Source organism: Lathamus discolor, chromosome 2 (assembly GCF_037157495.1).
Source record: "Lathamus discolor isolate bLatDis1 chromosome 2, bLatDis1.hap1, whole genome shotgun sequence".
Classification (NCBI taxonomy): Eukaryota; Metazoa; Chordata; class Aves; order Psittaciformes; family Psittacidae; genus Lathamus; species Lathamus discolor.
In genome coordinates this window covers 67,302,690-67,444,072 of record NC_088885.1, presented here as the reverse complement: position 1 = coordinate 67,444,072, position 141,383 = coordinate 67,302,690, and the positions used below count along the sequence as shown (strand labels likewise).

The window sequence follows — 141,383 nt, the reverse complement described above, 5'->3', positions numbered from 1 at the left end:
TGCGCTGGGCAGAGCTGCGGGGGTCCCGTCACCCCCGTGTCATAGTGCCAGCGCGCGCCAACGCAGCATCACAATGCCCTGGGGAGGTATAAAGCCCAGTGCCTTCCGACAGTGCTTTGGAGCTCCAGTGCCAGGCACTGCAAGGGTTCTTGCTCCCAGGCTAGATGAGGCCAGCGGCACTTTGCTGCTGTTGGAAGCCCCTGAGGTGGCTCCAGGTGGAGGCAGAAAAGGCAGCGCTAGTGTCCCCTTGGAGGCATAACCAGCCCGTGGACCAGGAGCAGGCCTTGCTCACGTGCTCAGGGAGTAGCCGATCGCCAGCACTGGGGTCAGGAAGGAATTTTCCCCCGGGACAGACTGGCACTGGCCCCGGGGGTTTTTTGCCTTCCTCTGAGCACTGAGCACGGCCACTTGTCAGGGCTCCTGTGCTCCTGGTGCTCTGCGTTATCGCCTGGTGCTCATGTACCACGAAGGTGGCCCTCGTGTCCTGCAGCTGGGGGAGGAAGGCTTTTTTGCCCCCAGGCTGGACTAGCAAGTGTCCCCGGGGTTTTTTGCCTCCTCCGCAGCCGAGCACAGCCCCTTCACGGGGCTCCTTTGGGCTATTGTAGCACAAAGGCAGCGGCTCGTGCTCCACGCAGCTGGCCCTCGTGCCCCGCATCCGGGGGGAGGCAGCCTTCGGCACTCCCAGGGTGGCCCCTGCGTGGCCCCGGGACTCCCAGGCTGGCCCCAGCGTGGCCCCGGGACTTGCTGCTGTCCTCTGTAGCATTGAGCACCACCCCGAGTCAGCTCTTCCCTGGCCCTTTCTGGCTGGGCTCTTCCACTTCTCTCGCCCCACCACGGCACCGCTCCTGCCCCGGCTTTCCTTTCTCAGGCTGCAGCGGAAGGTGTTTTCCAGCTAAACTCAAGGGTGCGTCAACCCGATGCTGCCTACGCATGTGCATCGGCTTAAGGCTTCTGGGCGTCAGCTCTGACAGATTTAGAAAATATAAACTAAACTAGACTAAAACTGACTAAACTAAAAGAAGAGAAATAGAAAGACTTTCTTTATAAAGAAATAAAATACTCTTTCCACCTCTAACCTGATTTCTGTCTGATGTGTGTCTTGGAAAGTGTTTCTGGTGCCAAACACCCCTTGGCATTTCAGGTAAATAATGCTCACGTCACCATACAACTCATCAGGAGTGCAGGGAATGGAATGGAATGGAATGGAATGGCATGGAATAGAATGGAATGGAATGGAATGGAATGAAACAGCTATGCTATGGTATGCATCTAGTTCTGCATGACAAGCTCTGACGCAGCTCTGAGGGGCTATGTGCAGCGCAGATCCCAAGGCATCGAGGCCTGTGAACACCCTCTGGACCCTGACACAAGTAGACCTGCACTCCTCAGCTACTCTCCTTTAGACACGGACGGGGTGCCACTGGACAGAGAGCACTGGGCCAGATGGACTCCTGATGGAGCGTTGTTGTTCCCACGCTCTTGTCTTCTGTTCTCTTTCTCCAAAAGAAACAACTCAGGCATTTTTACAAACCACTATTTGGGGGAGGGGTGGGGTCGGGAGTGGGGGAATCCCAGGGAAATCAGCAGGCATTGCCCACAGAAACAAGGTTTGCAACCACTTAGGTTAGGAGCACATCCTGCTTCAGGCTGAGGGCTTGATCTTTGAGCCTCCACGGATACCAGAGACGGGGCCTTTTGCTAGCCTGTGAAACCCAAGCAAACTGGATGAACACAGAAGAGTTTCAAAACCCAGTTCACACACGATTTGTGCAAATCTGTTCAGACGCCTCAGATCCTCCAGAGACAATCGCCATCTCTCACCCCCATCAGAAGGCACAGGCCTCCTTCCCACAGAGTGACAGAGCCAACGCCTGTGACGGGACACGATTACCCAGTGAATCCCTTCCGCTAGCGCAGGGCTGGGAAGAAAGGGCATCCAGTATTTCCTCAGCCTGTGCTCTTAGGGAAAGAAGGAAGGAGGCAGAAAATACCTGGAAGCTGGAAGAGACCTACAATGACCATCAAGTCCAACTGCTCATCCACTTTTTGGGGGGCTGGCCAAAAGTTAAAGCATGGTATTAAGGGTGCTGTCCAAATGCCTCTGAAACACTGATGGGCACAGGGCATTGGTCACCTCTCTAGGAAGCCTCTTCCAGATTTCGGCCACCCTCGAGGTAAAGAAATGCTTCCTAATGTCTACCCTAACCTCCCCAGGCGCTGCCCTGAACCATTCCCTTACCTCCCATCGACGGATGCCAGCGAGAAGAAATCAGCACCTCCCTCTCCTTTTCCCCTCCTTGGGAAGAGCCGTAGAGAGCAATGGGGTCACCTCCCAGCTTCCTTTTCTCCAAACCGGACAAACCCAGTGTCCTCAGCCGCTCCTCACAGCACAGGCCTTCCAGCCCTGTCACCAGCTTTCTTGCCCTCCTGGATGCATTTGAGGACCCTCGTGGTCTTCTCAAATGGTGGGGCCTAGAACTGCACCCAGTACTCAAGGCGAGCCTGCACCAGCGCCCATTACAGCCCATTACAATCACCTCTTCTAAGCGGCAGGTCATGCTGGGTGGGATGCACCCCTGCACGTGCTTTGCTCTCTTGGCTGCACATTGCTGACTCACACCGAGCCTGCTGCCGAGCAGCACCTCCAGAGAGATCCTTTTCTGCACGGCTGCTCTCCAGCCACCCCTCTCCCACTTCACACTTGGGGCTGGCATTCCTCCTTCCCGGCTGCAGAATTCGGCATCTGCTCCTGTTCAGTTTCATGCCACGGTTTTTCCTTCTTGTTTCCAAGAGGTGATTATGCTCACTTTCCACCAGAGCCGGGCAGAGGCAGTGGCATTTTCTGCTACTGTGTGTGGAAACCAAAGGTGTTTTGTCTAGAAGAAGAGTTTGTTCAGACACAAAAGTTTCCTCATTTCAGACAGGAACCCAGCTGGGGCTGCCTTCTGCAGCCTCCACCAGCATCTCCCATAACAAACTCGGTGACTTTCCCTTTCCCCCCTCGACAGACAACTCAAGAAATAAGCTTATGGCAGAGAGACCAGCGGTCATTCTGCATTTCAAGGATTTGAACAAATGCGCTGGGGGGATTTGTCGCCAAGCTCTAAAGCTCTGCCCTCCATACAGTACCCTCACGGGATACCTAGCCGAGGCGTTTCAATCGGTTCTACACAACTGGGTGGGTAACTTGTTTTTCCTGGGTGTTGCAGGGAAAAGCTGCTCAGTCCACGCCATTTAAACCAAACTGGCATCAAAACACTTTCTTGAGCTACCAAGAACACGGGATTAGGCATCAGGCAGTGACGTGTCGCATTCAAGTAGTAATACAAGAGGTGAACCCCCAAACTAGACGCGTGAAAGTCACTAAACACAAGCAAATATCTAAACAGCCTGTGTAACCAACGCGGGAGAGATTTCCGAAATTCTCCTTCTCTCCCAGAAGACGACCTCACCATAAGCAGCGTAGTAGCACGTGCCACTTGGTGTATTGATAAGGAATAGTGAGGAAATCCTGATTGCTCTCTCCGTTTCTGCAAACTTCATGCAGAGGGATCCAAAACCCCTTTCCTTCACCTCTGGCATCGTCAAGGTCAAATGACTGTGGTACGTGCTATAAACGCCTTTATTGATCCAGTCTGAACAGAGAGATTCATTTATGGGGACAGCCAGCAGCGGTGCCCAGCGTGTGGCCGCCGTGGGCAGGGACAGCCCCCTGGGCCTCCTGGACACAGGCACTGCCTCAGGGCCAGCACCCCAAAGGCCTTTCTCCAAGGCATGCCTGGCAAAGGGGCAGCAGCAGCAGGGCTGCGCTGGGCAGAGCTGCGGGGGTCCCGTCACCCCCGTGTCATAGTGCCAGCGCGCGCCAACGCAGCATCACAATGCCCTGGGGAGGTATAAAGCCCAGTGCCTTCCGACAGTGCTTTGGAGCTCCAGTGCCAGGCACTGCAAGGGTTCTTGCTCCCAGGCTAGATGAGGCCAGCGGCACTTTGCTGCTGTTGGAAGCCCCTGAGGTGGCTCCAGGTGGAGGCAGAAAAGGCAGCGCTAGTGTCCCCTTGGAGGCATAACCAGCCCGTGGACCAGGAGCAGGCCTTGCTCACGTGCTCAGGGAGTAGCCGATCGCCAGCACTGGGGTCAGGAAGGAATTTTCCCCCGGGACAGACTGGCACTGGCCCCGGGGGTTTTTTGCCCTCCTCTGAGCACTGAGCACGGCCACTTGTCAGGGCTCCTGTGCTCCTGGTGCTCTGCGTTATCGCCTGGTGCTCATGTACCACGAAGGTGGCCCTCGTGTCCTGCAGCTGGGGGAGGAAGGCTTTTTTGCCCCCAGGCTGGACTAGCAAGTGTCCCCGGGGTTTTTTGCCTCCTCCGCAGCCGAGCACAGCCCCTTCACGGGGCTCCTTTGGGCTATTGTAGCACAAAGGCAGCGGCTCGTGCTCCACGCAGCTGGCCCTCGTGCCCCGCATCCGGGGGGAGGCAGCCTTCGGCACTCCCAGGGTGGCCCCTGCGTGGCCCCGGGACTCCCAGGCTGGCCCCAGCGTGGCCCCGGGACTTGCTGCTGTCCTCTGTAGCATTGAGCACCACCCCGAGTCAGCTCTTCCCTGGCCCTTTCTGGCTGGGCTCTTCCACTTCTCTCGCCCCACCACGGCACCGCTCCTGCCCCGGCTTTCCTTTCTCAGGCTGCAGCGGAAGGTGTTTTCCAGCTAAACTCAAGGGTGCCTCAACCCGATGCTGCCTACGCATGTGCATCGGCTTAAGGCTTCTGGGCGTCAGCTCTGACAGATTTAGAAAATATAAACTAAACTAGACTAAAACTGACTAAACTAAAAGAAGAGAAATAGAAAGACTTTCTTTATAAAGAAATAAAATACTCTTTCCACCTCTAACCTGATTTCTGTCTGATGTGTGTCTTGGAAAGTGTTTCTGGTGCCAAACACCCCTTGGCATTTCAGGTAAATAATGCTCACGTCACCATACAACTCATCAGGAGTGCAGGGAATGGAATGGAATGGAATGGAATGGCATGGAATGGAATGGAATGGAATGGAATGAAACAGCTATGCTATGGTATGCATCTAGTTCTGCATGACAAGCTCTGACGCAGCTCTGAGGGGCTATGTGCAGCGCAGATCCCAAGGCATCGAGGCCTGTGAACACCCTCTGGACCCTGACACAAGTAGACCTGCACTCCTCAGCTACTCTCCTTTAGACACGGACGGGGTGCCACTGGACAGAGAGCACTGGGCCAGATGGACTCCTGATGGAGCGTTGTTGTTCCCACGCTCTTGTCTTCTGTTCTCTTTCTCCAAAAGAAACAACTCAGGCATTTTTACAAACCACTATTTGGGGGAGGGGTGGGGTCGGGAGTGGGGGAATCCCAGGGAAATCAGCAGGCATTGCCCACAGAAACAAGGTTTGCAACCACTTAGGTTAGGAGCACATCCTGCTTCAGGCTGAGGGCTTGATCTTTGAGCCTCCACGGATACCAGAGACGGGGCCTTTTGCTAGCCTGTGAAACCCAAGCAAACTGGATGAACACAGAAGAGTTTCAAAACCCAGTTCACACACGATTTGTGCAAATCTGTTCAGACGCCTCAGATCCTCCAGAGACAATCGCCATCTCTCACCCCCATCAGAAGGCACAGGCCTCCTTCCCACAGAGTGACAGAGCCAACGCCTGTGACGGGACACGATTACCCAGTGAATCCCTTCCGCTAGCGCAGGGCTGGGAAGAAAGGGCATCCAGTATTTCCTCAGCCTGTGCTCTTAGGGAAAGAAGGAAGGAGGCAGAAAATACCTGGAAGCTGGAAGAGACCTACAATGACCATCAAGTCCAACTGCTCATCCACTTTTTGGGGGGCTGGCCAAAAGTTAAAGCATGGTATTAAGGGTGCTGTCCAAATGCCTCTGAAACACTGATGGGCACAGGGCATTGGTCACCTCTCTAGGAAGCCTCTTCCAGATTTCGGCCACCCTCGAGGTAAAGAAATGCTTCCTAATGTCTACCCTAACCTCCCCAGGCGCTGCCCTGAACCATTCCCTTACCTCCCATCGACGGATGCCAGCGAGAAGAAATCAGCACCTCCCTCTCCTTTTCCCCTCCTTGGGAAGAGCCGTAGAGAGCAATGGGGTCACCTCCCAGCTTCCTTTTCTCCAAACCGGACAAACCCAGTGTCCTCAGCCGCTCCTCACAGCACAGGCCTTCCAGCCCTGTCACCAGCTTTCTTGCCCTCCTGGATGCATTTGAGGACCCTCGTGGTCTTCTCAAATGGTGGGGCCTAGAACTGCACCCAGTACTCAAGGCGAGCCTGCACCAGCGCCCATTACAGCCCATTACAATCACCTCTTCTAAGCGGCAGGTCATGCTGGGTGGGATGCACCCCTGCACGTGCTTTGCTCTCTTGGCTGCACATTGCTGACTCACACCGAGCCTGCTGCCGAGCAGCACCTCCAGAGAGATCCTTTTCTGCACGGCTGCTCTCCAGCCACCCCTCTCCCACTTCACACTTGGGGCTGGCATTCCTCCTTCCCGGCTGCAGAATTTGGCATCTGCTCCTGTTCAGTTTCATGCCACGGTTTTTCCTTCTTGTTTCCAAGAGGTGATTATGCTCACTTTCCACCAGAGCCGGGCAGAGGCAGTGGCATTTTCTGCTACTGTGTGTGGAAACCAAAGGTGTTTTGTCTAGAAGAAGAGTTTGTTCAGACACAAAAGTTTCCTCATTTCAGACAGGAACCCAGCTGGGGCTGCCTTCTGCAGCCTCCACCAGCATCTCCCATAACAAACTCGGTGACTTTCCCTTTCCCCCCTCGACAGACAACTCAAGAAATAAGCTTATGGCAGAGAGACCAGCGGTCATTCTGCATTTCAAGGATTTGAACAAATGCGCTGGGGGGATTTGTCGCCAAGCTCTAAAGCTCTGCCCTCCATACAGTACCCTCACGGGATACCTAGCCGAGGCGTTTCAATCGGTTCTACACAACTGGGTGGGTAACTTGTTTTTCCTGGGTGTTGCAGGGAAAAGCTGCTCAGTCCACGCCATTTAAACCAAACTGGCATCAAAACACTTTCTTGAGCTACCAAGAGCACGGGATTAGGCATCAGGCAGTGACGTGTCGCATTCAAGTAGTAATACAAGAGGTGAACCCCCAAACTAGACGCGTGAAAGTCACTAAACACAAGCAAATATCTAAACAGCCTGTGTAACCAACGCGGGAGAGATTTCCGAAATTCTCCTTCTCTCCCAGAAGACGACCTCACCATAAGCAGCGTAGTAGCACGTGCCACTTGGTGTATTGATAAGGAATAGTGAGGAAATCCTGATTGCTCTCTCCGTTTCTGCAAACTTCATGCAGAGGGATCCAAAACCCCTTTCCTTCACCTCTGGCATCGTCAAGGTCAAATGACTGTGGTACGTGCTATAAACGCCTTTATTGATCCAGTCTGAACAGAGAGATTCATTTATGGGGACAGCCAGCAGCGGTGCCCAGCGTGTGGCCGCCGTGGGCAGGGACAGCCCCCTGGGCCTCCTGGACACAGGCACTGCCTCAGGGCCAGCACCCCAAAGGCCTTTCTCCAAGGCATGCCTGGCAAAGGGGCAGCAGCAGCAGGGCTGCGCTGGGCAGAGCTGCGGGGGTCCCGTCACCCCCGTGTCATAGTGCCAGCGCGCGCCAACGCAGCATCACAATGCCCTGGGGAGGTATAAAGCCCAGTGCCTTCCGACAGTGCTTTGGAGCTCCAGTGCCAGGCACTGCAAGGGTTCTTGCTCCCAGGCTAGATGAGGCCAGCGGCACTTTGCTGCTGTTGGAAGCCCCTGAGGTGGCTCCAGGTGGAGGCAGAAAAGGCAGCGCTAGTGTCCCCTTGGAGGCATAACCAGCCCGTGGACCAGGAGCAGGCCTTGCTCACGTGCTCAGGGAGTAGCCGATCGCCAGCACTGGGGTCAGGAAGGAATTTTCCCCCGGGACAGACTGGCACTGGCCCCGGGGTTTTTTTGCCTTCCTCTGAGCACTGAGCACGGCCACTTGTCAGGGCTCCTGTGCTCCTGGTGCTCTGCGTTATCGCCTGGTGCTCATGTACCACGAAGGTGGCCCTCGTGTCCTGCAGCTGGGGGAGGAAGGCTTTTTTGCCCCCAGGCTGGACTAGCAAGTGTCCCCGGGGTTTTTTGCCTCCTCCGCAGCCGAGCACAGCCCCTTCACGGGGCTCCTTTGGGCTATTGTAGCACAAAGGCAGCGGCTCGTGCTCCACGCAGCTGGCCCTCGTGCCCCGCATCCGGGGGGAGGCAGCCTTCGGCACTCCCAGGGTGGCCCCTGCGTGGCCCCGGGACTCCCAGGCTGGCCCCAGCGTGGCCCCGGGACTTGCTGCTGTCCTCTGTAGCATTGAGCACCACCCCGAGTCAGCTCTTCCCTGGCCCTTTCTGGCTGGGCTCTTCCACTTCTCTCGCCCCACCACGGCACCGCTCCTGCCCCGGCTTTCCTTTCTCAGGCTGCAGCGGAAGGTGTTTTCCAGCTAAACTCAAGGGTGCGTCAACCCGATGCTGCCTACGCATGTGCATCGGCTTAAGGCTTCTGGGCGTCAGCTCTGACAGATTTAGAAAATATAAACTAAACTAGACTAAAACTGACTAAACTAAAAGAAGAGAAATAGAAAGACTTTCTTTATAAAGAAATAAAATACTCTTTCCACCTCTAACCTGATTTCTGTCTGATTTGTGTCTTGGAAAGTGTTTCTGGTGCAAACACCCCTTGGCATTTCAGGTAAATAATGCTCACGTCACCATACAACTCATCAGGAGTGCAGGGAATGGAATGGAATGGAATGGAATGGAATGGAATGGAATGGAATGGAATGGAATGGAATGGAATGGAATGGCATGGCATGGAATGGAATGGAATGAAACAACTATGCTATGGTATGCATCTAGTTCTGCATGACAAGCTCTGACGCAGCTCTGAGGGGCTATGTGCAGTGCAGGTCCCAAGGCATCGAGGCCTGTGAACACCCTCTGGACCCTGACACAAGTAGACCTGCACTCCTCAGCTACTCTCCTTTAGACACGGACGGGGTGCCACTGGACAGAGAGCACTGGGCCAGATGGACTCCTGATGGAGCGTTGTTGTTCCCACGCTCTTGTCTTCTGTTCTCTTTCTCCAAAAGAAACAACTCAGGCATTTTTACAAACCACTATTTGGGGGAGGGGTGGGGTCGGGAGTGGGGGAATCCCAGGGAAATCAGCAGGCATTGCCCACAGAAACAAGGTTTGCAACCACTTAGGTTAGGAGCACATCCTGCTTCAGGCTGAGGGCTTGATCTTTGAGCCTCACGGATACCAGAGACGGGGCCTTTTGCTAGCCTGTGAAACCCAAGCAAACTGGATGAACACAGAAGAGTTTCAAAACCCAGTTCACACACGATTTGTGCAAATCTGTTCAGACGCCTCAGATCCTCCAGAGACAATCGCCATCTCTCACCCCCATCAGAAGGCACAGGCCTCCTTCCCACAGAGTGACAGAGCCAACGCCTGTGACGGGACACGATTACCCAGTGAATCCCTTCCGCTAGCGCAGGGCTGGGAAGAAAGGGCATCCAGTATTTCCTCAGCCTGTGCTCTTAGGGAAAGAAGGAAGGAGGCAGAAAATACCTGGAAGCTGGAAGAGACCTACAATGACCATCAAGTCCAACTGCTCATCCACTTTTTGGGGGGCTGGCCAAAAGTTAAAGCATGGTATTAAGGGTGCTGTCCAAATGCCTCTGAAACACTGATGGGCACAGGGCATTGGTCACCTCTCTAGGAAGCCTCTTCCAGATTTCGGCCACCCTCGAGGTAAAGAAATGCTTCCTAATGTCTACCCTAACCTCCCCAGGCGCTGCCCTGAACCATTCCCTTACCTCCCATCGACGGATGCCAGCGAGAAGAAATCAGCACCTCCCTCTCCTTTTCCCCTCCTTGGGAAGAGCCGTAGAGAGCAATGGGGTCACCTCCCAGCTTCCTTTTCTCCAAACCGGACAAACCCAGTGTCCTCAGCCGCTCCTCACAGCACAGGCCTTCCAGCCCTGTCACCAGCTTTCTTGCCCTCCTGGATGCATTTGAGGACCCTCGTGGTCTTCTCAAATGGTGGGGCCTAGAACTGCACCCAGTACTCAAGGCGAGCCTGCACCAGCGCCCATTACAGCCCATTACAATCACCTCTTCTAAGCGGCAGGTCATGCTGGGTGGGATGCACCCCTGCACGTGCTTTGCTCTCTTGGCTGCACATTGCTGACTCACACCGAGCCTGCTGCCGAGCAGCACCTCCAGAGAGATCCTTTTCTGCACGGCTGCTCTCCAGCCACCCCTCTCCCACTTCACACTTGGGGCTGGCATTCCTCCTTCCCGGCTGCAGAATTCGGCATCTGCTCCTGTTCAGTTTCATGCCACGGTTTTTCCTTCTTGTTTCCAAGAGGTGATTATGCTCACTTTCCACCAGAACTGGGCAGAGGCAGTGGCATTTTCTGCTACTGTGTGTGGAAACCAAAGGTGTTTTGTCTAGAAGAAGAGTTTGTTCAGACACAAAAGTTTCCTCATTTCAGACAGGAACCCAGCTGGGGCTGCCTTCTGCAGCCTCCACCAGCATCTCCCATAACAAACTCGGTGACTTTCCCTTTCCCCCCTCGACAGACAACTCAAGAAATAAGCTTATGGCAGAGAGACCAGCGGTCATTCTGCATTTCAAGGATTTGAACAAATGCGCTGGGGGGATTTGTCGCCAAGCTCTAAAGCTCTGCCCTCCATACAGTACCCTCACGGGATACCTAGCCGAGGCGTTTCAATCGGTTCTACACAACTGGGTGGGTAACTTGTTTTTCCTGGGTGTTGCAGGGAAAAGCTGCTCAGTCCACGCCATTTAAACCAAACTGGCATCAAAACACTTTCTTGAGCTACCAAGAGCACGGGATTAGGCATCAGGCAGTGACGTGTCGCATTCAAGTAGTAATACAAGAGGTGAACCCCCAAACTAGACGCGTGAAAGTCACTAAACACAAGCAAATATCTAAACAGCCTGTGTAACCAACGCGGGAGAGATTTCCGAAATTCTCCTTCTCTCCCAGAAGACGACCTCACCATAAGCAGCGTAGTAGCACGTGCCACTTGGTGTATTGATAAGGAATAGTGAGGAAATCCTGATTGCTCTCTCCGTTTCTGCAAACTTCATGCAGAGGGATCCAAAACCCCTTTCCTTCACCTCTGGCATCGTCAAGGTCAAATGACTGTGGTACGTGCTATAAACGCCTTTATTGATCCAGTCTGAACAGAGAGATTCATTTATGGGGACAGCCAGCAGCGGTGCCCAGCGTGTGGCCGCCGTGGGCAGGGACAGCCCCCTGGGCCTCCTGGACACAGGCACTGCCTCAGGGCCAGCACCCCAAAGGCCTTTCTCCAAGGCATGCCTGGCAAAGGGGCAGCAGCAGCAGGGCTGCGCTGGGCAGAGCTGCGGGGGTCCCGTCACCCCCGTGTCATAGTGCCAGCGCGCGCCAACGCAGCATCACAATGCCCTGGGGAGGTATAAAGCCCAGTGCCTTCCGACAGTGCTTTGGAGCTCCAGTGCCAGGCACTGCAAGGGTTCTTGCTCCCAGGCTAGATGAGGCCAGCGGCACTTTGCTGCTGTTGGAAGCCCCTGAGGTGGCTCCAGGTGGAGGCAGAAAAGGCAGCGCTAGTGTCCCCTTGGAGGCATAACCAGCCCGTGGACCAGGAGCAGGCCTTGCTCACGTGCTCAGGGAGTAGCCGATCGCCAGCACTGGGGTCAGGAAGGAATTTTCCCCCGGGACAGACTGGCACTGGCCCCGGGGTTTTTTTGCCTTCCTCTGAGCACTGAGCACGGCCACTTGTCAGGGCTCCTGTGCTCCTGGTGCTCTGCGTTATCGCCTGGTGCTCATGTACCACGAAGGTGGCCCTCGTGTCCTGCAGCTGGGGGAGGAAGGCTTTTTTGCCCCCAGGCTGGACTAGCAAGTGTCCCCGGGGTTTTTTGCCTCCTCCGCAGCCGAGCACAGCCCCTTCACGGGGCTCCTTTGGGCTATTGTAGCACAAAGGCAGCGGCTCGTGCTCCACGCAGCTGGCCCTCGTGCCCCGCATCCGGGGGGAGGCAGCCTTCGGCACTCCCAGGGTGGCCCCTGCGTGGCCCCGGGACTCCCAGGCTGGCCCCAGCGTGGCCCCGGGACTTGCTGCTGTCCTCTGTAGCATTGAGCACCACCCCGAGTCAGCTCTTCCCTGGCCCTTTCTGGCTGGGCTCTTCCACTTCTCTCGCCCCACCACGGCACCGCTCCTGCCCCGGCTTTCCTTTCTCAGGCTGCAGCGGAAGGTGTTTTCCAGCTAAACTCAAGGGTGCGTCAACCCGATGCTGCCTACGCATGTGCATCGGCTTAAGGCTTCTGGGCGTCAGCTCTGACAGATTTAGAAAATATAAACTAAACTAGACTAAAACTGACTAAACTAAAAGAAGAGAAATAGAAAGACTTTCTTTATAAAGAAATAAAATACTCTTTCCACCTCTAACCTGATTTCTGTCTGATTTGTGTCTTGGAAAGTGTTTCTGGTGCCAAACACCCCTTGGCATTTCAGGTAAATAATGCTCACGTCACCATACAACTCATCAGGAGTGCAGGGAATGGAATGGAATGGAATGGAATGGAATGGAATGGAATGGAATGGAATGGAATGGCATGGCATGGAATGGAATGGAATGAAACAACTATGCTATGGTATGCATCTAGTTCTGCATGACAAGCTCTGACGCAGCTCTGAGGGGCTATGTGCAGCGCAGGTCCCAAGGCATCGAGGCCTGTGAACACCCTCTGGACCCTGACACAAGTAGACCTGCACTCCTCAGCTACTCTCCTTTAGACACGGACGGGGTGCCACTGGACAGAGAGCACTGGGCCAGATGGACTCCTGATGGAGCGTTGTTGTTCCCACGCTCTTGTCTTCTGTTCTCTTTCTCCAAAAGAAACAACTCAGGCATTTTTACAAACCACTATTTGGGGGAGGGGTGGGGTCGGGAGTGGGGGAATCCCAGGGAAATCAGCAGGCATTGCCCACAGAAACAAGGTTTGCAACCACTTAGGTTAGGAGCACATCCTGCTTCAGGCTGAGGGCTTGATCTTTGAGCCTCACGGATACCAGAGACGGGGCCTTTTGCTAGCCTGTGAAACCCAAGCAAACTGGATGAACACAGAAGAGTTTCAAAACCCAGTTCACACACGATTTGTGCAAATCTGTTCAGACGCCTCAGATCCTCCAGAGACAATCGCCATCTCTCACCCCCATCAGAAGGCACAGGCCTCCTTCCCACAGAGTGACAGAGCCAACGCCTGTGACGGGACACGATTACCCAGTGAATCCCTTCCGCTAGCGCAGGGCTGGGAAGAAAGGGCATCCAGTATTTCCTCAGCCTGTGCTCTTAGGGAAAGAAGGAAGGAGGCAGAAAATACCTGGAAGCTGAAAGAGACCTACAATGACCATCAAGTCCAACTGCTCATCCACTTTTTGGGGGGCTGGCCAAAAGTTAAAGCATGGTATTAAGGGTGCTGTCCAAATGCCTCTGAAACACTGATGGGCACAGGGCATTGGTCACCTCTCTAGGAAGCCTCTTCCAGATTTCGGCCACCCTCGAGGTAAAGAAATGCTTCCTAATGTCTACCCTAACCTCCCCAGGCGCTGCCCTGAACCATTCCCTTACCTCCCATCGACGGATGCCAGCGAGAAGAAATCAGCACCTCCCTCTCCTTTTCCCCTCCTTGGGAAGAGCCGTAGAGAGCAATGGGGTCACCTCCCAGCTTCCTTTTCTCCAAACCGGACAAACCCAGTGTCCTCAGCCGCTCCTCACAGCACAGGCCTTCCAGCCCTGTCACCAGCTTTCTTGCCCTCCTGGATGCATTTGAGGACCCTCGTGGTCTTCTCAAATGGTGGGGCCTAGAACTGCACCCAGTACTCAAGGCGAGCCTGCACCAGCGCCCATTACAGCCCATTACAATCACCTCTTCTAAGCGGCAGGTCATGCTGGGCGGGATGCACCCCTGCACGTGCTTTGCTCTCTTGGCTGCACATTGCTGACTCACACCGAGCCTGCTGCCGAGCAGCACCTCCAGAGAGATCCTTTTCTGCACGGCTGCTCTCCAGCCACCCCTCTCCCACTTCACACTTGGGGCTGGCATTCCTCCTTCCCGGCTGCAGAATTCGGCATCTGCTCCTGTTCAGTTTCATGCCACGGTTTTTCCTTCTTGTTTCCAAGAGGTGATTATGCTCACTTTCCACCAGAACCGGGCAGAGGCAGTGGCATTTTCTGCTACTGTGTGTGGAAACCAAAGGTGTTTTGTCTAGAAGAAGAGTTTGTTCAGACACAAAAGTTTCCTCATTTCAGACAGGAACCCAGCTGGGGCTGCCTTCTGCAGCCTCCACCAGCATCTCCCATAACAAACTCGGTGACTTTCCCTTTCCCCCCTCGACAGACAACTCAAGAAATAAGCTTATGGCAGAGAGACCAGCGGTCATTCTGCATTTCAAGGATTTGAACAAATGCGCTGGGGGGATTTGTCGCCAAGCTCTAAAGCTCTGCCCTCCATACAGTACCCTCACGGGATACCTAGCCGAGGCGTTTCAATCGGTTCTACACAACTGGGTGGGTAACTTGTTTTTCCTGGGTGTTGCAGGGAAAAGCTGCTCAGTCCACGCCATTTAAACCAAACTGGCATCAAAACACTTTCTTGAGCTACCAAGAGCACGGGATTAGGCATCAGGCAGTGACGTGTCGCATTCAAGTAGTAATACAAGAGGTGAACCCCCAAACTAGACGCGTGAAAGTCACTAAACACAAGCAAATATCTAAACAGCCTGTGTAACCAACGCGGGAGAGATTTCCGAAATTCTCCTTCTCTCCCAGAAGACGACCTCACCATAAGCAGCGTAGTAGCACGTGCCACTTGGTGTATTGATAAGGAATAGTGAGGAAATCCTGATTGCTCTCTCCGTTTCTGCAAACTTCATGCAGAGGGATCCAAAACCCCTTTCCTTCACCTCTGGCATCGTCAAGGTCAAATGACTGTGGTACGTGCTATAAACGCCTTTATTGATCCAGTCTGAACAGAGAGATTCATTTATGGGGACAGCCAGCAGCGGTGCCCAGCGTGTGGCCGCCGTGGGCAGGGACAGCCCCCTGGGCCTCCTGGACACAGGCACTGCCTCAGGGCCAGCACCCCAAAGGCCTTTCTCCAAGGCATGCCTGGCAAAGGGGCAGCAGCAGCAGGGCTGCGCTGGGCAGAGCTGCGGGGGTCCCGTCACCCCCGTGTCATAGTGCCAGCGCGCGCCAACGCAGCATCACAATGCCCTGGGGAGGTATAAAGCCCAGTGCCTTCCGACAGTGCTTTGGAGCTCCAGTGCCAGGCACTGCAAGGGTTCTTGCTCCCAGGCTAGATGAGGCCAGCGGCACTTTGCTGCTGTTGGAAGCCCCTGAGGTGGCTCCAGGTGGAGGCAGAAAAGGCAGCGCTAGTGTCCCCTTGGAGGCATAACCAGCCCGTGGACCAGGAGCAGGCCTTGCTCACGTGCTCAGGGAGTAGCCGATCGCCAGCACTGGGGTCAGGAAGGAATTTTCCCCCGGGACAGACTGGCACTGGCCCCGGGGGTTTTTTGCCTTCCTCTGAGCACTGAGCACGGCCACTTGTCAGGGCTCCTGTGCTCCTGGTGCTCTGCGTTATCGCCTGGTGCTCATGTACCACGAAGGTGGCCCTCGTGTCCTGCAGCTGGGGGAGGAAGGCTTTTTTGCCCCCAGGCTGGACTAGCAAGTGTCCCCGGGGTTTTTTGCCTCCTCCGCAGCCGAGCACAGCCCCTTCACGGGGCTCCTTTGGGCTATTGTAGCACAAAGGCAGCGGCTCGTGCTCCACGCAGCTGGCCCTCGTGCCCCGCATCCGGGGGGAGGCAGCCTTCGGCACTCCCAGGGTGGCCCCTGCGTGGCCCCGGGACTCCCAGGCTGGCCCCAGCGTGGCCCCGGGACTTGCTGCTGTCCTCTGTAGCATTGAGCACCACCCCGAGTCAGCTCTTCCCTGGCCCTTTCTGGCTGGGCTCTTCCACTTCTCTCGCCCCACCACGGCACCGCTCCTGCCCCGGCTTTCCTTTCTCAGGCTGCAGCGGAAGGTGTTTTCCAGCTAAACTCAAGGGTGCGTCAACCCGATGCTGCCTACGCATGTGCATCGGCTTAAGGCTTCTGGGCGTCAGCTCTGACAGATTAAGAAAATATAAATTAAACTAGACTAAAACTGACTAAACTAAAAGAAGAGAAATAGAAAGACTTTCTTTATAAAGAAATAAAATACTCTTTCCACCTCTAACCTGATTTCTGTCTGATTTGTGTCTTGGAAAGTGTTTCTGGTGCCAAACACCCCTTGGCATTTCAGGTAAATAATGCTCACGTCACCATACAACTCATCAGGAGTGCAGGGAATGGAATGGAATGGAATGGAATGCAATGGAATGGAATGGAATGGAATGGAATGGAATGGAATGGAATGGAATGGAATGGCATGGCATGGAATGGAATGGAATGAAACAACTATGCTATGGTATGCATCTAGTTCTGCATGACAAGCTCTGACGCAGCTCTGAGGGGCTATGTGCAGTGCAGGTCCCAAGGCATCGAGGCCTGTGAACACCCTCTGGACCCTGACACAAGTAGACCTGCACTCCTCAGCTACTCTCCTTTAGACACGGACGGGGTGCCACTGGACAGAGAGCACTGGGCCAGATGGACTCCTGATGGAGCGTTGTTGTTCCCACACTCTTGTCTTCTGTTCTCTTTCTCCAAAAGAAACAACTCAGGCATTTTTACAAACCACTATTTGGGGGAGGGGTGGGGTCGGGAGTGGGGGAATCCCAGGGAAATCAGCAGGCATTGCCCACAGAAACAAGGTTTGCAACCACTTAGGTTAGGAGCACATCCTGCTTCAGGCTGAGGGCTTGATCTTTGAGCCTCACGGATACCAGAGACGGGGCCTTTTGCTAGCCTGTGAAACCCAAGCAAACTGGATGAACACAGAAGAGTTTCAAAACCCAGTTCACACACGATTTGTGCAAATCTGTTCAGACGCCTCAGATCCTCCAGAGACAATCGCCATCTCTCACCCCCATCAGAAGGCACAGGCCTCCTTCCCACAGAGTGACAGAGCCAACGCCTGTGACGGGACACGATTACCCAGTGAATCCCTTCCGCTAGCGCAGGGCTGGGAAGAAAGGGCATCCAGTATTTCCTCAGCCTGTGCTCTTAGGGAAAGAAGGAAGGAGGCAGAAAATACCTGGAAGCTGGAAGAGACCTACAATGACCATCAAGTCCAACTGCTCATCCACTTTTTGGGGGGCTGGCCAAAAGTTAAAGCATGGTATTAAGGGTGCTGTCCAAATGCCTCTGAAACACTGATGGGCACAGGGCATTGGTCACCTCTCTAGGAAGCCTCTTCCAGATTTCGGCCACCCTCGAGGTAAAGAAATGCTTCCTAATGTCTACCCTAACCTCCCCAGGCGCTGCCCTGAACCATTCCCTTACCTCCCATCGACGGATGCCAGCGAGAAGAAATCAGCACCTCCCTCTCCTTTTCCCCTCCTTGGGAAGAGCCGTAGAGAGCAATGGGGTCACCTCCCAGCTTCCTTTTCTCCAAACCGGACAAACCCAGTGTCCTCAGCCGCTCCTCACAGCACAGGCCTTCCAGCCCTGTCACCAGCTTTCTTGCCCTCCTGGATGCATTTGAGGACCCTCGTGGTCTTCTCAAATGGTGGGGCCTAGAACTGCACCCAGTACTCAAGGCGAGCCTGCACCAGCGCCCATTACAGCCCATTACAATCACCTCTTCTAAGCGGCAGGTCATGCTGGGCGGGATGCACCCCTGCACGTGCTTTGCTCTCTTGGCTGCACATTGCTGACTCACACCGAGCCTGCTGCCGAGCAGCACCTCCAGAGAGATCCTTTTCTGCACGGCTGCTCTCCAGCCACCCCTCTCCCACTTCACACTTGGGGCTGGCATTCCTCCTTCCCGGCTGCAGAATTCGGCATCTGCTCCTGTTCAGTTTCATGCCACGGTTTTTCCTTCTTGTTTCCAAGAGGTGATTATGCTCACTTTCCACCAGAACCGGGCAGAGGCAGTGGCATTTTCTGCTACTGTGTGTGGAAACCAAAGGTGTTTTGTCTAGAAGAAGAGTTTGTTCAGACACAAAAGTTTCCTCATTTCAGACAGGAACCCAGCTGGGGCTGCCTTCTGCAGCCTCCACCAGCATCTCCCATAACAAACTCGGTGACTTTCCCTTTCCCCCCTCGACAGACAACTCAAGAAATAAGCTTATGGCAGAGAGACCAGCGGTCATTCTGCATTTCAAGGATTTGAACAAATGCGCTGGGGGGATTTGTCGCCAAGCTCTAAAGCTCTGCCCTCCATACAGTACCCTCACGGGATACCTAGCCGAGGCGTTTCAATCGGTTCTACACAACTGGGTGGGTAACTTGTTTTTCCTGGGTGTTGCAGGGAAAAGCTGCTCAGTCCACGCCATTTAAACCAAACTGGCATCAAAACACTTTCTTGAGCTACCAAGAGCACGGGATTAGGCATCAGGCAGTGACGTGTCGCATTCAAGTAGTAATACAAGAGGTGAACCCCCAAACTAGACGCGCGAAAGTCACTAAACACAAGCAAATATCTAAACAGCCTGTGTAACCAACGCGGGAGAGATTTCCGAAATTCTCCTTCTCTCCCAGAAGACGACCTCACCATAAGCAGCGTAGTAGCACGTGCCACTTGGTGTATTGATAAGGAATAGTGAGGAAATCCTGATTGCTCTCTCCGTTTCTGCAAACTTCATGCAGAGGGATCCAAAACCCCTTTCCTTCACCTCTGGCATCGTCAAGGTCAAATGACTGTGGTACGTGCTATAAACGCCTTTATTGATCCAGTCTGAACAGAGAGATTCATTTATGGGGACAGCCAGCAGCGGTGCCCAGCGTGTGGCCGCCGTGGGCAGGGACAGCCCCCTGGGCCTCCTGGACACAGGCACTGCCTCAGGGCCAGCACCCCAAAGGCCTTTCTCCAAGGCATGCCTGGCAAAGGGGCAGCAGCAGCAGGGCTGCGCTGGGCAGAGCTGCGGGGGTCCCGTCACCCCCGTGTCATAGTGCCAGCGCGCGCCAACGCAGCATCACAATGCCCTGGGGAGGTATAAAGCCCAGTGCCTTCCGACAGTGCTTTGGAGCTCCAGTGCCAGGCACTGCAAGGGTTCTTGCTCCCAGGCTAGATGAGGCCAGCGGCACTTTGCTGCTGTTGGAAGCCCCTGAGGTGGCTCCAGGTGGAGGCAGAAAAGGCAGCGCTAGTGTCCCCTTGGAGGCATAACCAGCCCGTGGACCAGGAGCAGGCCTTGCTCACGTGCTCAGGGAGTAGCCGATCGCCAGCACTGGGGTCAGGAAGGAATTTTCCCCCGGGACAGACTGGCACTGGCCCCGGGGGTTTTTTGCCTTCCTCTGAGCACTGAGCACGGCCACTTGTCAGGGCTCCTGTGCTCCTGGTGCTCTGCGTTATCGCCTGGTGCTCATGTACCACGAAGGTGGCCCTCGTGTCCTGCAGCTGGGGGAGGAAGGCTTTTTTGCCCCCAGGCTGGACTAGCAAGTGTCCCCGGGGTTTTTTGCCTCCTCCGCAGCCGAGCACAGCCCCTTCACGGGGCTCCTTTGGGCTATTGTAGCACAAAGGCAGCGGCTCGTGCTCCACGCAGCTGGCCCTCGTGCCCCGCATCCGGGGGGAGGCAGCCTTCGGCACTCCCAGGGTGGCCCCTGCGTGGCCCCGGGACTCCCAGGCTGGCCCCAGCGTGGCCCCGGGACTTGCTGCTGTCCTCTGTAGCATTGAGCACCACCCCGAGTCAGCTCTTCCCTGGCCCTTTCTGGCTGGGCTCTTCCACTTCTCTCGCCCCACCACGGCACCGCTCCTGCCCCGGCTTTCCTTTCTCAGGCTGCAGCGGAAGGTGTTTTCCAGCTAAACTCAAGGGTGCGTCAACCCGATGCTGCCTACGCATGTGCATCGGCTTAAGGCTTCTGGGCGTCAGCTCTGACAGATTTAGAAAATATAAACTAAACTAGACTAAAACTGACTAAACTAAAAGAAGAGAAATAGAAAGACTTTCTTTATAAAGAAATAAAATACTCTTTCCACCTCTAACCTGATTTCTGTCTGATTTGTGTCTTGGAAAGTGTTTCTGGTGCCAAACACCCCTTGGCATTTCAGGTAAATAATGCTCACGTCACCATACAACTCATCAGGAGTGCAGGGAATGGAATGGAATGGAATGGAATGGAATGGAATGGAATGGAATGGAATGGAATGGAATGGCATGGCATGGAATGGAATGGAATGAAACAACTATGCTATGGTATGCATCTAGTTCTGCATGACAAGCTCTGACGCAGCTCTGAGGGGCTATGTGCAGTGCAGGTCCCAAGGCATCGAGGCCTGTGAACACCCTCTGGACCCTGACACAAGTAGACCTGCACTCCTCAGCTACTCTCCTTTAGACACGGACGGGGTGCCACTGGACAGAGAGCACTGGGCCAGATGGACTCCTGATGGAGCGTTGTTGTTCCCACGCTCTTGTCTTCTGTTCTCTTTCTCCAAAAGAAACAACTCAGGCATTTTTACAAACCACTATTTGGGGGAGGGGTGGGGTCGGGAGTGGGGGAATCCCAGGGAAATCAGCAGGCATTGCCCACAGAAACAAGGTTTGCAACCACTTAGGTTAGGAGCACATCCTGCTTCAGGCTGAGGGCTTGATCTTTGAGCCTCACGGATACCAGAGACGGGGCCTTTTGCTAGCCTGTGAAACCCAAGCAAACTGGATGAACACAGAAGAGTTTCAAAACCCAGTTCACACACGATTTGTGCAAATCTGTTCAGACGCCTCAGATCCTCCAGAGACAATCGCCATCTCTCACCCCCATCAGAAGGCACAGGCCTCCTTCCCACAGAGTGACAGAGCCAACGCCTGTGACGGGACACGATTACCCAGTGAATCCCTTCCGCTAGCGCAGGGCTGGGAAGAAAGGGCATCCAGTATTTCCTCAGCCTGTGCTCTTAGGGAAAGAAGGAAGGAGGCAGAAAATACCTGGAAGCTGGAAGAGACCTACAATGACCATCAAGTCCAACTGCTCATCCACTTTTTGGGGGGCTGGCCAAAAGTTAAAGCATGGTATTAAGGGTGCTGTCCAAATGCCTCTGAAACACTGATGGGCACAGGGCATTGGTCACCTCTCTAGGAAGCCTCTTCCAGATTTCGGCCACCCTCGAGGTAAAGAAATGCTTCCTAATGTCTACCCTAACCTCCCCAGGCGCTGCCCTGAACCATTCCCTTACCTCCCATCGACGGATGCCAGCGAGAAGAAATCAGCACCTCCCTCTCCTTTTCCCCTCCTTGGGAAGAGCCGTAGAGAGCAATGGGGTCACCTCCCAGCTTCCTTTTCTCCAAACCGGACAAACCCAGTGTCCTCAGCCGCTCCTCACAGCACAGGCCTTCCAGCCCTGTCACCAGCTTTCTTGCCCTCCTGGATGCATTTGAGGACCCTCGTGGTCTTCTCAAATGGTGGGGCCTAGAACTGCACCCAGTACTCAAGGCGAGCCTGCACCAGCGCCCATTACAGCCCATTACAATCACCTCTTCTAAGCGGCAGGTCATGCTGGGTGGGATGCACCCCTGCACGTGCTTTGCTCTCTTGGCTGCACATTGCTGACTCACACCGAGCCTGCTGCCGAGCAGCACCTCCAGAGAGATCCTTTTCTGCACGGCTGCTCTCCAGCCACCCCTCTCCCACTTCACACTTGGGGCTGGCATTCCTCCTTCCCGGCTGCAGAATTCGGCATCTGCTCCTGTTCAGTTTCATGCCACGGTTTTTCCTTCTTGTTTCCAAGAGGTGATTATGCTCACTTTCCACCAGAACTGGGCAGAGGCAGTGGCATTTTCTGCTACTGTGTGTGGAAACCAAAGGTGTTTTGTCTAGAAGAAGAGTTTGTTCAGACACAAAAGTTTCCTCATTTCAGACAGGAACCCAGCTGGGGCTGCCTTCTGCAGCCTCCACCAGCATCTCCCATAACAAACTCGGTGACTTTCCCTTTCCCCCCTCGACAGACAACTCAAGAAATAAGCTTATGGCAGAGAGACCAGCGGTCATTCTGCATTTCAAGGATTTGAACAAATGCGCTGGGGGGATTTGTCGCCAAGCTCTAAAGCTCTGCCCTCCATACAGTACCCTCACGGGATACCTAGCCGAGGCGTTTCAATCGGTTCTACACAACTGGGTGGGTAACTTGTTTTTCCTGGGTGTTGCAGGGAAAAGCTGCTCAGTCCACGCCATTTAAACCAAACTGGCATCAAAACACTTTCTTGAGCTACCAAGAGCACGGGATTAGGCATCAGGCAGTGACGTGTCGCATTCAAGTAGTAATACAAGAGGTGAACCCCCAAACTAGACGCGCGAAAGTCACTAAACACAAGCAAATATCTAAACAGCCTGTGTAACCAACGCGGGAGAGATTTCCGAAATTCTCCTTCTCTCCCAGAAGACGACCTCACCATAAGCAGCGTAGTAGCACGTGCCACTTGGTGTATTGATAAGGAATAGTGAGGAAATCCTGATTGCTCTCTCCGTTTCTGCAAACTTCATGCAGAGGGATCCAAAACCCCTTTCCTTCACCTCTGGCATCGTCAAGGTCAAATGACTGTGGTACGTGCTATAAACGCCTTTATTGATCCAGTCTGAACAGAGAGATTCATTTATGGGGACAGCCAGCAGCGGTGCCCAGCGTGTGGCCGCCGTGGGCAGGGACAGCCCCCTGGGCCTCCTGGACACAGGCACTGCCTCAGGGCCAGCACCCCAAAGGCCTTTCTCCAAGGCATGCCTGGCAAAGGGGCAGCAGCAGCAGGGCTGCGCTGGGCAGAGCTGCGGGGGTCCCGTCACCCCCGTGTCATAGTGCCAGCGCGCGCCAACGCAGCATCACAATGCCCTGGGGAGGTATAAAGCCCAGTGCCTTCCGACAGTGCTTTGGAGCTCCAGTGCCAGGCACTGCAAGGGTTCTTGCTCCCAGGCTAGATGAGGCCAGCGGCACTTTGCTGCTGTTGGAAGCCCCTGAGGTGGCTCCAGGTGGAGGCAGAAAAGGCAGCGCTAGTGTCCCCTTGGAGGCATAACCAGCCCGTGGACCAGGAGCAGGCCTTGCTCACGTGCTCAGGGAGTAGCCGATCGCCAGCACTGGGGTCAGGAAGGAATTTTCCCCCGGGACAGACTGGCACTGGCCCCGGGGGTTTTTTGCCTTCCTCTGAGCACTGAGCACGGCCACTTGTCAGGGCTCCTGTGCTCCTGGTGCTCTGCGTTATCGCCTGGTGCTCATGTACCACGAAGGTGGCCCTCGTGTCCTGCAGCTGGGGGAGGAAGGCTTTTTTGCCCCCAGGCTGGACTAGCAAGTGTCCCCGGGGTTTTTTGCCTCCTCCGCAGCCGAGCACAGCCCCTTCACGGGGCTCCTTTGGGCTATTGTAGCACAAAGGCAGCGGCTCGTGCTCCACGCAGCTGGCCCTCGTGCCCCGCATCCGGGGGGAGGCAGCCTTCGGCACTCCCAGGGTGGCCCCTGCGTGGCCCCGGGACTCCCAGGCTGGCCCCAGCGTGGCCCCGGGACTTGCTGCTGTCCTCTGTAGCATTGAGCACCACCCCGAGTCAGCTCTTCCCTGGCCCTTTCTGGCTGGGCTCTTCCACTTCTCTCGCCCCACCACGGCACCGCTCCTGCCCCGGCTTTCCTTTCTCAGGCTGCAGCGGAAGGTGTTTTCCAGCTAAACTCAAGGGTGCATCAACCCGATGCTGCCTACGCATGTGCATCGGCTTAAGGCTTCTGGGCGTCAGCTCTGACAGATTTAGAAAATATAAACTAAACTAGACTAAAACTGACTAAACTAAAAGAAGAGAAATAGAAAGACTTTCTTTATAAAGAAATAAAATACTCTTTCCACCTCTAACCTGATTTCTGTCTGATTTGTGTCTTGGAAAGTGTTTCTGGTGCCAAACACCCCTTGGCATTTCAGGTAAATAATGCTCACGTCACCATACAACTCATCAGGAGTGCAGGGAATGGAATGGAATGGAATGGAATGGAATGGAATGGAATGGAATGGAATGGAATGGCATGGCATGGAATGGAATGGAATGAAACAACTATGCTATGGTATGCATCTAGTTCTGCATGACAAGCTCTGACGCAGCTCTGAGGGGCTATGTGCAGTGCAGGTCCCAAGGCATCGAGGCCTGTGAACACCCTCTGGACCCTGACACAAGTAGACCTGCACTCCTCAGCTACTCTCCTTTAGACACGGACGGGGTGCCACTGGACAGAGAGCACTGGGCCAGATGGACTCCTGATGGAGCGTTGTTGTTCCCACGCTCTTGTCTTCTGTTCTCTTTCTCCAAAAGAAACAACTCAGGCATTTTTACAAACCACTATTTGGGGGAGGGGTGGGGTCGGGAGTGGGGGAATCCCAGGGAAATCAGCAGGCATTGCCCACAGAAACAAGGTTTGCAACCACTTAGGTTAGGAGCACATCCTGCTTCAGGCTGAGGGCTTGATCTTTGAGCCTCACGGATACCAGAGACGGGGCCTTTTGCTAGCCTGTGAAACCCAAGCAAACTGGATGAACACAGAAGAGTTTCAAAACCCAGTTCACACACGATTTGTGCAAATCTGTTCAGACGCCTCAGATCCTCCAGAGACAATCGCCATCTCTCACCCCCATCAGAAGGCACAGGCCTCCTTCCCACAGAGTGACAGAGCCAACGCCTGTGACGGGACACGATTACCCAGTGAATCCCTTCCGCTAGCGCAGGGCTGGGAAGAAAGGGCATCCAGTATTTCCTCAGCCTGTGCTCTTAGGGAAAGAAGGAAGGAGGCAGAAAATACCTGGAAGCTGGAAGAGACCTACAATGACCATCAAGTCCAACTGCTCATCCACTTTTTGGGGGGCTGGCCAAAAGTTAAAGCATGGTATTAAGGGTGCTGTCCAAATGCCTCTGAAACACTGATGGGCACAGGGCATTGGTCACCTCTCTAGGAAGCCTCTTCCAGATTTCGGCCACCCTCGAGGTAAAGAAATGCTTCCTAATGTCTACCCTAACCTCCCCAGGCGCTGCCCTGAACCATTCCCTTACCTCCCATCGACGGATGCCAGCGAGAAGAAATCAGCACCTCCCTCTCCTTTTCCCCTCCTTGGGAAGAGCCGTAGAGAGCAATGGGGTCACCTCCCAGCTTCCTTTTCTCCAAACCGGACAAACCCAGTGTCCTCAGCCGCTCCTCACAGCACAGGCCTTCCAGCCCTGTCACCAGCTTTCTTGCCCTCCTGGATGCATTTGAGGACCCTCGTGGTCTTCTCAAATGGTGGGGCCTAGAACTGCACCCAGTACTCAAGGCGAGCCTGCACCAGCGCCCATTACAGCGGGACAATCACCTCTTCTAAGCGGCAGGTCATGCTGGGTGGGATGCACCCCTGCACGTGCTTTGCTCTCTTGGCTGCACATTGCTGACTCACACCGAGCCTGCTGCCGAGCAGCACCTCCAGAGAGATCCTTTTCTGCACGGCTGCTCTCCAGCCACCCCTCTCCCACTTCACACTTGGGGCTGGCATTCCTCCTTCCCGGCTGCAGAATTCGGCATCTGCTCCTGTTCAGTTTCATGCCACGGTTTTTCCTTCTTGTTTCCAAGAGGTGATTATGCTCACTTTCCACCAGAACCGGGCAGAGGCAGTGGCATTTTCTGCTACTGTGTGTGGAAACCAAAGGTGTTTTGTCTAGAAGAAGAGTTTGTTCAGACACAAAAGTTTCCTCATTTCAGACAGGAACCCAGCTGGGGCTGCCTTCTGCAGCCTCCACCAGCATCTCCCATAACAAACTCGGTGACTTTCCCTTTCCCCCCTCGACAGACAACTCAAGAAATAAGCTTATGGCAGAGAGACCAGCGGTCATTCTGCATTTCAAGGATTTGAACAAATGCGCTGGGGGGATTTGTCGCCAAGCTCTAAAGCTCTGCCCTCCATACAGTACCCTCACGGGATACCTAGCCGAGGCGTTTCAATCGGTTCTACACAACTGGGTGGGTAACTTGTTTTTCCTGGGTGTTGCAGGGAAAAGCTGCTCAGTCCACGCCATTTAAACCAAACTGGCATCAAAACACTTTCTTGAGCTACCAAGAGCACGGGATTAGGCATCAGGCAGTGACGTGTCGCATTCAAGTAGTAATACAAGAGGTGAACCCCCAAACTAGACGCGTGAAAGTCACTAAACACAAGCAAATATCTAAACAGCCTGTGTAACCAACGCGGGAGAGATTTCCGAAATTCTCCTTCTCTCCCAGAAGACGACCTCACCATAAGCAGCGTAGTAGCACGTGCCACTTGGTGTATTGATAAGGAATAGTGAGGAAATCCTGATTGCTCTCTCCGTTTCTGCAAACTTCATGCAGAGGGATCCAAAACCCCTTTCCTTCACCTCTGGCATCGTCAAGGTCAAATGACTGTGGTACGTGCTATAAACGCCTTTATTGATCCAGTCTGAACAGAGAGATTCATTTATGGGGACAGCCAGCAGCGGTGCCCAGCGTGTGGCCACCGTGGGCAGGGACAGCCCCCTGGGCCTCCTGGACACAGGCACTGCCTCAGGGCCAGCACCCCAAAGGCCTTTCTCCAAGGCATGCCTGGCAAAGGGGCAGCAGCAGCAGGGCTGCGCTGGGCAGAGCTGCGGGGGTCCCGTCACCCCCGTGTCATAGTGCCAGCGCGCGCCAACGCAGCATCACAATGCCCTGGGGAGGTATAAAGCCCAGTGCCTTCCGACAGTGCTTTGGAGCTCCAGTGCCAGGCACTGCAAGGGTTCTTGCTCCCAGGCTAGATGAGGCCAGCGGCACTTTGCTGCTGTTGGAAGCCCCTGAGGTGGCTCCAGGTGGAGGCAGAAAAGGCAGCGCTAGTGTCCCCTTGGAGGCATAACCAGCCCGTGGACCAGGAGCAGGCCTTGCTCACGTGCTCAGGGAGTAGCCGATCGCCAGCACTGGGGTCAGGAAGGAATTTTCCCCCGGGACAGACTGGCACTGGCCCCGGGGGTTTTTTGCCTTCCTCTGAGCACTGAGCACGGCCACTTGTCAGGGCTCCTGTGCTCCTGGTGCTCTGCGTTATCGCCTGGTGCTCATGTACCACGAAGGTGGCCCTCGTGTCCTGCAGCTGGGGGAGGAAGGCTTTTTTGCCCCCAGGCTGGACTAGCAAGTGTCCCCGGGGTTTTTTGCCTCCTCCGCAGCCGAGCACAGCCCCTTCACGGGGCTCCTTTGGGCTATTGTAGCACAAAGGCAGCGGCTCGTGCTCCACGCAGCTGGCCCTCGTGCCCCGCATCCGGGGGGAGGCAGCCTTCGGCACTCCCAGGGTGGCCCCTGCGTGGCCCCGGGACTCCCAGGCTGGCCCCAGCGTGGCCCCGGGACTTGCTGCTGTCCTCTGTAGCATTGAGCACCACCCCGAGTCAGCTCTTCCCTGGCCCTTTCTGGCTGGGCTCTTCCACTTCTCTCGCCCCACCACGGCACCGCTCCTGCCCCGGCTTTCCTTTCTCAGGCTGCAGCGGAAGGTGTTTTCCAGCTAAACTCAAGGGTGTGTCAACCCGATGCTGCCTACGCATGTGCATCGGCTTAAGGCTTCTGGGCGTCAGCTCTGACAGATTTAGAAAATATAAACTAAACTAGACTAAAACTGACTAAACTAAAAGAAGAGAAATAGAAAGACTTTCTTTATAAAGAAATAAAATACTCTTTCCACCTCTAACCTGATTTCTGTCTGATTTGTGTCTTGGAAAGTGTTTCTGGTGCCAAACACCCCTTGGCATTTCAGGTAAATAATGCTCACGTCACCATACAACTCATCAGGAGTGCAGGGAATGGAATGGAATGCAATGGAATGGAATGGAATGGAATGGAATGGAATGGAATGGAATGGCATGGCATGGAATGGAATGGAATGAAACAACTATGCTATGGTATGCATCTAGTTCTGCATGACAAGCTCTGACGCAGCTCTGAGGGGCTATGTGCAGTGCAGGTCCCAAGGCATCGAGGCCTGTGAACACCCTCTGGACCCTGACACAAGTAGACCTGCACTCCTCAGCTACTCTCCTTTAGACACGGACGGGGTGCCACTGGACAGAGAGCACTGGGCCAGATGGACTCCTGATGGAGCGTTGTTGTTCCCACGCTCTTGTCTTCTGTTCTCTTTCTCCAAAAGAAACAACTCAGGCATTTTTACAAACCACTATTTGGGGGAGGGGTGGGGTCAGGAGTGGGGGAATCCCAGGGAAATCAGCAGGCATTGCCCACAGAAACAAGGTTTGCAACCACTTAGGTTAGGAGCACATCCTGCTTCAGGCTGAGGGCTTGATCTTTGAGCCTCACGGATACCAGAGACGGGGCCTTTTGCTAGCCTGTGAAACCCAAGCAAACTGGATGAACACAGAAGAGTTTCAAAACCCAGTTCACACACGATTTGTGCAAATCTGTTCAGACGCCTCAGATCCTCCAGAGACAATCGCCATCTCTCACCCCCATCAGAAGGCACAGGCCTCCTTCCCACAGAGTGACAGAGCCAACGCCTGTGACGGGACACGATTACCCAGTGAATCCCTTCCGCTAGCGCAGGGCTGGGAAGAAAGGGCATCCAGTATTTCCTCAGCCTGTGCTCTTAGGGAAAGAAGGAAGGAGGCAGAAAATACCTGGAAGCTGGAAGAGACCTACAATGACCATCAAGTCCAACTGCTCATCCACTTTTTGGGGGGCTGGCCAAAAGTTAAAGCATGGTATTAAGGGTGCTGTCCAAATGCCTCTGAAACACTGATGGGCACAGGGCATTGGTCACCTCTCTAGGAAGCCTCTTCCAGATTTCGGCCACCCTCGAGGTAAAGAAATGCTTCCTAATGTCTACCCTAACCTCCCCAGGCGCTGCCCTGAACCATTCCCTTACCTCCCATCGACGGATGCCAGCGAGAAGAAATCAGCACCTCCCTCTCCTTTTCCCCTCCTTGGGAAGAGCCGTAGAGAGCAATGGGGTCACCTCCCAGCTTCCTTTTCTCCAAACCGGACAAACCCAGTGTCCTCAGCCGCTCCTCACAGCACAGGCCTTCCAGCCCTGTCACCAGCTTTCTTGCCCTCCTGGATGCATTTGAGGACCCTCGTGGTCTTCTCAAATGGTGGGGCCTAGAACTGCACCCAGTACTCAAGGCGAGCCTGCACCAGCGCCCATTACAGCGGGACAATCACCTCTTCTAAGCGGCAGGTCATGCTGGGTGGGATGCACCCCTGCACGTGCTTTGCTCTCTTGGCTGCACATTGCTGACTCACACCGAGCCTGCTGCCGAGCAGCACCTCCAGAGAGATCCTTTTCTGCACGGCTGCTCTCCAGCCACCCCTCTCCCACTTCACACTTGGGGCTGGCATTCCTCCTTCCCGGCTGCAGAATTCGGCATCTGCTCCTGTTCAGTTTCATGCCACGGTTTTTCCTTCTTGTTTCCAAGAGGTGATTATGCTCACTTTCCACCAGAACCGGGCAGAGGCAGTGGCATTTTCTGCTACTGTGTGTGGAAACCAAAGGTGTTTTGTCTAGAAGAAGAGTTTGTTCAGACACAAAAGTTTCCTCATTTCAGACAGGAACCCAGCTGGGGCTGCCTTCTGCAGCCTCCACCAGCATCTCCCATAACAAACTCGGTGACTTTCCCTTTCCCCCCTCGACAGACAACTCAAGAAATAAGCTTATGGCAGAGAGACCAGCGGTCATTCTGCATTTCAAGGATTTGAACAAATGCGCTGGGGGGATTTGTCGCCAAGCTCTAAAGCTCTGCCCTCCATACAGTACCCTCACGGGATACCTAGCCGAGGCGTTTCAATCGGTTCTACACAACTGGGTGGGTAACTTGTTTTTCCTGGGTGTTGCAGGGAAAAGCTGCTCAGTCCACGCCATTTAAACCAAACTGGCATCAAAACACTTTCTTGAGCTACCAAGAGCACGGGATTAGGCATCAGGCAGTGACGTGTCGCATTCAAGTAGTAATACAAGAGGTGAACCCCCAAACTAGACGCGTGAAAGTCACTAAACACAAGCAAATATCTAAACAGCCTGTGTAACCAACGCGGGAGAGATTTCCGAAATTCTCCTTCTCTCCCAGAAGACGACCTCACCATAAGCAGCGTAGTAGCACGTGCCACTTGGTGTATTGATAAGGAATAGTGAGGAAATCCTGATTGCTCTCTCCGTTTCTGCAAACTTCATGCAGAGGGATCCAAAACCCCTTTCCTTCACCTCTGGCATCGTCAAGGTCAAATGACTGTGGTACGTGCTATAAACGCCTTTATTGATCCAGTCTGAACAGAGAGATTCATTTATGGGGACAGCCAGCAGCGGTGCCCAGCGTGTGGCCGCCGTGGGCAGGGACAGCCCCCTGGGCCTCCTGGACACAGGCACTGCCTCAGGGCCAGCACCCCAAAGGCCTTTCTCCAAGGCATGCCTGGCAAAGGGGCAGCAGCAGCAGGGCTGCGCTGGGCAGAGCTGCGGGGGTCCCGTCACCCCCGTGTCATAGTGCCAGCGCGCGCCAACGCAGCATCACAATGCCCTGGGGAGGTATAAAGCCCAGTGCCTTCCGACAGTGCTTTGGAGCTCCAGTGCCAGGCACTGCAAGGGTTCTTGCTCCCAGGCTAGATGAGGCCAGCGGCACTTTGCTGCTGTTGGAAGCCCCTGAGGTGGCTCCAGGTGGAGGCAGAAAAGGCAGCGCTAGTGTCCCCTTGGAGGCATAACCAGCCCGTGGACCAGGAGCAGGCCTTGCTCACGTGCTCAGGGAGTAGCCGATCGCCAGCACTGGGGTCAGGAAGGAATTTTCCCCCGGGACAGACTGGCACTGGCCCCGGGGGTTTTTTGCCTTCCTCTGAGCACTGAGCACGGCCACTTGTCAGGGCTCCTGTGCTCCTGGTGCTCTGCGTTATCGCCTGGTGCTCATGTACCACGAAGGTGGCCCTCGTGTCCTGCAGCTGGGGGAGGAAGGCTTTTTTGCCCCCAGGCTGGACTAGCAAGTGTCCCCGGGGTTTTTTGCCTCCTCCGCAGCCGAGCACAGCCCCTTCACGGGGCTCCTTTGGGCTATTGTAGCACAAAGGCAGCGGCTCGTGCTCCACGCAGCTGGCCCTCGTGCCCCGCATCCGGGGGGAGGCAGCCTTCGGCACTCCCAGGGTGGCCCCTGCGTGGCCCCGGGACTCCCAGGCTGGCCCCAGCGTGGCCCCGGGACTTGCTGCTGTCCTCTGTAGCATTGAGCACCACCCCGAGTCAGCTCTTCCCTGGCCCTTTCTGGCTGGGCTCTTCCACTTCTCTCGCCCCACCACGGCACCGCTCCTGCCCCGGCTTTCCTTTCTCAGGCTGCAGCGGAAGGTGTTTTCCAGCTAAACTCAAGGGTGCGTCAACCCGATGCTGCCTACGCATGTGCATCGGCTTAAGGCTTCTGGGCGTCAGCTCTGACAGATTTAGAAAATATAAACTAAACTAGACTAAAACTGACTAAACTAAAAGAAGAGAAATAGAAAGACTTTCTTTATAAAGAAATAAAATACTCTTTCCACCTCTAACCTGATTTCTGTCTGATTTGTGTCTTGGAAAGTGTTTCTGGTGCCAAACACCCCTTGGCATTTCAGGTAAATAATGCTCACGTCACCATACAACTCATCAGGAGTGCAGGGAATGGAATGGAATGGAATGGAATGGAATGGAATGGAATGGAATGGAATGGAATGGAATGGCATGGAATGGAATGGAATGGAATGAAACAGCTATGCTATGGTATGCATCTAGTTCTGCATGACAAGCTCTGACGCAGCTCTGAGGGGCTATGTGCAGCGCAGGTCCCAAGGCATCGAGGCCTGTGAACACCCTCTGGACCCTGACACAAGTAGACCTGCACTCCTCAGCTACTCTCCTTTAGACACGGACGGGGTGCCACTGGACAGAGAGCACTGGGCCAGATGGACTCCTGATGGAGCGTTGTTGTTCCCACGCTCTTGTCTTCTGTTCTCTTTCTCCAAAAGAAACAACTCAGGCATTTTTACAAACCACTATTTGGGGGAGGGGTGGGGTCGGGAGTGGGGGAATCCCAGGGAAATCAGCAGGCATTGCCCACAGAAACAAGGTTTGCAACCACTTAGGTTAGGAGCACATCCTGCTTCAGGCTGAGGGCTTGATCTTTGAGCCTCACGGATACCAGAGACGGGGCCTTTTGCTAGCCTGTGAAACCCAAGCAAACTGGATGAACACAGAAGAGTTTCAAAACCCAGTTCACACACGATTTGTGCAAATCTGTTCAGACGCCTCAGATCCTCCAGAGATAATCGCCATCTCTCACCCCCATCAGAAGGCACAGGCCTCCTTCCCACAGAGTGACAGAGCCAACGCCTGTGACGGGACACGATTACCCAGTGAATCCCTTCCGCTAGCGCAGGGCTGGGAAGAAAGGGCATCCAGTATTTCCTCAGCCTGTGCTCTTAGGGAAAGAAGGAAGGAGGCAGAAAATACCTGGAAGCTGGAAGAGACCTACAATGACCATCAAGTCCAACTGCTCATCCACTTTTTGGGGGGCTGGCCAAAAGTTAAAGCATGGTATTAAGGGTGCTGTCCAAATGCCTCTGAAACACTGATGGGCACAGGGCATTGGTCACCTCTCTAGGAAGCCTCTTCCAGATTTCGGCCACCCTCGAGGTAAAGAAATGCTTCCTAATGTCTACCCTAACCTCCCCAGGCGCTGCCCTGAACCATTCCCTTACCTCCCATCGACGGATGCCAGCGAGAAGAAATCAGCACCTCCCTCTCCTTTTCCCCTCCTTGGGAAGAGCCGTAGAGAGCAATGGGGTCACCTCCCAGCTTCCTTTTCTCCAAACCGGACAAACCCAGTGTCCTCAGCCGCTCCTCACAGCACAGGCCTTCCAGCCCTGTCACCAGCTTTCTTGCCCTCCTGGATGCATTTGAGGACCCTCGTGGTCTTCTCAAATGGTGGGGCCTAGAACTGCACCCAGTACTCAAGGCGAGCCTGCACCAGCGCCCATTACAGCCCATTACAATCACCTCTTCTAAGCGGCAGGTCATGCTGGGTGGGATGCACCCCTGCACGTGCTTTGCTCTCTTGGCTGCACATTGCTGACTCACACCGAGCCTGCTGCCGAGCAGCACCTCCAGAGAGATCCTTTTCTGCACGGCTGCTCTCCAGCCACCCCTCTCCCACTTTACACTTGGGGCTGGCATTCCTCCTTCCCGGCTGCAGAATTCGGCATCTGCTCCTGTTCAGTTTCATGCCACGGTTTTTCCTTCTTGTTTCCAAGAGGTGATTATGCTCACTTTCCACCAGAGCCGGGCAGAGGCAGTGGCATTTTCTGCTACTGTGTGTGGAAACCAAAGGTGTTTTGTCTAGAAGAAGAGTTTGTTCAGACACAAAAGTTTCCTCATTTCAGACAGGAACCCAGCTGGGGCTGCCTTCTGCAGCCTCCACCAGCATCTCCCATAACAAACTCGGTGACTTTCCCTTTCCCCCCCCGACAGACAACTCAAGAAATAAGCTTATGGCAGAGAGACCAGCGGTCATTCTGCATTTCAAGGATTTGAACAAATGCGCTGGGGGGATTTGTCGCCAAGCTCTAAAGCTCTGCCCTCCATACAGTACCCTCACGGGATACCTAGCCGAGGCGTTTCAATCGGTTCTACACAACTGGGTGGGTAACTTGTTTTTCCTGGGTGTTGCAGGGAAAAGCTGCTCAGTCCACGCCATTTAAACCAAACTGGCATCAAAACACTTTCTTGAGCTACCAAGAGCACGGGATTAGGCATCAGGCAGTGACGTGTCGCATTCAAGTAGTAATACAAGAGGTGAACCCCCAAACTAGACGCGTGAAAGTCACTAAACACAAGCAAATATCTAAACAGCCTGTGTAACCAACGCGGGAGAGATTTCCGAAATTCTCCTTCTCTCCCAGAAGACGACCTCACCATAAGCAGCGTAGTAGCACGTGCCACTTGGTGTATTGATAAGGAATAGTGAGGAAATCCTGATTGCTCTCTCCGTTTCTGCAAACTTCATGCAGAGGGATCCAAAACCCCTTTCCTTCACCTCTGGCATCGTCAAGGTCAAATGACTGTGGTACGTGCTATAAACGCCTTTATTGATCCAGTCTGAACAGAGAGATTCATTTATGGGGACAGCCAGCAGCGGTGCCCAGCGTGTGGCCGCCGTGGGCAGGGACAGCCCCCTGGGCCTCCTGGACACAGGCACTGCCTCAGGGCCAGCACCCCAAAGGCCTTTCTCCAAGGCATGCCTGGCAAAGGGGCAGCAGCAGCAGGGCTGCGCTGGGCAGAGCTGCGGGGGTCCCGTCACCCCCGTGTCATAGTGCCAGCGCGCGCCAACGCAGCATCACAATGCCCTGGGGAGGTATAAAGCCCAGTGCCTTCCGACAGTGCTTTGGAGCTCCAGTGCCAGGCACTGCAAGGGTTCTTGCTCCCAGGCTAGATGAGGCCAGCGGCACTTTGCTGCTGTTGGAAGCCCCTGAGGTGGCTCCAGGTGGAGGCAGAAAAGGCAGCGCTAGTGTCCCCTTGGAGGCATAACCAGCCCGTGGACCAGGAGCAGGCCTTGCTCACGTGCTCAGGGAGTAGCCGATCGCCAGCACTGGGGTCAGGAAGGAATTTTCCCCCGGGACAGACTGGCACTGGCCCCGGGGGTTTTTTGCCTTCCTCTGAGCACTGAGCACAGCCACTTGTCAGGGCTCCTGTGCTCCTGGTGCTCTGCGTTATCGCCTGGTGCTCATGTACCACGAAGGTGGCCCTCGTGTCCTGCAGCTGGGGGAGGAAGGCTTTTTTGCCCCCAGGCTGGACTAGCAAGTGTCCCCGGGGTTTTTTGCCTCCTCCGCAGCCGAGCACAGCCCCTTCACGGGGCTCCTTTGGGCTATTGTAGCACAAAGGCAGCGGCTCGTGCTCCACGCAGCTGGCCCTCGTGCCCCGCATCCGGGGGGAGGCAGCCTTCGGCACTCCCAGGGTGGCCCCTGCGTGGCCCCGGGACTCCCAGGCTGGCCCCAGCGTGGCCCCGGGACTTGCTGCTGACCTCTGTAGCATTGAGCACCACCCCGAGTCAGCTCTTCCCTGGCCCTTTCTGGCTGGGCTCTTCCACTTCTCTCGCCCCACCACGGCACCGCTCCTGCCCCGGCTTTCCTTTCTCAGGCTGCAGCGGAAGGTGTTTTCCAGCTAAACTCAAGGGTGCGTCAACCCGATGCTGCCTACGCATGTGCATCGGCTTAAGGCTTCTGGGCGTCAGCTCTGACAGATTTAGAAAATATAAACTAAACTAGACTAAAACTGACTAAACTAAAAGAAGAGAAATAGAAAGACTTTCTTTATAAAGAAATAAAATACTCTTTCCACCTCTAACCTGATTTCTGTCTGATTTGTGTCTTGGAAAGTGTTTCTGGTGCCAAACACCCCTTGGCATTTCAGGTAAATAATGCTCACGTCACCATACAACTCATCAGGAGTGCAGGGAATGGAATGGAATGGAATGGAATGGAATGGAATGGAATGGAATGGTATGGAATGGAATGGAATGGAATGGCATGGCATGGAATGGAATGGAATGGAATGGAATGGAATGAAACAACTATGCTATGGTATGCATCTAGTTCTGCATGACAAGCTCTGACGCAGCTCTGAGGGGCTATGTGCAGTGCAGGTCCCAAGGCATCGAGGCCTGTGAACACCCTCTGGACCCTGACACAAGTAGACCTGCACTCCTCAGCTACTCTCCTTTAGACACGGACGGGGTGCCACTGGACAGAGAGCACTGGGCCAGATGGACTCCTGATGGAGCGTTGTTGTTCCCACGCTCTTGTCTTCTGTTCTCTTTCTCCAAAAGAAACAACTCAGGCATTTTTACAAACCACTATTTGGGGGAGGGGTGGGGTCGGGAGTGGGGGAATCCCAGGGAAATCAGCAGGCATTGCCCACAGAAACAAGGTTTGCAACCACTTAGGTTAGGAGCACATCCTGCTTCAGGCTGAGGGCTTGATCTTTGAGCCTCACGGATACCAGAGACGGGGCCTTTTGCTAGCCTGTGAAACCCAAGCAAACTGGATGAACACAGAAGAGTTTCAAAACCCAGTTCACACACGATTTGTGCAAATCTGTTCAGACGCCTCAGATCCTCCAGAGACAATCGCCATCTCTCACCCCCATCAGAAGGCACAGGCCTCCTTCCCACAGAGTGACAGAGCCAACGCCTGTGACGGGACACGATTACCCAGTGAATCCCTTCCGCTAGCGCAGGGCTGGGAAGAAAGGGCATCCAGTATTTCCTCAGCCTGTGCTCTTAGGGAAAGAAGGAAGGAGGCAGAAAATACCTGGAAGCTGGAAGAGACCTACAATGACCATCAAGTCCAACTGCTCATCCACTTTTTGGGGGGCTGGCCAAAAGTTAAAGCATGGTATTAAGGGTGCTGTCCAAATGCCTCTGAAACACTGATGGGCACAGGGCATTGGTCACCTCTCTAGGAAGCCTCTTCCAGATTTCGGCCACCCTCGAGGTAAAGAAATGCTTCCTAATGTCTACCCTAACCTCCCCAGGCGCTGCCCTGAACCATTCCCTTACCTCCCATCGACGGATGCCAGCGAGAAGAAATCAGCACCTCCCTCTCCTTTTCCCCTCCTTGGGAAGAGCCGTAGAGAGCAATGGGGTCACCTCCCAGCTTCCTTTTCTCCAAACCGGACAAACCCAGTGTCCTCAGCCGCTCCTCACAGCACAGGCCTTCCAGCCCTGTCACCAGCTTTCTTGCCCTCCTGGATGCATTTGAGGACCCTCGTGGTCTTCTCAAATGGTGGGGCCTAGAACTGCACCCAGTACTCAAGGCGAGCCTGCACCAGCGCCCATTACAGCGGGACAATCACCTCTACCTCTTTTTTTTTTTTGTTGTTGTTGTTTTTTCTTTGTTACTAGCTCCCATCTGCTTGGATTACTGCCCTCCTTTTTACCTGTGTGTGGTATGTTGGATGCTTGTGGCCCCTGCGCAGTTTGGGTGTCGAGCAAGCCGTCCAGCTCCCTCTGAGCTTCCCTGACACCTCCTACCTACTGACAGCGTCCAGCAGCTCAGCCCCTGCTGCAGGAGGACCTTCCCCAGGGCGCACTGAATGCAGCCCTGCCCATTGTGCAGCCTCTCTTTAAGAGACCAGTGCAGGCACTCTTTACACCACAGGCTCTGCGCTGCAGCTTCCCCTTCCTCGTCTCTGGTTTTAATGACGCCGCCGCCGTGGCAGCCAGAGCAGCGCCTCCGCAGCAGGCCCTGGCCGTGAGGCGAGCAGTCGCTTGCCGGGGCCGCCCCTCATGGCACTGTCCCCTGTGAGTCCCTGCTCGCCTCAGCGGAGCTGCCGGCTCCTGGGCAAGGCCTGGCCACGGCTTCAGGCTTCTTCGGAGGCTCTCGCCGCTCAGTACCGAGGCTCCTGAGCTCGGGGTTTCCGCACGCTCCGGTGCTGCAGGCTCCTCGCTGGAGCTGTTCACATCGGCAAGATCAGCCAAGCTATGGGAGCTGTGTTGAGCTCTACCCAGCTCTGAGTGCCTCTTCACCCGTTTGTTACACATATATTGGTGCCTTTTCATTCCACAGAAATCAGTTTCAATGTGCCCATAGGGCTGCCTCTACGAGATGCCACATCGTGGCAAATAATGCGTTTATGTGTGCACATAATGCCTACTGCTTTTCATCAGCAGTTCCAAAAGCAGTTTGTAAAAGGAGTCTGGACTCTTTATCTCCTGTTCCCATACAGGGATACTGAGGCGAAGGACGGGGGCAGTCTGTGGCCAGCTCAGCAGTGAGTACAGGGATGGAAATAATTTCCACTCCATTCAAGTCCAATACTGTATAAACATGGGCCCCTGTCTGATTATTGGGGTTTTAAGCCCCTGTTTACCACTTACTTCCATACACCTTGTGCATCTTACACCTTTTCTCTCCACAGTTGCAGAAGCCCCATGTTGTGCACCTCACCCTTCCCTCCCTGGCAAAACAGATGGGAGCCAGCTGACAGCAATCCGCTTCTTCTAGCACACATGTGATTCCTGATCAAAAGCCAGCAGCTTGGTTGGCAGGAAAAGACTGAAAAATATCATTGCAATTAATGAGGAGAAACTTGGAGCTACAACACTATCAGCAGTTCTGCAGAATGAAGCGTTAAATTGCAAAAAGACTAAACGGTGCCTTGCAAGCCATATGGGTGTTTTTTTCAGGGAACGCTGGACAATTTTTAAATAGGCCAGTTGAATGGGAACATTCCTGTGTTCTCAGGGTAGGGTAGGGAACAACAGAAAGTCTTCTGGATTGGCATCTCTAGTGGAAAAAGGAAAAGCATTTCAGCAAGTGGATATCAGAACCACAGAGGGTTTAATACTGCTGGGTTAATGTAGACAGAAGCTCTTTAATGGCAATCTGCCTGGGCTGGGGTTGCAGAATCTCAGTCAAATTCAGCAGCAGAAGAGTGAGATCAATACAGAGCAGAGTACCTACCAATTAACAGCCCTTGCTTTAAAGAGCATCCTTCATTTGTCCTCTAAAATTTCCTTTGTCTCTGTCACAGCTCAATAGACAGCACTAAAATTTCCCTTACAGAGTTACAAAGCAGGTTACAACTACCGAGAGAAGCAACACCATGTACATTAGAAATCTGTGTTAATCATGCATAGAAAAACAACTCCCAAATTTAAGTATGTATGGTTCCTTGCATTAGATCAGAGATTTACTTGAGAAGCAGACATGATTTGTTAAGTAAATGCTTTCTTTAATTCTCCTCCGAGATATGTTTCCTTAAAATGTAGTGTATATCCTTGTATAAATAATACAGTCACATTAGGAAAAGTACAAACAAACTGCACTAAAAATGCTTATATCAGTGACTTCCTCTGAGAGCCAGGCAGCTTCAGCTCCAGCATCTCTCTCTCTTCATTCCAATTCCCCCAAGAGCCCCAGCAAACATTTAAAAAGCAACGGCTCAGCCCGAACATACAGTTTCATTACTTGAGTTGCTTGGGTTTACCTGGTTCCTCTTTCAGGGCAGGTCTCCCCTGCAGGGCTGAACCAGCCAGCCAAGGCAGGCGTTATCCCTTGCTCCTTTACCTCCCTGCATTCCATTTTTAGGAAACCTTTTCCATTTTTGCTCCTTATTGGGAGTGCTGGAGAAACACGTCAAGCCAACCAGTGGAGATGGCAGTGACTGGCCCACAAGCAGGGCAGGAATCCCAGCTGCACCACGATCAAGAGCCACACACTTGCAGTCACTGAGGTCCTGTTGCCATTTCATCATGGGTTGAGTATCACTCAGCAGCCATACCCACCGGCTGTACCACAGCCAACCTGAGCCTCGAGCAAGCCATCAGCCCCTTCCCACCTCTGCACAACACTGCCCTGCCTCACCAGCCTGCTGGGGGGTTGCATTTTGTGTAGTATTGGGGTTTTCCCCCATCTTCTGTAACAGAGCGCTTTGGAGGAGCAGTGTGACTACCTTGAATCGCACAGGTATTCACAACAATGGCAAAAATAATGAGGGATAACAGCTGGGAGTATTTAGCAACGTGTTCACTGTTGGAAGCACTGCAGGAAAGTCACACTGCTTCAGGATTGGGCACTTTAGGGTGTTGATGTAGGCTACCAGAGCGATTTCACCTAAGCACAACCCCCCCTCTAAATAACCAACCTTCCTTTCCTCTCCCCTAATGAGCACAATAGTATGGGTCACTCTGGAAAAAAGCAATGTGCTCCTAGGCACTGTTTTCCCAAGGGAAGTGGGTGACATCCCAGCCACAGGCAGGTCATGCAACAGCAGGCTTCAGGAAGGTGGCAACGCTAATTGCTCTGTATTAATTTAATTAATTTTAGTTGATTGCTGTGGTGAGAGCAGCCGGCTGTCAGCTGCACCTCCTCCATGAGAGAGGCCGAATCCTCGGTATTTGTTCCGAGGAGGAACCAAAAAATCAATTGTCTTGAGTAGGGTGGCCAAGGTGACTGAGGTGACACCAGGGACAACAATACACTCCAGGAAGCAGCTTGGTGCAGCCAGACAGGGGTACTCGTCCAGCCAGCCCCTCTGTATTGATGCCCTGGGAAAGTTTTGGGGCTGACATGTTGTTTGGAAGAGCAGTTGCCCATACTTGGAGGTTTTGAGCCACAACATGCAGGAGCTAATGGGCAGCCCATGAGACTTGCATTCAGGGAGCAATCTCTGTGCAACTCTTTCTCCCCGTCCCTTGGTGCCCTGCACAACAATGGAGGGGTTTGACTGTAAGCTTACCCAGTGCCCTCTAGTGTTTTGGTGAGAGGAGGTCCTTTGCCTGGCTGTTAAGTTGGCAGCACTCCAGCTGTGAACAACCTTAATCCTAGTTATGCATCTGAACAGTTGAAGTCACCAAACTACAGGTGTAAGAGACTGTATAATAAAAGCATAAATGTTCAAAGAGCATGAGGCTGATTTTTCTGTAAGCTATCACTTTGCTGCTTCACTGGGAAAGAGGCCTGGCTGTATAAACAAGGGCAACAATTAATGGGGGGGGGGGGGGGGGCAGTGTGCAGGAAAAGGGAGAAGTGAGACACAATCTCCAAATTCCCAAATTCAGGCCATTCTGTCCCGAACAGATTCTGCTTTAGCTACATGTTGGGGCAAACAGCCACACTGACCCTTTCCTGGTTCTGCCATGGGAGCATGGAAACTTCAGCCTAAAATTACCAGTCACTTATTCTGTCAGTCTTGTTCATGTGCCAAAGCCATACAGAACCTCATTTCCGTGGAGAGGGAACGCCCAGGGATTAGGAGACTTTCCTGATGGAGAAAAAAAGGGACATTGACGCTGAGATCTTGATCCCTGCCTGCTCCACTTTGCACCCTTTCACTCAGGGCAGTTGGGGAGAGGGTGCCTCTTTGAATCCCCTTGTCTTCAGGGAAAGGATCACATAAGTTCCTCTTCTTTAAAAGACAATTTTGAGTGGATTAGTGAATATTAGTTTACCCAGGCATGGTGATTAAACTAAGCCTGAATCAGTATTACTTCCAGAGGCACCTAACGGAAAGCTTTTTGCTTCAGTTTTCTCCTCTTTCATAAATTTCAGAGCAACCTCAGAAGAAATTGACACAAAAATACCTTCTCCTTACATTGTCCCCTGTAGTGAAATACATGGATTTCTGAGAGGCTTTTTGGCAAGATCTGTAAATAGATTCAATGACCACAGTCAGATCTCTCTGTTGAAAAGTGAAAAACTAAAGACAGAGAACAGAAGCTCAGGCGGGTCAATTGGCACAGCATGTCTCAGTCAGCAGTGCTTAGCCCTGCCACACCTCAGGATAATCTTGGAAACCTTCATCCAGGACAACTTCTTCCCTGCACTTCAGATGTTTCACTTTATTTTTAGGTAACCACCTGTCTTTTCAATGTTTTCCCCTTGCTCCCAAGGTCGCTGCACAATCCTATTTCCCCTCAGATTTGAAGGAAACAGGGGCATACCCTATCTTCACATTTTCTGGATGAAGTGGAAGTGCAGCACATGACACTAGGCAAGGCATGGCAATACAAGATTACCTCTGGGCAATGCCACAGCTGAATTGCTGCATATGAAATACATGTTTGATAAAAAATGAGACTAATGAAGAACATCTTTCACCTGAGGAAGGGGAGCGATAGAGCAGCTTTGCTGGGCACCTGGCCTCCAGCCAGGGTCAATCCACCACAGGTTTGATTGAGGTCAACTGCAGTGACCCAGCTAAATAAAATGCAATTATTAATAGGCTGACCTCTCTTGCCCTCCTCCCCCAAACCTCCTCCTCTTTTGTGTACACTTACTGCTCCTGGGATAAAAAATGAAAAGCTGAGGTTAGCACTAGTTAGGTCTTACTTAACCTGGTTGTTTAAATAGTTAACTCTTATCTTCCCTACTTTAACATATGCACCACACCTTGTTTATGGTTGACAGCGAAGGATTTGAATGCTAAAAGTTACATTAAAATTATCCTCTTTTAGCAAGTCTTCTGCTTTGTCCTTATAGAGAATGCAGTCTCAAGCAAGCTGAGAGTCTGTAGGTGCCACCATAGAGTTAAGGAATACTCCTGAGGAAAGTCCTGATCCTGAAGGGCATCCTGTGGGATGTATTCTTTAAATCAAATATGTCTAGCAAAATCTATGGGTATTTTCTGCCTCCGTGCAACATGCCATTCCCTAGAGAAGCTGGTACTCTGGTGATTGATGCTAAGAGGAGCAGGAATAATTGAAGGCTGCTGCCACTGCTGTCTCAAAAATCTATAGCTTTTTACCATTGACTACCAGGAATCATAGAATCATAGAATATTTAGGGTTGGAAAGGACCCTAAGATTATCTAGTTCCAACCCCCCTGCCATGGGCAAGGACACATCACACTAAATCATGTCAACGAAGGCTCTGTCCAGCCTGGCCTTGAACACCGCCAGGGATGAGCATTCACAACTTCCCTGGGAAACCCACTCCAGTGCCTCACCACCCTTACAGTAAAGGAACTTCATCCTTATATCCCATCTAAACTTCCCCTGTTTAACTTTTAACCTGTTACCCCTTGTCCTGTCATTACAGTCCCAAATAAAGAGTTCCTCCCCAGCATCCCTATAGGCCCCCTTCAGGTACTGGAAGGCTGCTATGAGGTCTCCATGCAGCCTTCTCTTCTCCAGGCTGAACAGCCCCAACTTTCTCAGCCTGTCTTCATACGGGAGGTGCTCCAGTCCCCTGATCATCCTCGTGGCCCTCCTCTGGACTTGTTCCAACAGTTCCATGTCCTTTTTATGCTGAGGACACCAGAACTGCACACAATACTCCAAGTGAGGTCTCACAAGAGGAGAGTAGAGGGGCAGGATCACCTCCTTCGACCTGCTGGTCATGCTCCTTTTGATGCAGCCCAGGATACGGTTGGCTTTCTGAGCTGCGAGCACACACTGCAGCTGGCTCACATTCATTTTCTCACCAACCAACACCCCCAAGTCCTTCCCCGCAGGGCTGCTCTGAATCTCTTCTCTGCCCAACCTGTAGCTGTGCCTGGGATTGCTCCGACCCATGTGTAGGACCTTGGACTTGTCGTGGTTGAACTTCATAAGGTTGGCATCAGCCCACCTCACAAGCGTGTCAAGGTCCCTCTGGATGGCATCCCTTCCCTCCAGCCTATCAACTGAACCACACAGCTTGGTGTCATCGGCAAACTTGCTGAGGTCGCACTCAATCCCACTGTCCATGTCACCGACAAAGATGTTGAACAAGACTGGGCCCAACACCGATCCCTGAGGGACACCACTCGTTGCTGGTCTCCAGCTGGACACTGAGCCATTGACCACAGCTCTTTGCGTGCAGCCATCCAGCCAGTTCTTTATCCACCGAGTGGTCCAGTGGAATATTTGCTTGCTTGACAGTATGGGAATGCAGTATATAGAAAAAAATGTTATATCCACTGATAAATACCAAAAACTTACATAAGCAAACAAAACGCTTTTTAAAATGTAAATAAGCTTCATGTGCATTCATGGTACTGTCTGTGGCTGTGCACGCACATGAATGCGTGTGCTTAATGCACACCTAGCTGTGAGAAGGATGTAGCTGAAGTTGGGTCTGTGCGGATCAAGGACTTTCTGTGCTGCTTGAGGAGCTGGCTGCTGAACTAGCTACCTGTCCTTCACACAAATCAATGAATTTGTATAAGAGATACATTTATATAGATGATATTTACAAGACTAAATTGAACAAAGAGTCCTTGTTGTTTGGCAGGGATGAGAGAGTAGTGACGCATGGGGGAGGAAACCTGGCGATAGCCCCTCAGCTGATGCAAATGCTGCAGGGATGACAGGTGAGGTAGTGTCTGGAAATTGAAGATGCTGCTGGGTGTAGGATAAATGCAATGCAGAGTGGAGCATCTAGCATGCTGCTAAACACCAGAGACATGTAACTCTCCAGAGAACCAGAAACATCATTTTCACAATAGTTTTATGGGTTAGGATACTTTCAGAGGATTTTAGGAACGTCACTCAAGAATCACTGTCATCATTCTTGGGTTCTTACCCCCATCACAAAAAAATTCCTCTACCTCCCAGTTTAGGCTTCATTTTCTTTTTGAAAACAGAGGTGGGGAAGTGGACCAACCTCACTCTCACCTCAGAGTATCTTGGGTCCTGTCACAACCCCACAGACCAGTGAGGATCTCAGTGGAGGGAAATTTCAGTGCAGAATTTAAAAGCGTTTATTTGCTCCTGCTTGTTTTCATCTAGTTCCTCTCCTCCTCGTGTGTGTTTTTCTGCCCTGCTGGCTCTGGTGCTGCATACTAATGGAGCAATACGTGGCCCATCCCCAGAGGAAGCTGAGTGCAGGTTTATTGGGGAACAGAGAGGCAAGAACGAATTTCAGCACATCCAATAACTCTCCTACTGATGGGATGCCCTTAGGTAACAGCAGATAATTTGATCCTGGCCATTTCCTATTGTTACACCACCACTGAAAGAGCACTACCTCCAAAGAAATGTATCCAACATCCTCTCCCTTATTATATATATATAGTTTACATATATATACTGCAACAGTTATAAAATATATAAGCACTTATTTGAAGAAACACATAAATTATAATGTTTATATGTTTCTTAAAAGTGCTTAGAGCAGGAGGCCTGTCCTGCTAAATCCCTTCTGTTCATGATTCAAGCTGACAACCTGCAGGTTTTGTTTCCTGCTGTAAACTGGCACGTGCAAAAGACTGGGCTCCTCTTCCAATACAGATAGGAAGTGATTTCCTTCAAGGGAGTGAAAGAAGAGAGATTTTTATTTTCATTCTTCATGCGATTATTACTAGCTCCTTAGCGTCACTATTTGAGATTGCCTGGGACGCTTGGTGAGAGCAGCCTTTTGCCCCACGGTCATTTCCTTTCATTCCTCAGGCCAGTGCAAAGGTGAAATAAAGACATGGGTACTCATATTCGGCCGAGTGAACAAAGGAACGCATTTGGTGCTCGGGGTGAGACAACTACAAGTCGGTGAACCCACAATTCGAGGCAGGTAAGCAGCGTTTACTGTGACTTCTCCTCACCTCCACGTCTCAGGGGGGGCAGCGTGTCTTTCCCCGCCTCGGCGCAGCGCGGCCGCCCTCTCTCGGCCACGCACGGTGGTGCGACCAGCCGCCGCCCGCCGCGTTACCAGCGCGGGCAGCCGCGGTGTGACAGACGGACAGGGAAATAAAGAGAAAACAGAAAGAAAAAGGAGACACCACCACCACCACCACCACCCAAAAGAAAAAAATGAAACGAAGGAAAAAAAAAGATGAAAAAAAAATTATGAAAAAAAGGGGGGAGGGAAGGGGGAAAGAGAGGAGAAAAAAAAAGGGGGGGGGAATACAAAAACAAACAAAAAAGAAATTAAAAAGGAAAGAAGGACAAAAGAGAAAAGAGGGAAGGCAAAAAAAAAAAAAGGAGAAAAAGGTGAAAAATTGAGAAAAAGGGGGGAAAAAGGGTAAAAACAGAGGAAAAAGGGAAGAAAGGGAGGGAAAGAAGGAAAGAGGGGAAATGGGAAAAAAGGGAAAGGGGAGAGGAAGAATGGGGAGAAGGGGATGATGTGGGAAAAAGAAGAAACACAAAAGACAAAAGGAGAAGGGGGGGGAAGGAGAGACTAAGTTTTATTCACTGAGGGAGGCACTGGAACAAGCTCCCATAAGCATTTGTACAATGCTCTTAGATATCTGATTTCACTTTTAGGTTGCCCTGTGTGGAGTCAGAAGTTGGACTCAATAATCCTCATGGGTTCCTTCCAACTCAGGATATTCTACGATTCTAAGGAGTGGTACTAAAACTCAATTCAACTTAGTTGCAGTACTTGCAGGACAGGATCTCAAAATACCATGCAAATACAAATGCTAACATTTAATGAAATGAAAGAAAGGAAATACACATTTGTCCTACCATATTTTTTCTCAGTTGTTTTGTAAAAGAGGATTAAATTAAAACAAGGACTGATGCTGTAACTACCAGCAACAAAATAGTGTCAGACCTACCAATTCTTGCTTCTGGGGTGGGGAACATGTTATACCACACACTGTGGAAGGCAGTGATGTAGAAGACAGGCGGGGAAGGGATACAGAAAACATTATCTCCATTTCACAGGTTCAGAAGAGAAACACAAGAAAACTACAAGCAGCACCCAAAGTCACTTGTGCACTGGACTGACCTGGGGGTATAGCACAAAAGCAGAAGCATTTTGATCTGCTCCAGAATGGCATTTCAAGGAAGCGGGAGAGAAGCTGTGTGCAGATGTCTCTGTGCCATTACTGACACAACACTGCCATTTTTACCTGTAGGGATTCTGGAGGAACAAAGATTTTCCGCCTTCTGTCATAACTGCCTGGAGGTTCTCCTGACCTTTTCTTTTTCCCCTCCCATTTTTCCAGGTGATTAAACAGTGCAGTCAGAAAGTGTGACTATAATGCCAAGAAGCCAGCAATTTTAACACCACGAAAGGATAATTGTGCAATACTTCAGGCCATATTAGTTTCAGTATGGACTGACCCTCAGCCGAGGATGACAAGAGTGCCAGCAGTACCCAGCACAATGACTGACAGAACTGGGACATGGCAAATTGCACTTTCAAAGCCTGGAGCTGAATGAGAGCTAGGGGATATGCTTTGCATTAAAAAACCATGTACTATATTCTTAGAACAAGGGATAAAGTAGGACAGCACACGTGTACTTCCCTTCTAAACCATTTTACTTGAAACCTTTTCCATCCTCCTCATTCTCCTTTGCTAGTCTGTAAGAGGTGGTTGTACTACTTGGCATAACATTACATATATTCTTACACTATACTACAGATTTGTTCTAAATTAAAGAGGTTTTCCTACCTGCAAAAGTCACATTAATTGAAAGAACAGCTTAAGGTGTGGCATCTGTCAATGGGTGAGTAAAAAGACTGCTTTTCCTCCTCTCAAATCAGAGCTGCAATTGAGCCTCAGCACATTATTGCCCTATTAGAGGTCTCAAGTGTCACACCTGTAAATGCACAATGGAGGCACTCAAGCATACATAATTTTGACTCCCCATCAAATCTTAGCTCATATCTTTGCTACCTGTTTGGTTCATAACATTCCCAGCCTGTACATGCCTGGTGCTGAACGTGAGCAATCAGGGCACCACAGGTAAGATCCTGAATGGAGAAGAACCTAGGGTTAGCCAGAACATACAATATAGGTGACATCTGCATTGTCCCGCAGGTTTTCTACCTGGCCAGAAAGCAACCTGCATTCCATTTCTCTGTTTCAGGATGTTTCTGTATTTTTCCTAGTTACTATTTAGCTTTAAAAGATCACTAAAAAAATAGTTGCTCCTGTTTCCACAGGTCCCAGGAACTCTGTGCTCTCTTCTGTGGTGTGGCTTCCCCAGGAAATATTCCCACATAGGATATCCAGTGGCCTAAGGCACAGAGTCTTCTCCTGGGAAGGGAGCTTGAACTCATCCAAAGCAGGAACTTAAGGCAGCTCAACATATCTCACTTCCAGGACTTATGGTAAGTAACCGCTATTACAAAGGCAGGTACATCTAGTCATCCCCTTACAAAGTCCAGGACAAGCTCCTACTTACAAGAGATCATTTATCTGCCGAAGGGAATAGGAAATTCCCTCCTTTAGTCTTGAGTGGTCCCTTCAGGAGATAGATACTTCACATTTTCTATTGCCACCCAGCTTCCACCAGGCACTGTAGATGTGGCAGCAACACGTGCAATTGAGGGCCTGTGTCTTCATTCCAGGAAACAAGGATTTGATAACTCAAACTCTCTTCTTCTGTCATTGTAACATACCAGAGTCCTGAAGGCATGATTCAGCTCTGAGCTGTTGAATCCTGGTGACTCAGCCTGTGTATTGTAAAGCTACTTTCCCATTTCTGTGCTTGGTTTAAAAAAATCAGCAGTCATTTCAGCTCATGCTGACAGCCGATACTGTAAGTAACACTAACATTTTTACTTTCAGAGTGTGCTTTGAATAGAGTAGCCTCAATTTACACATTATTTTAACAGTTCATTTCCTAAAAATAACTAAATCCCTCTTTCCAAACATTACATCCATACACAAGCTGACTTACAACATGAAGTTTCACTGAAGCCATAGCATGGTCACAGCAAATTCAATGTAAAAGTAACAATCTCTATTTACAGAGAGACCACCCTCAGTGAAAGAAAAATCACCAAACCCTACACAATAAAAACAGGAAAAAAGCCTTGGAGGATTATCCAACAATCAGCCTAAAAGCACAGGCAGGCAGTCTGGAGAACGGATTTTAATGTCCTTCGTTTTTGAATGGGTCTACAAAATTCTATAGCAGGGATGGAATTTTCTATTCAATTACACAGGGAGACTTAAAAATATATAAAGGTAATTACAAAACTTCTGTTGGATCTTGCTTACAGCATGGTCAAAAGAGGCTATGATTTAACTGAGACTAGAATTTTAGACATGCTTTTACATGTTCTTAGTGTTGCTCCCTGCAGAACCAGCCTGTACAGATCAGGTTATTTACAGATGAGTGCCTGGAAACAGAAAGGTTAAAATATGAAATACGTTAAAAAATCTGGGATTAATTTTGCAACTTTTGCTAAGAGATTTAGGAACACACAAGTGTCCCAACATCTATAGATATGCTTGTAGTTACTACTTTCTATTACAACATTCAAACTACTGCCACACAGATTTCCATTGATTCACGACAATGGAAATGTCACTGGATCAATAATGTTAAATGCCATTTTCAGAAAAGCAAATACAAGTTTTGAAGTGACCACTGAAATGGAGCAATTTTATAGTTTAGTATTTGCTTTATGCTCTTTGAGAGCACTGTTACAAATTCCTTTAAGCACTATAAAATGGTAAGTGCATAAGATGCAAGTCAATTTAAACCTGCTTTGCCATGTTATGCAGTTGACAAAGTTTACATATAATCAATGGCATAGAGGTGCTAGAGTAACATCTTAGTCACTACATAAAATAACACTTTAAAACATGAGTTACACACTGTAAGAATCCTAGTTTATCAGTAATTATGTATTTCAAAAAAGCAGGTTGACAAAGTATTTTCTTTCATACATTTCTTGCCTCTCTCTGCCACCATGGTGCTAAGCCTGTATTACCTGTGCCTGCACTAACATAGCCAGGAGACTGAGTGCAGGAGAAGCAGTCAGGATTGAAGTGTCAACAAAGGCATCAGCTGCTGCTGCTGCCTCTTCTACACTACCATCCCTGAGCATCATGACAGAACCAGGAATTATCTGGACTCCAAGGTTTCCTGGTAAAGACAGATTGGAAGAGGCATAACCACTTCCCTTCATGATAAAAAATAAATGCTGATACATTCTAGCATGAAATAAGCCTGTAAGATCAGAATTACATAGTGTTAATGTTAAGCTATTTTTTTCTAGTTGTACAGTCCTTTGACCACATCACATTCAACTATTCATTTAGCCTAGCACAGATCTCAATCAATCCACAGGGTATGTGTCTTTCCAACAACAGTTTTAATGCAGTGCTAATGAAGGCCCCTTATTTAATCTTCTGCCCCTTCATTTAAAAAGTGATTTTAAACATAATTGAAAGAGCGCTTTGATACTAACAGTTCACTGCAAAGACTTCCACTGGGAAGAAAACAGTAAGGTAAAAAGCCCCACACCCTCTACCCTCATACACACAGAAAAGATACAAAGACACGACAAATAAAGATTTGTAAGACATTTTACTTGTAGAAAAGCAACATTGTACCATCATTTCACAATAAAAAGGTAAAATCAGTTTGGTGTTACACAGACATGGTGTAATAATTCGTAATGCAACAGGTAAAACAGACTGTAATACTTCATATGAAAGGTATGAGATACACTGCTGGATTTAGCCACTAAGTCCTGATGCCTCTTTGTGGATACTTTCTTAATTACAGGTCCTCTCTGCTACATACAGCATCTTTTGGAATACAAAAACTGGGAGTGTTAAAAGACACTGAAATGTATCTTGAAAGCTCAAACCCAGAACCAGTTTCTCACTACATAGTAATAGCTCTACCAGATCATTGAAACAAATGGCACCTTGTATGTAAACTATCTGTCCCATCATCCTGCTCTCCCCTTACATAAAAAAAGACAAAAATTGTCTTGATAGAGAAAGTTGTTCCATCTTCTTGCTTCTGTATTCATGCAACTTCAGTATCAGATTTCTTTATTCAGATACTAAACTTTTTAAAATGAACAGTTACTTATTGTGGGTCTTTTCCACCATCTTCAGTGCTAATCTTCCAACCATTAGCAAACTGTTAAGGGGGGGGAAAAAACCCACAGAATTTAGTAATAATAATAACAATAACAATATCAGTTCATTTTCAAATACTTCCCATGTAACTGCTGCATGAAAACAAAATTCACAGAATATGATTCACTCCATCTCTGTTTAATTAAGCAAATAAGAAATTACACATAGGAGATTAAAGAAAAAAAAGTATATTGTGTTGTACCTGACACCAGCAATTAGCCCTGCAGGCATGAATTTTCCAGAGTTGTAAAATCTTGTTCCCATGACGGCAGTCAGTGTTCCAGATGTAACTTAAATGAGAGATTAGAGAGTAGAGTCAGGCAGAGATGCATGTGTGTAAGAGATGGTACAATTCAGAACTAACAGAATAGAAAGAAGTAAAAAGTGAAAGGGGGTTGTTTCATGTGATAGGCTAAAAGAGTCAAACTTTGGAACGCCTCAATACATGAAGAGTAAATATTCTGAATCAAGTTCTAGCAGACAGTGCACTCCATATGCTTCTGTGCACGCTCCTCAAGTTTCTGTCAAAACATAGCTCTTTGGAGACTAGAAAAAAATCTATGCTAGATTCCTCTGGAACCTACTCTTTCCCTCTGCACAGGTGAACCACTCAACACGTGCACATAATTCCCTCACTTTTTGTAAAAGGGAGAGAGCATTTCTGTGTCTAACTTGTAGTAATGTTCAGAGAATTAACTGATTTATGCTTGCAAAAGACTTCAAAAGGGAAATGTGCTATGTAAGCTTTACCAATCTGTTTCAGCCCTGCTAGACCTTCCACTAAGATCAGAGAGTTAAATGTATCCTGACTACTTGACAGAGACACAGAGCCAGGTAGTTTCCCTGAGTCAGTAAAACAGAAACAGCAATCCCTGGAATGCAGTATCTCAAAGAAACACTGAATACTAAGAAAACTACAGGGAAAACATACCAATGTAATCCTTAGTCTTAGCACACATCTGCTACCCAGTGGTAACAACATGCTATTCCAACCACTCTTCTGCAATTGCTTTTGTGTACTGACTGGTCCTGCAGGACCCAGCTCATATCGAATCCCAATCATGGCATCCTTCCTCCCTAACACCACCCTAAATATCCTCATTGACAACTAGCGATCTCATATAAGGAGATATGCAAGAGATTAGGACAAGAAAAAACTAAAATATTTCAGTATTCAAATGCCTCAACCTCTAATCAGTAGCCAGTCTTCATATGCACACTTCACTACATGTATTTTGTCTGAAAGAGAAGTAGAATACCCCTTCTCATAAAACTTTAAGCACAAAAAGGATGAAGACTCTATATGCTACTGAATTATAGAAATGTTTCTGACTGCCTCACATTTGGGAAAATACTTTCTCACCCCTCTTAAGCTTGCTGTATCCACACAGTTTACTCCAATTATTTAGGCTTGATCATGCACAGCTTCTGGCCTATCTAGTATATGTGGAAGTGGACCGCACTCAGAAAATGCTGAAGTGGAGAGAAATGATGGCCTTTTGCTTTCGCTTCCGACTTTCACGTATCAAAGAGCTAGACACTGTGTCACTGCTTCAGTGAACAAATGCTATAGTCTGTGGCAGCTCTCCAAGCACTAACACTGACACTCCATAGTTAGCTTCTCCAAGTCAGGGAGAAAGGAAGCTCCAGTTCCAAGAAGAACAAATGGCATTACTGAAGCTTGCTTCTCTGTTGTATCTCCCCAGGCATACAACACATTTGTAATTCCACATATTTGTCAAACAAAAATAAGCCAATCACAATCTCTGCCATTTTCAGCAATAACAAAATAACCTGCTAGGGGTATAGAATCACAGAATCATAGAATAGTTAGGCTTAGAAAGGACCTCAAGATCATCTAGTTCCAACCCCCCTGCCATGGGCAGGGACACCTCACACTAAACCATCTCACCCAAGGCTTCATCCAACCTGGCCTTGAACACCGACAGGGATGGAGCATTCACAACCTCCCTGGGCAACCCATTCCAGTGCCTCACCATCCTAACAGGAAAGAACTTCCTCCTTATATCCAATCTAAACTTCCCCTGTTTAAGTTTTAACCCGTTACCCATTGTCCTGTCACTACAGTCCCTAATGAAGAGTCCCTTCCCAGCATCCCTACAGGCCCCCTTCAGGTACTGGAAGGCTGCTATGTCTCCACGCAGCCTTCTCTTCTCCAGGCTGAACAGCCCCAACTTCCTCAGCCTGTCTTCATACGGGAGGTGCTCCAGTCCCCTGATCATCCTCGTGATCCTCCTCTGGACTTGTTCCAGCAGTTCCATGTCCTTTTTATGCTGAGGACACCAGAACTGCACACAATACTCCAAGTGAGGTCTCACAAGAGGAGAGTAGAGGGGCAGGATCACCTCCTTCGACCTGCTGGTCACACTCCTTTTGATGCAGCCCAGGATGTGGTTGGCTTTCTGGGCTGCGAGCGCACACTGCAGCTGGCTCATGTTCACTTTCTCATTGATCAACACCCCCAAGTCCTTCTCTGCAGGGCTGCTCTGAATCTCTTCTTTGCCCAACCTGTAGCTGTGCCTGGGATTGCTCCGACCCATGTGTAGGACCTTGCAGTTGTCGTGGTTGAACTTCATAAGGCTGGCATCAGCCCACCTCACAAGCGTGTTGAGGTCCCTCTGGATGGCATCCCTTCCCTCCAGCATATCAAACAGATCACACAGCTTGGTGTCATCGGCAAACTTGCTGAGGGCGCACTCAATCCCACTGTCCATGTCACCGACAAAGATGTTGAACAAGACCGGGCCCAACACCAATCCCTGAGGGACACCACTTGTTACTGGTCTCCAGCTGGACACTGAGCCATTGACCACAACTCTTTGTGTGTGGCCATCCAGCCAGTTCTTTATCCACCGAGTGGTCCACCTATCAAACTGATGTCTCTCTAATTCAGAGACAAGGATGTTGTGTGGGACAGTGTCAAACGCTTTGCACGAGTTCAGGTAAACGACACCAACTGCTCTACCCCTGTCCATCAGTTCTGTAGCCCCATCATAGAACGCCACCAAACTGGTCAGGCAGGATTTCCCTTAGTGAAGCCATGCTGGCTGTCACCAAGCACCTTGTTGTTTCTCATGTGCCTTAGCATGCCTTCCAGGAGAATGTGCTCCAAGATTTTGCCAGGCACAGAGGTGAGACTGATTGGTCTGTAATTCCCTGGGTCTTCCATTTTCCCCTTCATGAAAATGGGGGTTATATTTCCCTTTTCCCAGTCGTTGGGAACTTCACCTGACTGCCATGATTTTTCAAATATGATGGCCAGTGGCTTAGCAACTTCATTCGCCAGCTCCTTCAGGACCCATGGGTGGATTTCATCAGGTCCCATGGACTTGTGTACACAAGTATGGGCAATCTGCAGGAGAATCACACTTCCTGAACTGAAATGCTCCAGCCTCCTGCAGAATGTTTAAAGTAGGATCCAGCCAAAAAGAGGACACACAAAGGTCAGACATCAATTTACTAGCACTTCCTTTGTACTGTGATCCTTTAAACACGCCAATATGAGACAGATGCATGGTGGCAGCCACTAATTCAGCAAAGCCTGGGGATTGAAACATAGCTAGTGCTAGAGAACTGTCATGCACTGATATTTTCTATAGACTGTGAATGGAGAGGATACTACTAACACACTGGCCAGAGATACAGCAGCCTAACAAGTCTCAGGCACCAGCTGAGCTACAGGAACTTCCTATATGTATTTTCTCAGCCCACTTTAATTGCAAGGTACCCTACTCATTAGTGAACAAGAAAAGTTCAAGTCATGTTATTTTGCAACTGGCATGAGCTTTAGACACATACAGGTTAAAGTGACAGATGATAATCTGTCCTAACTTGATTGCAACCCTGAGTTCTATATGGTAAATTGCAGAAAGACAAAATTTAGGAGATGCACACTGTACTACATGTAAGTTTTTAAACACCAAATGCTTATTTGATTTACTTTGCTAAAGGATGTGAAATAGTGGTATTTGGTTTGATTGTTACTTTTAAACTGCCTCAGTTTCACTTCATCCTAGCACACATTTTCCTTTATAACCTGTAGGTATTTTGACATTGAGAAGACAAACTAATGATAAATAACAAATATTTCCTCTTCTGTTTTTCCTGTAGAAAAGGAACAAAAATGTCAGTTTGAGCTATCACCCAAAGCACTGTATACTTCTTACAAAAGGGATGCAGTGTTCACTGAGCAAGACACACCAAGACAAAGCAGGTTTTAATACACATTCACAATATATGCTTTAAAAAAATAAGTAACACTAACAGCTCACACTCCAGGGAGAGCAATTGAGTTTGGCCACTAATGGAGATTTTTCACAAACCCACAAGTTTAAAGATTGGATTGAAACTAGATTTCTAACACCATCAGTTTAACTCTTCTGAAAATGCTTGTATGTACTCATTTTATGTTAGGATAAATATAATCCCTTCTACTTAAAATTTTTAAACAACTTACTGAGAGAAATCCAAACATTATGTGGGTTCTGTGAGAGCTGATAGGCACCCAGTCCAGCCAAACTCCCAAACAAAAGGCCAGCAGCTAGTGATGGGACACTACCTGAATGAGATAATGCATTTATTAGAAGCTTAGAAATAAACTTGCTCATCAGCTTATTTGTTTAGTATATCACCAACAGTAACAGAAAACCAAAAAATGGCATTATTGTAATAAAGCACATTAGAGGGGGCTTTTTCTTTTAAAATATTAAGACCATGCTGATCTGCACTCAGAAACACGTGCAAATACTCTTTCATAAGATACAAATAGCATTAGTATTTAATTCTTTAACAGCAAAGCCATTAATATGTCTATGATAGAAAGAAAAGTGAGAAAAGCAGAAGAATCAATGTTTGTGCAAAGTGAAGTGTGTTATTTCAGCACCGTAATATCAGAATTTCTTGAGAGGCAGTTAAGTAGATGGATTAAATATTAAGGGTTTTAGATCAGAAAAAAAGGCACGTGGACTGAACTAGGCAGGAGGGCATGCAGACAAAAAGCGTTGCTGAAGAGTCGACTTGAATGAGAGAGGTCATAGCTCTTAAATACACCTGAGATCTGATTCAAAGGTAAATGCAGATTTTAGAAGAATGCTCCCTGGACTCACCTAAACTCTGGATCAAGGCCTCAGTATAAATTATAATCCCAAAATACAAGAAGATAAAGGATACCACATCCAAGTTGGTGATTTAAAGATCACATCACGTAATGAAGTGGTATGGGTATGACCACTGTGAGTGGTGAATGCCCCCAATAAAGCTAACGAAAAATTCAGGACTTCATGCTATTGAGGGTGGTTCTTTATATACTCCATTTTCCAGGTCACCTTTAAAAGACTCAAGATTGCAAAGCTAAGCTGATAAAGATCTCCTCTCAATGTTACAAGAGGATTGCATTGCAACCAGGAAGTAAACATTTTTCAGTAGTCAACAAAATAACTATAACACTGCTTCAGATACTGTTTTTCGTATGAAAAGCAAGAGTTAAAGATGACAGAAAGCACCAGATATTCTTGTACTTTACAAGATGCACACTCCAGTAAGAGGTTGTTCTGCACAGAATACAGTTTAGCAACCAACATGTTGTACCTACAATTCCTTCCACAAGCGTAGGAGCCAAGAAATGGCCATCATACCCTTGAATTTTATCTCAAGGCACTGTTTAAACAGTTCTGACATATACACTCTAATAGGACAACCACATCACCTCTGGCTCAGCAAGTTCCTGGGTCTCAAAACACTGAGACACAGAGAACTGACTAAATGAAGAGAAGAAAATCAATCAGTCTTTATTTGCCCTGTTCTTATATTCTTCCCAAGGCACCTATTGCTGACCGCCATCTGTATGGGTAAATAGACCTTCTGATAAAAGAATGTATCACCACCTTAACTTTATGGATGAAGGTTCCATTTTTTTTTTTTTTTTTTTTTTGGGGGGGGGTGTGGCTGTTCTCCAAGTTATTACTAGGGAAATGATAGTTGTGGGTTTGAATTTTGTTGTTTAATCCCTACAGGTCACCATAAAAGTTCTTGTTCCCCCTTCAAAAATCCTGTGATCTGGATACCCTCGCATCGACATGGCCTTGTCCTCCCATCTGGGACAAGATAGTAAGGGAAAAAGCTGAAGAGGCAGTATTGCAGCAGGGATGAATCCACAGTTCTGTCTGGAGGAGGGCAAACTCAGAAAAGGGACAGGAAAGGAAAGCAGTAGGTTAGAAGGCAATCTTATGATGCAGAGTCCAGAAAAGGAACCAGTTTAAGGATCAATTTGCATTGTTCAGCTCTATTTGGAGAAAGGATCCTTCTGAAAATGCTGCAGCTTGCAGTATACTGTTGCCATCAAACATTAAAACATGATTACATCTCTAAGGGGAAAAAATTGGCAATTTAAGCCATACAGAGCATTTATGATAAAATGCTTATATTTAAAGTGGCAGGGGAAAAAAGCCTTTCTGAAGCAAATTTATGTCTGCTCTCCCAAAGAGCACAATGCAGAGGCAGGACAGCAGCATCTACCAGAAAGCAGATTGTTGTCTTATCAGCCAAAAGCAACAGCTCAACCCAAAAAGCACCACACCCCAACAACAGCAAGTTAGCAGCACATGCCACAGACTGATAAACTTTACATCTGCCTTAACTTCTAGATAGGACACTTTCGTAAAAAGCCGCCCAGCTCACACGAAGTTACTAGGGGAGTTGAGGGGAGCACAGAGAGGGAGATGGATGCACCTTCCCACACCGTACCTGCTTTTGCATAGCCAATGACCCCTCCTGATGCCACCAGAGCGGCGTAGCCAAAGCCGAGCCAGTCCACTGCCATGCCGAAAACTGGAAAAGAAATTAGTGTGAGGATCAGTATCCCAAACCCCAAAACCCACCGTTTTGCCACAGGGACTTTTCCACACGCAAGGCCTACTTAAAGCCTAAGCCCTAAACCGAGTTCAAGAGCTGAAACCCGATTTGTTGGGAACGCAGCCCTGGGGACAGCCGGGGGGAATGAGTCCCTCCGCTCTAGTGCGGAGGGTACGCGGGCACAACTCACCCGCCCGACCACAGCGCTCCACAGCAAACCGGGGCGGAGCGGCGTGCGGAAGGGGAAGCGAGGGAGCAACGCACCGCCCAGAGCTTCCCTTTTCCGGCTGTTCTGAAACCAGCGGGGGAACCTCATCAGCAACTGCAGCGGGGAAGGTGCGTACCTCTGCCTGGGCGCGGAGGAGAAAGTCCTGGCGCCTTCCCACCTACCTACGGATGACTCCCCCTGCCGCGGTATCGGGGATGCCCGAGCAAGCCCCAGTGCCTACAAAAAAAGAGGAGAGGCCTCAGTGCAGACGAGGTTTTGTCCGGTTTTTCAGAGAGGGGCAAAGCTCGCTCCTAACTGCATTCGTGTACACCCAGTCTGCCCTAGTCGTGTACCAGAATGTTGTACAGCTGAGAATTCGGGGTTGGGTTAGCATGAGCTAACGCTGCGGGCCACTGCTAGCTTCGATCAGTAATTTCGGTATAGCCCTTTCATGGAAGATTTCTATAATATTCAAATTACAAGCACAGCTAGTGCCTTTTTTTTTTCCCCCCTTTTTTTCTGGAAAAAAATAGAGATGTTTGGTCTACAAAGATAAACACTGGTTTTTTTTTTCATGTGCTGGAACTGTTTTCTTAAGTAAATGGTTATGCATGACTTATTCCATCTGGCTATGCACTTACCTCCCATTAACATTTAACCATATAGAAAGAGCACTCCTTTGGCCAAGTCCTGGAGCTGAGGGGCTTCAGCTCTTCTTTGTAACAGAAGGCACAGAACATCAGAGGCCTGTGCTTTCTGCAAAATGCAGCAGTGACTCCCCCCAGTTTATATACTGGGCATGATGTGCTGTGGTATCGAATACCCCTTTAGCTAGTTTGATTCAGGTGTTCTGTCTGTGCTTCCTCCTGGCTTCTTGTGCCCCTCCTCATTAACAGAGCATGAGAGACTGGAAAGTCCTTATCAGGGTAAGTGCTACTTAGCAACAACTAAAACACTGGTGTGTTACCAGCATTGTTCTCATACTAAAGCCAAAACATAGCACAGCACCAGCTAGGAAGGAGAAAAGTAACTGTTACAGCTAAACCCAGGACAGTTCTCTAGCTGCATTTCAGATTTTCTCGTCTTTATGAATCAGCCTAATGGTCAAAAAGTGAGGAACAGTTTAATTCCCTTGTTGGCTTAAGTGGTTTATATACAGATCCCCTATCTCCCTGAAAAATGCCCCAACCAATACAGATCTAAGCTATCCTGGATGGGGGTCCCCTTTCTGTTCGAACTGTGTAATGGCCCTGAGGTTCAAGTTTCACTAGGCTCTGCTCTGTAATCCAGCACTGGGCATCCCCAAGAGGGGAACCAAGAAGACTGGAAGAAACCCACAGCTGCTGGAGCTGAACTCACCTAGGGCTCAGATGAGATGATGCTGTTTCTTGCAGCCATAGCTTTCTATCTTCTCTACCAGTCATGCACACTCACCTTTTCTGACATAGGAAGAGCGTTCTCATCACTGACATCTCTTGCTTGCTCTGCACTGCTGCCTCCCCTCTATTACTCTAAGCAGTTTCTGAAAACTACAAAGGAAAATGGACTGAAAATGAAGATGTTTACAAAGAAGTAACAACAAAAATTGCCAAGTACAGGTTAGTAGCTGAGCATTCACTCAAGGTATAGGAAACAGTTTACCCCGTCTCCAGATTTGGCTCAATCTTTTTCTTTTTTTTTTTTTCTGATTATCTTTTCTCTTGTTGCACAAGTAAGGAGGAACAGATTATTACTAAAGTAAATCAGAATAAAGTATAATTCTAATTACTGAATTGAAAACAGAAGAAATGATGACTACTCTGGTAGTGCAGAAAACAACATTAAAATGCCCTACTTTAAAAGAAATAAAGAGAACATTTAGTACAGCTATTTGACCTTGTTCTCTCCAGCTCAACTTTGTTTTTCCCACTGTATATTTGTAGTAAGATAGTAACTGTAATAAGGGGAAAATCCTGTTCCCTTTGTTTAAGTGTAAAACAGACAGGTGACATTTATCAGCATGGCAAACATTTCAAGTGTCAGATATGTTTGGGTTTTTTTAAGACTGCAGCTCAGATCAAGGACTGGAAGAAATACTATGAGAAAGGGGAAGAGGAGGTAAAACCCAGCTGATACGAACTCTTCCACCTAAAATATGTACCATATTCTGAACAAAAGATTTCAATCATGTGAACCATGGGTACCAAGACTTTAAAAAATATTAAATGCATGAAGTATGGATACAGTAAAAAACCCAAACATTTTGCTTATAAATTCTGGAAGTTCATGTCAAGAACTAGAAAGTATAATTTTCTGTTAATGTATGAATGTATGTACAAATTAAATGTGATCATAATAGTTTAACCAAATTTAAGAAGTTCCTTCTTATTGTAGAACAATGCATAACAAAGGCAGATCATATTTTGAGTCAAATGAACAGTAATTTTTTCAACACCAAAATGAAAACATTTATGTGTTTTTAATACGCATTTAAGTGAGACAAAAATATAACTGAGACAGATGCAGCATTTCTTATAATTTTACCTGGATTTTCCAGAGCCAGTTAAAAAGTGTATGCTATTGTTAACAGGAAAAAAATAAATATTTCATATTATTAATTTATTTTTGCCTCATTCACTTCAGAAAAGTTGACATGTCTTTTTTTGCTACTTCCCAGGATGATTAGGCAATTTATTAGGGTAAAAACATTAATTACTTTTAATCAACAGATCAGTTCAGAGGCATATGTATTGCCAGAGGTTTATATCCTTATAAAAACTACAGCAACACCAGCATCTACTTTTTATCTGAGAGAGAAAGTAGCTGCCTTCATGCTGAGCTATTCCGTTTCTTTTTCTTCTTTTGCAGTGGAGCTTCCAATTTTTGCTTCTCTGGAGCAATTTTTCTTTTTCTTTTTGCTGTTTTACCACTTTTATCAGTCCAACAAACTTCATTTTTCCTGACTATGGATGGTTTTTCATCTTCATTTGCTAGGAAAAAAAAAAAGGCAAGAAATTATTCACACTGATACTTACGTCCAGTCTGTATAGTCTAAAATGGCACAGACATATTTGTATCTTATTTTATAGAAGGGGTTATAAATGATTTTTTTTATTTAGAGTGAAATGTGCAATTTATGCTAGCTTTGCCTGTGATATGATACAGATTTGCCTGTGATACAGATGATGTAAATAGATACAATACAGAAAAACAACAGCAAAAATCCAACTGTGCAAGACTTCCTAAGTTTCACTCACCTACCCTCAGAACTAGCTAAAAAAAAAGGCCTCAGACCAATTTTTTTTTTACAGGAAAACAAGACATGCACTTCTATCAAACTATTTCTTATCTTTCTCCAAAGCTTCACAGTAGCTTCCACAGTAAATTATTCCAGTAATGAAAACAAAACTTTCATACAATAAAAGTGAAAAGAAGTTTATGTCCTCCAGCATACATGAAATGGTATCAGATTGGTAAGGATATCTGTATCACTTGCCAGTGTCTTATCCACAGTTCTTCAAGATACCAGAACTTTTTCCAATGCATACACTAAAACCATCCCACTTAGAATATTCCATTTCACAGTCATATCAGCAATTGAAAAAACATGCAGTTCTCTTACCTTGAGACAATGTTGCAACCTTATCAGAGTTTTCTTTACTTTCTGAAGCTCGGTCAAGCCAGACTGCAAGACACGTCAGCCTAGCTTTGGTATTGACTTCACACAGTAAAGACGGTTCCTCTTTAATCTGAATATAGAAAAAAAAGATTAATTAAATATTATTTTTGTTTAAATTTATTGAAGTATTTAAAGTGAGAAAGTTTCTTACTGCCCACCTTCCACTTCCTTTCTGGTGCCTAACAATGTTTAGAACTAGAGACTGCATACCGGTTAATGGTCACATTGTTATACTCTTATTCCCGATACCTTCCTCAGGGGTGGTTTTACAGACAAAAATACCAATGGTTTTAAGAACATATCTTGATAAGCAAGATCAACTGGTTTTCAGGTATATTGGGGTTAAGCTTAACATGAGGAATAACTAGAAGGGTTACAGACATTCCCCCCCCTCAAAAAAAAAAAAAAAAAAGGCAATGGTTTCATAAGTTTCTCTAGAGTAATAGGGGTTTATTTTGTACAGCTAACAAAATTTGAATTAAGTTACTGCATCAGATTCCTTTTTTCCCTTACAAAGACAAGGCTGCTGATCAAAAGTAATTTCTTCAGAGCATGTTTCAAATTGGTTAATTGCAGTTTTATCAGTCAGCTCTGCAAAATACTTGAACAAATATCAGGTATCAGGGGATAAAGTGTCACAAACATGCAACGTAACAGCATCAGCCTATCAGAAACTACTTGCATTAGGATATTCTGCTTCACAGAGCTGAAGAGAGCCCACACTTATATAAAGTTTAAAAAAAATTTGCCTGCTCAGGAAGAAAATAACACATTTGGGAAAAGTAATATGGACAAATTCAGGTAAGATATATAAAGTGTATAAATGCTGTGAGGTATTTATTTGAACTATTCAAGATACTTACAGTGAAATATAGTAGATCCTTTATTACAAGGCAATACATTAAAAAAAAAAATCTAATTGTGATTTTAAAGACAAGCCCAGAGCAAACAATCAACATGGGAAATGTTAAAGACAGGATTCCTTATTGAACTGTGCTACTCAGAACTGTTTGAAAATACAGGAAATGAAAGTACACAGTACAGTAACCTGATTTTTCCAAAAGGACAACCTTTGCTCCCTACATGAACAACCACACCCCTTCAACCCCCAGAGTTTTAAAAGAGCAGCAGCAGTCATCAACATTACAAAAATTCACAGCAGTCCTTAGAACATAATGTAACTGATTAGATAGGCATTAGGTCTGGCCAGGCAGGTCTGAAGGGAAGCATGACTTAGAAAAACAGGAGGCGAGATCTCTGTATTATCATCCGATTTTATAGTTTGCTTAAAAAAAATTACAATAGAGAAATATGCAAGTGCATAAAAATATGTGCATATACATACACAACTCTACTGAACATATCATGAAGGAAGATCAAAACATCCAGATTTCAAGAAAAATTTCCTCAGTGACTCAAAATTAATCTTTATAACAGAACTGTCTGCAGTTTTGGTTGTCTGATATTTTTCCATAAATGTAACAAGCAGTTAAATAGACCAACCTTACTAAGATCCAGATTCCACATTTTAATGTAACCGTCACTGCATGCAGTAACAATAATGTGCCGTCCTTCTCTTTCAAAACTATAGATATCTTTTATTCTGTGAAGAAAATGTAGTACTTTGTTACTTTCTAGCATGGCAGCTCAGTTCAGAACAGAAATCTGACAGAAATTAAGAAGATGGGTAGCAACAGTTTAAAAATCAGTCTCAAAAAAAGCCCCCCCCCCCCCAACAACAGGCAGAAACAGTAATCTGTTTCGATAGCTCTCATTTACAGTGGGAATGCCTGTCTTTGCTAGGCTCGTTAGGATTCAATTCAGAACACAAAAACTTTTAAGCACACACCATTAACGACATCAGTGATATTTTAGCTAATGCTTTTGTGTTTTGATGAACTAGAAGCAGCATTTGGACAAAGATCCTGTGTTCAGTAACAACAGAGAATATGTGATTACCCTCCTATTGTCTGAAAGAAGTACAAGTGGTTTGTTTTATTTAAGCATTGGTAAGACTGGTTAAACATCCTTTAGATGGTCTTGCAGGAAAATACTGGTACCTAGTTTCAGAAATGCAAAGACCACACACACAGAAGTGTGCAACTAATAAATTTAGAACTGTAGTATTTCTAATTCTATAGCTTATTGTTTTGCAACTTGCAAGGATAGCACAGTACTTCTGCTCATACTAAAAACAGACAAGTCCTAAATTTAGCACATAAATAAATTAACGTTCTACATTAAAACAATACCAAAAGTAAAATATGCTGAACATTATAAGTCACTGAACTTTACTGAGTACTCAGCATTGCCAGAAATATCTAAATAGTAAACAAATACAGAATACCTGTTTTCATGAGCTTTGAATTCACACAGGCATTGTTGAGAGTCACAGCTGTAGAACCTTATAATTTCATCACTTCCAGCTATGGCAAGGATAGAGTCCTTGGAATGGGGTGAAAAAAATGCAATTAATTTCATGTGCTTCAAACCAGCCAATTTCCCATTACCTTTATGTTTTCAACTTACTGTAATAAATCTAAGTGAAGAAATTCTCTTCTCTGTTGTGATAGTGCCAGTGATTGAAGCTGTGTCAAGTTTGTAGATATCCACTTTATTTGTTGTCACAGTCACGTACTTCTTTCCATCAGGGGACCATTTAATTATGTGGGCATCTGTACATATTTATACATCAGTATCCACATGTACACAGCTTTTTGCACTTAATATTGCATGAAAATCTAAAAGTAAGAATCTTTACAACCTGCTAGACACTATTTTCTACTTAAGCCTGAGAAAAATTCAGAGGAAAAAAAATAACAGCAAAAAAAAAATTAAACAACTAAAACAATGCTCTTCAATGTTTATTTCTGATTATCAGAAGAGTATTAAGAAAAATAAAACACATTTATGTAAGTGTCCTGACATAAAATTTCAAGCAATAAAACCATTTACTTCAGTGTTACTGTGTTTTCCTTTTGGTAAATGATTATTATAAAGGACATAAGTCATATATGCTTGCCTGCATGTGCAAAAAAGACATTGTGAAAGTTGCTTGCAATTAACTGTCTTGTTGTTTATTCCAGTCTACTTTTCTTAAAAAAAAAAAAAAAGAAAAATGGAACTATCTAATTCTACTTCTTTAGTGGATTTAGACTGATAAACTCACTTTGCTTCAGGTTTTTGATAAACGCTGATCGTCCTTCTACAAGATTCCAAGTTCTGAAAGACAACAGTAAATAAAGTGCATTGTGGTTAAAACAGCACAGTGAAACTGAACTCCTGTCTGCTGACATGAGGCATCCAAAAGCAGCTTTTAAGCATCTCTGTGCCTTCTTAATGCAGAGACAGTGATGACTTCACATATCACTTGCAGACTATAAGGTTGAATTTGTAATATTTATTTTAGAACCCACCATTAACAGTGCAGTGCAGAAAGAAGCCCAATACCAATCTGTGCTGTTAAAAATAGCATTTTATATATTTAAAACACATACATAAAGCAACATATAAGCACTCAAAGTGAAAAATTACTTTTCTTACACTAAGCAAAACCTGGGAGCTTTCAGAATAAACAAGTGTTCCAAAATGCACATATAATTATACATCTACAAGTGACTATAAAGAGTCAGAGCACAACAAGACGCTAGGAAAAGCAAGGGCTGTTTTTAAAAGACTTAAAAATATTGCTGGTACCTAGAACATAAGAAGACAAAACAATGAATCTTTGAACCATATGCTGTGCAAATATGCTTTATCAGTGTTGCAAAGTCTAGTCCAAAAACAGAATTGTTGCTTATAACAATTTACTAAGAGTTACTGTATTATGACTCTCAGCATTCCTTCATCAGTTTCAACTCACCTTAATGTTTTATCTGTTCCTACTGACAAACATAATTTCCCAGAAGGATGGATAGAAAGAGATGTCACATGCCCCCTGATAAAACCAAAACAATGTGTTAGCCACATATACTCTTTACAAGGAAAATAAACATGAAAATGTATGTGAATAAGCAGAATTAGGAAACTCACTTATGTGCCTTAATGGATTTCAGGCACTCCCATCTCTTTGTGTTCCAGATACAAATTACCCCATCTTCAGCCCCACTCAGTAGATGTGCAGTACCATAGAACTCCAAACAAGTTACTGTGCCTAGGAATAAAAGCCAGTGCTATTAACAATGTTGTACATACCAAACAGTTACCACACAGAGAACATATGAGTTAACAGACAAGCTTAGAGCATCAAAACATGCCACCTATTACCCCACCCTTCGGAAAATCTGAATGTATTTCTTCACGAAACCCCCAAACGTTCCTGTTATATTCAATCATTGATGTGATTCAATGTATCTATCAGCTGCCTGATAGCCAATACACATCTGAACTCTTATCTGGTCTGTTCTCTGAAACAGCAGTGCTCAACCACTGTGGCACAGAGCTTCTACCAGTGATAAGAAATGCTCCTAAAAAGCCCTGCTTTTGGCACACAGCTGAATTTATTCTTTACAATTCATAAATTATATTTCTATAATAAATATATATTTTTATTATATTACTATTTATTATATTACACTATTATATCTTATATATTTATATATAAATAATATGTAAATGATATAATATAAAAATAATATAAAATAAAGATATAATAATATATTTATTATATATTCTATGATTATTATATTATTATATATTACATAATATTTATAATTTATGCTTTATAAAGCACCAGATTTACCATAAGCACCAGATTTATCATGTGTGAGCTGAACACAGGTACCATGTTCAGTCTAGCTCTAAGTACTTTGGCTATCAGGAGAAAACCAACAATCAAGATTGAGCTACAAATGACAAAAACATAAGTGCTTTGTTTGGGTTTTTTATTTGTTTGTGGGTTTTTGTTTGTTATGTTTGTTTTGTTTTGGTTTTTTTTTTTTTTTAATTATTGAAAGCAGCCCTGTGGAGAAGGACCTGGGGGTGTTGGTCGATGAGAAGCTCAACGTGAGCCAGCTTCAGTGTGCGCTCACAGCCCAGAAAGCCAACCATATCCTGGGCTGCACCAAAACCAGTGTCATCAGCAAGTTGAGGAAAGTGATCTTCCCCCTCTCCTCTGCTCTTGTGAGACCCCACTGCAGTGCTGCATCCAGCTGTGAGGCCTCAACATAAGAGGGACAAGGACATACTGAAGTAAGTCCTGCGGAGGGCCACAAAGATGATCAGAGGGCTGGAGTACCTCTGCTATGAAGACAGGCTGAGACAGTTGTGCTTGTTCAGCCTGGAGACGAAAAGGCTCCTGGCAGATGTTTTAGTGGCCTTCCAGTATCTAAAGGGGGCCTAAAAGATATCTGGAGAGGGACATTTTTTAAGGGCATGTAGTGACAGGACAAGGGAGAATGACTTTATACTGATAAAGGGAAGAGTTAGATTAGATATTAGGGTAAAGTTCTTTACTATGAGGGCGGTGAGACACTGGAACAGGTTGCCCAGAGAAGCTGTGGCTGCTCCACCCCTGGAAGTGTTCAAGGCCAGGCTGGATGGGGCTTTGAGCAAGCTGGTCTAGTGGAACGTGTCCCTGCCCATGGCAGAAGGTTGGAACTGGATTATCTTTAAGGTCCTTTCCAACCCAAACCGTTCTGTGATTGTATGATTCGGATGGCCATTAACTGATCACACAGCTGTAATTCAGAAGACACAAAGTGGGAAATGTACCAGGTTAACTCTTCTGGCAGCAGCATTGTCCTCTCACACCCAAGCTCTCTTTTGTGTGGCTCAAGTCACACATCTGTGACAGGACAAGGACACTGGGAAAGATGGTTCTTGGGAGTAGGCATGGTCTAGATAAAGTGTCCTGGTAGACCAAAAATGGCTTATGAGCCATTTGTGTGCCATAACTTCATAAACAGTTAAACCTAAAAATAATTGGAAGCAGCTGTATTTGTGGAATAATACCCAAAATAATTTTTGGATTTTTATGCTCAAAAGCTTCCCTTGCTTGTATTGTCAGACTCTGATGGCTGCAACACCATCACTATTAATGACTTATTAAAAAAATGATATATATTCAATTTCCTTCTTCTGACAAGGGCCAGTTTTTCTGCTGTAAGTTTCTAATATCAATGCTTTTTATGAAGAAAAGCTCCCTTACCATTGTGCTGCAGCAGTGCCCCATGTTCTACCTTCTTTTTCATGTCATAGATTTGGATTGTCTCATCTTTGCTCCCAGTGACCACGTATCTGTTATTCACAGCTATCGCTGACAACGAGGCAGTGTGTGCATGATGTGTAAAATCAGGGGCAACCGTCCAGGACTGTAAATGAAAGACAAAATAAACACGTCTCTCTGAAGCTTAACTTCGACTTCATCATCCCGTACGTTTTCAAGCAAAACATAAAAAAAAAAAATATGAGTAAAAGGCAAAGGAATTACGCGTAGCTGTAAGTATAATGGTATCTTACTGAGTTAATGTGCTCTCAGGAGATTAGTCTGAACAATTAAGAATGCAAACCACCTCCAGTAATGAGCGTTGGGCTTAGATTAAGCCGCCTGTGAAAAAGGATCTCCACAGAGATAAATCTCTTGGACGAGGAAGGTGGATTCTCCCTATTTTCCACCATTGCAGGCTGGAGACACGCCTTCCACCTGACACCAGCCCCGCGAAGCACTGTGGCACCCATCCTCTGCACTGCTGTTTACTCCCAGCTCCGCGCTGGACGGCTGCGAGGAACGAGCTCGCTCCGCAGGGCTCTGCGACCGCGTGGCCGGTCGCTTCCCGGAGCTCCCCCGGCAGCCCTACCCGAGCACCCGCGCACCCGGGTGTCCGTGGGCCGCTCCCACACCGGCGCCAGCAGCGAGGGGCCGAGCCTGCGGCTGCCAGAGCCTGCCCCGCCCCCGAGGCGCTTTAAAAGCGCGGCCCGCGCCCGGTCCCGCGGCCGCGCAGCGACGAGTCGGTGAGTGTTTGGGTGCGTTCTTTCCCCTGCTCCCCCCTCGCCCCTGAGAGTGGGCTGGCGGGCCGCCGTTAGGGTGCATCCGCTACCCCCCCGTTCCCGCCGCTTCCCCCGCGTTACCTCGGTGAGTCGCACAGCGAACCCGAAGAGAACCTGCTCGTAGCAGCCCGCTACCAGCTCCATTCCACCCCAACGCGTGGCAGTAGCTTGGGGCCCTGCTGCCCTCAGCCGCGGTCCGCCTGCCGCGCTGCCTGCGCCCGCGCCCGTTCTGGGCCCGTGGCTAGAGGCCGGCAGCGCTCCGTCGAGGAACGGTCTGCGGCCTCCGGCAGCCGTCGCGGAGGAGGAAGTGGTCGGGGGTGGCGGCGGCGGGGGCTCCGTGGGTCAGGCTCCGCGCAGGGCAGCCCAAGCGGGAGGTCCTCGCGGGGCGGAAGCAGGGCTCGGCCGCTGCTGATGGCGGCGCGGAGGATGCGAGGCGTTAGTGCTGGGATCGGCTGGTGGGGGGGACGGGGTATGAAGGGGCACGCTGCGGTGACCGAGGCCGGGCTGTGGGGCAGCCGGCGGGAAAGGGAGCGCGAACCGATCCACTGCGCCACGGGAGGAGGGAGCGGCATCCTCCCTCCCCGCGGGGCCTCGGCCATCGCCTCACGGGCGGCTGAGCCGCGGGCGGGGAGGCCTGGCTAGGCCCGGCGGGTGTTGGGCCTAAGCGACCCCGCTCCCGGTGACTACCCACCCCCCGGGGCGCAGCGTAAGGAGCGCCGTGGCCTTCTTGTGAGGGCCCTGCGGTGTTTTCCTTATTTAGTATTTTTTATTTCCGCTTCGTGTCTTATCGCGTAGCACAATAAGGGGGAAGCGCGGGTGCTGCTGAGGGCCGCGGCCGGGCGGGGCGCACTTCTTGTCGGGCGCCGTGGCTCGTCTTTTCCCGTCGTGCTGAGTGGCTGATAAAAATGCGTCACGGCATGGTGCGGCCCTGGCCTAGGCTCGGAGGGTCCCCGCTGCCCTGACCTGGCTCCGCTTTCGTTGTGAGCGACATTAACGTCGAGGGGGGCTGCTCGCCCTCCGCTTGGCTGAGCGGTGTGAGCACAGGCGGTTTTATTTGCAAATGGCTTCATCTGCCTTTTTGGCAGTGCAAACGTAATGTTATAAGCGTGGAATAAATGGTCTGGTGAAATGCGTGTGTAGTCCAGTTAAGGAGGTGGTTGAATTCTGAAGGTTGAAGCTGCCCTACTGCTTAAATGAAGCAAATCACAGCTAGCTGTGATTGTAGCTACAGTTAAGGCAAATGGAAAAAAACCCTAAGTGCTGGTTTAACGACTTTTAAAATATTTTTGCATTTCAGTGAAAAGCTCAAGAGGCAGCCTTCAAGATCTGACAGGGAAAGGGCACAAAACTGCAATTTTGCATCAAAGTCCACAGTAACTGATTGAGAAACAGTTGCATCACTCGCCTTGCGATAGCCTTTTGCAATAAAACGGCTTTGTAGTGTGTGCCATCTTCTGCTAAATCCACACGAGTAAAAAGAGGTAAGTTAAAAATACATGAAGTTGTGAATTCGGACATTAATATTTCAGTTTTTAGAGCATGGAGGGGTTTATGGTTCCCTTTATCAAAAAGTAATGCTTGACTTAGAGAAACATCACTGCGTGGATGTTTTTATTAATAATGACCTTATTTGACAGGATGATGCTGCAGGTCATAATTCAGGTAATGAGCACAGTTAGTAAGAGGGCACATGCTAACTTCACTAGTATATGCTTGTATTTAAGGGCTTGTTTGTACTTGACTGCTTTCTTGGGCTCAGAAAGAGTGCAGGGATGAAGTAATGACATGCATGGATGCTCTTAATTATGACATGGCTATCCTGTGTCAGGTCAGTTTAATCCGTTTTCAGAGGTAGTAGCGGTAAAAAATGAGAATTGGTGAATGAATGGCTGTATATGGAAGTAGATGCAAAATATTTTGCAAATGAAACATTTCTGTATTGATACGGGCTGGATGACTAGGGTAAAAGGCTTAAAGGCCATAGGAACCAACAAAGAGGTATGTATGTCTTCAGGAAACCGTATTCACTGGTTTAGTGGTAGCAGTAAAAGGTCATTTGTTGTTGCGAGCTCAGTGGTAATGAGTGAAATGGAACAGGCAAAAGAGAAGATGTAGCTGAGAAAATGTGCAGAGAAAGATAATGTTAACCTGTACTCTGCCCTTTTGGTTTATTTCTTTTGTTTTTTATCATGTAGAAGATACCACCACTTGTTTTTAGCTGTGTAATTTGTGGTAAAAGTAAATCAACTTTTAATTTAGCTAAAAGGAAAAAAAAAACACCTGAGGGGCTGTACAAAGTGTATTGAAGCCTCTATCTCTGATGCCTTGTTTTTAAACTATTTTAGAATGTGGATTTTCCTTATTACTGTGTTATATGTAGGTATTTCAGGAGTAAGGTTAAGGTGTAGGTGACTTAAAAGCTCTCTTAATTTTCGAGTGCATTTGCTAGTGGGAAAACTTTGTGGACTATTACATTTTAAGAAAATGAGGATGACTTGTAATCATAATCCCATTGGTCATATACTGTCTTTATTGCTGTTGCTTTAGCATGAAAAGTTAAAACTTGGAACTCTAAGTTCTGAATTAATAATATTAAAAACGTAAGTCAAGGTGAACATTGTTGCAAGTAATGTGTCTGAAGGCTCAGATTCTTCAACTACTTGTTCCTCTCCCGCGTCTTTTTCAGCTGAAGAAGCTGAAACTGAACCAGTGCAGCCGTAGCCTTCGAGAAGGGCAGAAGACAGTTTGAGCCATGGCAAGCCAGGTAAGATCATTTGGTCAGAAATTCAGGCTTGCAGTGCCTAAATGGATTCCAGAACCATACTCAGAATTTCTAGCAAATGTAAAGCTGAAATAGCTAGCTTGCTCTGAGTTGGGCGTTCTTTTAGTCCTGTGATTTCTTCTGGCAATGTAAGTGGTGGCTGTCCTCAGGACACTTAATTGCATCAACTGAAGCAGGTTGGGGGCATAACATTAAGTTTTCCAGTTTGGATTACTTGAGCATGAGTTCTTCTGAAGGACCTTGCGCGTAACACTCTCTATATAAGATAAACATAGAGGTGTTCTAGCGGAAGAACGTTAAAGCGTGCGTAAGTAAAAAAAATGTTGCGAAATACCATTCTTATTTTTGGAAATCTTTGTTCTTCAGAATCTTAAGTGAGGGAGGCAGCCTGTGTTAATATGGCTGTTGTCTCCCTTGTCTTTTCTGTAGTTGCCCCACTTCCTTTTTAAATTGTGCTTCTTTGGGTTTTGGTTTTTCTTCCCCCCCTTTTTTTTTTCTTTTGCAAGAGGTGCTTTTTTATGCCTCTTCCTGGCCTTCCATCTGGGTTTGAGTTTTCCTTCAGCCAAGCTAGTGCCTCTTCCAGGTCTGCTTTCTCCTTACATTCCATTAATCGGCCTCCTGTTGTTCCTGGCCTGGGAGAGCGAGTCAGAGCTGGGTAGTGAGGAAAGGCATCTCACATAAAAGAATCCCTAGGTGAGGGGAGATAGGGACAGCTGAGATCCCTTCTAGGCAAGAGTGATGGTATCCTGCCTCTTCATCACTCAGACTGCTGCTGCTGCAGGGTTTTTTTGGAGTCCTGGAGCTCGAGTGGAACACAGTCCAGTCCTGAATCTAACTGACATTTAGGATTGGCCAACATCGGAGTGCTGTCTGCTTTTTCCCTAATTCCAAGAGGAAGCGGTCGATCCTATAGCCAGCTTGACAAGTCAGGGGAATATGGCTGTTCATACAATCCTTTGGCTCTGTTATTTTTGCCAGGCGTTTTCCCCAGAGGCTGCTTTCCCTCATGGGAGGCGGAGGGAGAAATGGGACCCCAGGCTTCTTTCAAGGGCAAGGTGAATATGGGGAAATCACCTGTGGTGATGGGGAGTGGGAGGGAGGAATGTAAATGAAGCTAAATACTATAAAGGTGATTTTTTTTTTCTCCCAACAGGAATTGCTGGCGAAAAAGAGAGAATGCCTTCAGGCCTACAGCTGGTGGAGAACGCCACAGAAGAAACGGAAGAAAAAGAACAAAATAAAGCCAGGAAGAATAGAGTTTGTCCCTAGTAGTACTGCAGCCAGGTAAAGAACTTCTGAAAGCAGCTCTAACCCTTTTATCTGCTGAAATTAATAGTAACCAATGAATACCATAGCTTATTTTTGAAACCCTGAAATGGTACACCTGGTGCCTATACATTTAAGTATTGTTAATGGAAATGCATCACCAATAGAGTAATGAAGCTATCTTGTCTGCTTCTGCCATAATTGCTAAGAAGTGGTGGCAAAATAGTTACAGCTTTTTTGAATCATGGCTGTAACTTGAGTTAACTTTTTTGATGCTTTTGTGCTTTCCTCCCCTTCAGACAATATATGCCCTTTTTTTAGAAAAACAAATTCTTAGTTTTTTATAAAAGGGGTCTTTGAAATCCTTTTTCTTATTTTTATTGTGAAAGTGGCAGAATGGACCCAGATAAATTGAGAACTCGGTGTGAGAGTGGTGGCATTGCAGTTCTGTACATTACTCTGCAGAGCTTTGCAGTCAGTACTCCTCTCAGAGTTTATTTCCTTATTTGTGCAGTGATAACTACCTGCCTGTGTGTTAGGTACCTTAATAATGCAATCAGCTACCTTAGTCTCAAGCTTGAAAATTGTTCTCTCATCTTTCTAAAGACCAGATTATTCAATATTTGTTGGTGAGCTTACTCCGGAAGTGGATGATTTCCAGCTCTATGACTATTTCCTAAAGAGGTACCCCTCGTGTATTGACTGCAAAATAGCAACAGATCTGCTGGGATACTCCAGGTAATGCCTATGAAAATTTGTAATGCTGTCAATGTTTGCTTCTATAAGTAACATACAGGAACTTGCACTGAAACCATTTCTACATTTTCTTGAGAGGCAGGAAGACAGATTAGTCTCTAGGATTGTATTTTTTGTCTTTTAATGGCATAACTACTCGCATTTCTAAAATTTCCTGGTGTAAGCAGTTAACATAATCTTCTGTTTAGCTGTATGTGTATGTGCATGAAAGCAGTTGGTGGGAGAAGGGTGAGCTGTCACCAAAATACGTGCTGCTGTGCTTACATACAGCAGTGTATCCATGTAGTCTTTTGCAGTACTGAAGACAGTAATTCCCTTTTTACATGTGGGAGAAAAGTGTAAGGCCTGGCTAATCTCGGGGTTGGGAGACTGAAAGTGTATTAACAGGTAGTAAATAAAGCTTAGCAGAAGTTATACATGCCAGGCAGTGAGTCAAGCAGGGATGAGTGAGTTTACTGTTCAATGCTGGCTGTAATAGACTTCATTCAAGAAGCTTTAGAGAAAGGAAGTTTAAAAAGAATGATAGTATAGTAGTAGGAGTGGGTTAATAATTAACTGCTGTAGATGCAGAAACATGGAATCTGATTACTTACACAGATAGCAATTAAACTGTATAGTTTCACTGGCTCTCAGCAAATTGCATCGTAATGCTATCAAAGAACAAGCTTTTGGCCCAAGATTTTAATTTTATGAAAGCATCTTCTGTGTAAGTGCACTTGCCAGAGAGGTTGCTTAGCTAATAGAAGCTATAGTAGCTGCTATCTTCTGGGTGTTTTCTTTTTTGTAGAAGACAAAAATTGAATTCATTAGCTTTGTAATTGTTATGCATACTAGAATTTATTTTCTCCCTTTTGAAAATTGTAGAGGGTATGCCTTTGTCAGATTTGGTGAGCAAGGTGATCAGATGAGGGCACTGCAAGACTGCCAGAATGCACCAGGTCTGGGGGGAAAACGAATCCGGCTGAGCATAGGAATTTCTAAAAGGTAATAAATGAGTTGTGCATTGATACAATAATTCTAAATAATCAGATTCTTGTAGCTCTGCCTTTTTAAAGTCTGTGGCTCCTGTATAATGGCTGTACCCACAATGCAGTCTACAAAATAAAAATGCAGAAGGACTATGTTTTGACTCAATGGATTCATCAACCTCTTTCAGGATTGCTGGGGAATCTAACTCTTAGTCTAGCCAGATCATGTAACTTGGGCTTAGCTGCTGTTGTAACCAGCTTTAATTCTTAAAATAGCAAAGCTGAATGCATTCATAGATATTTTCCAGGATTGGGCCTGAAGCAGGTAGAAGGAACAAGAAGTGTTTTTGTATGCTGGGGAGCTTTTCTTCTAGACCATTCTCTCTAGTTTAGGCAGTGTAGCACATAACTGGTTTTACAGTGTGGTAGCAGAGAAGGGAGCTTTAAAGTGGAAAAACACAGAATATAGTAGGGAAGAAGCTAAATGAGATGTTGCTGAAGCAATTTTAGAATATTATGCTTTTTAAGTGATTGGGGCAGCAGGGAATTTAGAACGGCTTGATTTTGAGGGTTTATTACTCTGCCTGCTCTGTACTCTGTCAGTTATTTAAGGCAATTCAAGTCCATGAACAGAGAAGTGATACCAGATTTGATAAACTTCTGATACCCTGGATAATTCTGTAAATGTCGCCTCTGCTTTAGAATGGAAATGCTCTTACACAGGAGAGCACTGTCCAGAATAGCATTGACTAAATTATTTGCAGACAAGAAGAGGTCACAGAGAAACATGTTTCCTCACTTCTGCTGCCCAGAAGAATGTTGGCAGTACTTCCAGATTTTTATTTCATACAGAGATGCATGTAGGAGAGAAGTTACTAGCAGAAGACTTTGAGACATTATGTAGTCATTTTTTTACAACAGTAGCAAGACAATAGGATACCTGATTGAGAACATGTGTAGCTTCACAGTCATTAAACTAACATAGGTATCAAAATACACATCAGTAATCTGTATCTGTTTCTGAATGGCTGAGTACTGTACTTTCTCAGCATTAAAATATCCAGCCATCAGAGTAGTTTGTCACTAAGACACATTGGAAACTCTTTCTTTCTGAGCTCCTTCAGCTTGCATTCTTGACAAAAAGCCTGGTTCTGAGTTTTCTGTAATGAGGTGGAGATGCACAGAAATTGGACTCTGCAAACACAGGAGGCCTGCCTGAATGAAGCCAGTGAAGCAATGTCTTAAGCATACAGGATTATTTTTGAATGTGCAGCTGGACTTTGTGAATGTATTTTCATGTAGCGTACCTCTGGTTTTGTACTTCTGTTTTAGTACATACCACACTTGTGCATTGATTCTAGTGTTAAGTTGTCCCTGGGAAAATGTATTCAGGTGAAAGAAAGTAGTGAAAACTAATCAGCTGGCCCTATGGTATTAACCAAACAAAAGATAGAAGGGCTAACTAAGACTGAATGCATCTTTAAAGCAGCTGTGCTTGACAAGTGTCTCTGGTCTTAATAAATTTGATTTCTATCAATAGCTTGCTTGTACAGATACTAAATATGCTCAAAATGAATACCAGTAAGCATCATTGTGTGCATTAATCCATGAAAATGACTACTTTTGGTATTGCAGAGGTGAAAGAATTTGCTTCTGTATAAACCTGAGAATCTTGTGCTCTGATTTAGACTGTTGCTTTTGGGCAACTATTCAGAAAAGCTTCCTTTTAAACTTTGAAGTCTGTAAGCTAGTAAATTGTTTAACTTCAGAACTGGGTTTGCAGTTTATTGTTCTCAAATTCTAACTCTATGTAACTTCTCATGTTGCAGACTGAAAGCAGAATTCCAGCGGTACCAGTCATACAACTACAATGATTATTACCAAGATTATCAGAACTACTACTCACAGTGGAATTATGATCCTTATGCTGACTACAACTACAGCTCCTATACTCCCTATGATAACATGCAAGCTGTTGGAGACTGCTCTTTAGGAGATACTCTTATGGCTCCAGCTGTTTTTGAGGTAAAGATACTACACATTTGCTTTAAAGAAAAAAGCTCAGAAACTTTAAGTTGTGTGAATTATGTGAGAGCAAAAAGTCCTAAAACTGAAACCGTGCTTTCTGCTTAGTGTGGGTGTTAAAATAACAGGCTTCATTGAGAAGTATCTTTTAAGTGCTTAAGTACTGCATCTGTAGAATTAAGAGATTAATACACCTTTAGTCATGTATGCCAAATGACAATTCAGATGGCCTACTTGTGTAGGCTTCCTCTCTTCCTGTTTTTCTGATGTACTTTGCTTAATGCAAATTGAAGAATTACTTTAGGATGGTCTTACCTTAGATCAGCTAATTTCTCAAGTGAAACTTCCAGAAGTCCTCTCCAGCCTGAACTATACTGTTACTGTAAAAGTCGGTTGGAGAAACTCTGTGATTTGGGAGTACAAAGTTATTTTGTATTTGTGATGCTTTCCAAAATGGATTATTGTTACAATTCAATTTAAGAGTTTGGGTTTTCTTTTTTCTCTTAAGGAAACTTCAGCGATGACTGAAATCAGTGATGACCTTATAACTGAAGGTAATTGAGTTTAGCCATACTTGCGCCCTATAACAATACAAGCCAATGAGTATTGCATGAAGAATGTTTTGCAAATTCAGCTGATACAATGGGATCCTCTGTATGTTAAAGTTGAGATGAGGCTAGGATTTTAAAGCTGATAGTGGTAGACCACATCAAGTAGAATGGGACATTGTCAACAACACAGTAGGTTTCTTTCTAACTTTGCCTTCATTCTTCTGAAATGGTCTGATACTGAATTTGTGATGTATGTGTATTGATTTGCTAAGCATATTCTGCATTAAACTCGTGAATATGCAAAAGCTTTGTTTGCAGAAAGCTGAGATAAAAGCTTAAATTGCAAGTCCTAAAAGGAAGATTCAGCTTGTGCCTAAAGATTTGGTGCGAAACTTAATTGTTTGGCCTGGAAGGTTTTCAGGCAATTCCTTGCATAGAGACAATCTTGTCAGTGTTCAGAAACTGTCCTAACACACATTGTAGTAGAAATTAAATGAATTTGTGGAAATTTGCATAGTTATTTACCCTTAAATATGTTCTTTATCTTGGAATGCCAGTGTAGTCCTAGCATTCTAATACACAAATTCCAAAAGAAGCTGGACTTGTCAGATTTGTTAAAATTCTAGGTGAAAAAACATCTTGCTACCCTTACTATTAAATCTATCACATTTAACTAAAACACGTTTTATTACTTACTTTTTTGTGTATGTGTGCATCCCTCCCACTTGTACTTACCAGACTTTTATTTTTAGATCCACAACTTTACTTGGATGTTGATGAAATGAACAGACAATTTATGGAGACAAGTGAAGAACTCTATGATTCCCTCATGAATTGTCACTGGCAGCCTCTGGATACGGTCACTTCTGACATCCCCTCTGCTATTTAAGTGTCTTACATAGCATGACCGTAATGACCAAGGTGCTAAAATTACATTTCTTCTACATTACTCTAGATCATAAGTTTTAAAGCACAATGATAGGTTGCATTTTTTTGCTATGCTTTTGACAGTTTCTGTAATCTTTTTTTTTTGTTGTTGTTCATCACTCAGAGCATCTTGAAATCATGTAAATATTCTAGAAATGTAAAGAGTTCAGTGGGGTCTAAAGATAGACTTGCCTGTGTAAATAAAATTTTGTTTCTGCAAACCTGCCAGCAAGGGATTTTACTTACATATGTGAAGCACATTCTCTTCTGGCTTGTGGAACTTAGCTGGAGGCAGTAGGGGTATTCCACCTGCCATTGGTATGGACATCAGGAGTAGCAAAAACTAGTTCTCACATCCAAGTTACCTAGGCAATCTCTTACAAGCTCATAACACATTTGATTAGATGGCATGTGTATATGGGAGATGCTCCCAGAGTTTGCCATGGGAATGCTTGGGCTGCTTCTGCAGTCTGCTGGCACTCGCTGTACTACTGTTGATCTGTTAGGTCAGTTAAAATTGCTTTATCAATACATGATTTTAAACATAGATAAGGGCAAACTTTCAGCTGCCATAGCTGCAAACATTCCAAAGACTAAAGATGATCCCTGCTGACAATTTTATTCCGCCCTTCTTCCTGTTAGTCTTCTCAACTGACCCTTCACAGCAAAGAAACTGGTGTAACATAATACATGCTCTTAAACTTAAAAATCTTCTGAGAAAATAATTTTTTAAAGGAAGAAAAATAACCATTGAGAATAAAAGTATCCTAGTAAAACTTGTCACCTAAGTTTCTAAACATCTAATTTTTTATTTCTTATTTTTTCAGTTTTCATGCTAAGTTGTTTGATAATGATGAGGTTATAAAATTTTTGTAGTGTGAAGACTTTTCAGTATTTGAGTCAAAGGGGACTGGGAGAGGTAGCAATGAGGAAAGTTCTGCTTTAAGCTAGCAACTTCTGAGTGGCTTCTTCTAAACTCTTCTTATAAGGAAGGGTATAAAGTACCTTCCAGTCATAGGGACTTCTTAAGCCCATGTGTTTGCAAAAGTATTTACTCTGCATAATGTACATGATAAAATAAATTGGGCTGGAAACAGAAGAATACTCTTCCAAGAAAACAGGTATCAAAAGTTATCAGAGCTAATAGCTGTGGAAGCTACTAAAGCTAGTGAAGCCATTTGCCATGTGTGTTTTTGGGGCAACCTAAACCATAATTGCTGTGATGGCAGATGAAATTCTCTGGCTTTTTTTAATGACTTAATTACATTAAAATTGTGTTCATAATCTATGTGCTGTTCTTAAATTTGAAATGTTGTATTTCAGAGTAAAGACTTGGTGTTGGCAGATCATTTCTAGCTGCTAACCAGATTACAGCTTAATTTTCAGCTAGGATTATTTTTCAGAGTTCCTTCCATGAAATGCAGATCTTCTAAAACAGAAAAGGCTTGTGGAGTACTATAGGAAGTTCATTCTTCCTGGATTTTTTGCAGATACACATGTAGGAAGAGACAAAGCAAAAAACCTCACCTAGACAGGAGGAGTAGCATCACAGTTATAGGAACTGTTTTCCCTGCTTTGGAGAGATACAGTTGCAAGGTAACTGCAACTGCTTGGAGTTTAGATTTCTTGGATGAATGTTTCCCTTGTGTGAAGTGGTAAGGCTTTGGTAATGGCAGAGAGACAATGAGAATGTGTCAGGAAGCCGAGTAAATAAAGCAAAGAGAATCTGGGTAGGAAAGGGGGTGCTTGTGTGCTTGCATAGAATTGTTTCAGAGGACTGCAGTAGTGAGGAAACTCAAAGTTAGTAGGTGCAGGCCTCCTGAATTTGGAGTATTAAAGCTTCAAAACCATACAGGATTTGATGCCAGTTCAGTTGTGGTGCGTATACAGGATTTGATGCCAGTTCAGTTGTGGTGCGTAGCTGTGTTGCTTGAGCTGGATAATACAAAAAGGTTTGTTAAGGGATTTTGTACCTATCAAGCACCAACACTACGAGCAGCATGACAGCTTGCAGGTCTGTGCTGTGTTGTATTGTGCTTTGAAGTGGCTTGCATATCATCGCCTAACATTGTACTGAAGTTGCAGCAAGTAACTTGTTAAACGCTTTTCTTGTATTACCAGTTAAAAATTAGATGCTAAAGCTATGCATTGGCTCAGCAGAACTCCTATGGAGCATCTATGCTAATTTTTTTTATTTGGGAGGTTGACTATGTAATAAGGAGCCCATGTAGCTATGGGATTTCACTTAAGTCTGACAGTGTACTACCATAGTATGTAAACCTCAAAAAAAGTCAGTCTGTAGCCACCCCAATTTATGCATATTTTACCTGTTAACAATGTCTCTGGAGTAACGACTGTTTCAGACATGCATGTGCCTTCTGTAAGTACCCATATAGTGAAAATTCTGTGAAGGTAATGCAGTGAAAGAGGTGGTTTGGGCTGCTGTTTCTCCCAACCTGAGAAGTGTTGGGGCTGTATTGTCTTCCAGTCAACATATGAGAAAAATGAGGCAAGGAAGAGTCTGTTGAGAGGCAGCCCATGTGATACTGTCCTAAAATAGTTCTCTGACCTCTTTTTCTGTCTCCTGAGCCTTGCTAGCTTATTCCTCCTTCCAGTTAGGAGATGTGGGATCAAGATAGTGTGCAGCACATACTCTTTACAGGAAAGGCACTGACTGTAGAATTTCTTCCCTGTAGTATTGGTGTGGTGTTACCCATGAACCCCAAATACAGGAAACAGGAGTGCATCACAACTGTGACAATATGTTGCTGAGACTTTCTACTGAGTAAACTTAGAGCTGTTCCACAACTGCCCATCTGCACTGGCTAGCTTAAGAAACACCTGAACACATGCTCATGCCTGCCATCGGTTCTACAAAGATCTGATTGCAATGGGAGCATTTAAAAACAAATCACAAGTCTTTGAAGCAACTTTTTCAACACCAGTTTATTTCATTTTTAGTTGAGTTGTGTCTCTCTTTCACCCAGCTGAAATGTGGGGTTAGTGGTTTGTTTTTGGTTTTTAAGCTTGATGAAGGTTTTTTTCCCCAAGAATATCTAATACTGGTTTTATAAACTCTTCATTGCACCTAGCTGTGATAGTGCCTTTACTCAAAACATGCTAATTTTTTTGAGTTGTGTTTTTGTTTTCTATCACTTCTCTGCACAAAGAGGTTTTAGTAGGATGGCTTGAGGGGCTACTAAACCTATAGTCAGTGAGCAGGGAGAAGGAAACAGGCCCGAAAGGGTACAAAACAGTTAAATGGTACTTAAGCCATGAATGTTTCTTTTTGCAGGGATGCTCTTGGACCAACAGCTTCTTTCTAGCGCTACCTCAAAGTAACTTGCAGATATAACTCACAGGGAAGATTGATCAAATGGTGATGATACCTATCATTCTGCTGGAGATTATATATATATTTGCCTTTCGTTTCATCTTCTAATAACATATATTTAAGTTCAGTGACTTATGTCAATAGACATTGTTTGACTACATCAACAAGTATTTCTGAGTCATGAGTGTCATTAAAGGCATGTCACTGTATGGAAATTGTTCTAAATAAGTAAAATGAAAGTAAAATAAGTAAATAAAGCAGCACTTGAATTTACAGAGCAAACATAGTGTAGCTGCCTTTGACACCTCCATGGAAGAGAAAATTGTGTATACAGGTTGCTCAATACATTTGGTGTGCATTGGAAAAGGGGAGTCTTGTCTTCAATTTGCCCAACATGTCCAGTGCAGAAGTGGTTTTAGTCAGTTCCCCACATCGGTATCATCTTAAGCGTCAGTGTTACTGCTGATGAACATCTGTTACTAAAAGGCACACAGTTGGTAAATCTTGGCCATAATGTAAATATGTCATGGTATATCCTTCCTTGCCATCCCCTCAGTTGGAATTTAGCAGGATAATTGCTTCCTGAACAGAAGAGAGTTATAATTCCAGGCTAAAATGCTAGTGTTTTCTTGTATTTTGGTGATTAAATTGACACAGATTTTTTTTTTTAATAGCTTATCGTAGAAATGGAGCCTTGTCCTAAAATTGGGCTGCAGGTGTCGCACACCAGCAGTTTACATGAGATGAGGTGGCTCTTGCAGGTGACTTCTACACCTGTAAGTTCCACATCTGTAGGGGATTATCTACCACTGTGACATCCCACTTCACACATAATTATATTTATGGCAGTAGGGTAGGAGAGGAAAAGACTGGAGTTCTGTACTTCATGAGAATAAGTACCTGGAAAGTAATTCCATGCTGTGGGAATTTTGGAAATGCTCATCTTTAGGTAACCATGAGAGCAGGACTGAGAAATGGAGGAGCAGCAGGTTATGTAGGAAAGCTGGGAAGATACTGATGAGGTTAAAAAACATTACAAAGCTAAGACCAGCCCTGTAACAGCCTTCCTTCTGGAAGTGGTTCCTTCACTGCTGCTGGTGGTGCATTTCTTAAGGCCTTTGGAAACACCTGTACTGGAATTGCCCCCAGTGAGTGTGAGGCACTGGTACGGGTTCCCCAGAGAAGCTGTGGTCGTGCCATCCCTGGCAGTGTTCAGGGACGGGGCTTTGAGCAACCTGTCTAGTGGAAGGTGTCCCCCCCATGGCAGGGGGTTGGAACATGAGCTTTAAGGTCCTTTCCAACCCAAAACATTATGATACACACACTCTTCAGGTGTGTGCTGTGACAAATGCTTTTGTTTCTGGTTGAGGGGGTGCACGCTACATCACAGCTCCATCTTTCACTGTGAAGCACCTCTCTATGTAATTTTTTTGGTACATTCTATGACTTTTTATTACTGACTTCTACACAGGAAGGTGTGGTTTTTCTCTCTGCTCCATCATTACCAGTGTGGATCAATGCTCTTAAGATGTAGAGCTGCAAGATTTTCCTCAGCTTTTAGCAGAATAAAACGCCCACACACCACTTTTACATGTTAAAAATTTGTACTAAAAACGAGGCCGTCTTGTTTTGAGGAAGAAAAGGCTGTGTTGAAGCTTTTTATACTCACCTGCTTCCATCCGCCAACACCGAGCAACATCTGACCTGCAGGTTCTCACCTGCATTGCTCACCCAACTCCGCCTAATGGCGGCACACCTCTTGTCCCAGCGGCTCCATCCCTTCCGTGCCGCGTCCTTCCGGGAACACGGGAATCCCCGTTCCCCGTGGCCGCCCGAGTTCGGCCGGCATGGACAGGGGGTGGGTAAGTTGCCTTCCCGGAGCGGTGTCACCCCCGGCGGGGCGCCGCGGCCTGGCCGTACCCGGCGGGGCCTCACTCCGCCACACACCTCCGCTCCGTGCCGCGGCTTTCCTCCCCGCCCGCTGCGCGGTCCCCAGCACCCACCGAGCGCGCTGCCCGCGGCCCGGCGGGCTGAGCCGCTAACACCGCCCCCCCCCGCTTCCCGCGAGCGGGCGGTGCCCTGGCGCGCGGGGCCTGCCGGTCGGTCCCGGTCTTGTGACGCAGGCCGCGCGGGGCAGTGACGCGCGGCCGCCCGGACGGACGCGGTGTGGCTGGTTGGTCGGCCGGCCGGCCGGAGCGGGGGGGGGGCAAGGGGTGCAGCGGCTGGGCCGCGAGCGGGCGGCGCGGCGCGGGCCGGGGCCGGAGGAGCGGGCGAAGGGCGCGCGCGGGAGCGCAGGGGGAGAGTGAGCGGGAACGCGCGCGCGCGCGCGCCCCGGTGCGCGAGCCGAGCCAACCGGCGGTGGAGCGGAGCGGCGGGGAGGCGCGTGGCGGGCGGGCGGCAGCGGCGCGCAGGCCGGGCCGAGGCGGTGACAGCGCTGAGCCGCGAGCGTAGCCGGGCCGCGGCGCAGGAGCGCGCCTGCACGAGGCGGCCGGCGGGGGCGGGGGCCGGGCCCGGCGCGCGCGCGCGGCGGGGCCGGGGCAGCGGTGGGGGGGGAAGGAGGCAGTAGAGGGGCCGGATCCCATCATGGCCTCGGACGGCGGCGGAGGAGGGGGCGGCGGCGGCGGCGGCAAGATTCGGACCCGGCGGTACCACCTGGGCGCCGCGAAGCCTCCGTATGCGAGGAACAAGCAGGTGAGGCGCGGCGGCGGGAGCCTGCGGGTCACCCCCGGCGGGAGGAAGGCCTATTCCCCCGAGTCCCCTCAGCGGCGGGAGCGGGCCCGGCGCGGCGGAGCCTCCCGCTCGTTCCATCTTTCCCCATCCGCATCCCCGCACGTGCGCGGCTTCGCGTCGGGGTTTCCCGGTGGGGCGGCCCGCGGAGTGCAGACGGGTTTCCCGCCGGGGCCGCGGGCATTGTGGGATTTCCGGGCGCTCTCCCCGCTCCCGCTCCGCCGGCAGCCCCGGCCCGCGGCGGGATCCTCGCCTCCTTTTTGCCCCCCGCTGGGCCGGCGGAGATTCCGCCGCCTGGCAGGGAGCGGAGGCGGTAAGCGACCGCGGCGGCGGGGAGCAACTTCCCCCGCCCTGCGCCCTGCGGCTGGGGTGGGCCGGCCGCCCCTCGGCGGGGTGGTCGCAGGGTTTTGTCCCCGGGCTGTGCAGTTCCTTAACGACCTCGGGGCGAGCACCCGGAAGAATAAACTGCTGTCTGTATGCGCCCGTCTTGGAGTGAGTTGTTATTCTACCCCCCCCGCCCGTTAAACTAATGCTGGGTTATCAGGCTTAGTTACTCTTCAGATTTAAGTGCATCGCTTCTAAGATTTTTGTTTCTTGATAAAAGTTCAAATTGCGAATGAGTATGAGTCTTGCATCCTCGACTGGTTTTTTTTTTTTTTCTGGGATGCTGCATGCAGAGCTCTCGGGTCTGCATCTGGTAGTTTCTTCAGCCTCTTTCCTGTGACTGAATGTGCTGATGCAGTGCAAGTGAAGTGTAATTCATAAGGCATTTGTTCTCCTTTGTATTGTAGGGCAGAGTAGATGGATAACAAAAACTAGTGTAAATTGTGCCACAAAAAAGAATCCCATGCCATTTAGAATGGGGGGCGGGGGGAAAGCAGAGGTCTTCCCAACTGCCCCTAGCCAAGAAATTGCAAGATTCCCAGAGAGAGTGCTCTGGAAATTACTTCCATGTGAACTTACGAACCTGAAGCTGACCGTTCAGCCAAAACCTTTACATTATTGCATCGGTAACATAAGCTATGGGGTTGAGTATTATATACAAAATTGAGGCAGTGGTGTGCATGAGTCGTTGCTTGATTAGTTTCTGTTATTTGGGAAGTACTACACTTAAGTCTTTTATACAGTGTTGTACAGCACTGTTGTCCTTGTAAAGCTAGCATGGTGACTTCATACAAAGGATCACTGCGCTTTCAGAGCAGATGTCAACAGCTCTTAGGTGAATGCTGGAATAATGTTGAACTTCCTGTATCTCACGTGTGTTGATCCTGTGTAGGTAACTGATAAACCTTACGCTTGAATTTGAAATAATCAGTGTAGGTAGTTTTCTGACTCTTCCATTGTCTGTTGTCTCGGCACTTTTTCTGGTAGGTTTATTTAAACAATGTGCCAAAGCAGGCACATGCTTGGGGAGATCTGTGGGATTCTGCCTGGAAAATGGATGCTGCAAATTGAATACATAGATCAAATTAACAATAATATACGGGGGGGGGGGGGGAATTGTAATGACTAAATAAATAGGCAAGCTGATAGATGTCAGACATGCCCACTTGTTCTTATGGATAGCTTTTTAACCCTGTGCAGCTAGCTAACCTGCATTACATTAAAAGATGTGCTCTGGGCAGATAGCTAATTTAAATGGGAATTAATTGACAAGTGTTCCTGTTTTCAATACAGTGCCCACTCTGCAGAAGTATTCTGAGCTTTAGTGTTAATTGTCTCTCGCTAATGAGTCTGGGAAGACAAAGTGCTTAATGCAATCCTGATGTGAGGTTATACCTCTGATTCTGAGCCCCCTAACTGTTATCAATAAGTAGGTTCATAGAGATGCTTTAATAGAACTCTTATAGGTGCTTGTGGTCAAAGCTGCAGTCCTGAAGACCCTCAGTCTCTTCTCATTGAGCTCTGAAGGTGCCTAAGCACAGTACTCAGTATAGCGGATATCTTTAAAGCTCTTGGGACATCTGATTTATTAAATATGTTTTTCCACTTCTGTGAGTGATGATGAGCCTGATACCTGGGTCATGACTGACTGCTTTCTGGGTGGTGTTATTTTGCTGTGGTCTCCTGGGGAGTTCAGTCAGGTGAGAATTCTCTGAACGTGTCCAACATGTGCTGCAGAGTTAGTCTGCTATAAAGTACAGTGACAGTTTTAGAAGAGAGTTGGAAGAGGAGGTGTTGCTGCTGCTGCTTTTTAATGACTATTAGCTAAATCATTTGTTCAGAATGTGGTAGACCCTGCTTCAGATGCCTTTTTGCCTGGAGGGATCAACCTACATCTTCCACTTTCTGGGCAAATATCCCAGTTGCCAAACTGTGTGTTGTCTTCAGTTCTCCTGGCTGAAGCTGTGTTACTACCCAGAAAAGGAAAGCATGATTCACTGAGCCAGAAAGAGGATGTCTAAGAAGATGTTGCTCTCCAAGACTGGGGGTAGAACTGAGGAGTCCCTCCGCACTGACTGTGCTTTCCTAGTTGCTAAGTGTTGACAGCTCCATGCTGAATGTGTTGACTTTAGATTGCAGTGTGCTTAGCGTGCTACCTGTTTACTCAGCCATCTCATGCTGAAATATCCAGCCTCCCTCTGTACTGTGTAAGGAGCTTAGGCACTTGGGTTAAAATTACAGCTTCTCTGAGAGCTAAATATGTGCAAGCAAGGGGCTGTTGTGTCTCACATCTGGGTTTCATCTTCCGGATGTGGCCCTGGGGCTTCTAAATGCTGGTTTGTCCTCGTCATGTAGGTAGGCTGATGATAGGGATTACATGGTATGGGTGTGTTATTGGGGTGACTATTTACATTGCTAAGGTATTAAACAGTTTTTAGTTTAGTATTTGTATATTCCAGTTGTTAATTTTATGTTTAATTTTGTGCTCTTGTGTGTGTGCACTGGTTTAGCCTGGAATAGTGCCATTCTCGTGCAGGTAACATAGGTTTCAAAGGTTCTAAATGGGACTTACATGAGAAGAGCCTAAAACCACTTGTTTTGATTATTTTTTTTAATTAGATAATTAACCATTCAAATGGAAATGTCAAGGAACTTTGATTCACCTGGACTTTTAAGCTCATACAAGCAGATTTGAGCATGAGAAAAAACAATTACCTGAGAAGTCTTTATAACCTTCCCATAAACCTGCATGTTTATGTTAAGCTTCAGCCTGGAGCTGTTTGATATGAGAGATAATATTTGTAGATTGAAACTTCTGCTGTGGAGTGATAAGTTTTTGTTGTTTTCTTTTTTTTTTTTCTTACACGTGTACTTGCCTGTGCGTATTTATAATGTAGATGTGCTACAGGGTACGCAAGAAAACTGTCCAAAGGTGTTTTCCTTGGAGAAGCCAGCCTGAGTTTCTGCATGTTTGTAGTTGGTCTTACCCTGATGTAGTTAGGATTAGCTGAAAGAGGGGACTAAGCAGCCGCTGCAAGGCACATTCGCTAGTCCTGATCATTAAAGTCCTGTCTGGATTGGTGAGTTTCACAAAGTCACTTGAGAAATCATGGGAGGTTCTTCCCAGATGAAGTAACCACAGGATCTGGAGCTTAGACTATATGCAGCAATGTCTTAATTGTTACAATATCACCTGCTGCTGTCTTGAAGGCAGGCCAATTGTAAACTGTTGTTTGGAGTATGCATGGCATTTTCTTGTTGGGTGGTGACTGCTGGCAGTGGGCAGATGGGATCTTATAAACCACCAGGTTTATTTTGGGAGGAAATTATGAAACTCTCATGCTTAAGAGTTCCTAGAGTACTATGTTGAATAATGTAAACTAGGTAAGGTTTCATAAACATAAAGCAGGAAAACAGTAATTTAAATAACCTTTATTAAAAATGCCCATAGGGACCAACATGAGTGTAATTGTATTGGGTTAATTCCTATCAGTAGGATTGTACCTAGATGACTGCTTAGGTGGATGTATTTAGAATTGTATGCATCTCTGCTTGTTTTGGTTTAGTAGTAGGCTAGCGTATTAAAGTGAATAGATTTGAAGAAATGTTTAATATTTATTTAAAAATTAGTTTTAAATGAATGGGGTAGTAGTTAACATCAGAGGTTTTGTCTCTGTCCCAGCAATATCAGATTGTAGTAGTAAACCAGATGTTTAAATGTGGTACTTGACTTTCTGCTGCTACTGGAAACAGAAATGTATCCTAGCTGGGAAGAACTTTTTAAGCTGAGATATTGATACTTTTCTCTCATTTAGACTAACAGTACTGCCAGCAGTACAACAAATGTGGAATGATGATTGCTATAGCATTTTATTAATATTTTGGGTTTTGTCTATCAAAGTGTTGTCATGACAGCCTTGGAGGCTGTGAAGTGTTGAAAAACACCCAGTATTAGTGAACAGTACTTTAGGAGAGGAAAAAAGCAGATGAAATAGACTGTGTTAGCTGGGACACTGCAAATTGCCTTTGGTTCCTGGCAGCACATCACTTCCTCAGAGTTATTTATTCCTCCAGTCAGTAATTAGAACCGGTTCTTGCTCCCCTGCTGTGAAGGAACTGAGCTGCTGCTGATTCGAAGGACTGTGGGAGGACAGAGTTCAAAATGTCTTTGCATGCCTAAAAAAGTTTGAGCAGAGCTATTTCAGAGGGATGCAGATGTGGGCTACCGTAGCCTCTGTAACAAATGCATGTCACAGTGGGATGACCTGCTCAGTGGACTTGGGGAGAACAGTGAATGTTGTTTACCTGCACTTTTAACAAGGACCTCAGCATGGTCTCCTGTGTTATCCCTATAATCCAGCTGGTGAAATGCAGACTTGTCAGGTGGACTGTAAAGTGGTTGGGAAATAAGTTGGGACCATTGGCCTCAAAGGGTTGTCAATCAGCAGTAGAAAATTTTAGTGGCAGCTGCTTGTGAGTAGAGGCTCTTGGAGATTGATATTGATGTCTTTATTAACAACATGGGATGAAGGAATGGCATGCATCCTCAACGGGCTCCCGCATGATGCCAAACCTAGGGGAACATCAGCCGTATTGTATAATGAAGGATGGGATTGCCTCTGAGGGATCTTGATAGAAATGGGCTGCTGGGAACCTCATGAGGTTTGATAAAGGCAAATGCTGAGTCCTTCATCTGGGACAAAACAACCCCACCTACTTGCTGGACAGCAAATTGAACCTGAGTCAGCAGTATGCCATTGAGGTAAAGAGGGCTGACTGCATTCTGGGTGGTATTAGTAAGAATGAGGGAAGGTTGTTGAGGGAGATATTTTTTCTGCTCTATTCAACACTTTTAGGACTGCATTTGGACTATTGTGTCCAATTTTGGTCTTCCCAGTACAAAAAAAAGATGCTTACATACTGGAGTGAGTCTAGTTGAGGGCCACCAAAAAGGATCAGGGGGCCGAGACAGCTATGTGTATTCAGCTTAAGAGCAAATAATAAACAAGAGTATAAAGAAGGTACACCAAGGCTATTGTAGAAGGTTCACTGCAATAGGAGAAGAGACAAAGGACTCCAGTTGCAAAAATGAAAATTCTGATTTAATATTAGGAAAAACCTTTTAAGTGTGAGGACAGCCAACATGTTGGAAGAACTGCCTAGAAAGTCTCCATCCCCGGAGCTGCTCAAAACCCAGGTGGGCACAGCAACCTGTTCTTGGCTTTTCTCTGAGCTGGAGGTTGGAGTACATGACCTGGGGTGTCATACAGCTTCTGTGTCTGTGTGGTTCTGTGAGTGCTGCTGTTGGACCACAGAACACCCACAGACATGTGGTTTCAGTATAAATGTCAATGTTACTCTAGGTTGGTAATCCTTTTGTTGGTCCATCCTCTAATTCTGTCTGTTTTCGAGGGAAGAGACAATGCCTCCCGTCTTGCTGTTGGATTTTATCTAGAGTAAATTGCAGGGTTGCCCTCAAGAACAGAATAGCTAAGAGGCTTTTTCTTTAAAAGTCTTCTGTGGTCATTTTCTGCTGTTAAATTGCAGAAAATCTTTTGAGTTTTTGCATTTTAAAGTTCTGTGTAATTGATCCAGTATTTATTGTGTAGCTCTTGTACATCTACAATATGTTGAATTGTGATATGTATACAGTCATGAGAGAAGGAGGAGATGCTTGTCAGTGTACATTTCTTGGTATGTACTACTAAGGCAACATAATGAAAACTTTCCTCTGTGCTTTTTTGACAGTACAAGTCCTCAATGATGAAGAATTAAGTGTCCACAATGTTCTTCTAATGAAAAATCCTAGCCATTAGTCAGTTTTTTTTAATTACTTGGTCCAGTATTAGATTACTTGTCTATACATTTTTTGTGAACAGCTGCCCTAAATATATTTCTTGTTTTCTTTTGTACACATCTCCTATGCTAGGTATCTTCCCTCTTGCCACTGCATGCCATATTTTATTTTGTCACAGAATCTCAGACTGGTTTGGGTTGGAAGGGACCTTAGAGATCATCCAGGTCCAGCCCCCTGCCATGGGCAGGGACACCTTCCACTAGACCAGGTTGCTCAAAGCTGCGTCCAACCTGGCCTTGAGCACTGCCAGGGATGGGGCAGCCACAGCTTCTCTGGGCAACATGTTCCAATGCCTCACCACCCTCACAATGAAGAGTTTTTCCCTAATTGTCTAATCTACATCTCTGCTCTTTTGGTTTGAAGCCATTACCCTTGTCCTGTCACTACATGTCCTTGTAAAAGTCCCTCTCCAGATTTCTTGTAGGCCTCCTTTCGGTACTGGGAGGCTGCTATAAATTCTTCGCAGAGTTTTCTCCAGGCTCAACAAACCCAACTCTTTCAGCCTGTCTTCATAAGAAACACGCTCCAGACCTCTGATCACCTTTGTGGCCTCTGCTGGATTCACTCCCAAATAAATAATTTTTATTTATAGTGCTGCTTTTAAAGTTTTTACTTGCCTTGTCCTTATGCCTAAATGCTACAGGTCTTATCTGCCTGTTACAAGTGTCTAATTGAAGGTACAATTTAAATGCACGTTTTAAGCCAAAGAGATGGTAATTTTGCTAACAGTTGAGCCCCTTGAAGGCGGTGTTATTCACACTATATGTCACCACTTCTGGTGGGAGATTGTTATACAAGCAGCTTTGTTGGTGGAAGGGACTGGGTATGTAATCTCAACCCTTTAAGCCAAATTAGTTGGACCGTCTTAGAACTGAGTGAAGGCAAGCATGAGCTAGCTTTTTTGACTTTGCCTGAACCATAAGTAGTTTTGCAGTTTACTGATACAGTGTTTGTCACTGTGGTATTCTAGATCACTGTACGAAAATACTAATTAAAAGATCTTCTGTTAACTGTAAGATTTTGTTTTCTTTGTTTTTGTTGGAGAGTTTACAAATACATTCCCCTTCTTTTTACAAGAAAAGACTTTTTCTCCCTTTTGTCTAGGAAATGCAACAGCACTAAAGCTTTCGTATTAGGGTAACTAGTGATTTCTGAGGGGGTGAAGTTTCCTTCGAGTTTCTGTAACTTATAATTGTGTGTTGCATTGAATTACAGTGTTTTTGTGATTGGCTTGGTTGTGACCATCTTTTTTTTTTAAATAAGCAGAAGTTCATCTTTTCGTTCATCTTTGCCAGGAAAAACTTACACAAACACATGGACACCAGCATGCGCTCAAGTCTGACAGTTTTAGCACACACACTAGCTTTGCCTGTAGAAAATTTTCTCCTTGCTGAGGTTGTTCATTACTATCTCCATAGCTCTGCTATGGAAAGAGTTGGGTGAGAGTGTCCCAGAGAATTGACTTTGCTTTTACTTGTGATTGTATTTTGAATCCAACTCTTTGCTTGACGCAGATGAGTCGCCCGACTCCGTCCACTACAAGACCTCAAGGCCTGGTGACTTCCAAGAGTACAGGGAATCAAGAAAAGGGTTAAACAGTTCATCTGGTCTTTTCTTTCAGACTGAATTACAGGTCTAATGTATAAAAATCTTATTTGCCTTAAATGCAGGAAAGAGCTTGCCATTTCCATTATCAGTTATGTTTGGTGAAATAGAAATGCTGTAATGAATTGGGTCTTACTGTATAGAGAATACCTACAAGATAGACACTTTAATATCTGAACTGTGTATTTGAGTCCTAAATATAAAATATATGTTAGCATACTGTGCTAAATCTGATCACTTGTGATAATGGCCTTGTAAAGACCATCTAGTGCTATTTGAAATAGATTTCTTGATCATTCTGATTTTAAAAACTTCAAACTTCTTGTCTGTGTGGTTATGCCAGAGTTTGCTATTCCGATGCCATGGATTTATTTCTTTTTTTTTTTTCTTTTTTTTTTTTTTTTAGCTATTGTTGTTAAATAAAAATAATCAGTTTAGACTGTAGGGTTCCCTTACAGGAAAAGAAAAATATTCTAAGCAGCATTTGAAATAATGTAATTCTGTGTACTGTTTATGGAACTTGACTGCAGCCACACTGCATAAGTGTGGCAGTCTTTCAATAAATAAATAGCAACTGTGCTTACAGTCCCTTCTTAAATTAAGAAAGAACCCCTTTAAAAATGCTTGTGAAGTTGTGAGTGAAAGTAGTTCTCTTTAATCTTTATTTTTTTTGTGTTTTGTTTTGATGATGATAGGTTTCTGTCTCAAAGTGTAGCACTGAACATAAACTCAATAATTTACAGTGCCCATCACTGATCAGTGCTGAGGATGAACTAGAACCTAATGTAGTGCTTTTACAAGGAAGGAAGAAAAGTGCCCTGTACTTTGTGTGCTCTTTGTAATGTCACAGTGTAATGTCACAGTGTCAACTAAAGGTGTGGACAGAATCTGAGATAAAACCATTCAGTGTGACAAGGATTTAACCTAGTGGGTTAGCATTGATTTAGCTACTAGGGCATACACTGGCATTTTGCACTCAGATGGAAGTGATAATGATGGGTACAGATGTGCAAGCAGTGCCAAAATGTAAAACAGCACCTGAAGTCCCCTGTATTACTTACTCCAAAGCTAACTAGACATAGGAAAGTAAGGCTCACTTCAAGCAATGAAAAGGAAATATACTGGCATCCGGTATTATAATCCCTTCTTCATGAATTTTAGAAATAAATCTGATCTAGTCCACTTGCCTTAAAGAAAATTGTTGTTTTCAAATGTTACATAATTAACGGCATTCCTGGAACATATTGTTCATATTAAGTCATAGTTTTATTGTCTTTTTTTTTTTTCTAAATTAAATGTCAAACTCTGCTGTCCTTCATCCAAATTGAAACCACTCCCCAAGTAGCAAAAGCAGAGTTAGTTTAAGCCAGTCTGAGTTTGCCGCTGCAAGAGACAATCATGTCATGTTCCCACTTCTGTTCCTGCAGCCCAGCCACATGGTAAACTAGACCAGTGACCTGAAGCCCTTGAAGGGCAGTCCTCACCATCACAGTGTGTAGATGAATTTTTGGCTGGATCTTTTAGATAGAGCCGTGATACGGTTTGTCACTTTGCTGCATACATGTGCTAGCAGCAGGACAAAGGAAGGGTCAGTTGAAGAGAGGAGAAAGGGACAGTCTCTTTAATGGCGGTGCAGACACAGGATGGTTAAAAGAATGGATAAGTTTTGTTTCTTTGTCCTGGCTCCCTGATCTTGCTGTCTCTCAGGCCAGTTCTGGTGCGCTGAGCCAGTTGAACTCATTAGTCCAGCAGAGAAACATGTACTTTTTTGCCAGATTAATGAATTCAGCTAGTACGGAGAGTAGCTGTTATGCGCCAGAGCTGGCGTGAGGTAACCGTGGGGGATGGAGAGGGCACAAAAATGCCTTTTTGACGGTTGGAAGTGGTTAGATCTGCTCTGTAATGGTGAACTTCACTGTTAGTGCAGGTTTTCTTTTTGAGGAATCACTGATTCATATGTTCTAATAACTTGAACTTTGAAATGGGAAGCAAATAAATCTCAGAGGCCTGGAGGTAAAAATTTGATGCTTTGCAGAGGTTTGCATACAGTGAAGTGGAAATTAGCTCTTTTATCTGGTTGCATATTTTGCATCTCTGAAAAAGTCAGGGTAGTGTATGACCTTTGTATAATCTATATATAATATTTTTCATGCATCTTTTCATACATCTGGGATTTACCTAAGCTTCTCAAACTGAATCAATTACAAAAAATACATATTTTCCAGTAATGCATCATTGGTGAGTACTCCTGCCAGCACACACCATCCCCCATCCTCCATGCTATTTGAAAGACCCTTAGGAGCTTGGAAAACTCCTATTCCATAAATATTTTTGGCCAAGTAGCCCACTTTTAAGTTTGTAAGTTGAACTGTGACCGTAACTATTGATTTTCTTCCTTTATATAACTCTGTTGAAAAAAATTGTATTTTAAAGTAGGAAATTACGATACATGTTTGTTTACTATTTAGTATTTCTATCTATATAGCTTTTGCTTAGAATTGCATCTCAAGGCAATGTGCCTTGTGTAACCCAAACTGTAGTTAGTGTTGTGGTGTTTGTATACATAGACACAGATATATCTAGTAGAGCTGCGGACACTTAGGATGATGCATGGAATTTGCAAAACTGTTGTAAATAGCTATTCTTAAGTACTGTATCTTTTCAGCAGATTTCTCTTTTTTTTTGTGTTTTGGGGATTTTTTTTTCCTTGTTTATTTGTTTACTTTTCTGCTGATACTTTTAAGATAAGAATAGAGTATGAGAACACTTAAGATGAGCAGACAACTGTTGATACTGACAGCAGCTCTCAGACTGCTGAAATCAGTCAAGTTAAGGACTAAAACACATTCATTGACTGAAACACTGCTACACGTAGTCAGGGTTGCCAGTAGGTTGCATCTACTGCCCTTTCATGATACTAAGTTTGGTGCCTCTGTGGCCTGTAAAGATGAGCTGTCAGGAGCATTAATGCTCATAACAGCCAGTGAGCCAGTGCCACTTCCTCTGCTTCCAGCTTGGGTTTGGAAACTAGAAGAGTGTTTGTGCCGTAGCATGTTCAGTGTAGGTGTAAGTGAATGAAGGTGTTCAGGAAGGGACTGGTATGCATTTGTGGCATGAGGAGTTTGGGATTTGAGCAGTTTGCTCAGATTTTGCTGGGGGAATAAGCCTGTTAGAGTTGTCTTGTGCCTTGTCGTTTGTATTTCACCTCTGAAGATCTGCTTGCATCAGTGAGCTGTGCGTATCCTTGCTAGCCTTATAGAAGGTTAGTGGTGCCTGTGTGGGGAGATGATAGTACGAAGGAACCTAGGATGACAAAATATGAAACTGGTGGCACAGGAGGGGTAGGGAGCGTGTTCTGCTGCTGACAGGGTAGGCTTATGTTGCATGTGCAGGGAGAGGGAAAGCGTGTTCAAACACATGTCCTGAAGTTGAAGAATAAGAAAACTAAAAGTTAGGGTAAGATTAAAATCAACCAGCTTTGGAGACAGTGTAAGGCATGACACTGCTGAAGTCCTGGCAAGAATATGAGAGTGTGCATGTTTAAAACGTGCAGTTGGTCAGTGGTACCTTAACTGGCTGCCTTGGACAGGAATCCAGCCATAGGGCTTTATTGGTTGTCTTTCTGCTGTGATGGTCAGGTAAGAGGTGCCATGAGGAATTTTCGTTTTCTTGCTTTCCTTTTCTGTTGTGAGAATGGGCATACCCTGGAGTGTGTGGCTTACTTTAGTATAAGGATGTGGGATTTTTTAGCAAGAGCTGTGTTTGATGGTGGCTCATGCATAATGCCTTAATAGTTCTTTCACAGTGCCTTTAATCAATATTTTCATTTTGCAGACAGAAAATGGAGGTGTATTTCCATGTATTTTGCTTTTCCTTGCTTTGTCACTAAGCCAGCAGTATTTTGGATCACAAAACAATGCTTTTGGTCTTCCCCTGAGCCTAAGCCAGATGGAGCAGCCTATTAATACTTGTTACAGTGTGGCTGAGTGAGATCCAGCTCCTGGATTGGTTTGGGAGGTTACATCAGTGTTAGTGCTGACGATATGGACATGCTAGCAAGGCTGCCATATGCAAGAGAGGGTCAAACCAGTATGGTTTTAGGTGTGAATGGTAAAACGTCATCTTGGTTAATTATTAACTAGCTAGATTCTCCATTTATTCATTTAGATTACTAATGATTGGATGTTTACTCTTCTGGATGCCTATGACTTCTTCAGTCTTGAGTCTCAGGTAGCTTTCAGTGCTAGGAGCAAAAAGAGTCATTTAGTAGGACAGTTTTATGGCCAATAATGTCTATTGTCTGATGGAGAAACTCTCCAGCAATGCTGAATGCAGTAGCGGCCAACTTTTTGGAAAGAGCATTGCCTTGAATGCAGTTTGTGTCCGCACCATTTGCTTATTTTGGCATTCACTCCTGTGAGTTCCTGATATATTTTTATTCATAACGGCAAAATATTTGCCCTAAAAAGTGGGACAGTGTCACAGGCAAAGGTGGAAGTGAGGGGCTGAGGGCAGAGTTGGGGAACTGCCTCTTTGCTGGTACTGTGCACTGAACTATGTGTGAACTCTGGTATTACATAGTGTTAGCTTTTGTTAGAAAGCTGAGGCTTAGTGTTTATGTAAAATAGAAGCAACATCCTAAGCATAGTACATGGTGTACATCTTTGTGTGGTAATTGTGATGGATATGTTTATAACTCAGTATTCTGTCTGGTTTAAACTGTCGCTGGGTATTTTGTCTTTCTGCAAGTACGAGATTAAATTACAGATCATTATGAAAAACATCAAATTGTAAGTTGGCTTTCTGTGAAAAGGCTTTTTGTTTTCTACCTTCACTATCTCCTCTTTCTCCACCCCCTTCTTAACTCCAGATTCAAGGGTGCCTAATTTGTTCATAACTCCTGTTAGTTGGTGTTTGCATTATTGTGTATGAGAGGCTTGAATAAGTGATACGGGCTTCTTTTTCCATTTGTGTGCTATTTTTTTTTTTTTTTTAAGAATGTTGAATACAGCAGGGTTCTGGTCTCACAGTTGCTTACTAGACTGTAACTATTACATGCTCAAGGAATATTCTCAATTTCTACACCTGAATTACTATTTTGGCTAGAAAATTTTGTTGCCTAAACCCAGAAAAATACCAAAGTACCTTTGGTATATGTGTTGGCAACTGATAATGGGGTTCAGCAAAAATCTCTTTAACTCTTGTTACTTTTCAGTTTCCAAAGTGTTGAAATTGCAGTTTGCATGCAGCTTGCAGAGTTTAACACCTGGTTCTTTGGCTGCAGTCAGAATAAGAGGGAGGGAGCTCCATGCTGCAAGCGATCTGATACACGGGGTTGAGATTTGACAGGAAGGTGTGTTGAAATCTTGAGGGCATGATTCTCCATCAGGGGGACAAGTGACTGCCCAAAACAAAATGGTAAATAAACATCTCTTAAATGTAGAATGTAAGCCTTGTGAAGAATTGTTGAATGTCAAGATGGAAGTAGCTGTTACGTATTCAGTAGTTGCAGAAAATAAAGGTTTGGAGATCTGAAACTTTAACGTACCATGAAATGAAATTTGATCAAAATGGATCTCTTTATCAGTCCTGTAGTGAGGCATCTGTTATTCAACTACAGCTGTTTCTTTCAGGGTACTCAGACTGTTCAGAGCATAGCAGTGGTGGTTTTTGATACATGTTGTTATTGCAGTTCAGCATTAGACAAATTAGAAATATTTAAGTTCACTGATTGTAGCAGCTATTACAGTCATTGGTATCACTGCAAAGAACTGCTGAACTTCTTGTTTTGATGGTTTTTCAAGTGAAGGTGTTAAGAGGAAAAATTTTCAAAACCAGTATGTACATCAGCAGTTACTTAGAAATAGAATTTCCTGATGACCTTGTGACTTGAGAAGCCTCTTGTGAGCTTTGTCTGAAACATCAGAACCTTGAACGTTGTCAAGGTCACTGGGGAGTGCAGAAACTGAATCAATATTGGGTGAGTTTTTGTCACATGTGTCCCAGCGGTGTAGTTATCCTATGTCAAGAATCAGCCCCCTCTATATTATTCTTGTCCTGAATATTTGCTATCTAACGTCTGTCTTCAAAGTGTGTGCAAGGCTGCATTGTAGCGTATGCTGTTGACTGTGTTTCTGTAGTTAACAAGTGTTTTTTTTTTTTTCTTTCAAGCAGGGAATCATTAGCAGAATGACAGCATCAGTGAAAAACATCGTACCAGGATGGCTGCAGAAGTATTTCAATAAAAGTGAAGATGAATGTGTAGATGCACATGAATCTACAGACCAGGAAGAGAATCCAGTAAATTATCACCATGATTATGCAAATGAAGATACCATTGTGATTGATGGGAGAGTCACGCCTGAAACAGCAAGAATCAATTTAGATGGTACGTGAAAAATCATTTAGCACTGTGGCCATCTGTATTTATTCACAGATTTCTAGCTCTGAATCTAAATTTCTAAGGGAAGCTGGAAGGAGCATTTTGACAGAATTAAAAATAAATAAATAAACCCCCCCAAAACCAACCAAACCCACCAACAAAACCAAAGCACTCAAAAAACCACCAAACACTCCCTCCCTTCCCAGTAACTGTTTCTGAAACTGCGGTTATGCTATGCAGTTTCTGCACACATAACTGCAAAACATACTGGCGGTTGGTTGTCTTACAGCTCTTGGAAGTTATCACTTAACTTCAGGTAGTCAATTAGCCAGGTGCAGAATTTTAATAATACTCGTTTGCAAGTGTGCTGGGTCACGTTTTCTTTTGGAAAGGTCTGGAATGAATGTCTGTCTAATTGCCTGAGGTAATAAAAACATTAATTTGTTTTGTGTCCTCAGAACAAAAGACCAGGTGCTAAAGTGACAGAGGAAAATTCTTTCTGGTGTCCTGATTTTTTTGTTGTTTTTTTTTTGGGGGGTGGGGTAGTGTTTGTTCCTTTGGGTTTCTTCAGTTTAGTTCATTGTTAGTTTAATGAAGAACTGAGGAACTTGGTCTATGACATTATTCTTTTTGGAATATGCTTCTTTCAGAATTTTCATATGCTTTCTTTCAAAATACATTCTTTTTTGAAATACGTAGTAACATCAAAGTAAGTGCATAGCTAGCGTGGGGTCTTTGAAAGCCTGTTTGGACCCATGGCAAAGAATTTTGCAACCCTTCACCGTACAAAAGATCTGTGTTTTGTATCTGTATCCCACTGTTTCTGTAGATCTCCTCTGTAAATTGCATATGCTTTCATTTGAGCTTCTCTTAAATTAGGAGTTTTGTGGAACTTAATTAAGTAGAGAAGTTTTGTCTGAACGCGTGTACATAGCCATCTGTGTGGAAAGTCAGTTGCTTCTGTTGTTGGCAGGATGGAAAATAATGAGGAAATACCTTTGCCACCAGTGTCATCTAATGGTAAATAAAGAGCTTTATTGCTTTTTGTGTAGCTGTAGCTTGAGGATGAGTTTAGATAAAGGAATAGAGAAGGTCTTCATGAATGAGGAACCCATGTTGGCTTTCCTGAAGAACTTTGTGAAAAGACCTTTCAGTAAGGACAGCTGCACAGCAAACTTTCTAGCTCTAAAAAATTAGGAGCAGAGGGACACCCTAGAACCTTTAATAGCTTTTGTTTCAGTCTGTGGATGCTGTAGGCCAATCTTTCTTGCTATAGTTAATAAGATTTTTAATTATTAGTACTATTATTATTTTGGAATGCTTGTTTCTTCAGCTCTGAGTTACCAGTGTGCTAGAGTCTGTATTCCTTTGCTTGGCCAGCCTTTAACATGATAACACTTTATCTCAAACAAGACAGTCCTAAAAACCTACCAGTGCTTTAGAGACCTAATTACTAGTACTGTGGTAGTTACGAAGATTGAACTAGCTAGTTTAAGCTTCAGTGAAAATATCAAGAGTACGATGACTCAAAGTCATGTTCATATCCAGAACTCCCAGGAGAGACTGTGGCCTTACATGGGTATCAGGCAAGATATTCATTAAGAGCTGTTCCATTTGGGTGGCAAGTTGGAGCTGTGAGACTACCTTTTGCAGGACACTGGAGAGGTTCATGAGGCAAAAAATGCCTATCTTGCAGCTGAGGCCATGGTGCTTACTTGTCTTTGTGCCCCCATCTCAAAAGTTAATGGATACAGATAGTTTTGCCTGTAGCATGACCTGATGTAGTAGAATTTGGAAAGAGGGATGATGACACCAAAAGAAACAACTCCCCCAGAAAATCTCTGGAAATACCCGTTTTCATGTCGTGTATTCCGATTAACATCATCTATGTTTTAAGATTATGTAAACTGCAGATTTGTCTGTAACTTTGCATGTAATTTCAAATTTTGGAAAGCTTATTGCAAGTTTTGTCTGCAGAAGAAGGATGTACATTTTTGGTTTAGTGAAAGACCCAGTGTTACAGCACTTGAACATGGGGTCAGAATCTGGTGTTGTAAAACCTCATCATTAGCTGCTTCTTAATGGGACATTAATACTTAGTCTGACAAGCAGTGTTGCTGTTGTAATCAGACAGACGAAACCCTATCTGGGTGAGGAAGAAGTTAAATTTGGCTTCTCTATTTTTGTGCTTGAAACTTGGCAATAGCATGACTGTTGATAGAAAACAGGTTTTGGCTTCTGTGAGCTTGCCTATAGGAAAGCTAATTGTCTCCCTGTTCTTGTTTAGAACCATCCACAAGCAGATCTGCATTGAACTACTCTGATGTGTTAACAAGGCCCTCTCTTCATCGGAGCCATTTGAACTGTACCGTGTTGGATTCTACAGTACCACATTGTCAGCCTTCTACATCTTCTTCCCTTGGCATTGGCAGTCCTGGGCTGTCTCTTGTAAGAGAAATAAAAGATTCTACCTCTCAGCATGATGACGATAACATCTCAACAACCAGTGGCTTCTCTTCTAGAGCATCTGATAAAGGTAACTTTCATGTTCTCTAATTGATTTTTGATAACATGAAGTACTTCGCATTCTTTAGTATTCCGCATCACCTTAGTAAATGAAGTAGGTAACTATCAGCTTTGGGCGTTAGAATTAAATTAAATTTTTAGCATTTTAAGAAGTATATAGTTCTGTCACCTTTTTAATATAACCATGCTTTGGAATGTATTTGTGAGACTTGATGTTGAGTCAGTGCTGATGAGCACAGTTTTAGCTAGGTTATCTGTAAATCTTGAACTTGGATAGTAGGATTTGAAGATGACTGTCTGTAGCTGGACAGCTAGGTTGATTGCCTAGAAGGAAGAGTGATTCACAATATTTAACTGACAGCTGCTTGACTGTGAATAAATACAGGTGACAAATGGAAACACAAATAGATATTTTCCTGTTTTCACCAGGAGTCAATAAAGGAACTATTCTGACTGAGCAATTTCTGGGCTGCTTTTTTGTCCTTTCCTGGTAGAAGGCATCAGTTGTCAATACTACCATGTCTTTGGCTGAATTCAGTAAGGAATGTACACCATTTCAAAATAAAAAAAGGAAAACAAAACCCAAACCATTGTATTGGTGTAGATGGGGACTTAGGGCATCTCACTGAGAAAGGGAAAACAGGTTTGCAGCTTTTTCTAGCCCCTCTCCTTCCCCCCCCCCCCCAGTATAAATGGAGATTGAGCATCAAGATCAGCAAGTTTTCTGGAGAACATGTTTTTACAACGCAGAGTAGATGTTGACAGGGTTTAGCAATATAACCCAAGTACACTAGAGCTTTCTGGTGTGCCTCCATAAAACATACGTAATAAATAGGTTGTAAACTCTGTTAGTTAAGCCTTTGAGGAATTTTTCAGATTTAAAACCTGTGCAATTCTGACCTATGCTGGCCTTTAACCCTTTACCAACATAGGAAAAACTTTGTATTATTATGGATGCACCAGTGTTTATGAAGTTCCCTTTTATTTTACTGTAAAAAAAATTAAAAAATGAAATTGCTCTGCATTGGAAGCATATTAACTTGTGCATGCTTTTGAAAGGTAACTGAAAGGTAACGTATTTGCAGTTCTGTGAACAGACTTCAAGTTAAGAGTTGACACTTGGTTTTCATACAGTATGTGAAATTGGTCTGTTTGAAAAACTCTGAAGATTATAGAGTGTTTGAGAAATACATGTTAGGGGACTTTTTAATTCTGTGAGACTTATTTTTATGTATTAAAGAACTCTGGTGTTAGTGTGATCTTCAGTATTAAAGTTCTCTATGTATACAAGGCATTTACGTATAGCATGTGTCATTTTGGCAGATATCACAGTTTCAAAAAATACTTCAGCACCACTGCTCTGGTCCACAGAAGCTGAAAGATCTCATTCCCTCTCACAACATCCTGCAGCTAGCTCTAAAAAACCTGCATTCAATTTATCTGCTTTTGGATCTCCCTCTCCTGTAAGTACTGCACAGTATCAATTTTAAAGAGTTTGAATTTGTAGCCATTTTACTAACCACTTATCTTAATACCATTCTGTAGTCACTTGGAAATGCTTCTGTCTTTAAGACAAGCCAGCTTGGGGATTCTCCATTTTACCCTGGAAAGACCACTTACGGTGGTGCAGCTGCAGCAGCAAGGGAGACAAAAGCACGAATTGCTCCTTATCAGGTATGAGAATAGCAGTGAGGCCTGAAGGAAAATGTAAGCAAGATACAGAAGAGGTAGCACTGCCAAAAGAGCTGTGAGTAGGGAGCTGAAAATGTGGCAACAGTTCCCATTTTGCCCTCTCAACCTTCAAGAGTAGGAAAGAACAATTTCTGTTTAAAGTATTTTTTAACAGGTTATGTAGAAATCCTCGTTGTGATGCACAAGAATGACAGTAACATCTTAGATTCTGGCTAGTTGTTTGTAGTTGGGATTACCTCTGTTGTTAATTCTTTAAAAAAACCATTGGCTTCCTCCTGACTGTATTGTATTAAAATAACATGTAACTAAAACCAGTAATGGCATAACTTGTGTTTATAGTAGCAAAAGCTACCTGCCTGATACTTATCTGTATATCTTGCACAAGCATACCTACGCTCATGCTATGAATATAATGTGTAAAACTGTGTGCTCTTTACTATAGTAGTGTCTAAGAGGCAACTTGGCTGATCCTTTGCTCTTCTATTACCTAGAAGGATGAATGCAGTCCTAATCCAGTCTCAAGATAAACAATAAAATGCTTTCTATTTTAGTATCATTCAGTTAGCTCTTGAAGAGAGTTGCTTGCCCCTAAGAGTTCTTTGTGTTCTAAAGTGAACCAGCAAATTAAAAATGCTGCCAGCTTTCAGTAGCTAGGATTGATTCTGAAAGGTAGTCAGTAAAATCTGGTTCAGTCAGAATGTGTTTAAGTTGAAATTACCTTTATTAAAAAAATAATATCAAAAGTCACAAGGAATTTTATTTAAGGAACTGGAAATAAGTGCTGGACATATCCTGGCAGGTTATTTCTGCCATGGAACAAAGGGGACCTCCAAGTTTCTGACTTAGGGAAAACCTTGAAAACTTAACACTTCACTTAAAACACTTAAACTTCAGAACACTCAAAACTTCCTGTAAGCTAGGAGCCCTCTTTGGTCACCTGTTTCTATTTTCTACAAAGTAAATGTGGATTGTGCTGAAAGGAGGAATGAAAATACTAGGCTTTTGAAGGAGAGATAAGCTTGCTTGTTGCTACATACTGTAGATTACAGCAAGTCTTGCTGGTGATTTTTACGTGCTGTTTAGTCTCTCTGCACATAGCAGCTTGATAAGCATGATGTGGTTACATGAGGTTTTTTAACATTAAAAAAAAAAAGACACACTGAAAAAGAAGCATGGGTTTGGGTGGGTTTTTTATTGTTGTTTTTTTTTTAGTATTTTATTATATTTTTATGTAAGGTCATGTGGTACAAATAAACCAGTCTGCTTTTCAGTGTTATATGTTTAGATCTGTTACAGTTCAGTTCAGATCTTTTTAAACAGAGTTAAAAGATCTGCAGTCAACTGTAGTCTTGGAGGAAGGGAGGAAATGAGGAGTAAAACTAGAAATTCCTGATGATGATTGTGTAAGTTGGTTTTACGCTTACACACCATCATGAAACTCTGAGATCTGTTTTGTTAGTTAAAGTACTTTGTACAGCACAAGCCTTTGCTTCAATTCTGTTTTCCTGATTACTGCTTCAGAGACCGTACAGGTCTAACATCTTCCCTTCTATGAATTTTTACAGTTTAGCATTTCTTTCATTGCTTTGTCCTGCATGCAAGATGTGTGGGGCCCATCTTCTATAAAGTCAATAGAGTGTGTTTTCCTCTTCATGGCTTGAATGCCTAGTGAGTGCATTTCTGTCATCAGTGTAGCCATAGGGCATAAAATACATGCATGTTTAAAAAATCAGTGTTATAATATTTGCAATGCTTATTTTTCAGCCACCAGTAAGAAGACAAATGAAAGCTAAACAAGCAAATGTGCAATCCTGTGGTGTGACAAGTTCCACAGCACGGCGCATCTTGCAGTCATTGGAGAAGATGTCAAGTCCTTTGGCGGTAAATGGCACTTCTTTTAATCTATTTTATTTTGTGTGTTTGAAAAACATAGTAAATGTGCTAGTACAGGATGAAGATCTTCCTTACGTAGTATCCAGTTTAATTTATTTCACTGTTTTTCAACAGGATGCTAAAAGGATTCCATCTTCTAGTCCACTGTCTTCTGTAAGTTGATCATAAACCCCCCACGTTTTTGTGGATGGAGCCCTCTTTTGGGAAAAAAAATAAATTGTCCTCTAATATTTACTCTTTTTTTTTTTTTTTTTCCCCTTAGCCTCTGGACAGGAGTGGGCTGAATATGACTGCCTTCCAACCCAAGCGAAACCAGGTAAGAACCAGTAACATCTTAAGCTGAGTTAGATAACTTTCTGTTCTTTACAGCTATTACAAGAAATGTCATAAACTTCAGTGGCAGCATACACATGAATTCAAGTTAATACTAGTATTACATGAACTATAGCTGTCCCGGCTGTGTGGAAGTTGCTAAAAATGTCTTTTCTACCCACACTAGAAGGATCGTGAAGATTTCTCAGGTTAAGAATTACATTCTTTATGGACAGAATCTCTCAAGAAGTTTATATGCTAATCCCTTGATTAGAAGTATAATTAATTTTACAGGCACTTCAGAATTTACGAGCATCTTGTATTTTCTGTATCATCATTCCCCATATGCTAAATTACAAGAATGTTGAAAAACAGAGCATATAATTTCTTTACCATAAATATAATCTAAATAATTGAAAACAAAGCTGATATGGATTCTCAGTTAAATTGTGGAACTACACCTGTGATGAGGCATTAAGAAAAATCTACCAGATTTACAGTGTAGAGCCTGTCGTCAGTCAGAAAGGAATGTTGCATGCAGCTGTCACTGGGTAAAAGTAGAGAAATTGTCTATTCATAATACTAGAATTCATGAAGTTTGGCAGGGTAAGGTTAGCCTTGGCTGAGAAGGGGAGGAGAAGGTTGAGTGTGTTCCTGCTAAAGCAAATGTGTGGTTGACAGAGCACTTGAGCAGAATTTTTTGCTGGTATTCTTTGTGGTATTTTTCTTATTTTGAGGATCTGCACCAGACAAAATAGCTCTTGATGTATTATGTATCTTAATTTTTTCATTGTGTGTTCCTGTCTTAAGTAATATGGTATTTTTCTACAATAAGGTCACCTGCCTTATGTGTGAAAGCAAGGTGTTGGATTTTAGTAAGGCTTTTGATACTGCCCCTGACAGCATCCTTTTGTCCCATCCCTGGAAACAGGTCAGGTTGGACAGGGCTCTGAGCAACCTGATGTCCTTGAATGTGGCCCTGCTCATTGCAAGTTGGGGGTTGGACTAGATGACCTTTAAAGGTCCCTTTGATCCCAAACTATTCTATGATTCTGCACCTGGGACAGTTAGACTGGACACAAGTATAAACTGCAAGCAGAGTGGCTGGAGAGCAGCCCTGCAGGAAGCGACCTGAGGATGCTGGTTGGCCACAGGCTCAGTGTGAGTCAGCAATGTGCCCTGGCAGCCGTGAGGGCAAGCTACATCCTGGGGTGCATCAAACACACATCACTAGCCAGTCAACAGGGGTGATTATCCCACTGTACTCAGTGTTGGTGCAGCCTCACCTTGGGTACTGTGTGCACTTCTGGGCCCACAATTTAAGAAGGGAGTTAAGGTCCTTGAGCATGTCCAGAGGAAGGCAACAAAGCTTGTGACAGGAATGGAGGGAGTGAACTATGGGAGCAGTGAAGGACACTGTGTTTGTGTAGCTTGGAGAGAAGGAGGCTGAGGGGTGAACTCATTGCTCTCTACAGCTTCCTGAGAAGGGGAATCAGAGAGGAAGGTGCTGAGCTCTTCTCCCTGGGATCCAGTGACAGGACATGTGGCTCAAAGCTGCATCAGTCGGAGGTTTAGACTTGACATTAAGAAGAATTTCTTTAATGAGAGGGTGATCGAGCATTGCAGCAGGCTTAGTAGAGAGGTGATTGATGCCTCAAGCCTGTCAGTGTTGAAGAGGCATTTGGACAGTGTCCTTAACAACATGCTTTAACTTTTGGTCAGCCCTACATTGGTCAGGCAGCTGGACTAGATGATCATTTAGGTCCCTTCCAACTATTCTGTTCTAATTCTATTCTGTTTACATTTAAAAAGAGCAGTGGATCATTCTTCACTCAAAATGGGTTTGTGAACTTACACGAACTACATTTTCTTCATGGTTTCAAAATGAGTTAATAAATTTTAGAAAGAAGTACTTTTAACCACTTTATAGGTAGTACAACATGAATTTAATTACCAAGAGTTGGTAGATACTGTGAAATTAAAGTGGCATTGTAAACACAGTTTTCTTTTGATGTTAATTTAAATAATAGCATGCATCTGAAGTCTCACTCTTCTGATCCCTAAGGCTGGAGATGAAGCCATTGGTAAACCTTGTAGCTTTTTGTTTTGCAATTCAGTAAAGTCAGTTTTGTAGAATGTGCAGTGCTTTCTATTAAAAATTAGCACTTGTCTGAAAATTGCTTTGACAAGCAAAGTCAAACCAGTACTTTTAAATGCATCTAATGCAAATCTGAAACATTGGAACATATTTTAATAAATGAGACTATCTTAAAATTACAGCTTTTTTTTTTTTTTTTAGTTGTTGCTTCAAAGGATGAAAAATGCAACCATTTAGCTGCTTAACACTTTGAATGTTAAATGAATGGATTAAGTCAATAAAAACATATTACAATGTGGACAGAGGAGAGGATAAGATGGAAGCATATTATAGTAACATGAGTTATTTTGATTATAGGAACGTGACTTATTTTGTCTATAAAAATAACTGCCAAATTTTAAAATAGGATTCAGTCAGCGTTTGGCTACCTCTGTTGCTTTTTGGATTTCATAACAGGTTTTCTGGTGATTTCCATCTGCAAGCTAAATGCTTTCAACACTTCTAAATAATTTTCACTGGGTGCTGAGACTTACTGGAGTTTTAAAGTTCTATAGCTTCCTTCATCAGTAAATGCTGTGGCACTTTGCATGAGTGCAAGGATAAATTGATTGTTTGCTTCCCTTTCAAAGATGGAATCGCAGCTTCCACCTGTCCAGAAACTTGTGACACCAAAGGCAATCTCTCTGTCAGGGAGTCGGACCCAGTACTTTAAACCATCTCTGACTCCAGCTACTGATTCCAGCAAAATTCACCAGAGGGTAGATACAAAGCACAAAGTAAGTAATTTTCTGGTCCTTATCTGCCTGCTTTTTATAACTTTGGAATGTCTCTAACCAATTATTCTATTAAGGTGCTCTTTCTTGGCAAAGAGTACCAATAGCATGAGGTAAGCATTAAGGCAGGGGGAGAGCCATTTCAAAAGAGATGCTTTGAGGTTTTATGGATTTAAATGTATTTTTGGAACAGTAAGTGGCTGGTGGTTAACTACAGAATGTGATGATGCTCTATTGGGTCAGGTTGTTCTCACTGAAAAAATGTTTAAATGCAGAAACAGCATTCCTTTTTGTATGCTTCTGTACACAATGCTATGACTGATGGAACATGCTGATGTTGTGTATAAACTCTGTCTGTACAGGCTCTGAGTGAGATTTCTGACAGTTACCTATTCTGATCACTTTGGTGTAGATGGAGTCGCTGGTAAACTTTCCTTAAAACAAGATTGGCATCTCTTTCAGAAAAAAAAACCCACCTATGTTTCCAGTATCAATATGATTGTAATAACCAGGTTTAAGATTATGGACTTTTTAGGCGACAGATCAGATTGTCCTAATGGTTAGAGAAGAAGCTTAAGTAGGTGATGTATACCTGGCGGTGTTCAAGGCCAGGTTGGATGAAGCCTTGTGTGGGATGGTTTAGTGTGAGGTGTCCCTGCCCATTGCAGGGGGTTTGGAACTAGATGATCTTGAGGTCTTGTCCAACCCTAACCATTCTATGATTCTATGATTCTAGTGTTATAAACAACACAAACCATGTCTGGTTGGTTGTCTTTGCTTTGTATGTATTTTATAAATTCATTCACGTAAATCTTGAAATAAATCAAACTTAACTTCCAGGGCATGAGAGAGAAGAGTTTTCCTACGGAACAGCGAGTAAACCCATCTGAAAGGTATGTCAAATGTGTTAATTGAAAACACTTGAAAGCTCTCTCTTTTGTCACTATAGTCTGCATGCCTGCTTTCTTTTGGAAGGGCAGTAATAGTTCTCAGTGAAGGGAATGGAAAATACAGTGAAAAGATTGTATTACGAGACAATTTAACCATTTGTGCATCTTGATGTTCACTGGAGGGGAGGGCACCTGTTCATTTCAGGTAATTATTTAATTACTTGGAGTCAGAAAACTTTGTCCTAAAAGAATTATTCTTCCTGAAAGATTCTTTATAAGGTGAAGTGGCTTACAGTTCAGGTGTATATTTAATTTGTATGGGTTTTTTTTAAAGCAGAAACTTGGAGCAGGATAATTTATTAATACTCCTTTCATGGCAAAGTCAGTCGTTTGCTCTGTGAGTTTGCATGAAAAACGAGAGCCCTTTAGAATTATCTGGGGCTAAATGTCAACTTGTCTGTAAAACACAGAATTCCAGGAGAGTTAATAATTGTATTTCTTCTTGAGGAGATAGTCTTGCATTACACTGCTTGCTTGGTTTAGGTAGAATGACTTCACCTCCAGATAATATTGATGATTCTCCCTTCTGGGCAACTAGTCTTTTGGGTAGTGCTTGAATTAAGACACTTTGCATTCAAAGGATACCTTTTTTTGAGGCTTCATCCATTTCAAAGAGCAGTGGCAGGGAACTGTGTTTTGTTGTTTCTGTGTTCATCTTCCAAGCAATTCTTATGTTGCCCTGGGCATTCATTGGCTTGCAAAAAAACCCCACAACAAACTAATCCTTTGTTTTGGCATCTAATAGTTTGACTTCACAGCAACCACCTTTTCAGGGGTGGCTCTAAGTGTTTGGCACAAGTGCAAACAGATGTTACATTTTAATTGTGGGTTTTCAAACTGTTCTAAATTTTTTTTTGGTAGAATCCTTTCTTCTCCATGTAGAAGGGAAATCCAGAAAACAGGTACTGCTCTTTATTTGGTTCACAAGTTGTATGTTCCACTTCTGTCCATAGAGTAGGTGGTCCCTTTAAAAAAAAGTTTTATAAAGCCAGTCTCCATTGGGTGTCATGTTGTGGAGCAGGAGCACAACACTGATGAGAGGCAGCTGGCCAGGGTCCCTTTGATACCAAATTAAACAAGCATTCCATTGTGTATAGAGACATAGTCATGGACAAGGCTACAAGGGCTCTCAAGATAAGGAAGTACATGCAACAAAAGAACCAGATGTCTTCCTTCAAATAGATGTGAGCCTTCCACCTTTATGCAGCTAATCTGTGGTACTTCAGTACATTTCTGTTCAGCCTACCAGGGGCTATTTATTTTGTAAACCTGAGTCAGAATTGTAAGTTGGACTGACTTGCTTGAAGACAGAAAACTCTCTTTGCCCCTTAGAAGCTGACAGGTGCTGACAGAAGAGAGGCATGTGGGCTATTACAGACAGGCTATAGTTGTCTGAATAAAGCTCAATTTTGACATAAGATTTTTTTTTCAATCAATTGAATTGATTGTCAGTTTGGATTAGACAAAAGTGTGAGCATATGGCCTTAAGGATCTGGCTTCCTCTCAGTGGTTATACTGCTAAGCAAACTGCGAGTATCTAACAAGTTCGGACCAGTTCTGTTCCTCAGTCTTCTGGAAACTTGAGCTGGTGTCTTACAGTGTGATCAAATGTACTTTTGTAATAGCTAACTGCTTGGCTGCAGGATAAGCCTTGGTATGGTAATTTTTCCCAGGGATACTTAATTTTGATGCTATACTGCTTTTTATTGTTACTCGCTAGTTCACTTCTGGTTTGAGATTGAGTTTTTGTGGGGTGTTTTTGCTTGTTTGATTTTTTTTTTTTTTTTTTTTTGGAGAGGTTTTTCTTTTCCTACTTTTATTAGGAAACCTTTCTGGTTTGGATCTAGGCTGTTGTAATGAACGGAGAAATGCCTTTATATGCCTTACAAAAGGGATCTGTATTCATGTCTGAAAAGATTTCTGGAATGTTGGCACACCCAGACACCTCTGCTGCTTCTGTTGATGTCCCCAGGAAAGCCAGAGCTGCTTCTGAAACTTCTGCTGTATTATCTAGCCAGACAAGTTTAAGCCTTTCTATTCCATAAGAGCTGTTGCAGCGTCTTGTGTGCACATGCACACACACACACACGGGCATGCTCTCTCTTTCTCTTTCCCCCCCACTATATTTTTAGTTATTCTTTCATATCCCTGTAAAGTTACATGCTCATCACAGCCTTGGAGAACTGGCAGTCAAAATTTCCGCTGTCTGGACTATTAAAAGAAGACATTAGAAAATAACAATCTAAATCAGTTCTTCTATTTCAGGTTTTCTGGCTTAGTCATCATCCCTTTATGGGTGTTGTGACTGTTTCTTATGTATGCCCTTCTCATAGCTGCTGTTACTTAGCTGTTCTCTTAGCTGCTTTTACTTAAGAGAGACTTAACATCACTGAGCAACTTGTGGAGCAGTGTTTTTTCTTATTTCAATTGGAAGGTGTCAGTTCTTGGACTAATAGTGGCTGTAATAGCTTGAAACAATTAGTTCATAAGTTGATGGGTTTTTTTTATTTTTCCTTTTTGCTGCCTCTCCATCCCTTTAATCAACCTACATGTTCTTATTCTGTGCCAGCAATTTGACCTACCCCAAATTCAGTACTCCTGCATCCAACGGTCTGTCTTCAGGAGGAGTGGGTGGTGGTGGCAAGATGAGAAGGGAAAGAGGAGTGCACTATGTATCAAAACCTGGACAAGAACAACAGGTAAAGGATGGTTAAGTTAATTGCTCTGACTGAGGTTACTGAAGTTAACTAGCTAAGTATGCCAGTTCAGTTTTGTGGTTTTCTTGCTGTGTTTCCAGGGCAGTTCCTAGTTTATTTATCTGTTTAAATGCCTCAACTTTGGTTTTACATTTTTGAAATCTTTAGTCATATTCTTGGAGATGTTTTGTACTATAAAATTTCTCATTAACAGTTAAATGAACAGATTTTGGTGGAGGTACATTTGTAGAGTTTTTATAAAGGAATGATGTACGAAACAAGTGCCAAGCAAGTAAAGAAAGTTTATTTGATTTGTTATTTCATATTTGAGTCATGTAGACAGATACAGGCCAAGAGTCTGAAGCAGAAGATAGTGTTCTCTATGTCTGCTGATGATAATACACAGTTTTTGGCCCTCAACCAAACTCATAATGAGAGGGTTTTTTTCTTGATTTAATGGCAAAAGTCCATTTAATAAAACTATGGTCCTGGCTATCTCAAAAATCATTTTTCTTGTGGGTTTTTTTTTTTTTAATGCAAGCTGCCTACTATTGAATCTTAAATATAAAAAATTCACATCTGTAAGAAAACAATGAAGAAATAGTTAATACTGGAGAACATTTCTGTGATACAAATGGTCTGAATATTGAAGTGCGATAGACTCTTCAAAACTGTGAAAGATGTAAGCTGTTGGCTACATTAAATTTCTGTAGTAGCAACTTATATCTCTGCATAGTCGCTTCTGAGTAGATCTTGATACTACTGTGCAAGTTATGTGTAGACTTGCTATTTCCATTTAAACCTAACTAATCAAATCTTGGGAATCAAATTGTTGAAAGGCAATGATAAGACCAAAAGTTTTTAAGGTACAGTGATCTCTGAGTTTTGAATTTGCATCCTGATACATCATACAGACTAGATTTACCAGAGTATAATCTCCTGTGCTGCTAGTCAGGCTTTCTTTTTTGGTGTTCTGGGCTTTGCTTTGGTACTCTATGGAACCCACATACTTTAAACATTACCTTTTTCCAAGTTCAATGCAGTAGTGACTCCAGACACTTTGACAGCTGCCCTACCTAATTTTGCAAGAGGAGCACTCTCAGTTGTTTTCAGAGTGTAATCTTAATTGAAGAGATGAGGAGATAATTGGAAAAGATGATGTTTCTCTAGATGCTTAATAACTCAATTAGAGAAAACAAAAATAAATCTGATCTGTGCCCCTCTCTGTTCTGCACAGGTAACAATTTTGAGCTAACTTTCAGTATTCTTTCTGAACAGGTGGTAAATGTAGTATCACATAGAAACAGACCTGCCATAAATTAAAATGATGTGGCAGACTGAACTGGAGAGGTTAGGATTCATTTTGAAAACTTGCTTTGTTTTAATCTGTAGGTCTGTTTGTTATATTTAACTTTGTGAGGAAATTAAGAGTGGGATGGAATCAGAAGGCAGTAGGTCTTGTAAAAGAGAAAAAAAATGTAACTTTCAGGTTAAAGTGGAAAAATAAAATTCACAACTTCTTAAAAGAAAGTTAAAATTACAATAATTAAAATTTGCACCTAGGAGGTGGAAGAACCAGTACTACCAAAAGTACCCTTACCCATCAGTACTGCATCGCTGCCTTCGTTCAGCTTTAATTTTCTTGCCAGTAATACTGTCTCATCGTCACCAAACACTGTTTCAACAGGAGCGATGAAGGTAACTCTTTGGTTGTATATTGTGAATACATTCTTAGGATGGGTATACATCTGGTTTGTTGTATGTTAACATCTTCCATGGTGCTCATGAAACTAACCAACATTAGTTTATATTTTTTTGAATAACTTAGATATTCTGATGGTGGGGCATAAAGCTTTTGGTTCAGCTTCTGTCCATCTTATTATACTTTGCAAAGTTCTAGTTAAGATAATTGTGTAACTGCTTCAAATGCTGTGGAGGTTTTGTTGGGATTTTATGCCGAGTTGTTAAATTGGAGGTAGCATAAGTGGTCATATAAGCCTAGTGTGGAATATGAGCCTAGAGTGCAATAATCAGAATATTATTGCACTAAAATAAACATTCATCTTTTCCAGAGTACTTGAAATATTTCTTGTATAGTTTGAAGCAGGTACCTGCTTAAACATGTTGTGGTATTTGCTGAAGCTCTGACTACAATTGAGCTGATTTAATTTAAGGTTCTTCAGCTGCTTGGTCTGCTTTTGCATGCTACTTAGATGTACATGTATCAAATACATCTCAGTGATTTCTCTTAGTTTCTGGAATTTGGTTTGCGTGATACTCTAGTATAAATGCCTATTTGAAAACTTCATTTCACTGTGATTCTGGTCTGTGGGTTAGAAATAAGTATCAAACGTCAGATTACCCAGCTTCACCGCAGGGCACCTGTTAGTAATTCAGGTAGCTGCTATTGTTTCACCATGGTGATACAAACCTTAATTCTTTCGAAAATACAGGTACCACCAGCAAGTAATGTTGGCAGTCCTGTGTTCAGATTTTCATCTCCAATTGTGAAATCTACTGAGGCGGAAGTGCTACCTCCATTGTCTGTAAGTAAAATAAGTAAAGCTCATCTTTTTATCAATGCTTTAGTATTGCAGAACAAGAAAGTGAAGTTGGCCCTGGTAATGGGGAAAACAAATATACAGGTTTCTGTCTTAAAATTTTTCATCCAGCATGTATACCAAAGGTTTGAATAGTGGATTTCAGATTAAAGTTTCTTTAGTTTCAGAGTCTGAAAAATCTCTCTCTCTTGTAGCAGATTGGGTTTACATTTAGTGATCCTGTAGCAAAATCAGCAGAGCGTTCTGGATCCAGTGATACACCGGTGATGTCCTTCCTTACTCTAGGTAAGGATCTGAAATTTTAGCATTTGAGATGTGAAGTGCTTATTTTTCTTTTCTTTGTATATTAAACAGCAAATCTGTCCTCTTTGAGCATATTAACAATTCCAGGCAGAGTATGTTTTCAGTGACACATCTGCTTTAACCAATTAAATTGTACTTATAAACTTGTGTAAACAAGGTAGAATAGTTAAGATTCACGTTAAGAGGCATGAAACTTGTCATGTTTCTAGCAAATGTGATTATATTAAGTGGATTTCCTTGTGAATGGTGTATTTTGTTTTGTTTTTAAAGATACTGCCACTGTGAACAGCACCAGCAATAAGAAGGAAAAAGAAGAATACGATGGCCCCTCCAAACCTACAAAGTTCTTAAAGGAAGGAAGTGTGTTAGACATTCTAAAAAGCCCTGGTGAGATTATGAACTCTTTTTAAAAAGATACTGTAAAACATATGCTAGCATATAACTGCATTACTTTTTTAAAAAGCCACCCCCACCACAACAACCAAAACCCCAGCTGTCACAGTTAAAGCAGTATTAGCCATAAATACAAACATAGGAGATCATTATGTTAAACTCTGCATTTGTTAGGGTTGATCTCGCCTTCTATTCATAGTGGCTTTTATTGCTGAGAGGAAAGCTGCAACTTCAAACCAGATGCATTACTTGTCTTTTATGTGTTTGGGTGCAACTGTAAATGCAGTATAAAATGAATTAGCCAAATAATCAGTGTGTCATTGTAAATAAATAGAAATTACGGAATTTGAAAGGAAATGCTTGTAAAATACTTTACAAACATTCCTCTCCAACCTTCACCATCTCTGGAAATTAGCAATAGTAAAGGTAGTTTCGTTCCTAAAAATGTTTTAAAAGTTGTAAGTCTTTTGGCCTTAAATGATAACGTTAACTATGGATTTAAATACAATTTTTAAATAAAGTGGTATGTTTCACTTTAGAAACCTTATTCTAATTCTTACTTTTAAGTAATTGCAGTTGTTTTCAACTGCTTAATAAAGTGTATGTATATAGATGATGTTTTTTAAGAAAAAGGATTTTATTGCATTTGATCTTTTCCATAAGCCTTGAGTCGCACCAAGATGTTTTTTGTGAAGCGGCAAATCTATATGCTTAAGAAGGCAGTGCCTTTTTATATTGAAGGAGCTAAGTGAGAGAAAATACACTGTGCGCATAGGAAAGACCTATGTGTGAAGTGACGTTCATTTTCTGTAGCAGTTTAAGAGAAGCAGGTTCTAAATCCACTGTTCAAAGATTCTTTTCTGGTATGAAAAAAAGACCCAAACCAACAACATAATAAATACATTAAAAAAATATCTTAATTTTAGCTTTACAATAATTCATGCTGCTATTTAAGATGCATTGCCATAGAATTTTCTTTACCGTTTCCATGTGGCTGGTTCTTACTTTCTGTTAAAATTGGCAACTTTAAATAAGGAGTTCGCCTATGTCTAGTGCATTTTGAGCAAGCATTATAGACAGCAGTTGTTCTGTTGTCTTAGTTTTTATTAATTAATACTCAGTATCTGTGGGGAGATACCATGCTGATTGCTGCTCCAAGTACCAACTGCTGCTAAAGTAAATGTGAGTCAGCTACTATGGCAGAAATAGCTTTAGAAACTTGATTCAATTGGGCATGGTGTCTTAAAATTAAATTGGTTTATTTCTGGTCCATGATGGACAGTCAGCTTTCAGTACTGTTTGTTCACACTTGTATCTACCAGTGAAAGTTTGTATTTAAAACTTTCTTGGAGATGAAGATTTAAATCAAGCTTTAAATAAATGTTCAGTTGCATCCCAGTGCAGCATATGAAATTTCATCCCTTTATGTAAGGTTTCCAGGGACTTCCTCTTGTATTTAATCAGAACGTAAAGTAACCATTAGCACTTGGTTTAAGCTTCTGTCATTTAGATTTGAAGTAGCTTACATGTAATGAGGGTACTGCTTTATCAATAGGATCTCTTCCTGTTTATTTTTTCCCTAGGCTTTACCTCTGTGAAAACACACTCCCCTACATCTGCACAGCCTGTTACAAGCACAGTGGTCTATACAAGGCCTGCAATAAGTAGTTTTTCTGCAGGTAAAGACACCTCTAAACAAGCATCCTCATTTTGGCAGTCTGACACCTATGACCCATGTCTGCAAAACAAAACCATGGATAGCAAATGCGTGACATGTGAAGCTGCTAAAGTGTCAACAACTGAGAGTACGAAACAGACAATAAGCTCAAGTCAATGTGTTGCCTCTAAGGCAGCAGTTTCTACAGTGGGGACATTAGGCTTTGAAGACAAATTTAAAACAGCACCAAACACATGGGATTGTGATACCTGTCTGGTCCAGAACAAACCTGAAGCTACTAAATGTATAGCATGTGAGACACCAAAGCCTGGAACAGGAGTAATGCCTGCCCTGACATTGCCAGCAGTTACAGACAACGCAGTGACAGTGACATCCTCCTCCAGCAGCACTGACACAACAGTCACTCTGGGTTTTGGAGACAAGTTTAAGAAACCAAAAGGTTATTGGGATTGTGCGGTGTGCCTTGTATCAAATAAGGCAGAAGACAGCAAATGTGTGGCTTGTCAGTCTGAGAAACCAGGTATGTTGTTCTCTTTTCTGTTGTTCCAATTTTCAGCCTCTGTGCATTCTTCACAGAATAAAGTATGTTGCATATTATAAACATTTTCAGCAGCATGACTGTATGCCAGCAGGATGGATTAGTGGCTCTCTGCAGAAATAGTTACAGGCACTTTAGAGGTCGCAGCCCAGATTCCAGCCCGTCACATGAATTGAACTGATTGTGAACTGTATTAATGCAGAGCTGAATTGAAGCAAATACACCCTGCTTTGCAGTAATGAGGAACGATGACTAAACTGGATGCCTTCATTAACTTAAAACCTATTTATTAGTTTTCACTGGGGAAAAAATGTGAACTCTATAAAGTTAAAATTACTGGGTCTTTCTCTCTTTCAAAAGCAAGCTGAAACAGTGCTAAAGAACATGGCTAAAAATGTCTCCATTCAGCCTTTGTGTGTAGTTTAGCAGGCAGGTATGAAGACAGGTTGCAAGACAGTGTAGTCTTTAAGTAGTTGTCTTATGCTAAAACAAAACTCTATTTTGAGCTATGCTTGTGAGGGCCAGTGGTAGCCTTCCAGAATGTGGGTGACCTTGTTCTGGAAGGCTGAGGTCCTTCCTGACCGTAGGGAGGCGAGTGCCTTCTTCAGTGCAGCACTGGGGTGCTTCCCATTATACATTACTATAGCTGATTTTGAGTGTGGTTTGTTGTTTTTAAAGCACACACACAAAAATATTTTACCGTTAACTTTTTTAACATCATTTAATACACTGTTATATTAAATAACACCTTTACGAATATATCCAGGGGGTGGGGGTGGGAATCTCTGAGGGACTGGATTGTGCTTTTGTTATTACCCTATATGGTAAGTAAGAGTAGAATTTCTTCAGATAAGATAATGTATTTCAGAGGGAGCTTACTCTCATGGACTTGCAGCCTCAGAGTGATCAGCAGGCACTTTTGACTGAGACTCTAGCCATTGCAAGGAGGGATATTGGAGATGTGAGGGTTTGCTGTGACCATCATGGTGCAGAAAATTGCACAGTTCTGCATCTCTCAAGGGGATGAGTGAGGCAGGTAAAATGAGAGGATAAAAATCCTCTGGATATGCGGTGGAAGAGAAAACCAGTTCCTGTCTCTGCTGTGTTGAATTTGGGACATCTTCTGCCTCTCTCTTAAATGCCACCCTCATTTTTTTAAAACTGCAGCTGAACATGACAATTATGTGATGCTTTTGTACCTTCTGCATGTCCGCTTCTCTCCTCACACTTAGTGGAGCTGAAGCTTTTTCTTGGGGTGTAGCACTAAGTGACATCTCTTCCCTTACAAGGGAGAAAAATCAGATGGCAAGTGGTGTGTTTCAGGCCTCTTTATGGAGGTTACTGCAGGTGTTGAGCACAGTGTAGCTTGTGTAGTGAGCACAGAATTGTAGGTTTGGAAGCTTTGAGTTCTTCTCTGTTTTGTTTTGGGTTTTTTTGCCACTGTGTGGTTTTTCACGTATCTGTCTCTGGGATTTGGTGATGAATCATTCTGGTAAATTCTCACCTTTGCATTGCTTGACAGTGATCATTAACTTGAGTGGTTGCTAATTTTGACTGCAGGTTACTCATGCCACCGGAAGTTCTTTCAGTAGTTTTGATTGAATACAGTACCTATACAGTACCTTTTAATTTACATCTGAAACAGGCTGTGTTGTTGTATGAACTGCGGTTGCTGTTTAAATGCCATTGGTTCAGTTCCTGCTTAAAACCGTATATAGATTATAATAAAGAATCTAAGTGTTTCTGTTGTTTACATTCTCTGATTGAGTCTGACTGAAATGAACTTGTAGATTTATTTTTTTTTTACTGCTATGCTTGTCTGCTTTGTAATATAGCGAGCATTTAAGAGTTTCTTTAAAAGCTCATGTTCACTTTTACCATGTAAGCACCATTATTAACTATCTTGCTTATTTCTCAGGGAGTTCAGTGCCTGTGACTAATAGCAGTGTTCCTGCATTTTCTGCTGCTTCTGGCGGATCTGGAGGATTTCTGGATTTAGACAAGTTCAAAAAGCCCGAAGGAAGTTGGGACTGTGAGGTCTGCTTGGTCCAAAACAAAGCAGAAGCCACAAAATGTGTAGCTTGTGAAAGTGCGAAGCCGGGCACCGAAGTAGAGCTCAAAGGTAATACTTAATGAAATAAATAAATAATAATAATAAAAAAGTGTGCATTCTGCAGTTTATTTTTGCTTTAGGTTTTCGGTGTTTGTTTTGGGGTTTTTTTTGTGTGTTTATGTGTGGTGATGGGTGTTTTGGTTTTTTTTTTTTTTTTTTTTAAGTACAATTATTTTTCCTTTGATGTACAGCAAAACTATTCATTTTTTGTCTAGGAGTACTGCTTAAGTCAAGTAATGTGCTTATGTTTCCACACCTTTTCACCAGAAAAAGGTTATGCTTTTTAGAGAAAAGGATGTGTTAGTGGCATAATCTTTCTGTGCAAACCTTATGTGTTGTTCGTTTGGAGTTTAGGCTAAAAGCATGATCTTTCAAAGAATTTAGGAGTGTACTTTTCAAAGCCAGGTGGTGGACAGAAGACTGCCATTGCGAAAAGGTGTATGTAGAGTGGAAGAGTGAAGTTTTGTTTGTTTCAGGGTTTGGGGTTTTTTTGTTTGGGGTTTTATAAACAGTTTTGACCTATTCCTATATTCCTATTCCTATATTCCAAGCTATGTAGCTAAAGCCTGCGTGTATTATATATTACATTGCTAACTTTGCATATTTCTTCTTGCATATATATTGCATTGCTAATATTGCATATTTCTGCAGGCTTTGGTGTGGCTGCTGCATCCACAAATGCTGCAGTGCCATCATTTACGTTTGGTGTCCCATCATCATCCTCCTCTGAATCTTCTCATACGTTAAGTAGCACAGGAAATTTTAAATTTGGAGAACAAGGGAGCTTCAAGTTCGGCATTGCATCTGAATCTGCATCCTCCAACACTGTGACTGGGGGATTTCAGTTTCCTACTGGTTCGGGGGGCTTCAAATTTGGAGTTTCTTCCTCAGACTCTAAATCAGAAGACAGTAAAAAAGAAAGCAAAAGTAACAGTTTTACTTTTGGAGTTCCATCTACAAGCAGTCAGGCTCCTTCAACATTTCAGTTCGGGACAGCAAGCCTGGGACAGCAGGAAAAGAAAGAGGAACCAGTTTTGAGAGGCTTTGGTTTTGGTACAAGTTCTACTTCTTCCATAGCTACCAATGAGAATAAAACTGGGGTCGGTGGCTTCACTTTTGGAACTGTGGCAAAAAAGGAGGTAGCATCACCTGCTTTTGCGTTTAAGAAGTCAGATGAGAAAAAGGATGAAACGATTCCGACGAAGGGAGGATTCTCTTTTGGCAGTGTGGAGTCTGCACCTGCCTCACAGTTTGTTTTGGGAAGGACAGAAGAGAAACAGGACTCTGTCACTCCTGCTGCTCCATTAGCTTTTGGAAAGAAAGCTGACAATGAAGAGTTAAAGACACAACCTATCTTTTCAGCTGGGACGGCTGAGCATACCAAAGAGGAGACCACAGCAAAACCTATATTCAATTTTAGTTTTGTTAAACCATCGGAGAAGGAAAGTGAGCAGGCAAAGCCGTCTTTTGCATTTGGGGCACAAACCAGTACTTCAGGTAAGCAGAACATCTTTTGGCTTCGCTTGTCTGCTTGTGTCCATCAAATAACAACACCTCTGAGACCATACTGGACAAAATCTATGGGATTTGATATATAGCATGTATTAGAGCTTTAGAAAGTGCTTAATTAGTACCTGCAGCTTGCCTTTAGTTCTGGTTATTGGTGCGTAGACAATATGTAGCAATTCCTTTTTAGACTTCATTGAGTTTTAATACTAAGTTTAGACAAAAAAATTGCCACAACTTACGGAATCTGCATGCTTCTTGTATGAACACAGAAGTTGTGTTGTCTCTGTAGTACCAGCTCAGCTGGTGATAAAATTTACAGAATGGTACAGTATGAGGCCTCATACTAGTGTTGCTTTTCATAGTGAAAAGGAATGAGAGAAGGAATATCTTACTCTCATATACTCACAGCTGTGCTATGGGATATACTGCAGTTTCTCTAATGTCACTTCGTAAATATTACACAGTTTTGTATTCCTTTAATTTGCTGAAAGTCTGCAGTGGAGGATTAAAGTTCTTTGGTGATGATCAACTGTGGAAAAATTGTGATTGTTAAATTCCATTTGTATGACTTGGCAACTGTGTTTTAGAGAACAGAATTAGTTTCTTATTTCGGAAGTTATACAGAAAAGGACATCAGTAAGTAACCCTGAATAACAGCAATACATAAGGTTATGCTGATTTTAATCACAGTATTCTTACAGTGATTGGAGGACTATGGGCTTTGTGGGAGGGGAGGGGGAGGTGCAGGATTTGGATTGGATTTTTTTTTCCTGCCAGGTAAAGTTCTGGAGTTTGGTTTAGTTGTGGAAATTTGATGAAGCTTTTTGTGCAAAAAGGCAGTTTTAACAAGCATTCTTAAGAATGGGATAGTCCCTTAAAAATAGCATAGATGAAAAGGGGCCATAACTGCTGGGGAAAAAAAGAGAGTGGGAAATTGAGAACAAGATCACAAATTATTAATGTGAATTGTACCAGCAGCTTAGGGGAAGCTGAAAAATTACTAGCTTTAAAAGAAACAGCTCTATTTTAAGTGTGTAAAGCTGCACGCAGTACTTTGTAAAATGGTCTTCATGGTAGGTTGTTCTCTGTTGCTTCTAAAATCAGGTCTTGCAGGTGCTAATGTACAATGACCTTATGCTTGTAAGGTCTAGCTTGGAGGATGGGAAGCTTTGCCTGGCATAAACCTGTAGGCACAGGGCTGTATTTTCAAACAAACTACAAATGAAACTGTATCACTGTTTCTCAATACTCCCTTGAGCAAAGCCATAAAACTGTTGCAGGGGATTGATGATGTTCATAGAAGAACATCTGAAATATTCTTGCTTGAATTGTTCAGAAGGACTGGTTAATACTGACTGGTTCAGGTAATGACAGCCCATGCTTAGTGTTTATAACCAGTGAAGCCTAGACTACAGTGGAGTCCTTGTTCTTCACAATTCTTTCATTCTTTTAATTGTGGATGGCAGCAATCAGCACATTAAATCTGGATCTTATGTAAGCAGCAGTAGCTGAAAGAGTAGTTGAGGCTTCATTCAGGATTGCTCTTGTACAGTAACTAAAACAGGAGTCTGTTTGCTATACTTTATTTGGCATTTCTGTGGTGGTTTATGTACTGTTCCTCCTTTCAGATCAAGGAGCAGCAAAGCCATCCTTCAGCTTCTTGAGCTCTAGTTCCTCCAGCACAGTCATACCCACTACTTCAGCCAACAGCAGCAGTGTGTTCGGCAGCGCCATCACCTCCTCGAATCCTCAGCCAGTTCCCGCTCCCTTCGTGTTTGGGCAACCCAGCAACACTGTGAGCAGCTCTGTTTTTGGCAGTTCTTCAGAATCTGCAGCCTCTCAGTCATTTGGCTTCTCTCAAGAAAACAAACCAGCAACCACATCTTCCAGCACTGGCACAGGTCTTACTTCATTTCTCTTTGGCTCAGGAGCCAGCAGCACCAATGCAGCAAATTCAGGTTTCACCTTCGGAGCCACAACCACATCAAGTTCAACAGGTATGTTTTATATAGATGCTGTTCTCATTTTTGCCATAACATAGTGGAGCAAGGAAATGCTGTTTCACTAATACTTTACTTTGAAGAATGTGTAGGCCTAATGCATGGCAGTAGAGAAAAATACTGAGTATTTGCATTCAACAGTATAAATTGGGGCTCGTTTTTTCACATTCTGTGGAATACGGTTTAGGAATGAAATGGCAGCAGCATTGTTTTATGCAAAGGACAACCCTTTACTGGATTTCAATTTGTGTAGCAACTTTTCACCATGAGAATGATTGTTTCTTTTGTTTCAGTGTCAGTCCCGTGCTTACAGCTAGAAGTCAATGAATTACACCTTCCCCTGTGTTTCTCTCCCATACCTAAACCTGAACTGTTGTAAATAACATCAGGATTGGCAAAATCCTTCTTTCACAAGTATACATAAACACATTAGTCCTACATGCAGTTGCTGATGCTGCAGGATTGATTTCCAATAAGCTTTATGCCCAGTGCTTCTTAACTTTCTAGTAATTTAGAGAAGACAAATGAGAATCTATAAAGTTTCTTCACATTTCATGTTCATTGCCCCACTGCATGAATTTAGCAGTATGACACAAGACTAAATCATCTGCTAGCCTAGTGGGAAATAAGACTGAACTTCATCTAGTGTGATCTGCTTGCTCAACCTTGTAATTCACAGAAATTAAATTTGCATGCTTTTTTGTATATCAGAACAAGGAGAAAATGGTCCTAAATTGTAATACCCAGCAGATCAATTTAACCTGCTTACAAATCAGTAACTTTTAGTGTTGTTTCCTTAGTAGGTAGCACTGTATTTCAAACATTTTCACAAAGGATGTTTATTTTTCATGCAGAAGCCTATATTAACTTTTCACAGAATCACAGAACGGTTTGGGTTGGAAAGGGCCTTAAGATCATCCCATTCCAACCCCCTTGGCCATGGGCAGGCACACATCACTCTTGACCAGGTTGCTCAAAGCCAGGTCCAGCTTGGCCTTGAACACTGCCAGGGATGGGGCAGCCACAGTTTCTCTGGGCAGCATCTCACAGTAAAGAACTTAATCCTTATATCTCACCTAAATCTCCCCAGTTTGCCCCACTGCAGTCCCCGATGAAGAGTCCCTCTCTGGCATATCTGTTCATCATCTTTGAAGGAAAAGCAGTCAGCCATTCCAAGATAGAGTGCAATAGAGGGTGTTTTCTATTGCATGAAGGCTGCTTAAATTGTGTTAGAATGCTGTTTAAATGTCCCTTTTTCATCGCAGATCTGTGTACATTCACAGTCACTGTTCAGTCATGTATTTTTGTTTTGTTATTGCTGCTGGCCATGCAGAACAGAAGCAGCTAAACAAATGAGCTGGTTGTTGATGTTACATAGGGAGTTAACTCTGCTAGACCAAGTGTTTGAGTATAGAGAGATCACTGCAAGCTTGATTTGGCCTCCAGAGTTAATAAACACTTGGCCAGGGAGGGGTGCAGTTGCTGACAAGAAAGATTGATGTCCTGATCCTGGTAAATCAGGAGCTGTGTTTTGCATGCTTGAAAAATACGATTTGAACGAATATTCTTTGTGTGTGATGTAGACAGCTTGTAGTAAATACAAATTAAAATGTACTCTTTGTAGGAATCTATTTCCAGAACATGAATGTTAACACAGTAATCTGAGGCGAGACAAACAGTGTGTTTGAGATTTGATTTTGTCCGACCCTCGTAAACATGGTGTTTCTCATGTTACTTACAAGAAGAGGTTTGATTCCTGTGGTGGCTGAGGCAGTATTTGTTTTAGACTCAGATGAGTGCTCAGTTACCAGACAATGGGCTCTTAGAACCTTTGATTTTAGATTCATCCTTGGAGGAGAATATAGAAGCACATACTGACATTCGTCTTCTGTTCCCCCAGGACCGTCCTCTTCGTTTCTGTTTGGCTCTGAGCCTCCAGCGCCGGCTGCCGGCCCAGCATTTGGCACCAGTCAGCCACCAGCATTTGGCCAGAGCCAAGGGTCCGGCCAGCCAAGCGCTCCAAGTTTTGGATCCCTGTCGACGCCGTTGTTTTCAGCTGGCGCTCAGCCTGCTCCTCCTGCCTTCGGCTCCGTGAGCAGCACTCAGCCCTCTGTGTTCGGACAGCAAGTGGCACAGCAGCCGGGTTTTGGCTCTGCTACCCCCAGTGCTGGTGAGTGCAGACCACCCTCTTCCCTTCTGGTCTCAAAGATGCTATATTCTATTTGATTTTTCGTGAAGAGCACCTTAAATTATAGGGAGAAAGAAGACTTCTGCCTTACGCCTGTCCTTAAGTGTAAGAATTACCCTCAGTAAAAGTAACAGGTGTGGAGTTAAGTCATTTGTGACTCACTCCTGGCTGTGGAGGATGTGCCATAAGCATGCCAGCTTCACAGGAAGCCTTCCCCACAGGGGACTTAGACACAGAGGTTGCAACCCAACCATTAAATAGTGGGCTTTGTTTTCCTCAGAAATCTAGTGACTAAAAGGAAGTGTTGAGAGCCATGGAGTATTCATTGCTAAGACTGGCAGAAGCAACACAACATAACTGGTTTTGGATTTGTTAGGGTAGTTCTTAGTTATCTGACTTCATTAACAGGCTTTCACCATTTATTTGGACCAGGGGCTTTGTTGTGTAAGAATATGGTTGGGATCATTTTAAGCACTCGCAGGTTGAGACTTTAAATAAAGTTCTTTTCTGGGAAAGGGGTAGAGTGATCCGTGTAATTTAGGTGTAAGAAAGCCCTGTTCCACACTAGTAATTATTCAAAAAGAAAACCCCACTGCCAGAGCGTATGTATTTGATACCGTCACGTCAAATACTTGAAGGGAAAAGCCTCCTTTTTTCTTTTCAGAAGTTCTACAAAATAGCATCCATTTAACGTAACTGATACCTTTGTACTAACGAGCACATTAGTTGGCACACTGTATCTCTCAGTCCGTCTTCCCTTTATCGGGTAGTTGTTGAAAGATAAAAATCTCCCTGGATTCTCTGGTGTTGCTTATCTGTTACTTTGATGGTAGGAATCTTACGGGCATTTTTTTAACATGAGCCGCTGTGTTAAGACGTTAAATGAAGGGGAGTCCCAACATGGACTGCATGAACACAAGGAAGTTTACTTAAATATAAATCTACACGATTTAAGACTTTATGAACAAGCTTCAGTACGCACGGGTCTAAACATAACTGTCGTACAGAAGTTAGCAATCAGTGTGCCAGCAGTGTTACTTAAGAATCTCTTTACAATTCTCTGTGGTGATGGGGTACTTGTGGGGCACCCCCTGCCCCAGCTTTGTCATCAAGAGTGACCTGTAAAAATTGATTCAAGATAGCAGGGAGAAAGTGAGGATTTTGCTGGAAAAGACAAACTCCCAGTTCAACTTTGTTTCTCCCTTCCACTTCCACCCCTTCTTCCCAGGTTCTGTATTCCAGTTTGGAAGTAATACTTCTAATTTCAACTTCCCAAGTAACCCAGGAGTATTTACTTTTTGTGCTAATCCTCCTGCACCAGCAGCACCGGCACAGCCTTCTGGCTCGGCAGGATTTTCGTTCGGCCAGCCTCCAGCTTTTACAGTGGGGTAAGAGACCGTATCACAGTTACACTTGAGCTTTGGGTGATAATGGTGGCCAGTGTTCAGCCTCTGCTGCTGTAAATCATGAGGTGTTCAGATGAACCCTGGAGTCTGAGACCAAGCTGGGCATCTTTCTTTATAGTAGCATGACCGGCTCACTAAGTAGTGCTATCTTGAAAAGAGCCCAGCAGTCAGAAACACCACACACGCAGCAACATATGTGTAACTGTCTTGTTGTTGAAAGGTAAAGTCTGTATCTAGCCCTTACGCTGCTACTTACCTTCTGAATAAGAGATTCTAATTGGCTTTGGTTTCTGGAACCCTCTTCTTCCTGTTCATCATAAGCCATTTGTTGCCAGCTGCTAACAAGGGAGACAAGACTATGAAATGATTGTTCTGGAATATCTGCTCAGTGCTGCTACTGAGTTTTCAGCTGCACTGTCCTAAACTCTGAACTACTAATTTCTTTTGATAGGACTAATGGGAAAAACATTTTCTCTGCCTCCGGATCTTCAGTTCCTGGTCGGAAGATAAAGACTGCAGTTAGACGTAGAAAATAACCGCCTGATTGGTAAAGCAAGTTCCGAAGCAGCTACTACCCTGCATTGTTCAGTTGTTGGGATCGTACCTCATGCTGGGTTAGCTGAAGGAGAGATCTGCCTAGAGGAACATAGAACTCTGCTGCCCTTTCCTTCCCTTCCCTCTCCCCAGTTAGGTTTGGGTTTTTTTGGTAATGAATAGAGTTGGCAATGGGGCCGTTCTCGAGCAAAACTATTTTAGACTCCAGAAAGTTCCTTCTTTCACTGACTCGGCATGGTCTGGCTGTAGCCGTGAGTAGAGCCTGCACAGTGAATGGCTTGTACAATACCTCTTCATCTGCACCACTATGTGCGCTCATCTGCGTTTACTGACGCCTCGACATTGTAATTATATCAGCGAGGGATGCTGTATAGAGTAGAGAATGTTGGTAACGAATGATTTCTATGCTGAGTTTGTGCCAGTGTATGTGTGAAGTGAGTGAGTTTGGGTGTATTGTGCACTAAAATTTTCTGATAGAGGAAGACTGATTAAAGGATGATCCATGCTAAGGACTTGTTAGATCTGTAGTTCTTCATTTAATAATTATATGCTATTTCTATATTTTCATTCTTACAGCCCTTTATCACCTGTCTCGCCTTTGTTATTTTATTATGAAACATGTGTAAATACGATTTTGTTTCTCTATGTACTTTTTTGGCATAACAGATCTGTGAAATGGAAATTTTAATTTTGTGTGTTACGGCCATTTTTGTTTAGTATTGTCTCAGATTTTATGTAAATCCCATTATTCAAAGTTGCCTAAATCCATTTAGAAAATCTTTAAAATTGGGAATTCTTAAAGTAAGTTTATTGGCTTTTCTGATCCATTTTTGTTTGGACCAAAAACCAGTATTGTACAAAGTATTAAGTATATATTTTTATATTTACTGAAATGGACTGTGGTGACTTTGGATAATAAGGAAAAGTTTAATATTAAAGCCATGTTTATTACAGTATAATTAACATGTTAAACCATGGGATAAATGCCATCAATAAAAACTATGAAATATTATCTGGCAGTTTTTACCTCTAACAGTATCTGCAGCTGTAACTGTCAGAGACGTTTGGCTGTTCCTGAGCGATGTCACACGCTTTCTCCAGCCTCTGCTTTTTGACAGTGACACTGATTTTAAGGGATCTTAAATTAGTCGGAGGTTTCCTGTTTGGAAGGAGTTTTATTGTTGGCTCCAAGCTTGTCAGCTGTCTGGCTGCAGTTAATTTTTAAGAAGTGAATTCCCCACCATCCTAGCTGAAGAGGGGAAAAAAACACCCCATTGTCAATGAGTAATTAGGGGGTTTTCCCACAGCTGAACTTATATTAAGCTACAGCATTTGGATTATAGTTGAGAACAGCTTGCTTGGTACAGCTATAGAACTGAAAAGACCTGCATAAGGCTTCAGTGTGTTCTGAGGCATTTCTGCCCCTTGCCACTCAGCACTTAGGCAGATACAGGTCTGGGTGTTACAAAATGAGATACTTTTCTAACTACAGACTAGACCTGACAAGGCATCTGACTTCTGTTTTCATGTGTAGCGCTCCAGTCACTACTGGAAATATAAAATACGTGGCAAATAGACTTTAAAACCAGACACATGAGCTGCTGCTGAGGCAGTCACAGCTGCTGCTGTGGAAGGAGTGCGAGAAATTGTGTAGTTCCAGTTTTCTAAATCTGAAAAATGCTACAATTTGATTTTTTCCTTAGCTCTATCACTTGCCAAGGACTCGTCCTACAACCAGAAAAAAGTTGCATCTTCAATGCAACTTGTGTAGTATTTACAACAGCGTAATATGTACATATTTCCCTGGGCAGGTGCTCCAGGTTTTAGTTTATCAGGGGGAGGGGAGGAGCAGGTGGTATTTTCCTGCAGGGAAAGAGATATGTTCCCTTATACCTTAATTGGGAGGAATAGAGGTTTTAGCCACCAGTGCTGTTTTTTCTCCTTTCCTCACCCCATCTTGAATCCTGATTTCTAGGGCACTGCTATAGTAAATAGAACAACAGTTCTAGTATTCATTCTGGAATTGTAAATAGACAAATCTCACCCTACAGGGGATGTCAGTTAGTTCCGACAGCTTCAGTGAGGCCAGTTGCCAGGCCTGAACTTGTCACATCAATGCTCAAGTAAGTCAGGGGTGCAATTCTTTAAGAGGACACCTGAGTGGTGCTGTTAAAGTTGTGTTTCAGCTGAACATCATCACTTTGGGTGGTCCAGCCACTTCAGCAGGGTACTTGGTCATCCCTGCTTACTGCCATTTATTACTTAAGATTTATTTTTATCTCAGTGATGCAGGTCAGTAACATTGCTCTGATGCTAATGGCACATTTAAGAGTAGAAGTTTAATAATATATTATTAGTGTAAACCAGCAGTAACCATCAAAATGATGGAGTTATTTTGGTATAAATAGTTCCTGATTAAGTTTCACTATTAAGCAGTGGATCTGGTCCTGAAACACCATTGTAAATGAAGGTCAGATACGCACACAGACCACCACCCCTTATCAAGCTAAACACTGCAGAATATTAACATGTTTCTGATTAAGTTATTTCACCTGAAGACAAAAGAGAAACTCTCAAATATTTCTGTTGCCAACCAAACACTGTCCAAGTAGAGCAAAAACTTCAGCCACTGAGTGGCAAGTTAGGCCTGAGGAACACACAAAAACTAGGCTCTAGTAGAATTCCAAACTCTTACTGAAATTTTAATAGCATATTAACATTGCTGCTTCTATTCCTTTCCCAGGATACTAATAACAGAATAAACATATGACAAAAGCTACATAACCATGCAAAATATTAGGCTTCTTTATTCAGTGTTTAAGTTATTCTGAATATACAAACAATTAGCCAGAATTAAAAAGTGAAAATAACCAGTAGATGTACTTCCAGAGATTTACACCCATAAACACATTTCACTTAATGGTTTCTGCATGCTCCTGCAACACACTCAGTGGTTTTCCTCGGTATTATATGCAAGAAATAGGCCAGTGCTTTCACTCCAAATAGAAGCAGAAGAGTTACCTTCCATTAGCATCATCTGTACATAGCTCCAAAATTATTTACACTCACTGATTCACTAACACTGCAGTGTAACATATGCTTCCCAGAGTAAAACAGCTCTTACTTCACCTCTTTATTAGCTTCAACATGTTAAATAAGTGACAATCATGCAAAACTCTTTTCACATCAATGTTCTGGTGAAATACTTAGAAGCAAGGGACTATGATCTGTGATGCAATACTAAGGGATGTGATAACCACTACTCATCTCTCTCTACGCACACAGCAATTACTATGTTTTGCTGTCTAATACTGCAGTTTTCTTCCCCTCAGTTTATCATACGAGTTGGGCAACTGCTTGGAATTTCTAGTTACCTGCCAACATCCAAAACTGCAGGAGCAACATTTCTTTGAAGTTGGAATATTTCTAGGTATCTGCTTTCCACAGGCCGATGAACAGAGCAGCTTCCTCCTGCAGTTAATACAGCCACTTGCTTTCTCAGTCACAGGTTAATACTCCCAGATTGAATACATATTGTTTCTCCCAAAATTCTTTGGCATGTATAAAAACTCCAATACTTTAAAGGTAGCTGCTGGCATCACTCCGGAGCAAAACATTTTCTTTAGCTTCTGAATCAGTTTCCATTTAATTTGGTCAAAAGATAGATGGACACCTTGATTTCAGTTTTGGGGTAGGTCTTAGTTCACTGGGGTGAGAGGGGATGTTCAGAACCAGTCTGGAAATCTCATTGTTTGGTATCATCTGACTCCGTTTCGTCTTACCACAATAGTTCCTGCTACAATATCATAGGCTGTTCGGTTATGCTGGAAAAACAGCAGTGTAATGAACGCAGGGAAAAATGAAGCAATAGAAAAATTCTTGATCAAAGCTCGTATTGTGGACCTGAAATGAGAATAAAACATTCAGTGCCTTATTTTCACTTTTCTGCTTGTATTAGTAGTTAGTTTACTTTCAAGTTCAGTGTTGCAGCTTTGCACAGCAAATACAAGGAAAAAACCAACCCTCCAGAGTTTATAAAGATTTTAGCACCTGACCTGAAAAATATTAACGTGATTGAATAATTGCTATCTTATTTTTAGATCACAGAATCCAACAATAGCTCTTGCAATAACTAACCCCAAAGAAACAGCGTATTTCCTCCCAAATGACACACTTCCCACACTAATAGCCTGAAAGGAATGTGACTGAGGTAGGAGCACTTACGTTGTCATGCTGACATTTGAAGATGGAATGACAAGCACACGGCTGGGCGCAATAAGTACAGACGTATCACATGTCACAACTCGCAGTCCGAGCAAGAACTTCCCTGGGGTTGCTCCACCTGCTCCCCAAATACAGATTATCTGGAAAAGAGAAGTCATTTTGATTGGTCTAGCAAGCTTGGTTATCCTCAAAACTGTGGAAGTGTCTTAAGCTTCAGCATGATCTGAAATACTGTGAAGAGGATTAACTTTACAGGCCAGTGGGGATAGATTTTTTTTAAAACAACTATGAATGATAGAAGTTAATGCTTATGAGTAGTTACCTCATAGAAGCAGACTAATAATCTGTAGATGAGAGCCACTACCATCATCTTCTGCAAATCTTCCATGGACGTATCTTCATCTATTTCTTCTATGATGTAATGCATGGCAAATTTGGAGATGTCCCTGTACAAAGCAAGACCAAACTTTAAAACCATCCTTCTCCCAGTACCGACAGTACCCCTTTAATACTAGAACTCACTGCTTCAGCTTTGGTATGACTAAAGAACAAAAGCTCCTTGGCCTGTCTGATGCTAAACAAACCATTAAAATTCAGAACATTATGTGCCCTCCTGAGCTGCTGCTGCCTGGGTTGTTTGGTCTAACCCCATTACGGAAAACTCATTCTTCATTACCACTGTTGAACACTGGTGTCCCTGCATAGTGAGCTGCAGAATTGTTCTGGGAACTCTCACGCTTCTTGGGAGATAAATGAGAGGTTCAGTGTTTGATTATGGGAGGCAGACAAGTCTCCCCTACAGGAACTCTTACAGAAAAAGGCAGCACTCTTCTCCATAAAGGCAAGGGAGAAGTTGCAAGTCTCCCTAAGCAAGCGAGACCCGTACTCCCTCGCGTGATCAGCGTTTCTCGTTCTCAGCAGTCTACTGCTCACCGCACTCTCCCAGAGGCAGGCACCTTGGCATGCAAGAGGAAGTTTTTAACTTAAAGCAATTGAAATCTTCAGTTCTTTACCCTAACAAAGCTATGCAAAGCGTCGATTCTAAGTCAATTCCTTATTTTCACAAGATAAACACCACAGATTTAACATTCTTATCTGATATGGAGAGTGGACACACTGGCACCATGTGTTTAGTCAAGAACATTTCCACCCACACACCTAAATGAGAACTGCTACTCACACAGAAAATGTGCAGTCCCACTTCAAACCAGTCCATCTAGATTTGTATTACTTGCCTTCCTCTTTATTCAGACTTACATATCAAAAAAAGAGAAGGAATTAAGAAAACAGAGACTTTAGGCAAAGGTTGTGTTGAAGGGAAATGCAGGTTGTACCACACTATCTTGAGCCTGTGAGAACCTTTTTCAGGATAACTCCTCAGTCTAAGCTCAAGCACACCACATCTCACAAGCCAAAGAAGACCCAACCACACACACACAGAGAATGGGTCTCTGAAGTTACTTGTAAGCAATTTATTGGCTCTGGAAAAAGTAGCAATATTGAATATACTGTAATTTAATTGAAGAAGCTTCCCTCTCTTGCCATCACTTTCACTAGTTTACAGAAGCACATACTCCCCATCTTTCCACTTCTGCACTTTGTATAACTCTCAGGCTACTGAAAACAGAAGGGACATATCAACTGTCAGGCTAGAACTGGAGGTGTTGGTAACTAAAGAGAACTGCAAGTAATGGAATTGCTGCCTACATCGAGCTCTTGTCTCTTTATCAGAACAAAATATCTGATTACAGCAAATATTTGACTACACCAAAGCAGAGGAATTAAATGAGCTGCGGAATAAGATACCTACAGTTAAAGGAGCAGATAAAAGAGAAACAGCCCTTGAGGTAAATGCCTACCTCCAAGTATAACAATGTAAATTAAGACTCTTTCAGTGTAGTATGTAATTGATACACTCAGTGCCCAATTGTACTCTAAGAGCCCCAACTTCTATCCCGTCAGGAGCACAGCACAGCAGCATTCCAAGCACTCAGGCTGTATTTGAAAGTACATCCATAGTTGACATGCAGATATGAATATTTTTTTTTTGCTGTGGGTCAGCATTGTTTTGGTCCCAAATCTAAAACACAGTACCACAGGAGATGCTATGAAGAAAATTAACTCCATCCCAGACAGATCCCAGTACATTTTTAAAGGCTGTTAAAAATAAATAAATCAAAGCCAAGGTTATATTTGTCTATGCTTTTTCTTTTGACATTTTTAAAGGACTTCTTAAAAATCTTGCTGTTGCCCCATAAAAGTCAGTCTGACCCATCCTTGCAAGGAGCTTGTGAGTCTATGAAGACACCTGCACAAATTCTTTGTTTCCATCAGCTGACCCCAAACCAGGAAGCATTTAAAAGGAGGTTAACCCAGTGGTGCTTTTTCTCAGCTTCCGACAATTCTTTAATGCCGTCATATGCATAAGCACCTCATACACACATCGTAACACCTCAAGGAGCATGAAGAGCTTAAAGCTATATACAACAAAGCTTTAAATTGTTCAACTTACTTTATTCCACTGAGGTGCATAATACTTAAAACAATGGTTGCCTTTATGAAGAACAGAATAAAGAAATCCACCATCTCTGCTATGAATCTGTGTGCCAATGAGGGGATGACGAACTCCCGACCTGTAACAGAAACAGTCAGTATTACCCACATTTTATTGTGCTAAGTTAAAACAATCATCTAAAGAACATGTCACATTACCCTCACTGCAAGAACATTATCAAGATACTAACACCAGCTCACTTCATCTTTGAGAAAACTTCTAAAAGTGCATGAGTAACAAATGATCTGAATTCTTAGTTGTAAGAACCTTCTCAAATGAAACTTTCAGAATGCTGACTCCTCCCATAAACAGAAGTGCAGGCAAAATTCCATTCCCTCTACAGAACCAGAGTACATTGAAGATGCATCAACTTTCATGTTCTTTTTAGTACAGCCTCATAGAGAACAGATTTCAGTAAATATGACAATTCAGATACAAGAAAAAAAAAAGATGTACCACAACTCCTCTATCGCTCAGCAGCAAGGCTTCCATATGTACCAAGTATCAGCTCTCTGAAAGCATAACACAGCTTAATCTGCCTCCAGTCAGATCCAGAAACAGGAGCAAGTAAAAATATTAGTCATAGTTGCCATAAACATACCTACAGACTACTGATTATAGTAAACCACAACATGCTGCCCTACCCTGAGCCAGAAAATGGAACACACTTTTATTTCATTGGCCAAGTGCAAATGGACTCAAGCTCACAGTTACAACCTTTTGTTGCTAATGTTGTCTCATGTAATTAAAGCGAAGAAAACCTTAAAGAGTATCTTAGAAAGCTTCCAAGGAATAGCACTGCAAAATAACTTCAGCTGGACCCATCCACCCATCTATTTCCTAAAGAAGAGATACAACACTTGCATGAAACCAGCAAGGACTCACATCAACACTTCATGTAGAAATACACAAGTACTGCTAGATGTAACCTGTGGAAAATAGTGGCTGGGTTTGTTAGTGTTTCTGAGAATGCCTAACCACACACACGGGCAGGAAAGAAGGAAACAAAATCCTTCCTTCCTCCAATCTCAAAAAAACATCATCAAATTTCACTTAGAACAAGCCTGCACAGTGCAACTGCTGAGACCGATACTGCCAGTCATGACCTCACAAGCTATGCAAGCAAAGCTGAAAGCCCACAACACTTGGACACTTTTGAAAGAAAGTATAATCAAGAAGTAATTAGGTAAGAGCGAGTTCTTATTTAACATACCTTGGTTGTTATATATCCAAATCAATGGATACTTAACATATATCATTGTTTCATACCTGTTTCACTTATAGCTCCGCATCAGTATTATCAAGTAGCACGACTGTTACATATGTAATAGCAAAATGGATTCAATTCTCATTGTTGAAGCACGTCCAAGTTGTCAGTTAAATTCTAATTAAAGACTCTTCAACTAAGGCAGAAGGGAGCACAGCCAGTCTAACCATTCCAGCTTGAGCACACAGCACCAGCTGAAAGCATTCTTGTGCTCTGTTAAAAGCAGCAAGTTTGTTGAAGTTAGTGGCACAGTTTCAGGTCAATATATTAGATTCAATGACTGAATAAGGAAGAAGCTCAGTGGGGACAGAAAAAAGAATTGTTCAAATTATGCTGGACTCCATTACAGTAAGAATCTTTGGCAGAATCCTTAAGACTCTGGCAGATTTCCACTGCAGTGATTTGAGATGTTCCTTGTATCAGAAATCCACTGTTTTGCCAGGGGTTACTATTTGTATGGCAGGGACAGCCAAACACAACATGCTTCCATCTCTGCTCAACATCTTGGATTTTACATTAAGCTACTAATAAAGTCGGGTTTGCACCAGTCAGCCACAAGGCAGCTGAGGTTTGGACAAACTTTTTTGCCTTGCTGCTCCCAGCAGAACAATAATCTCCTGCAGTAAGTAGGGAGGGGCAAAGTGAGGCAGCATCTTAAATCACGATCAATATCCACAAAAAGCCTGCTACTGCCCAGAGTGCTGTTAATACTGGTGCTCCGACACACACCTGCTGGCAGATCAAACTGGAAGAGGCAGTTACCAATCCCACTTTCTGACATCCGAGTTTAAAACCTGCAACAGTACCATAAACTGTCACTATTTCACCTTACATAAGCACATGGGGCCGTGAACTGCAGTGGTGTTGGACAGGTCTATGAACTGCCCTGCTGAGCCTGCTGTGCAGGCAATAATCTGCAGCAGAAAAGAAGAAGCTGTAATCACTTTATCTGTTCCAGACACATGCATCGGCAATCCTGAGCCAAAGCACCCGTACAACATTGTTTATTTATAATTGCATTGTTTCACTGTATTACCTACAGAGCTTCCTTAAGAAGGTGTTGCAATAGTACTTAGCATTCAGAATAACCATGTTTAGCAGCATGCAATGCTATTCATGCCCTAAATTACATTTAACATTTTTTCAACGACTGGCAATATCTGATTATAAGCAATCTATAACTCAGAATCAGAGCACAATTAAAGAAAGTACGCTGTGCTATAAACTTGTTTAAACAACATCTGTTCAAAACCACATGAAAAAAGCAAGTTCAGAAGCCAGACTCCCTTCAAAAGAAAGAAAAAGCAATTTAAAATGTTCTCCCCACACACCCTGCCACTGCACTTATGAAAACATTACAGATCAGCAATGCTGCACTTTGCCCTGCAGAAAGAAAGGAGACATGGCTTTTCTCCAATGTCCTTCAGCAGTGCCCTGCTCCACCGTTTTCTACCATTCAAGGTGCTACCAAACATTCAGGAAATGTCACCTAGGAGTTCCTTGAAGAAATGTTTGTAGTCCAGACTTTAGTATGATCAGAGCAAGTCGTGTCTTGCCCTGGAAAAACTATAAACAGAAGCACTGCTATGCATTGTCTTCAGCATTTATTGCAATAACAGGCTTTTGTTTATCTCAGGTCCTGCCACTACCTTGCTCAATATAAGCATATTTTTATTTTTGCACTTCAATTTCATTAAATTATTTTACTTGAGCACCAAGAGCCTACTAAAACTGGAAATCTAAATTTCATCATCCAAACAGGCTACTTATAAAAGATACAAGTTTGCAACCACAAGTTTCACTGGAAAGAATAAACTCCTTTACATCCATAGAAACACCTTACAAGCGCTGAAGTTACAAGCTGCACACTCTAGCCAATCCTCCCAAACCTGCTTATGGATTAAGTTCTTGAACTCGGTATCGGGACTGTCACCTTCCACAAGGCACAGCGACATTCTCAGCTCCCCACCCCACAGAAGCGCAGCGACCCTCAACGTTGCAACCTCCCCCACCCTGCCCCATTCTCCAGCCACCGTCTCCCGGAGCTGCGGCGAAGGGGCCGCGGGCGGGGCGAGACGGCAGCACTGGATCGGACGAAAGGAAGGAGACGGGAGCCCGCGCCCGCAGTCCCAGGCCTACCGCGCCGGGCGGGCGGCGAAAAGCCGGAGTCCGGGGCCGCCGTCCCACGGGTGCTGAGGCCCAGGCTGGCCGCTCCCTTCCTCCACACGCGAAGCGACGGAGACCCGGCCCCGGCCCCCACTCACCTGCCGGCCGCCCCGTATCCCCGGGGGCGCCGCTGCCGCTGGTGCTGGCGGCGCTGGTGGAGGCCGCCCTGGGCACGGGGGCCAACCTGCCCACCGCTCCCGGCCAAGCAGGGGCGGCGGCAGCGGCAGTTCGGGGCCCCGGAGCGGCAGGGGCCGTGTGGGCAGGCACAGGAGCGAAGAAGTAGAAGGGGCTGTAGTAGGCGGCGGTCCCCGGCAGCGGGGAGGCAGGGGCCGACGGCGCACCGACACGAGCGGGACCGGCGGCGGGCGCGGTAGAAGCGGCGGCGAGGACGGCAGGCAGGAAGCTCTGCCAGCTGAAGTAGCCGCAGTACGAGTCCCACAACCACTGGTGCACCCGTCGCGCGTACTCCTCCGCGCTTAGCGGCTTCGCCCCGCTGCCCTCGCCCCCAGCGACCACCGAAGGGGAGCACGGCGGTGACGACGCGGTAGCGGCTTCCCCTCCGGCAGCGGTGCCGTCGCTCCTCTCGCTATCGCTCTCCGCCATAGCCGCCGCCCCAGTGCCGGTACGAGCCGAACCAGCCTCCGCCATCTCCTCCACCCCCTCCATCCCGTCTGACACTAAGCACCCGCATTCACTGCGCATGCGCTAAGGAGGCGCCTCGCCTGTCCCACTTAACGCTGGTGGGAGGGGGGGTGGAGAAAGTGCATGGACAGAAGGCGGATTTCCTCGGGAGCGCACCACTCCCCAGCAACCCTGCTCTGCCGCCGCTGCGGCGGGGAAGAGCCAGGCTTTCTCCCCCACCCGTTGAGGTGGTATCGCCTAGAGCTGAGGCAGCTCCGCTGCCTGGCCGGGACGTCTCCAGTTGCTGCTGAGGTAAAAAGGAGGCTCCAAGGCGGAGTGGCTGTCCTGCCCCGAGTGAGGTGTCCTGTCGGTGCTGTACTACTGAAGGCATGTAGTTTTTTCCTTAGCAGAAACAGCATGACTCTCCGCACCCAGTTTTCCCCTCAGCAGGAGCGGCCCTGGGGGCCTCTGCTGTCCCCAGGAGTACGCGGTCCTTCGAGCTAGCCCTGGTTCTGTAACCGGATAGCCGCTGTGAAAGCACTTCTTCCAGGGTCTGTCTCTCCTTCCAGCCGCCAGCTGCATTTGGCCCAGATCACAGATAGATTACCCTTAACAGGTTGTGGTAGCGGAGTTGGTAATCCCAAGTGAGAAGTTAGGCATTGCATGCATTTTCCTGTGAGGGTGGTGAGGCCCTGGCACATGTTGCCCAGAGGAGCTGTGCCTGCCCCATCCCTGGCAGTGCTCAAGGCCAGGTTGGACAGGGCTTTGAACAACCTGGTCTAGCAGATGTCCTTGCCTATGGCAGGGGGCTGGAACTGGGTGATCGTTAAGGTCCTTTCCAACTCAAACCAGTCTGTGATTCTATGATTCTGAGCAGGTGCAGCTGGACAAAAGTATCCATCTTTCCACTTACTGCCACCTGCAGTTGCAGCTGTGGTTTCTGACCTCTGGCAACGTTCCAGACACTTTGCTAATAGAAAGTGGGTTGAAATTGCTTGGAGAGAGAAAAGGTGTTAAACTGCTCTTGTGTACTTCTACCATTTGACTTGTCTAAATGTTGCTTTCTTTCCCATCTCCCTTTTTTCATCCTTCCCTTTACCACATTCATGTTCTTCCTGTGCAAAAATGCTGAACAAAGAACCCTACAGCAAGTTTAAACACAGTTCTCTAAATCAATTTTTAATGTTTAAAGTTCCCAGTGCATTATAAAGCACCTTAACCTGATCACAAGTTCCATATAACACAGATGTTAACATAGCTTCATACTGAACAAACTAGTATATACAGTAAGCATGGAGTGTTTCCCACTTTTGACACAGCAAAGCTGAAAAAACCCCAGAAATTTCTCCCTGTTAGATTAAATTAAAATATATTATTTTCCCATATAACCCTACCTCACTTAGAAACCAAAGTAGTTTCTACACAGTGAGTCTCCCACAGAGACAAGGTAAGGTGGACTGACAAAGGCTTGGCAAATGACCCATGCCATCTTAATTAAGTGCGGTTGCATTAGGTACTGGCATGCATTAGGTAGAAATGGTTCTAATTACACTGGCATGTGTTTTGTAACATAGGCCTCGGTGAAATCAAAATAGGTAAATGGGAAGCATAGGAAGTTTTAGCATGGTTAGGAAGAACAATGAATCAAAAAAAGAAAGGAAGGTAGACAGGTGTTTAGAAGAAAACATGGTCTTAACACAGCTAGTAGAAAAACTAGCTTGGAAAACTGACAGTAAAAGTAATGTAAAAGAACTTTTTCCTTTATAATATTTCACTTCATCAGCTACAGTCTATTTGAATTTTTTTTTTTTTTTTTAATTAGATTTTCACAGCAAACCCTTCAGGACCAAATAGTGTCAGGCTTTTCTTTTTTTCTCCAGGTACAATTGCAAGATCTCACAGGCTTCATAGAATGTTGCCAGTCACAGGTAAATTTTGGGGTCAGCAGCAGCATTAAATCGGCATAACCCGTTAGAACTCACTGTGCGCTTATGGTGGGTACTCCAGGTGAAATGGAGTCACTGACAACAGGGAGCAAGGGAGTTAAGAAGTAGCTGAGACAATGTAGTATTTCCACACACCCAGATATTTCAGTTCATTAGGTTTTCGTTCTTCTGCCTTAAAAAAATAATCCACAAAACACTCACAAATTCTGCAAGATTTCAGATTATTCTGTTCTGGGATGCATCTGATAGTATGAGATGCTGTAACCACAGGGCTTGCCACAGATGGGGAACTCACTTAGGCTTTTCAGAGGTCTTATTTCGTTGCTGTGTCAGATTGCCACACAAGTTATGGGAGTACTTAGTGTTCTGTAGCACCTATTTCTCCCTACTTTAGTTTGCTTTCTCTTGCGAGCAAAGTCAGAAAGGGAAATAATGTTGCGTAGTTCATTGTACCAGTTGATGAAAAAAAATGTTTGAATGCAATGGCATTCAACCTCTTTTGGAAATGAGATTTAGGCAAGAGGAATTGTTTTGAACTAGATCAAAAGAGGGAGGTAAGCACCTAAAAGCTGATCTTGCAATAGTTATGGTTTAAGGGGAATCTGGAGTTCCATGTTGAGGTCTTTAACTACAGATAATGCTGAAAATCTGTCACTCCTGAGCAGGGAATCTCTTATTGTCACTAGGAAGTAGTAGAATCCGTGTCTGCTGTAAATCAAGGTGGTGTTTAGAGCTACAGAGATGTATCTTAGCTCATTTTTATACACATTCTAGCTGCTTGTTTTTGTGGCAGGTTTTTAAACAATAAGATGTTAACACCAAGGAACTGGTGAAGCATTCATGTGGATGGAACTAAAATTCAATTCCTTCCTTTGCTTGGGGGATGTAGATCACATCTCCTGCATCATGCTGAAGAGTTCTAACAATAGGAGTGCTTTTAAAGAGACCTTGGATGAGAGTTGTTGGACATTCATCAACAGCTGCCTCTTAATTCCGAAGTGGTTAATCATTGTTGTGCTGGCTCAGCAGCCTACATATATTCATGCTACTTAGACTTTTGTATCAATGTAAGTATGTAAAATAAGTATGTTCATGTACAGAGGGAAACTAAATGCAAATGTTGGTTAAAGAGATTCTTCATTAATAAAACATATAGACGGGGTCACCAAAGAGTGAGAACTTTACCCCTTGTTGGGGCAAGCAGCCAGGTCCAGAACATGAAACTTGAGCCCAAACCTCCAAAATGCATGCATTTACATACATATAAAGTAAAACATAACGTATTTCAGTGTAGAAAAATGGCACAACTCTCTCCCAAATTAAATTTTGCCTTTCACTCTGAAACAGATCTGTCTCATCTATCCAAGGATTTTGAAAGAGAGACTGTCTCTAAAAGGTCTACAGAGACGCATTTTCTTTCTAATAGTCGACTTCAAGTATAATACAGACAGAAAAAAGAATCCTAGTAGTCACAGTTGATCAACAGACCATAGCAAATCATCAGGAGAAAAAAAAGGAACTATTCCACTTTAAGATAAGAGCAAGGTACATAGAATATTAGCGTGGTTGCCTGTTTACTAGTATTGTCTATTTTGGGAGTTGTGTGTAGATACCTTTATCTGCCTTTTACCTTGACCTGGTCTGAATGAAGAGTAACTAGAAAAGAGCTTTCCTCAAGAGTGTGGCACTCAGAAACCTTACCAGTTACTGGACTCCCCATCACATTCTTCTTCAGTGTTCCCTGAGAGAAAATATGAGTGTGCCTCTGTTAAAGCAGCACGGGGACTAGGTTTTTTGAGAAGGAAAGTCTTTGGTGGTCAGTGAAACAAGGGGGACAGAAAATCACAAAATGGAATATGTAAACCTTTAGAATTAGTTTTGAGTAATGTTTAGTAGCTTTGTAACAGCAGCAGTGGAAAATTACTGAGGTGCAGGATACATAGAGAAGAAAAAAAAAATAGAGTACAACTAGAGAACACACTGAGAATTCTCTCACAAGATAAATTGTTATAGTTGACATAGTTTTAAGAAAAACAGTCCAGAAAAACAGGACACAGGGATAAGGAGTATCTGGGAACGCCAGGTGTCCAGGATGGGCTACAGCTAAACTAACTGATAAGTAGGATAGGAGTCTCTGGTGCTAACAAACCAATTAAACTGGTATAAGCATCTACTGCGCATGCTTCAAAGGCTGCCAGAAGTGATGAAGATTGTTGGAAGAAGTAAACGACCCTCAGAGACCACCACCACAATTCTGTACGCATGCGGGGAGCTTTCTGGAAAATGATGTAATCAATACGTAGCCTCATGAATATGTATGTATGCCCAGTGACTATAAAAGGACAGTGTGTGTGGCAACTGGGGAGACACGCGTTAGGAGGAGCTATCCCCCGTGTCTCCCGGCACCACGATAAAGAATACCTGCTTGTCAGCTTGAAAACTTTGTTGGCAAGTTTGTTCCTGGAGTTTTCTCCGAATCATCAGTGGTGGTCAGGTAGGGTCCTTAGCATGCAGCAAGACTTAGGGAAGCAGGGTTAAGTCTAGAAGATCACTCTTGAGTTTTGGCTGGTGGAGTAAGGAGCATTTACTGTGAGGGTGGTGAGGCACTAGAATGGGTTGCCCAAGGAAGTGGTAAATGCTCCACCCCTGGCAGTGTTCAAGGCCTGGTTGGACAGAGCCTTGGGTGATATGGTCTAGGGTGAGGCATCCCTGCCCAT

The 141,383-nt window shown here is 44.9% G+C and overlaps 5 protein-coding genes across 14 annotated transcripts; 2 read left to right on the top strand and 3 right to left on the bottom strand.

The window, feature by feature from the left end:
* Positions 1-49,832: 49,832 nt before the first annotated feature.
* LOC136008299 (transmembrane protein 14C-like) lies at positions 49,833-57,576 on the bottom strand. 2 transcript variants are annotated; one of them, XM_065667326.1, is made up of 5 exons: positions 57,478-57,576; positions 57,180-57,263; positions 54,895-54,996; positions 50,620-50,707; positions 49,833-50,418 (listed from the first exon to the last, which is right to left on the bottom strand). In XM_065667326.1, the coding sequence occupies exons 2-5, from the start codon at positions 57,253-57,255 to the stop codon at positions 50,361-50,363; spliced, it is 324 nt and encodes a 107-aa protein (XP_065523398.1). In that variant the 5' UTR covers positions 57,256-57,263; positions 57,478-57,576; the 3' UTR covers positions 49,833-50,360. The 2 variants fall into 2 exon arrangements, with proteins under 2 accessions (XP_065523398.1, XP_065523399.1); XM_065667327.1 differs by lacking the exon at positions 57,478-57,576 and adding an exon at positions 57,352-57,437.
* A 2,358-nt stretch (positions 57,577-59,934) lies between these two features.
* PAK1IP1 (PAK1 interacting protein 1) lies at positions 59,935-68,383 on the bottom strand. The gene is made up of 10 exons (XM_065667320.1): positions 68,222-68,383; positions 67,302-67,464; positions 65,186-65,306; positions 65,016-65,090; positions 64,323-64,375; positions 63,683-63,828; positions 63,501-63,598; positions 62,657-62,756; positions 61,097-61,223; positions 59,935-60,464 (listed from the first exon to the last, which is right to left on the bottom strand). Exons 1-10 carry the CDS (start codon positions 68,282-68,284, stop codon positions 60,304-60,306), a joined length of 1,107 nt encoding a protein of 368 aa, XP_065523392.1. The 5' UTR covers positions 68,285-68,383; the 3' UTR covers positions 59,935-60,303.
* Positions 68,005-81,115, top strand: LOC136008297 (tRNA selenocysteine 1-associated protein 1-like). Of its 5 annotated transcripts, none has more exons than XM_065667324.1 (9): positions 68,005-68,104; positions 69,438-69,621; positions 70,827-70,904; positions 72,076-72,206; positions 72,795-72,926; positions 73,809-73,928; positions 75,742-75,937; positions 76,446-76,491; positions 77,241-81,031. In XM_065667324.1, the coding sequence occupies exons 3-9, from the start codon at positions 70,893-70,895 to the stop codon at positions 77,375-77,377; spliced, it is 774 nt and encodes a 257-aa protein (XP_065523396.1). In that variant the 5' UTR covers positions 68,005-68,104; positions 69,438-69,621; positions 70,827-70,892; the 3' UTR covers positions 77,378-81,031. The 5 variants fall into 5 exon arrangements, with proteins under 5 accessions (XP_065523396.1, XP_065523395.1, XP_065523394.1 ...); XM_065667323.1 differs by lacking the exon at positions 68,005-68,104 and adding an exon at positions 68,489-68,575; XM_065667322.1 differs by lacking the exons at positions 68,005-68,104; positions 69,438-69,621 and adding an exon at positions 71,901-71,977 and having other exon boundaries at positions 70,825-70,904; positions 77,241-77,409; positions 80,711-81,115.
* Positions 81,116-83,311: 2,196 nt separating this feature from the next.
* On the top strand, positions 83,312-126,900 carry NUP153 (nucleoporin 153). Of its 5 annotated transcripts, none has more exons than XM_065667314.1 (22): positions 83,312-83,440; positions 97,497-97,710; positions 99,992-100,240; positions 101,554-101,693; positions 101,776-101,904; positions 103,687-103,803; positions 103,930-103,968; positions 104,078-104,131; positions 106,855-107,001; positions 107,839-107,891; positions 110,518-110,647; positions 112,208-112,342; positions 113,098-113,190; positions 113,400-113,490; positions 113,779-113,895; positions 115,485-116,099; positions 118,036-118,239; positions 118,882-119,727; positions 121,368-121,736; positions 123,640-123,909; positions 125,156-125,315; positions 125,785-126,900. In XM_065667314.1, the coding sequence occupies exons 1-22, from the start codon at positions 83,333-83,335 to the stop codon at positions 125,867-125,869; spliced, it is 4,365 nt and encodes a 1,454-aa protein (XP_065523386.1). In that variant the 5' UTR covers positions 83,312-83,332; the 3' UTR covers positions 125,870-126,900. The 5 variants fall into 5 exon arrangements, with proteins under 5 accessions (XP_065523386.1, XP_065523389.1, XP_065523387.1 ...); XM_065667317.1 differs by having other exon boundaries at positions 97,494-97,710; positions 101,803-101,904; XM_065667315.1 differs by having other exon boundaries at positions 97,494-97,710; positions 113,403-113,490.
* Positions 126,901-128,665: 1,765 nt separating this feature from the next.
* On the bottom strand, positions 128,666-136,831 carry FAM8A1 (family with sequence similarity 8 member A1). The gene is made up of 5 exons (XM_065667319.1): positions 136,198-136,831; positions 132,625-132,745; positions 130,435-130,558; positions 130,113-130,252; positions 128,666-129,791 (listed from the first exon to the last, which is right to left on the bottom strand). Exons 1-5 carry the CDS (start codon positions 136,799-136,801, stop codon positions 129,647-129,649), a joined length of 1,134 nt encoding a protein of 377 aa, XP_065523391.1. The 5' UTR covers positions 136,802-136,831; the 3' UTR covers positions 128,666-129,646.
* Between the last annotated feature and the right edge of the window lie 4,552 nt (positions 136,832-141,383).

What these genes read in the sequence shown, in the direction of transcription:
- LOC136008297 (XM_065667322.1), top strand. Translation starts at nt 71,948, where the DNA reads ATGGGACCCCAGGCTTCTTTCAAGGGCAAG. An exon ending in AGCATAGGAATTTCTAAAAG is followed by an intron (nt 73,929 to 75,741) that starts GTAATAAATGAG and finishes CTCATGTTGCAG; the next exon opens with ACTGAAAGCAGAATTCCAGC. An exon ending in TGATGACCTTATAACTGAAG is followed by an intron (nt 76,492 to 77,240) that starts GTAATTGAGTTT and finishes TTTTATTTTTAG; the next exon opens with ATCCACAACTTTACTTGGAT.
- FAM8A1 (XM_065667319.1), bottom strand. Translation starts at nt 136,801, where the DNA reads ATGCGCAGTGAATGCGGGTGCTTAGTGTCAGACGGGATGGAGGGGGTG. An exon ending in GGATACGGGGCGGCCGGCAG is followed by an intron (nt 132,746 to 136,197) that starts GTGAGTGGGGGC and finishes TTTCTGTTACAG; the next exon opens with GTCGGGAGTTCGTCATCCCC. An exon ending in TCAAATGTCAGCATGACAAC is followed by an intron (nt 129,792 to 130,112) that starts GTAAGTGCTCCT and finishes TTCTCATTTCAG; the next exon opens with GTCCACAATACGAGCTTTGA.
- LOC136008299 (XM_065667326.1), bottom strand. Translation starts at nt 57,255, where the DNA reads ATGGCAGTGGACTGGCTCGGCTTTGGCTACGCCGCTCTGGTGGCATCA. An exon ending in CATTGGCTATGCAAAAGCAG is followed by an intron (nt 54,997 to 57,179) that starts GTACGGTGTGGG and finishes TATCTCATTCAG; the next exon opens with GTAGTGTCCCATCACTAGCT. An exon ending in TAATGTTTGGATTTCTCTCA is followed by an intron (nt 50,708 to 54,894) that starts GTAAGTTGTTTA and finishes CTCTCATTTAAG; the next exon opens with TTACATCTGGAACACTGACT.
- PAK1IP1 (XM_065667320.1), bottom strand. Translation starts at nt 68,284, where the DNA reads ATGGAGCTGGTAGCGGGCTGCTACGAGCAGGTTCTCTTCGGGTTCGCT. An exon ending in TTCAAAGCTCATGAAAACAG is followed by an intron (nt 62,757 to 63,500) that starts GTATTCTGTATT and finishes TTTTCTTCACAG; the next exon opens with AATAAAAGATATCTATAGTT. An exon ending in GGTTGCAACATTGTCTCAAG is followed by an intron (nt 60,465 to 61,096) that starts GTAAGAGAACTG and finishes TTTTTTTCCTAG; the next exon opens with CAAATGAAGATGAAAAACCA.
- NUP153 (XM_065667313.1), top strand. Translation starts at nt 83,333, where the DNA reads ATGGCCTCGGACGGCGGCGGAGGAGGGGGCGGCGGCGGCGGCGGCAAG. An exon ending in CTTTTGGATCTCCCTCTCCT is followed by an intron (nt 101,694 to 101,775) that starts GTAAGTACTGCA and finishes ACCATTCTGTAG; the next exon opens with TCACTTGGAAATGCTTCTGT. An exon ending in TCCAACCCAAGCGAAACCAG is followed by an intron (nt 104,132 to 106,854) that starts GTAAGAACCAGT and finishes TCCCTTTCAAAG; the next exon opens with ATGGAATCGCAGCTTCCACC.